We start from the raw sequence: 121896 nt of genomic DNA, 5'->3' as shown, positions 1-121896 counted from the left end.
AGATGCATCAAACAGTAATAATCTCATTGCAAGAAAAATTAAGAAATCATCTAGGGAGGCACTTGGTTAGATGCATCAACAAGCATCATGGACAAGATAGAACAGTCACAACAAACAACTTTTAACCTACCGTGATCAAGATTTTTGACCCCTAATAGACATATCAGAAATGGGTTAAGCATATTGCCGTTGCAATATCCACCTATCCTTTTGCATGAATCAATGACTCAATGACCCAAATTAATTACATAACCTATTTGAAATGTTACAAACTCGCGAGAGAAGTTCGTTACAAAATTGTTTTACTTTGATTTAAAGAACTTATAGATTATAAGCTACAAGATCGACTTAAAAAATAAATTTTATGTCTGAGACTAAGAAATCTTCTCTTTATGTAATGGTCGAGATTCATGACGACTTCAATGCAAAGAATTGTAATCCATGTGTCCGGTAGAGAAAAATACTCTTATATTAGCAACAAAAAGAAAGAGAGAAAAATACTCTTGAAGTGAGATATTAGCTCTTTGAGGTTCGAGTCTTTCTCTAAGAGTTTTCCGAGCCCAACTTATATAAACTTTTCTTGTATAATATATATATATATATATATATATATATATATATATATATATATATATATAAAATTAATCCTACTAATACATGACAAATGACTGGATATAAAATGCTTGACTACATATAGGAAACGTTATGTGAAAGTGTGAGATTATTTAAGTATATACACGAATAATCACCATGTAATGTGTTTATATATATGAACTAGATGACCAATTCAGTCATAAATCAATGGGTACTCTTCATAAAAATAAGCATAGCTCTGATGCAGCAAGAGACAGCATTTCAGCTGATTCATTCTCTTTTGCTGGCCTTGTTTCTATTCATGACCAGCAACAACAAAATCACCCTGCAGCTCCTAACCCTAAACCAGACCCAGATTTTGAATTTGCCACCATCAAAGCAAACTTATATTCTACTTCTACCAATCCATTCAAGATCACACCTGCTGATATGTTGATTTCTAATGGACAAATTAAGCCACATGCAATTTCATTTCAACCAAACAGATCTTTCTTCACCAATCCCCAAGTCAGTTCCCTAAGATCATTACTACAAATTGATATTGAACAAACCAGCAGCAGAGCAAGGAAATACCATGAACAACTTGTCAAATCAAGAAACCTTAAAACCAAGGAAAAAACTGTCACAAAAACATGGTTTGGCCAGAATATGTTTAGGTCTTTTGTATCACCGTGCCGCAAATGCGAAGCCGAGCAGCCTGGTGCTGTTAATGGACAAACTGCTCCACAAGAAAGGTACTAGATACAATGACATTATTATAAAGCTTTTCTATCTATGAAATTCTTCCCAACAAACCCAGAAAACTGATGTCATGGGGAATTATGCCTTTTTCTAGTGGAGCAGTGTTTGATGACAGAGTGATCAGATTCTGTTGCTGCATCAATATATTCAAAATAGTAGAGATTATATGGATATTGTACTCTTTTTTTATGAGTTGTATCTCGATGTAATGTAAATGTTTAATTTTTTAAATAATGACTCAATCATGTGTTGTTAAAATCATTGATCTAGGATTGCCACCGTCGAATTTATATTTGCAAGTTCAAGGTCTAAATTTTTTCAAATGAACATTTCAGATGTATATTTAAAAGTAATATTTTTTTGTTTAGATATTTATGTGAATATTTCACTCAATAACCAAAATGTTGGAACATGCATGTTGACTGAATCTGGTATCCGACGCGACGCAAAGTTAACATCAACTAACTAACTAACAAGGCTTCCCCTCCCCAAATAGATCAGCCACGCCTAGTCGACGGACCAGTGTTCTCTGTGGTAAGAGCAGCCTGCATCAACATAGCCAGCATTTTTCATACTAATGCACTTCTCTCATTCTCCCAAGTCATGATTTTCTTTGTCAAAATATAAAATAAAATGGGGAGAAGAGATCAACATTTGTTATGGCTTCTTTCTTCAATAAAAAGAATTATGATTTTTTGGGCTATGAATTTGGATAAAGACTCAGTCACAACAATACTGCAAATACATACGTTATTCATAAATCTTCAAGAAAGTGTCTAAATGCAGAAGTAGAAAAAAACAAAGCAAACTACACAGAACTATGTTGGTTATGACTTGGTCATGTAAAGACTCAGGTTTCGCCCACAACGCCGTTTCAGACTTGCAGTGTCTTCATTGGCAACTTCTAGCATCACCTCATCTCCCAATTTGGTTGTACCTATCACAAAACTTCCCTCGAACTAGGCTCTAGATACCACTTCTATGCTTATTCGGGTATGGATTTGGATAAACAGACTCAATCACAGCAATGTTGCAAATGCAGGCAGCATTCACAGATCTAAATAAAATGTCAAAATGCAGAAGCAGAAAAAAAATAAAGCAAAAAACTATCGACGTTTGGAGATAATGCACTCGTAGAATTTCTTGAGTTAGATCCCTTCCACTATGATCAAAAGCCCCCTCACTTGCACTCTTCATTTTCACTGCCCTCCCACAATTTTCATCAATCTTATAAACAAGCTATCTAACAACCCAAGCTTTTAGTTAAAATAATTTGCATGGTTTGATTATGATGCACAAAATTTTAGTGGCAGATTGCAATGTTTGCAATGGCTACCACATCTGCATCAGGCTTTGATTGCAAACAGCATCAGCAGCAGTTAACCTGCAATGGCTGCAAAGCAACTGCAACTGTAATGACAATTCAAAACCTTGATTTTTCCAAATACCAATTGATTCCCTTGGAGTCTGTAGATATACATGTCATATTACTACACGAAAGGGAAACAACTACCAGCCTAAAGAACAACTGAACAGCGAATCAGCATATTTGTCGTTTCAAACATATGATAACATAACAAATTCTACTACTGCAAATTGTATTTGCAAACTTATTACTAGAAGAACAGTAACCTAACTTTGCACAAATATTAGATATATTGAGATCAAATAAAAATGTTACCTATCACAAAATAAGATTTATTACTCTTCCAACCCACAAGAACTGCAGGATGTTTGCTCAGGCATGCCTATTATATGCCCTCTATAAATACATAGCAACATCATGTGCCGTATGAAAAGATTTTATAAATGCTGGACTCAAGCCAGGCTTATGTTGCTTCAACTAGAGAGTTTCTTTGCGAAATTGTGTCTCGACGAATACTAAGTACTAACAATAAAATATATGTTCTAGCTTAGCTACAATACTTGAATCCATGAAAGAATCAACTTGCTAGGTGTTTTCAGAGTCACTTGAGCTAGCATTAGCATCCAAATTTAATTCATCTTCGACATCATCAACTATCCTCCATCTGCGAGATTCATTAATGGTAATCAAATTTTAGCTTAGCTTAATAACATGATAAAAGTCAAAACCATATTTTACTCCATACCTCTCGAGCACAAATTTCCCTTCCTTATATGTTTCACTTTTCTCGTGTGCTACAACCTGAATATATTACCAAAAGTATGGAGATAAGACCAAAACTGATTGAGGCAGACACTCAGAAAGAGTCGACCAAGTGCTTGCATGTCAATGATGTTACAATGTGTGTTTCAACTTTCAATAGATAATCCTCCTAAATAAATGCAGAAGCTGTCTCTCTCCTAATATCATTAAAACACTTGGGGATTTTCAGCCCAAACAATTCCAGAGTTTCATGGAAATGCATAAATTTTTATTAACTTCACATGGAATATAAAACAATTTCTTAAAAAAATTACATATACAAAATAGATTGGGAAACCAGATATTCATGCCTGAATGTTCTTTTGTTAGCTAAAAGTTGTTGGCAATTTAAATTTAAGTGTTCAATATGGTATAATGGATAAAATTCATATAGCATCCATGAGGTAATATCATATTCTGAATTTTTGATTTACCCACACATATTCAATCAAATTGATAGCCTCCAACCCCAAATTAATGATGTCAAAGAACTAACTCCTGTTTAAAATATACTTGTGGAGCCCCAGATCAAATTCTTTAAAAACCAAAGAAAAATTAATAGTATAGCATTTCTGAACTACAACCAAAAAATAATTCCAATATACTTGTGGTTTAATTTGCACTTTTACTCACTGAACTACAACAACAACCAAAGTCTGTTCCAACTATACGGGGTAAGACATCAAAAAGTCCTCCTATCATAAATCATCTCATCAAGCTAATACATCATGTCACAGAAATACTCATGTCCATTAAACTTTCCCAAAAATATTATTTATTGACTAAATTTTTGTAACATTCCATACGTCAACATGATGCATGATGGTAACCTCTCAAAGTAACCAAAAGTATGATAGAAGAGGTGAAAAGGTAAAACTCACATATTTCCAACCTACAATCTGTCCACAGCAGCAACAAAATATGTCTTCAACAGTGTGCAGTCCAGACATCATCAATCTCTCTACTTGAGTCCCAAGTGTAACATTCACCCTATCAAAGACCATAAATTAACAAAAAAGGATATATGAAATACTCAGTCAAGAAGATGATATATAGGGTGTTTCATGGTAATAAAAGGTGCTAATTGTGCAAGCCAGAAGAAAGTCTCAGTATTTATATCAATGACAAACACATAATGTTTCAATCCATTTTCCCAAACCAATAGAGAAAAGATGGTTTAGGTTGGGGATTGGGAGGCCCTCGCATGGATTGGAGGGATTACTAAATTTGTCTGAAGCACAATACTGGACAGATATCAAAGTAGATCCATATGAAAGTATGATAATAAACAAGGAGAAGAAAAAAAGGAGAAAGGGGAAGGGGTCAGGGATTTGAAACAAATGTTTCAAACAAACTTACACTTTGCTGAAAAGGTATGCCCTCCCTCGACTGCAGCTGAAGGACTGATCATCATACAGAAACAAAACACAGTTAAATTGCTATGGCATATCAGAAGTCCTGTACACAGAAACTATTATTATAGGACACAAATATTAACAATTATCTAGGATGAGACTATATCTGGCAGTTGATCTGGCTTTTATATTCTTGGGAGTTTTCATAACTTGCTCTATGCTATAATCCAAAGGTAACAAGCAAAAAATTAGCTTCCAAAAGGTGTGTGGGAGAATTACCAGTAACTAGTAATCTAGCATCACCATTAAGCAGTCAAATGTTTAGTCTTATTATGCATCTTGCATTACAGAATAATGCTTGTACATAAATGTTAATAACAAAATTAATCATTGAATCGTGTTTAAGTTGCTAATATAATGTAGGCAAAGTAAACAAAACTTTAGAACAGCATTTACATAGAGGATATATGACTCCTAAAAGCCAAGAATCAGGGGAGAATCATCTTTTAATGAGATGGAGTAGTAGATGTCTGTCACAAGACAAATTGGTAAGGAAACAAAAGGCAAGCAACTAAAAAGCATTTGTCTGCTTTACACTGATAACTTTTCTTAATTTGAGTATAAAAAAACAGACTCCTTCTTCAATGTTGTTTCTTTGGTCTCTTGCATTGAAATGAATGAAAGAAAGAAAGCCCTCTGCTGCTCCATGCACATCTTTCCACATGATCTAAAAGAAGGGATCTTTCTTATAGAGGGCATGTTTGTCTATTCAATCACACCCTCATTTTGTATCTTCCCTTATGCAAGTGTGTCTCAATTCATGACAGAGAACGCCGTGATTCAGGTCTCGAATGAAGCAATTTTTTTTCATAAACTACCATGACAAACTTACGAATAATACATAAAAGCTTATTTATTTGCATAAGTTGTTTTGCATAAGCTCAAAAATAAGTCAATCCAAACGGGTCATTGATTTTCATCGAACAGCTCATTTCATGGATTCCAAACCCATGAATTCATTAGACACATAAAAAAACATAGAATTGCCTCAATTTCCTACCTACTATGGTCTTATGTGTCATCACTCAGACATTTCAAAACTGCAAACACCATAATATCCTAGGTGCTTGCCTAAAAAATTATCCTTCTTCAAATATTGATATAAAATTAAAAATTTCAATTAAAAATCAAAGACTCAGATAACTCTATTAACAAATCCTAATCCATCACAATAAATCATAAAAAACAATAACAGATGAACGAAAAAAAGAAGAAAGAAGAAAAAGGTGTACCCGGGAGAGAACATGATCGGCAAGGGCAAAAGGGGTACGGCAGAAAGTGCATCGGTAAGCTCTTCCATCCAAATCGAGATAGAAAACTCTACCCATCAACGCTGCTATGCTACCAATTTTACACTAATCTTCTTTTCTTTCTTACAAACAATTTCTGCTCGTCTAATTCTTTTTCTACTCCCATTTTATAGTATGATCAAATATATTTTCATTAATAACAATAAAATAAGCTCTCCTTAAAAAAAACACACTTATAATGATAATGATATCAAATCCTACCTCAATCCCAAGTTATAAGATGTTTTTAGCATTTCTCACATGTTAAAAAATGTAATTAATTTTGTATGAAAAAAATTGTTTTATTAAATTGTCCTTAATAAATGATATGAAAAAGATAAATTGAAAAATAAAAAGAAAAGAGAGCAATAATTAATTACAGATATTTTGTTAACAAAAATAGTTACAGATATAATAGAAAATTTTCCCAAAGCAACTTATAATTTAGGATGGTGGAAAAAGATCAATCTTATTAAAATTAGAACAATGTTACATAAACAATACTCCTTAATTTAATGAAATTTAACTATATATTCTATACTTATATATGAATGAGATATCATGAAAAAATTTGGGCTGAATTTTATCTTTCAAATACACCTTTCATTTAAACTTATATTGTTTGTATAATATTATTTAAATCCTTAATTAAAAAACATGCGTATCTCTTTATAATAAGAACATTTTTCACAATAAGAACAATATAAGCTAAATCTTTATTTGATTGTGTTATATTTCAAAATATTCATAATCAAATACGATAATATAAGTATATAACTAAGCGTAATAGAAAAACATAAAGAAGGACATGTAGTGTTGTGCCCTCCACTACGTTAGTTTTAATTAATAATTTAAATTTCTATTAGTGGTGTTAATCTTATATTAAAGAGATTTTGTAACCAAAAAAAAAATATTAAAGAGATTTAACATTTTTAATTAATAATTTAAATAATAAAGTAAAAGGATAAAATTGTAAATATAATAGTTTAAATGAAGGATAAAGTTGGAAGTTAAAAATTCACCCCAAAATCATGTATCTCATTTATATTATTATTATATATAGTATTATTATATATGGTATAGAATAGATGTAGATTTTTCATTCCACTCCATGTATGTTTAGAGCTCCCCCTATATTTGCTAAAATCGGTAAATAGATGTGACTAGAGGATTAAGCGAGTTTATCCACAGTCAATAGAAGGCTAGGAGAAGGCTATATCAGTCAAACAAGGGTCGTACAATTCTTTCTCGAGTCTACTAACTTGTATGTGAGTCTTGAAGACATCAAACAATCCTTTCTCGAGTTAAAGCACTAAATCTACGCTCTCTGTTTAAAGTGCCACTAACTACATAACTGTTTTGAGATTCAGAGCCCTATACACATCATCTATATATTGGATCTACTCATTGGTAAAAGGTATGTTTTCCTCATTCATTTAAACTTCTAGGGTATCTTAGATATTCAATAACTTAAGCATTGAACGTTCTTAAGCATTGAGAATATTATAAGGCATGGTTGTACGGTGGTATCGATTTGTGTTCTTTGCATGAGTACTTTTGAAACTTCGGTTCACCTTTTGGACTTGGTTAGGCAATCAGATGCGCCGCCCTATTGTCACAGACTCGGTGCTTTCTACTCTTCCTTGTGTTCCCGCGCATGTCAGCTCCCAAGTGCGTGACATGTTTATCTCTGGAATCATTCACACATTCCACACCATTTAGTTAGCCCAAAACTCCATGCGATTCAATGGTTTGAAGGTCTCGTTATTAGCTGCCAAAACGAAGATTTCTACTGTGGTCACCATGTCAGGTCATGCTTCGAATGGCCATTGCCTCCCTTCGACCTATGACATTAGCCTCTTGGACATGTTTCATATCTCCCCTTATTTTCGTCGTTTTAAAGATATTGAGATGATTATTTGGAAGCCACCAACTCATCCCTACATCAAGGTTAACACGAATGGATCTCTTCGGAATGCTAGTGCGGCGTTCGGTGGTATTTTTCGTGATCAATTCAAAACTTTCATGGGCAGTTTCTCGGCCAATCTAGGCACTTTTTCGGTGATGGAAGCTGAAATCATGGGATTCATTATAGCAATGGAAATGGCAGCTATGCAGCAATGACACTTTCTATGGATTGAGGGTGAATCTACCAGTGCATTATTGGCTTTTTCAAAGCCCTATTTGATTCGTATTCGGTGGCGGAACCGTTGCTCCAATTGTCTGTATCATGGTTTGCAGGTGCTCTCCTCTCATATCTTCCATGAAGGGAATTGTTGCGTGGACAAACTTGCTAGTCACGGTCACATGATTACAGACACAGTTGCCCAAGTTTGTTCAGGAAGATTTTCTTAGGGACCGACTTGGGTTAGCTAATTTTCATTTTCCGTAATTTTTGTTTACTTTAGAGGGTTTGGTTTGGCCCCCCTCTCTTGTACATATTTCCCCTTGTTTTCTATATATATTATATGGGTGAGCGGCAGAGGATTGGAGTTTTCTGGGGGTGCCGACCTAGTCGGGATGTCAAGCGGCTCCTTGATGTCTTCTTCACTCTTGATTGAGTAAAAAAAAAAATGTTCTTGCATATGCATCACGACCTTCCGTGAGCACCACCGCTCTCCGCCACATCCAGTGTATGATTGGTTCTATTTTTGGAGGAGCCAAAATTCATTTTAGAGGTGTAAAATTGACTTTTGATGTTTGGTTTCTCTAAAATATAATTGATTTTGTCTTGAGAATTGACTATGCCTGAAGCTAGAAATGATAGTCTTGCTTTTTGAATTGATTTTTATACTTAACTATTTTTCAGAAGATATACTCAAATATATTTTCTAACTCACTTTTACATGAATGTATCTAAGCATAAATAACTTTATCTTCAACTCAATTTTAGCTGGAACCAATTTTACTGAATTAGTTCACTAAAAAAAAAAACCATTTTTACCGAATTAGCCAAAACCAAACACACACTCAACCACTTTGGTCATCGACTTCAAATCCACACTGAATCATTTCCTTTATTTACAACTTCTAACCAAGTCCAAATTACCAAAGATCATTTTTTTTGTCAAGTAGTTTAGTGGCTAGAATTCACCTTTTTCAAGGTAAATAAGTGGGGTGTCCGGGATTCGAATCTCGACCTCTGCATATAACAATGCATGTCCCTATCAACTGAACTATACTCACGAGGACATTAGCAATGATCATTTATTGTTAGAAATATAAATCAAATGATTGTTTATCATTGATAGACTTCATTGTCTTTGACGATCCAAAAGATAGAAACAAGTAGTTATGACTTTTTTCTTTTTGACGAAAAAAGTAGTTATAACGCGTTCAGCAGATTAAGTTTAGTACCACCTGTTGACCAAAAAGCAAAGTCTAGTCCCAAGTGGACGCAAACATGCCTTATTCGTTACTCACATGGATAGAAAAATGTAAACATGTAATTCCTGGAAATTTTCTGATGCGTTTGTCACGAAGGGTACTTTCGCATGCACTTGTAGTGAAAATAGATTAATCTAACATGTCTTTTAGGGAGAAATGTTTTATTTTATTTTAATTATTAGAGATTGGTTATCTCTCTATTTTTTAAAATTAAATAGAGATAAAAAAAGAACTTGATTTAAAGAAAATAGATAACAAATTTATGCGCTATTTTTTTTGTTACATGAGAAAAACCAAACAGAAAAGATAAACAAAGCAAACTAAATTAGTCAAGAGAGTTGATGATAAAGTAGAGGAGGATCCTACACCATAATAAAAGAGTCGATGCTATTAGCTTTCAATTTCGTTTTTTTTTTTTTAAGGAAAAGCTTTCAATTTCGTTAAAATATTTGTTCAAACATTCCTTTCACGAAGAGTGTGATGAAATGTGAAAATCTATTCTTTTTTTGCCAAGCAATATCCCTAATAAATCTTCAACAAGTTGGTATAGTGATGAAAGTGATTATCACCCATGATGACAAGTAAAACAATACCAAGAGAGTTCGAAAAGAATAAAATCTTTGGCTTAATTGCATTTTTGGCCCCCTATCTTTCCAAAACTTGCGGTTACAGCCCCCTAACTAATTTAAATACAAAACAGCCCCCTAAGTATTGAATCTTTGGCAGTTTTGGCCCCCCAAGGCCAAAAAAAAATGACATCTGGCACCTCATTTAGGGTGTCACGTCAGCGTTGGGGGCCAAAACTGCCAAAGATTCAATACTTAGGGGGTTGTTTTGTATTTAAATTAGTTAGGGGGCTGTAACCGCAAGTTTTGGAAAGATAGGGGGCCAAAAGTGCAATTAAGCCAAAATCTTTCTAAATCCTCCTTGCAACACAATTAAATACCCACTAGAAGAGTCTGAATTTCGACGTGAAGCACGCTAAACCAATCTATACTACCAGAGAAACTAAATTGAAAAACATGTCATGCTTTCTAACACAATTTATGCGCTGATTTAAATAGCGTATACAAAAATAGATTCTAATTCTAATACTTAACAATTAAGAGGTTGGAGTTTAAACCTCGAACACCTTATTTTTACACCTTCAGAATGTGTGAACTTCAGCTATTAAACTAGTTGATAAAAAAACAATCAAGAGGTTAAATTTTTTCCAGCTAGCTGTTTCGAGATTTTTTTTTCTTTCTTTCAAAATTTTCATGTTTGGACTTTTTTATAATAATGTACAACATTTTCCAACCGACTGAAGAAATATATGAAGGAACATTAAAAGGGTACATGACTTGTTCGGTCAAAGAAAAAGAGAACATTTGTATTTTACAATAAAAGTTAAATTTTTTTTGACAAATCAATATAAGTTAATTATTCATTAACTAAATGATACTCCCTCCGTTTCAAAATGAGTGTCGCTTTAGCTAAAAAAAATTGTTTCAAAATGAGTGTCGCTTTCAGTTTCCAATGCAATAATAACTTTTTCTTTTCAATTGTACCCTCCAATTAATACTCTGCACACTACTTTCAAAGTATTACTTTTAAAACTAACCAATAGTTAATAAGGATAATTTGGTAAAATAACCATTCTTTTTCTCTTAATCATTGCATTTCTTAATATGTGTGTAAACACCTAAAACGACACTCATTTTGAAACGGAGGGAGTAATTTTTAGTCAAACTAGTATAATATAATGACAGAATTTCATACCTCTTTCATGTTACCTTTTTTAATTATACATCCGATTTTTTTTTTTTTTTGCTGTTACCAAAAGTTAATTGAAAGAACAATAGCATAAGTCAGATATTTTGATATGATCGAGTATAACATATTAGATTCTATTTAATACTCCCTCCGGTCACTATTATAAGCAAATTTTGACTTTTTAGGTTCATTCAATAAATGATGTATGTGGTCTATATTGTAGACCACATACATCATTTATTGAATGAATCTAAAAAGTAAAAATTTGCTTATAATAGTGACCAGAGGGAGTATATACGTAGAGAGAAATTCTGTTAGCATCTGATAAGAAAAAATCAATATTTCTGAAAAGGTTATGACGTGTATATATCTCTAACTTTTTGTTTAAATCATTGGTCTTTGTATTTAATACAGTATACAATTATTTCCGTTTGAGCAAAGTCTGTCTCTTTTATATATTTTAAGTTTGTTTTGGAATGTTAGGATGTTTTTAGTGAAAATGTAGTTTTAAGGGTTTTTTTCTAGATTACCCTCTCTAGATTAGGGTGTAATTTACCCCCTCATGATATCATCCAATCAAATTGTAATATACATAGGCAACATTAAATGTCAAATAAATGAGTCAATTTTTTCTAAAAAAAAGAGTCAATTTTAATCCTAAGGTAACTTTTAATACTTTTAATTTTTATTTAATTATATTTAGGTGTTCAATCTTAATTAATTTACACTGTACGGCTTATAACAATTAAAATTTCACATCAAATTTCTTTCATCTGGATGTCCTTAAATCCATCAGTTACATTCATAAAATTTCTTCCGAACCCAGAACATGCAGAACGTGAGAACAAAAACAACCTCTTCATTCCAATTTCTTCTTCATTATTCTTTCCTATTGATCACTTCATGTTTCTTCTTTAAAGTTCTTGCTTATTTAGAGCTTCTCAGATTGAATTGGATTGGGGAATAAATGGGTTCTCGGATTTTGTTTGCTTATTTGGCATTTTGTTTGCTTGCTGTGTTGATTTGGCTGGAGGAGTAACTTTCTGTGTTTATTTAGACTTATTTTGTTAGTGCGCTCTTTTTTTGTTTGGTATTGGCTAGCCTCTTGTGTGTATGTGTGCAATTGTTATGCATTTGGCTTTGAGTTTTATTTTTTAAGGAAGGAAGGAAAGGAATTGTTGTCTAGATCAATATTTTTTTTACTGTAATTATTCAGAATCAATGTTAAAAACTGTTTTTTGTTCTATAAAAATTGAATCAATTATAACTAGAAAAGTTATTGACTGCATCTAATATTAACGTAAATAATTTTATAATTTTGACACATCACTAAAAGGGAAGAATAATGAAGAAGAAATAGGAAGTGATCGATAGGGAATAATAATGAACAAAAATTGGAGTGAAGGAGGATGTTTTTGTTTTCATGTTCTACGTGTTCTGAGTTATAGAAGAAATTTTATGAAATTTTAATTGTTATAAGCTCTATAGTGTAAATTAATTAAGATTGAACACCTACATATAATTAAATAAAAATTAAAAGTATTAAAAGTTACCTTAAAATTAAAATTGACTCTTTTTTTAAAAAAAAAATTGACTCATTTATTTAGCATTTAATGTTGCCTATGTATATTAAATTTTGATTGGTTGATATCATGATGGTAAATTACCCCCTAATTAAGAGGGGGTAACATAGGCATCGCCAGTTTTAAGGGAATTTTTTTAATACAAGTGTGACACAAATATGACTTGTAATTTTCTCTCAAAAAAAACAAATATGACTTGTATTTAGCACCTTTTAAGCTTAAATAATACCCTATCTTTTTCCTTTTTTTTTATTATATATAAAAACAAGGAGCTGTTAGTTAATTAGTTTTTGGCTTCTTCCCCTTAACATATGAGTTTAGGCTCATAGCTAAACATTGAAATTATACAAAGAGGTGGGGGGAAAACTAAGTTCACAAGACTAGTTTAACAACCACATGCAGTTTTTTACAATATATGCTGCGGAAAGTCAAATAAATTAGAGAGTATACTATATCCTAGTTTAACAACCAGAGTTTCATTTTAAAAATAAACAAATTCAAGTGCTTCAAATTGTAAAAGATTTTAAATCTTAAATATAAAAAAAAATCCTGGAAAACAGTCACCGATTCCATCCTATTGGCTTAAACAGTTGTCAAACTTTAGGACACTTTTTGCCATTAAATTTACTTTAGAACATTTTTAAATTCATTATAAAATTGAAATTTTATGATTATTTTGAATATACGAAGTGACAAACACCGCATAAAACCTCATAAATACAAATGAAAGATTTCAAATCCGTACCCAAATAATTAAAGAAAATGTTCAATATAACTATTTCGACATTGTGAGTTGAACAAAATTTTAAGGACAAGTTTTATGTATTCAAATAATTTTTGACAAAATGTATTCAAATATTTTTACTATTAATAAATGTTATATTTTTTATATTAAATTCAATGGTACGATTATGACATATTTTTTAGACAAAATTACTTACACGTCCCTTAACTTAACATTATTTAACGATTTGATCTTTTATCATACTTTCACGTTATCTTGGGTCTCTTGGTCCATTTCTATATGAATTTTCAAAATTTAAATCTATAACTTTGTTTCCATGAGCTCCTTGTCATAAATCTATGATTTTCATCCATATTTATATATAAATAGTAGATTTTGAAAATTAAAAATTCATATTCTAACTAACCAAAATGACCAAAACAATGAAGCAAGAAAAAATAAATGACAAAATTATTGTTTGAAATTAAGTTAAGGAGAATAATTTTGTCAATGTTTTAACAAACTGTAGAAAGAAAATGAAATAAACCTTAAAGAGGCTATATGACCGGTTCTTCCTCCTTCCACTTGGAAAAAGTGGCCAAATATGGATATCATACGTTACTTACCATGCCATACTGCCACGTGGATGATATGATATTATTAACACGCAAAAGCCGCCTCTTTCTCCTTCCTCGTTCCCACTCACTTGTCACCTTCTTCAATTCAATTCAATGGTCCAATTAATCTTTCTTTTCTTTCTTTGAATAATATTACAAATAAACCGTCCTTTTTACTTCTCCACCCCCAAAAATAATTATCATAAGATAAGAAAATAAATATATGACCCGCGTATATGACCCTTTGAAAAGACTCTCCATCATAGAAGTGTTATGACCTCTTCAAACATATATTATATTATATACTGTACTATACTATACTATACTATACTATATATCATCATTTAACACTTGTTCTTCTTTCTTATCATTCTATGTGTGGACAAACCCGTGAAGAGTTCAACTTACATAGCTGCAATATTTTTGTGTGGCTTGAGTAATGGGTTTCAATGTTAATAATACTAATAGCTATGGAAATGCAGGGTTGGATCCTCAATTAGCAGCTGAGAAAGCTGTGAGTGTGATTGGTCAAGGATATAATTTATGCAATGATATAAGATTCTCTGCTTGCAAGTCAAGGTTGATCCATATTGACAATAGCAGTTCAAACACAAGGGACCTTGTTTTTCCTTCTGGTGTTGTTGTCCCTAATGTTCCCTTATCTATTAAGTCTGATAAAGGTGATTGTACCAGGTTTCGATCCGATGTCCTCACTTTTAATCAGGTCATTGCAATCACAACCTTACTTCTGCTTCAATTTCTTATGATTATTTGTGTAATATCGACACTTCAGATTGAAGACGTGTCCATGACCAATTATATTCAATAGTTTCATTTATGATTATATATGCTTGTTCTCCTTTTTCAACTAGTTGATTGAATCCATGTTCAGCACAAATATGTAATAGAAAAGTTATTGACTAGTGGCAGATGGAGTAGTTGATATATTGAGCAAGTTGGATAATAGCCTAACTGTGTTTTATCAATAGTATTATATGATTTTCTAGTTGCGGAAAATATTTTACAAGATTGTTTTTTGATTTTGACAGTTGATTCATTAGATACGATTCATCGTGGATATTATGATGTTGTTAGATCCATCTAGTGCGTGGTATTACCATAATTGAATTCTGATCACTAATTTCCACTTGAAATTTTTTGTTTGCATTTGGATTTTATGTTACTGAAATTCCTTTTTAACCTTTTGACTTTTGAAGACTGATCATGTATTACCTGGTTGATTTACCTTTTTTTTAATTATCATTTATGGTAGATGGTTTTTTTTTTGGACATATAAGTGATATGAAAAGGGAAATTTTAGGGGTGATGGGAGTGGTAAAATGATTAAATCTGAATTTCAGTTAAATTGTACTATTGCAGATGTCCGAGCATTTCAACAGACAACTATCATTGTCGGGAAAGATTCCATCCGGCCAATTCAATAGCATGTTCGACATGAAAAAATGTTGGTCCAGGGATGCAGCTTCCACTAAGAGCCTTGCCTTTGATGGATGGTTCATAACATTGTATAGCGTTGAATTAGATAGAACTAACATTACCCTTTCTGAAACTGTGAAAAAAGACGTGCCTTGTTCGTGGAACCCCGCTGCTCTTGCCGAGTAAGTATTATTGTTATGCGTCACCCTCTTCTAGTTAATAGTCGTCATAAAATATTACAGAACTTCGACTTTTACTTTTTATGAACGATAATAATCACTTTGATTACTGACCCCTTGCTCTATAATTGCTAAAACTATAACCATTCATTTGGTGCTAAAATGCATGATTTCTATATTTTCTCCTAAATAGCAGTAACATTCAACTTAAAGTTCATTTCATTTTTCCTTGTATGAAAAGCCTTACTTAAATCTTTATTTCTTTGATAATAATAAAATCCTCCTATATGTTGATTGGACCAAGTTAATAGTATTTTAAACTAAATAAACATGGTTCTTCAGGTTCATTGAAAAGTATGGTACACACGTAGTTGTTGGAGTGAAGATGGGAGGTAAAGATGTTGTTCATATCAAGCAGTCAAAAAATTCAGATACTCCGCCGACTGAACTGCAGAAATTGCTTAAGCAATTAGCCGACGAGAGGTTTTCTGCGGATTCAAATCAAAGTTCTAATGTCCATCCTGCGGCTATATCAGGAAAATTAAAGGTAAAATTAAATATGCTCGTCTTTCTAGATCATGAAGATAAAAATATGGAAATGGAAATCTAAAAAGTTTTAACTTGTGTAAATATATCTTTGATCATGTTTGTAGGATGATCATACAAAGCTTAGGGGACTGCACAGGAACAAACCTCCGTCCCTTGTTGGCAGGCCAATTGTAAAAAGTCACTCCAAGAATGATGTTAGCATTTTTTCTTCTTTCTTTTTTATTTTGTTTTTACAATTTTACTTTATCCTGTGCCCTTTGCATCTATTCTGCTTATAACCTATCCTCGAACAGTCGAACTTATTATAAGAATTTCTTTTCAGGATATAGTAAGCATTTCTGTTCGAAGGGGAGGTATTGACGTATGCCAACCTTATAACCAGTGGCTCTCAACCATATCACAGTCTCCTAATGTCATATCAATGTCTTTGGTGCCTATTACTTCATTACTGAATTCTGTCCCAGGAAATGGATTTTTAAGTCATGCGGTGAATTTGTATCTTAGATGTGAGTAGACACCTGCAACTTTGGTTTTCCTTTGCCCAATACTTATTTTTTTCTTCTGGATTTTTATTCTTTGTTGAAATATATGTTGGTACATCTGTTTAAAAATTCTATTTCATACAGATAAACCTGCAATAGAAGAACTTCATCAATTTCTAGAGTTTCAGTTGCCACGACAATGGGCACCGATGTATGGTGATCTGCCTCTTGTATTCGACCATAAGTATAAAAGGAATGCGTCTCCGTCACTTCAGTTCACTCTTATGGGACCCAAACTTTATGTTAATACCGTGAAGGTAATTCCTTCTTCCAAGTTCCAATACTCTTTAATAGTTATTAGTAGTTTATTTGAAAACTTGTATAGCAAGAATGTAAGGAACTTGATTCACATATTTAAAGAATTGCATACTTTATTTAAATAGAAGATTTTAGCATGAAGAACACACGATTATTGTAGGAATTAGTTAGCACTGGAAAACTCATATTCGACCCTTTTTCAATAAGCAGGTTGATTCGGGAAACCGGCCGGTAACAGGTATTCGTTTATACTTGGAAGGCAAGAAAAATAACCACCTATCAATCCATCTTCAGCATCTTTCAGAGGTTCCAGGTGTCCTAGAAATTTCAGAAGATCTCAGTTATGATCCTATTGACGAACCAGATGGCCGAGGCTACTACGAACCAGTGAAGTGGAGCATGTTTTCTCATGTCTACACAGCACCTGTACAATACAATAGCTCCAGAATGGATGAGTCTACATCTATTGTGACAAAGGCTTGGTTTGAGGTTAAGCTAATGGGAATGAAGAAAGTACTTTTCTTAAGACTTGGATACTCAACGGTAGCATCAGCGAAAATTCGCAGATCAGAATGGGATGGACCTTCAACCTCATCTAGAAAATCAGGATTTTTTTCAGCATTGATGAGTGCAAAGCTTAGCCAAGGATTGCATTCACCTGAGAAACAATCTAAAGTTGACATAAACTCGGCAATTTATCATGGTGGTCCACCTGTGCCAACAAGGGCTCCCAAAATGCTTAATTTTGTCGACACAAAGGAAATGGTAAGAGGTCCAGAGGATCCACCAGGATATTGGGTTGTCACTGGTGCAAAGTTATGTGTAGAAGGTGGCAGAATCTCAATCAAGGCAAAATATTCTTTGTTGACTATATTATCAGAAGAATCTATTATGTAGTGAGAGTAAGAATTCATTTGTTAATGTTGTTTTTAGTCAGTTGTATATACGATATATCATTTATGTAAAAGAAAAGAAAGTATATTTTGTGATGTCATTCGGCGTAAACCGACCTGAATATGGCAAATTCATTGTGCTGATTTTGTTTTTGGCAGAACTGCCTAATAAAGAATAGTATATAGAATCTTCAATCAAAATATTGTTCTTTTTTATTTTGCGAATCCTTGAAAAGTCAATAACTGCTCTAACAGAAATGTTGGCTGGTATCTATCATCCTGGTGTTTTGAGCAACAAGTTATTGATGGTTTATTAGAGTACAGGGTTTAATTTATGTTTACATTTTGAAGGTACTGCAAACCATATTGTAGTAAAAATGAAAATTTTATTGTGATTATGAAATTTTAGTTTAGAATATAGTTTTAGAAGAAGTTGATTGATGTTTGAGAGTAATTGTTGGGACAAGAGGTTTGGCAAACATTTTGTTAGTGCATTTCATCCACTTTTTCTAGAATTATATAACGTTTCACTTTGGAACTACTCATTGGAATATAAACAAGTTACTCTCAAAGGAAGAAACAGTGATTTTAGGCCATTTTGCTCAGCCCATAACATTTAGTTGTGTATCCTTTTCAAGTTTGTCAATTATTACTCCAGCCTAAGGCTTAAAACCTGACCACAAGCAAATTATTTTTCTGGAAAACAAAGGTTATATTAATATTGATTAATGCACAAAGTAGGAAAACCTCTCAACAGTGCATACTGCATACATCAGAAAACTTACAATGTTCTTTCTCTGAGTAACAACAAAAAAGGGTAAATGGTGAGAATAGAAACATTTTAGAATTTTTATTTCTAAGTGGTGTTGTTGCATTTTGATGATTGATTCATTTTATTGATTAACTAGTATTTTAGCGGATACTGCAATATCCATATCTTGATCAATGAATTTGATCATTGTGCTTGAATAGTATAATCTATAGTCAAATGGATTCATCATAGATGAAACTATTGTCACTGTTCATGGAATGATACATTAGAATAAAATCATTTTAACATATGCTTGGTATTATGGTGGATATGCCAAAATTGTGATTCTAAACATACACTTAACCTTATACAGAAAGGTTGATCTCCTCTCCACTTTCTTTATAAATATATCGCGGGCCACATATGACGACAACCTTTTAGTGATTGCATCTAACTCATCTATAATTTGAAAATTGAGAAATATCATGTCCTATACTCAAATATAATCAAGGCATTCATGAGTATCCAATTAACTAATTACAAGATAAGTCTAGAAAAATCTAAAACAACTATATCTGCAGATAAATGATCATTTTACATTATTTTTTAGGGGGATCATGTTACATTATTGTCATGACATGTATACATACCCTGATAGAAAAGTGATACTTTTATACGGATGTTTGACATCAATATTTGACAATAATTAAGAGGATTTGCAAAGAACAAATATGTGGTTAATTATGTACTTTGACTTAGGTTTAAATTCGAAATCTAACAGTTGCATGTGTTTTAGTTGATTTTTACCCCTTCCCCTCTGGATGACCGAATACAAAAAGGACAAGATACCATAATTAACTGTTTTACTCAAGATACTACAACTTGTTGTTAATCATCTAAAATATGCTTAAACATACATAATTTTCTGATTTTTTTTATGTTCAAATATACATAATATTTATTAATTAAATAAAATTAATAATGTTCAAATGTACCCTTAAAAGTCATGGTTAATAGTGTTTGTTTAATGTAAAATGTCTAATGTAAAATTAATAATGTTCACATGTTGTAAATTGTTCTTTTTAATGTAAAATTTCTAATTTTTAACTTTTTTAACTAGTGTCCCCGTGACGCTAGTTAACATGATACTAATAATAAATGAGTTGCAATACCTTCTAAAATTAATTAAATATTTTATTAACATAATTAACCATATATTTTAACTCTACCATTTTTTTTTGAGAGGATATTTTACCTCTATTATAAAAATCACAACTTTAAATTATATCGACCATTTAAATTGGTGTCAAATTTTGATACCAAACTTTATGAAAATAGCACAACTCTTTGTAGAGATATTTTTTTTCTTTCTATTTCTTACAATTATATCTTAACCTTACAACCAAGCAAATGCCTTTGTCAAAAAAAAAAAAAAAAACCAAGCAAATGCCAAAATTATTTTCCTAAAAACGCATGAAAAAGAAAAAAAACTTAGCTACTAATAAAAGAAGAAGCATCTAGAGAAGGTGCAAGACAAAATAAGCCAACTGATTCCAAACGTGTTTGGAAGGGAATGCATTATCACCTCATCTGTTGCCGAAAACGACTCAGATACCCAACATTGCCGTGTCAAATTGATCCATAGCCCAAAAATATCAGTCCACGTGTCACGATATAATTGGCAGAGCTTTCGTTGACTTAACACAATCTCAAATAATTTTTCACTATAAAAAGCGAAAACCCCTAACCCAATATTCACAATTTCACGCTTTCGTTTCGTTGCATAGAAAAAGAAAAAGAAAATCCTAACGCACAGAATCAAGGTATTCTTGTATTCCTCTTCTCCTTTCCGATTAAGATTTCGATTATTAAGGTTTTCTGTTATCTCAGTTAGTTTATCGTTGGATCATAATTGACTTTTATTTAGTTCTTTAGATTTCAATTTTTAGGGTTTTGTGATTATTCGATGGATATGTCTGCTTTGATTTTTGATCTGATCGTTTACGTGATATTACTCTGTCAATAATCGAATCTATGGAAAAATTTCTTGATTAATTGCCCAATTTGTTTCAATTTGTATGATTCAAGAGGACGTTCATGTCTGTTTCAAGGTTTGTATAGAAAAATCCCTAGACTCTGTTTTAGGGTTTGTATAGGTTATGTATTGAATGATTATGAAAAGTTCTGTAATTAGATTTGTACCTTTTCTGAACTGGAAACGTTTTTAATAGTTTTATATCTCTAGTTTTAGCTGTACTTTTGTAATTTAGTGTTGTAACCCAATTTATTTATTGATTGGTTGGTAGAATTTGATCAAGTTTTTAAGATGTTTCCTGTAAATAGAAGTGATTATATTGGTTAATTTTATGCTTCAGTCTTTTGTTACATGTACTCTTTTCTACTTTGTATTGACCATTATAAAGCATTGTATTGTTTATTGATTCTATTTTGTAAATAGAAGTGATTATATTGTGACTATATTGACTGATCTTTTGCTATTCTGAACTTACTGGAAACAATTATAAAAGCATCAAATCTCTACTTTTGTGTTCTTTATATTTGTTATTTAGTGTTGCTACCCAATTTATTTATTGATTGTTTGTGGCAATTTGATAATTAAGGTTTCAAATTTATTTTGAAAATGCCCAATTTATTTATTAATTGTTTGTGGCAATTTGATGATGAAGTTTTGATGATGAAGTTTTCAAATGTGTCCTGAAAATGCAAGTGATTATATTGATGATCTTTTGCTCTCATTACTTTGTTACACATAGTCTTACTTTGTAGTGACCTTATAAAGTATTGGTGATTGATTCGTTTGTTTCTGTTTATGATAATGTAGATGCAAATCTTTGTGAAGACTCTCACAGGAAAGACAATCACCCTTGAGGTGGAGAGCTCAGATACAATTGACAATGTTAAAGCCAAGATTCAAGACAAAGAAGGGATCCCTCCAGACCAGCAGCGCCTAATTTTTGCCGGCAAGCAGCTGGAAGACGGGCGTACCCTTGCAGATTACAATATCCAAAAGGAGTCCACACTCCACTTGGTGCTCCGTCTTCGTGGTGGGATGCAAATCTTTGTGAAGACTCTCACAGGAAAGACAATTACTCTTGAGGTGGAGAGCTCTGATACAATCGACAATGTCAAGGCCAAGATTCAAGACAAGGAAGGGATCCCACCTGACCAGCAGAGGCTCATCTTTGCTGGAAAACAGCTTGAAGATGGTAGAACATTGGCCGATTATAATATCCAGAAAGAGTCAACTCTTCATCTCGTTTTGCGACTTCGTGGTGGTATGCAGATTTTTGTAAAAACCCTTACAGGAAAGACAATTACTTTGGAGGTAGAGAGCTCAGACACGATTGACAATGTGAAGGCTAAGATTCAGGACAAGGAGGGCATTCCCCCAGACCAGCAGAGGCTCATTTTTGCTGGAAAGCAGCTTGAAGACGGCAGAACTCTTGCTGATTACAACATCCAGAAAGAGTCAACTCTTCACCTTGTCTTGCGTCTTCGTGGTGGTATGCAGATTTTTGTGAAGACCCTTACAGGGAAGACAATTACTTTGGAGGTAGAGAGCTCAGACACAATTGACAATGTGAAGGCCAAGATACAGGACAAGGAGGGTATCCCCCCAGACCAGCAAAGGTTGATTTTTGCTGGAAAGCAGCTTGAAGATGGCCGGACTTTGGCAGATTACAACATTCAGAAAGAGTCCACCCTTCACCTTGTCCTGCGTTTGAGGGGAGGTATGCAGATCTTTGTGAAGACGTTGACTGGAAAGACTATTACTTTGGAGGTAGAAAGTTCAGACACAATTGATAACGTGAAGGCTAAAATACAGGACAAGGAGGGAATCCCACCAGATCAGCAGAGGTTGATCTTTGCTGGGAAGCAATTGGAGGATGGAAGGACCCTGGCTGACTACAACATTCAGAAGGAGTCTACTCTTCACCTTGTTTTGCGCCTTCGTGGTGGGTTTTAAGAATGTGAATGTTGCCTAGCTCTCTTATCATGTGTTGAACTTCTACAGTTGTTAGTTTTTATGTTTTAGAACTTGTGTTGGGTCCGTAATGGCCCTGGAAAACTATCGTTTTATTTCTTGTGTATGATTCTGGGTCCATAATGGCCCTGGAAAACTATCGTTTAATTTCTTGTGTATGATTCTGTTCTTGTTTTACTTTATGAATGTGAACTATTTGCTTTCTTAGCAGCTTTTAAGTGCTCCAAGTTTTATTATCAGATATTCTTAAATTTACCTGCTGATTCATTACTACTATGCTTTCTGTTGGTAGAAGTTTTCTATCACCCATGGCAGGTACTTGTTTCAGGTGGGAGATATATATGTTACATCTGTAGTGTAGTAGTTTGGTCTGGTGGTTTTAATTGATAGACATTTGAATCTGAAATCCCACCTTAATAAGGTAACATGTTTCTTCAAGCGAAAACTCAAAAGACAGGCTTAACTTCAATAGTAAAAAGACAGGGCTTAAACCTGATATATTATCCCATTCAACAGATTTATTGAAGTCCTAAATCATCAAAATTGTAATACCGTGAATAAGGGGTAGGACGCAAAAAAATTTATAGTTCACCATTGCCCCACAAGGATGGTGTGTGTAAGAAAAAATATACGTTATGAGTATGCCCCATAAAAATGAGTTCCCAAAAAAGCTTCAAACATGACTGCATTCTTAAGAAAAACTCGTTGCTTGTGATGTTTTTCTTATGTTCCAAATGCAAAAAGGATAAACCGATAAAGAGAAGTAGAACCAAGAGTTTTGAATGGATATGTCAGCATTTCCTAAGCTTACAACAGATTCTGCTAACTAAGTACATGGAGGACAACAAATGGAGGTATGAAAGATTAAAGAAATTTCCAGTATTGATATTTATGAAAATCCAAGCAAAGGTAGAGGAAGAAAAAATGAACACAAGACATTGTGTGGTCTTAAACTTGCAGGCATCATGGTCATCTTCAAGATTTTAGAATAAACAAAAGCCAAAATGAAGCTATATTATACGTGGAAAATGCAAATGTAATTTTAACTAATTTCTATATTCATTCGTGATTTACTGAAATGAAGAGAGGGATAATAAATAGGTTTAAAGCTGAATTGTTGCAAGTATTTGGAAGTCTGACACACTCTGATTCTTTTTCTAGGAATGGAATTGAAGTTAAGGAACATGACAATGTGTGTTCATCTATCAAAAGAAGTATACTCGGAAACATATCAAAAGAAGTATACTCGGAAACATTGAAAGTTGAACAATTACGTATGTAGGATTACAAAAGCATCAATACCCAAGTGAATTATAGGGAGAAATTTAGAGAAGATGGGAACTAATTTGATTATTGTAGAAGCTTAATTTGATCACTTGAATGTATTTACCTGCTATTATTGTAGCATGAGTATAATGGTAGTGAATACAATTTATATTCAGTGTTCAGATGTGTGTAAAATCTGTTTGTATAATTGTGATGGTTGCTGTACACGCAAGTGTATGCAGTATAAACTTGGCACAACTTGTACTTAACTGGTTTGGTCATGGTCACCATAGTATTAATGACGTTTTTGGCTTTTCAAAAAAGAAATGCATTTAACTACATCCAGACCAGATATCCATAAGCATACTTTCAAGAATCATACATTGTGCAAAGGAAATTATGAGGTATGTTTATGGAGCTGCAGATTACCGTATCAAGTACTCTGAAAATTTCATTTATAATAGTGTGATTGGAGAGGTTCAATTGATGACATGAGGAGCGCAATAAATGATTGTATCTGTTTTGGGTCAGGTAGTATGTCTCATGGTGTCTAGAGAAGCAGGAGGGCAAGATGTAGTGAATCAAAACACAATTAAAATCGAATATGAAGTTAAAGCTGCTATAGTCAAAGCCATTTGGCTGGGAAACGCACCTTCAAACTCTCGTACGAAACAAAGCGAGGCGACACTAATATTTTTTTTAGTGAATTAGCACAGATTTTTATTGACAATCAAGTTACAGTACCGATTTCACGTACCATTGAGTTCATTAAAAGTCCGTCTTGAAAATGGTTTCAAAGGTGAACACTACCCATTTTATGAGATGAGTGGTGTATTGATCCTTTGGATTGTCTACAAAAAATGTAGTCATATAATAATTTTCCAAGGGTAGTAATTTGCATTCTCTTTATCATTGAGTACCATCTGTACTCCTGATTTACATAACAACAGGACGCATTGCATGATCAAATTATTTCTTAGGGAAAATACAAAGAGAAGGTGAAGAGTGAAACCAACCTACTATTTTAAATTAAATAGAGCTTTGATATTGAATCTTGTAAAATATTTGAATGAAATGTGAACTTGTGTTCATTTCACTTTTCACTCAACAAAGTATTCCTTGGAATACATAACACCAAGAAGAACAACAACTATTTACTTATTTATTTATGAACTAACAAAACAACGTCTCACATATTACATCATTATCATAGATTTCTTGCACACACATCACAAACACAAACAAGATTGCAACAGAAAAGAGCACACGAATTAAACAAAAGAGTAACAAGCATGTTCTAAGTTTAGCCAGAAATTTCAACGGATTTAACTTCAGGCTTCTTGATCTCTTCCTTAGGAACAGTGACAGTGAGAACACCATTCTCCATTGCAGCTTTCACTTGATCCATTTTCGCATTCTCTGGCAATCTGAATCTTCTCATGAATTTCCCACTGCTGCGCTCCATGCGATGCCATTGATCGTTCTTATCTTCTTTTTCAACGTTCCTCTCACCGCTTATCTGAAGAACTCTGTCATCTTCAATTTCAACCTTCACTTCTTCCTTCTTCAGTCCTGGGAGATCAGCCTTGAACACATGTGCTTCTGGAGTCTCCTTCCAATCGATCCTGGTGCTCACAAAAGCAGAATTCTCCTGAGGGAATGAAGAAGCAGAAAGTGCAGAATTGGTGAAAGGAAAATCCTTGAAAGGGTCCCAAACGTCGAGGGAGAATGGATCATAAACGTTGCTTCTTCGGCCTCGGCCACCAAAGAAACTTGGAATCAACGACATGTTTGATGTAGTTGAGAACTCTGTAAGTTGAGAGAGTAGTAGATTGTTAATTGTCAGTTGCAGTCAATGCTTAGTGTGAATCATCTGGTTTGCAGGCACGGGGTTTATAAAGGGGATGGAGGAATCATCATGTAATTTCCAGAGAATGCTGTTTATTGATTCGTTTTTATCCCTGTTGGTCTTGAAAATTCTGAAACATTCTAGAGTTTTTTGAGCTGTAAAGGGAATTGCATCATTGAGTTATTGGATTTGATTAAAAAAAAATGTTAGTTTTTCTTTTCTCACCTCCAACCATTGCCGCGCGCCCTCTAAAATATATATTTAAACCACAACAATTTCTTCAACAACACCATTCAACATAAATACAACAACAATAATAATTACTACTATAATTAAACACGAGCAATATCATGGATAAGTCAAACTAATTCTTCTTTAAGTTCATCAACGCATGCCCTAATTTTTTCGTATGTTCTGAATCGAATCAAACTTTTCCAAATAACATGAATATATCTCACCAAGGAAATGTCTAAATCAATCAGTCATTTTGACCCACATTAACCAAATATAGAGAACATAGTTTTCGCGTCGTGGTCGTCGTTGTTCTAGAGTTTGAAACAAGTGAAGGACGACGATACTCAACATTGTCTATCCATCTTGTGTCATCGTGGTTGAGACGATCATTAATTAGATCCACTTGATCTTTCAAATCACACAATGTAACATCAACACATACTCTAAATAGATTTGGCTTTCCTATGTTGTAGTAAACTGCGACTAAGTTAGTGTTCATTTCTATTGGATGAGTGGTCATGGTTCTGAGATGTGAAGTGAAAATGAATCAAATACATCAATTTATAGAGTTTTAGTGCGTTGTGAACAACAAAAACTATCAATACATTGTGGACCACGGAAACTATCGGTGTATTGTGGAACATAGAAAAATCTTGTATTCGACTAATTTGGATGGCATAATCTCAAACATGTCAAATCCCCAATTCATAAGTTTTTAAAAGTTTGGACATCAGTATATTGATAGGTTTTAGATTATATGAGCCTTTAAAATACTGGTTCAATTTATATTACCCGAACCGAACCAAGTATACAAATGCTTTAATATATTCTTCAACTCATGTCCACCTTTTCTAAACATAATATGACAAAATATAAAATATAATATGATCTAAACATAATAATCATTCCTTAACCATTGTGTCCTAAAAACTAATTATCAAAAGACCTAAAAATTACTATTGATTAAATCAATCAATAGTATATATATAAAGTAAGGTTTTTTATGCCACATGTCACTTCCACATTCATTCTCAATATTTTTATTATTTTTTCTATTTTTAAAAACCAATATTTTATTTAACAAAAATCGGGTTTTCGGGCTACTTGATCGGATTGCTCCGAAACATCCCCAGAAAATCAGAAAAAATTCAAGGAATGTGGAAAAAATCCAAAATTCCATCGTTTAGACCCATTTTTCATTTTTATTAATTTTTCATATACTCAGAAAAATCCGAAAAAATTTTCATTAGTTTTATTTGATTTTTAGAATTTTTTGGTACTATTTTTATATTTTTATGATTTTATTTGTCAGGTTTTTAGCATTTTTTACTTAGTTTTTTTTGTTGTTTTTAAAAGGAAAACTCAAAACTGTTGAAATGTGAGAGAGTCTGATGACTGATTATACATAAGAATTGTCCGGATTATAAAATCCGAAATAGTAAACATGAATCCGAATTTTAAAATCTGGAATGCACAAGGGCATTTTTAGAAATTTTACAGGGCGCGGGAGAAGGCAATAGGGTGGGAAAGTAATTGTCCATGTTTAAAGAACCCAAAACTATTACCACCTGGACTAATTCATTATTGATTTTGTTACATTTTTTATTCTTGCATTGGACATTCATCTCATCATTTATATTTATTTTTAATTTTTTTTTGAAATATTTATATTTATTTTTATGATATTATTATAATTGTAAATTTAAATAAATTCAATCTAATATACTGACACGTGTATTCGTGCACACAAACTTATAAAACTTATTTAATATCTAACCCGGACAACGCCGGGTCTCTAAACTAGTAATATATAAAAGAAACTGTTTTGGATACATTAGACAAAAGCATGAAATAGATATACCTTGGCTATTATGTTCAACAAAGAAAAAAAAAAAAAAAAAACCTTTGTTAGAAGATTTCTCTGGAGGCGGGGCAAGGCAACAGATTATAGACGTGCATTAGAGCATCCACAATGGAGACACTCATTTTTGGGTACTTAAATGAGTCCCACACATACACATCACTCTTTTATTATTTTTTAATAGTAGTACCTAATAAACACTCAATCCCTCCAACCCAGATCTCACACAAAGTTCTTAAATGGGACCCACTAATCAACTATCAATAACTTTATATCACTACATTTCAATTTTTTAATATTAAAAGTGTGCGGGTCCCGTTTAAAATTGGGGGTCTTAAATAAGACCCTAGGTCTCAAGAGACCCCCAAAAAAAAATTCCCCAATGGGGGTACCTATTAGGTACGGTGTTTTAATTGGTAAAGACACCACCATTGAGGATGGTCTTAGTTGCCAAAAACGACTCTAATACCAAACGTTGTCGTATCATAAAGGGTTAGTTAACAGGTCACAGTTTGTCCACGTGTCACATTTTAATTGGAAGAGCTGCCGTTGGCGTAATATAACCGCCAATCGATTTTTGCTATAAAAGCAAATCAGGTAAACCAAACTTCTTCATTCTCATTCTTCTTCCCATCGCTACAAAACCTATTATTCATTCAAATCTAGCACCCAATTCCGTTTCAATTCAAGGTATAATCTACTTTCTATTCTTATCTCGATTTAGACTTCGATTATTGTTATTAGCCAGTATCGTTTAATCAATCTTTTGATCCGTCAAATTTGAATTCGATTAGAGTTTTTAGACATCGATTCCTAGGTTTTTTTGTTATCTTTTTAATTGATGATAATTCGATCTATCAGCTTTCTTTTTTTCTTTCATGTGATTGAAATCCTTCTGAATTGAACCGTTTACTTGATTTTACTGTTTATTTTATGATTTAATCCTTTGTTGATCAAAGACAGATTGTGATAAGGGGTTCTGTAAATTTTTAGATTTTGGATTTTGTATTGTATGATTCTAAAATACATCCTTTAATTAGATTAGTATATGGATATTTTTTACCCGATTTATTGATTGTCGGGGAGAATTTGATGAGCAAGTTTTGAGAATGTTACCTCTAAATAAAATTGACGAGCAACTTTTTAAATGTTTTGTAGATAGGATTCATTATAATTAGAAGTGATTATATAGGCTGATATTTCCCGCAATCCTATGTAACTTGAGTCTTTTTCACTTTACTATAGCCAAAATGAATAATTGATGATTGATTCCATTTGATTTTGTTTATTTTGGATAAGCCTTATACCACTTAGTGGATAAGGCTTGGTTGTTGTTGATGGATGAGCAAGTTTTTTTGATGTCTGTTGTAAATTGAATTGATTATGATTGCTGATCTGCTGCTCCCAGTTTTCATAACCCATAATCTTTTAACCTTGTTGTACACATAATGAAAAATTGGTGATTGATTCATTTGTTTTTATTTATTCTGGATTATATAGATGCAAATCTTCGTTAAGACCCTCACTGGCAAGACCATCACACTCGAAGTTGAGAGTTCAGATACCATAGACAATGTTAAAGCAAAAATTCAAGATAAGGAAGGAATCCCACCAGACCAGCAGCGTCTGATTTTTGCTGGCAAGCAGCTGGAGGATGGGCGTACTCTTGCTGATTATAACATCCAAAAGGAGTCCACCCTCCATTTGGTGCTCCGTCTCCGTGGTGGTATGCAAATATTTGTGAAGACTCTCACTGGAAAGACGATCACCCTTGAGGTGGAGAGCTCTGATACCATTGACAATGTTAAGGCCAAGATACAAGACAAAGAGGGTATCCCACCAGACCAGCAGAGGCTCATCTTTGCTGGAAAACAGCTTGAAGATGGCAGAACCTTGGCTGATTACAACATCCAGAAGGAGTCAACTCTCCATCTTGTGTTGCGACTTCGCGGTGGTATGCAGATTTTTGTAAAGACCCTTACAGGAAAGACCATTACTTTGGAGGTAGAGAGCTCGGACACGATTGACAATGTAAAGGCTAAGATTCAGGACAAAGAGGGTATTCCCCCAGACCAGCAGAGGCTCATTTTTGCTGGAAAGCAGCTTGAAGATGGCAGAACTCTTGCTGATTACAACATCCAGAAAGAGTCAACTCTTCACCTTGTCTTGCGTCTTCGTGGTGGTATGCAGATTTTTGTGAAGACTCTTACCGGCAAGACAATTACTTTGGAGGTAGAGAGCTCAGACACAATTGACAATGTGAAGGCCAAGATACAAGACAAGGAGGGTATCCCTCCAGACCAGCAAAGGTTGATATTTGCCGGAAAGCAACTTGAAGATGGTCGAACTCTGGCAGATTATAACATTCAGAAAGAGTCGACTCTTCATCTTGTCTTGCGACTTCGTGGTGGTATGCAGATTTTTGTTAAGACCCTAACAGGCAAAACGATTACTTTGGAGGTGGAGAGCTCAGACACAATTGACAATGTAAAGGCTAAGATTCAGGACAAGGAGGGCATTCCCCCAGACCAACAAAGGTTGATTTTTGCTGGAAAGCAGCTTGAAGATGGAAGAACCTTGGCAGATTATAACATCCAGAAAGAATCCACTCTTCATCTTGTCCTTCGTTTGAGGGGAGGCATGCAGATCTTTGTGAAGACGTTGACTGGCAAGACCATCACCTTAGAGGTAGAAAGTTCAGACACTATTGATAATGTCAAGGCAAAAATCCAGGACAAGGAGGGAATCCCACCAGATCAGCAAAGGTTGATCTTTGCTGGGAAGCAATTGGAGGATGGAAGGACCCTTGCTGACTACAACATTCAGAAGGAGTCTACTCTTCACCTTGTTCTGCGTCTTCGTGGTGGATTTTAAGTATTTGGGTTTGTTTAGTTGTCTTTTATTGTGTGCTGAGTCCTAAGGTCTTTGGTTTTTCACTTTCAGAACTTGTTGCATGGGTCTTGATAATGGCCGTTAACTTTAGTTTGTTGTGGTATTCGTATCTGTTCTCTTTCTCTTTGTTAAACTTAATGAATATGAACTAATTGCTATCATTCAGAGATGAAGTACTTTGTTTTTAATCTGAAGTTCAACTTCAAAATATTATTGTACTTTCGATTCATTACTGCTACTGCTACGCTTGAAGTTGGACGAAGTAGAAGTTCTGTGTTATATCTTGTGTGTTATGATGTATCTCTTGTAACAGAATAGTAAATTCTGAAAAATATAAGCCATATGTGGAGAATTAAAACGGTTCCATTAAGAATATAGAAATGAGCCCTCAGTAAAAGAAGGAAAAAAACAAAAGAACGTAGAAATGGCATGTTCTGTGAAGAAGCAGACTCACACCTTGCTACAACCTTATAACTCAACCACAACACAATAAAGAATACAATCAGGAGATTGGTGTTAATATTGATTGTATTCTAAGTTGAGGTACAAGGTTCTCAACTATATCTAATTAAAAAAGATGTGTTGCTGTCCTAGAACTTGAAACATTCAATGAAACTCATAATCATCTAAAAAAGTGAAATTGAAGTTAGCGAACAAGATACAGCATAAAGAGCCATGCCATTGAAGTCCAATGGGTTTATCAAATATTCTAGAAATTGGCGGTGGAGGAATTCGCTCAAGTATTTAGAGTAAATTTCATAGAAATTTTTGAAGTCTACATTCTTAATTTAACTTAGAGGAGATTTTTATTGAGATTATTACAGAAGACATGGTATCATCATCTAATATAAGATTAATCAAAATCCTAGCATTATTCATCATCCATCATGTATCATCCTCAAAAATAAGATCAATAAGAATCCTAGCATTATTCATGATTTACTGCTCCAAGCATTTGAGATCATAGAGCTCAGTGTGATGACCACGTTGTCTAGGAATGGAAGTTAGGCAAGATAACAAATGAGTCTGAACATGCCAAATGAAATATTATACAAGGGAAAGGATTGGAAAAGAATCAGTACTCCAATGAACTTGAAGGAAAATTGGGAATTAATAATTTATTTATTCAGCAACATTTCACATATGACATGATAACTTACACCCAATATCACACAAAAGGTAAGCATTACAACCAACACTCTCAAGTACACGAATAATTTTAAGCAACATAATAACAGACAGAACTAATTCTAAGTTTAACCAGAGATCTCAATAGACTTAACATCAGGTTTCTTAACTTCTTCTTTTGGAACTGTAACAGTGAGAACACCATTCTCCATTGCAGCTTTCACTTGATCCATCTTGGCATTTTCGGGCAATCTGAATCTCCTCATAAACTTTCCACTGCTACGCTCCACGCGATGCCATTGATCGTTCTTATCTTCTTTCTCGACTTTCCTCTCTCCGCTTATCTGAAGAACCCTATCATCTTCAATTTCAACCTTCACTTCCTCCTTCTTCAATCCAGGAAGATCAGCCTTGAACACATGTGCTTCTGGAGTTTCCTTCCAATCCACTCGTGTGCTTGCAAATGCAGAATTCTCACGAGGGAATGAAGAAGCAGAAAGTGCAGAATTGGAGAAAGGAAAATCCTTGAAGGGATCCCAAATGTCAAGAGAGAATGGATCAAAAGTGTTGCTCCTTCGGCCACCAAAGAAACTTGGAATCAACGACATTTTGATGAAGATTTTAGAACTGTGTAAAAAATTGAGAATGAAACGGAATGGAATGGAATGGAATGTAATTGCTAATTACTCTCAAATTCAATGCTTAGCTTAGTGTGAATGACCTGCTTTGCAGGCAACGGGTATATAAACTAGATGGAAGAATCATCATGTAATTTCCAGAAATTACTAATTTTGGAAATATTCGGGGATTCACTATAATATATAGCCCGAGAACATTCTAGATATTGCTACGGGGTTCATAAAAAAATGGGTTGTAAGGAAAAGGTAGTGTTTTTTCTTTACCAAATTTAAACACTTCGATTGGAAAAATATAAGTTATGTTTAGAAATAAACTAGTTTCATAATTATTGTTATTTTTGGATTGGAAAAATATAAGTTATGTTTAAAAGAAAAACCAAACCAAACTAGTTTCATAATTATTGTTATTTTTAGTTTAAATATATTTTGGATGAACAATATTTTGGTCACCCTTGTTTCAAAAAGTCACCCGTTAACACAATGGAACTACCATAATGTATAGAAAATAGCAAACACATCCACATGGTATTTAACTAGTCAATTTAGTTGTTTGATTTTAATATGTATTTAACTAGTCAATTTAGTTGTTTGATTTTAATATGTATTGTATTTAACTAGTCAATTTAGTTGTTTGATTTTATTTTTTTAAGGAGGAAATTCTTTGTATATCATTAGCTAAAATGTGCCAAATACATGAGGGTACATCATCTATAATATGATGGTTAGTGTTGTGTTATGACTCAAAAATTGAAGATTTGGAAAAGTGAAGAAACGTGACACGATTTGGCAACCGTGTCACGATTTCTGAGGGCCGGATGCATGTTTGTCTTGGAGGGAAAACGTGACACGATTTTGGGAAAACGTGACACGATTTTCGGCTTGCTGGGCACGTTTTCAGGATAAGGTTGGTCGTACCTTGGGTCGTACGTATCAATCGTGGCACGATTTGGACAAACGTGACACGATTTTGACAGATCTGAAACACATTATAAGCATTCTTTGACCCATTTTGTTGGGTAAGCTTGGTGAATCTCATGGAAACCAAAGGAGGGAACTTTTAGGGTTTTAGATACTAAAGGTTGAGGGTCTTTGGGTGAGGTTCAAAGCTTCAAGATGTGAATCTTGGAGAACCAAAAGAGGGGGCTCTTGGGAAAAGGGTTGGTGCCTTTTGGGGAAGATTCATGGGGTTGGGAAACACATGAGTGAAGAGTCTTTTGTAAGCAACATGGGTGAGTCTTGTGAAACCAAAAGAGAAGATCCTTAGTGAAATCAAAGGCTAAGGGTTGGTTCTCTTTTGGGGGTTAGATTCTAGTGTTGGGAAACAATTGTAAACACCTTGGAAGAGTGAAAATTCATGAGTGTCTTGTTCATTGGTGAGATTGGGAAAATGGGTAGAAATTAGGGTTGTTCTTTGTGAGCTTGTTGAAGCTAATTTCTTGTAACCCATTTGTATCTCTTTGTAAGAACTCATTGATAGTGGATTGGAGAGATCAATCTCTCCCCCAGAGTAGGTCAAGTTGGACCGAACTGGGTGAACATTTCTTGGTGTTGTTATTTTTTCTTTACTCTCTTTATCTTGTTTATTCCTTGGTTGGATTGTGGTTTTGCTATGCACTTGGTTTATAGACTAGGTTTATATTGTTGTTGTTGCTTGTGGTTAATTTTGGTTGTTGGTTGCCATTGATACTTGCTCCACACATCATAGTTTGTATTGGTGTGAAATTTGAGTTCGGAAATCACAACAATTGGCGCCCACCGTGGGGCAAGGGGAGAAGTTTGTCAAGTGTGCACCATGGGTACCAAAGGTTACATCTTGGAGATGGAAGCAAGCATGGTTCAACTGAAGTGTATGGAAGCATTGAAGGTTGAGGTTTCGAAGCCGGTCATCCTAGCACAATCGAAGAAGGAAAAGTGTGAAGAGAGGAGGTCATGATGGTAGTATCATGGCGGTGATGTGTGTGTTCCCAATTATCAAGTTCGGCTTGGAGAGGCGGTGTGAAGAATACTCGCGATCAACCTTTGAGGTGGAGTGGCAAGGTGGAAGCATAGTGTGAGTACGCATTTGGAAGTTGAGGTAGAGAAAGCTCAACTTGAGGTGGAGTTGATGACACCGGGAATGGTACGACTATGGAGGCCTTGGGTGTTATGCTCTAGTTGTGAGCATGTGAATTCTTCATGAGGACGGAAGGCATTCCGGGGTTTGAAGAATGTTTGGCATGGCTTGTGGAATTACCGGAAAAGGCCAATGGTAATTGGAGGCAAGTGAATCTTTGGGAGGACGGATTTGATCACTCCGGGGGCCGAAGAGGTTATGGTGTAGACTTGTGGAACTACCTAAAAATCCTAGTGTAGTTGGATGCAAGGAACTTCAAGAGGGCGGAAGGCATTCCGAGGTTTGAAGAGGTAAAGGTGAAATCTTGTGGAACTACAAAGTGTAGTTGGATGCAAGGTGAAGAATCAGACTTGGAAGCTTGTGGAACTATCAAGGATGGTTGGATGCAAGTGGAGGTCGGTGTGTGGATCAAGGTTCAAGCGGGGATTTGGACTTGATTGGTGTTGTGTCTTGAGGAATAGTTCAAGGCATGGTTAAGGAGAATGGTGGTCGATGGTTAAAGTGGCATCATCATCATTTTAGAGTCAAGGTGGAGAATGTTGTGTTATGACTCAAAAATTGAAGATTTGGAAAAGTGAAGAAACGTGACACGATTTGGCAACCGTGTCACGATTTCTGAGGGCCGAATGCATGTTTGTCTTGGAGGGAAAACGTGACACGATTTTGGGAAAACGTGACACGATTTTCGGCTTGCTGGGCACGTTTTCAGGATAAGGTTGGTCGTACCTTGGGTCGTACGTATCAATCGTGGCACGATTTGGACAAACGTGACACGATTTTGACAGATCTGAAACACATTATAAGCATTCTTTGACCCATTTTGTTGGGTAAGCTTGGTGAATCTCATGGAAACCAAAGGAGGGAACTTTTAGGGTTTTAGATACTAAAGGTTGAGGGTCTTTGGGTGAGGTTCAAAGCTTCAAGATGTGAATCTTGGAGAACCAAAAGAGGGGGCTCTTGGGAAAAGGGTTGGTGCCTTTTGGGGAAGATTCATGGGGTTGGGAAACACATGAGTGAAGAGTCTTTTGTAAGCAACATGGGTGAGTCTTGTGAAACCAAAAGAGAAGATCCTTAGTGAAATCAAAGGCTAAGGGTTGGTTCTCTTTTGGGGGTTAGATTCTAGTGTTGGGAAACAATTGTAAACACCTTGGAAGAGTGAAAATTCATGAGTGTCTTGTTCATTGGTGAGATTGGGAAAATGGGTAGAAATTAGGGTTGTTCTTTGTGAGCTTGTTGAAGCTAATTTCTTGTAACCCATTTGTATCTCTTTGTAAGAACTCATTGATAGTGGATTGGAGAGATCAATCTCTCCCCCAGAGTAGGTCAAGTTGGACCGAACTGGGTGAACATTTCTTGGTGTTGTTATTTTTTCTTTACTCTCTTTATCTTGTTTATTCCTTGGTTGGATTGTGGTTTTGCTATGCACTTGGTTTATAGACTAGGTTTATATTGTTGTTGTTGCTTGTGGTTAATTTTGGTTGTTGGTTGCCATTGATACTTGCTCCACACATCATAGTTTGTATTGGTGTGAAATTTGAGTTCGGAAATCACAACATTAAATAGGGCTGCCTGAGCTAACTCGTAAGCAACCCTATTTGCTTGCCTCCTATTGAACTCGGCATGAGAGTTCTGAAATCTATCCACTAACATCTGTTTACAAGTGGAAATAATACAACCAAAGTCAAGTGCAAAGTCCACATTATCGAACTGTTGATTAGAGACCCAATCCAAAGTTATATGCAAACCGACATCCTCCCCTACATCTATATCACACAAAGGAGCAAACCATTCCGTCTTTGCAAGAACAAAAACACCAACATCATCTCTAAGACACATACCCAATCCAACCCTATTAAGAGAACAAAAATCCATGTTTGATTTTTTTTAATGGTCAATTTAGTTCATAAAATCATTAACATAAAAGACTTTAAGGATGTGTTTGCAATTTCAATATATAAAGAGATTACATTGATAACGTCTCACAGTTTCAAGGACATGCTTTTTTTTTAAAAAAAAGTTATATAATGGTATAATTAAAATTATCAAAGATCTACTACTTGATTTAAGGAAAAATTACGTTCACCTCTCCTAAGTTCTATTAAAATGGTACCGACACCCCCTCTAGTTTTAAAATATACATTAACCTCCCCTAAATTCTCATCAAATAGATAAATACTTCCCCCTCCATAAACAGAGTTTAGTTCACCGTTATCTTTTATTTTTTTGCTGAATAAAAAAACAATTACACTCATCTTTTGTTCCCACCAAACTGGTCTCTTCCTCCATTTCTCGATACAATTCCTAAGATTTATGGTTCTTTCCGTTCGAAAATTTGCAAGATGGGTATAATAAAGAATCAAGGTACGTGTAATTAATTGTAAGATGATTGATTAATAATTGGGGATGATGGTTGGTGGTGGTTTATCTGCATCAATTATTTGCCATATGAAATCCATTAATCTTCTTTCCAAGCATATTATTTCACCGTTACAACATACATACGTAATATGCCTTATGAAGTACTCAATTTGGCACCCAAAATATTTCTTCAAATTCACATGACAACAAAATCAACCAATTGTCATTTTAGAAATAATAACAGCAAAGTGACAGTAACTAGTATAAACCAGTGAAATTCATGTGAAAGGCAAACGACGACAAGAACGGCAACATGAACAATGAGAAAGGCAAACAGTAACAACACAACCGAGAGAACGATGCTAAAAAAACGGCAAGAATGACGAAGATAATGATAGTTGGAATGCACTTGGGCAAGAACAATGATGAGTGGTAAGGGGAGACGATCAGAAACGGCGACAACGAATGAAGGTAAAGATTAGATAGGAAGTCGTTGAGTGACCGTGAAGAAGAAGAAAGACGTAGGTTTCTTTTTGGTGGTGTTTTGAGAGAGAATAAGTACAGAGGTTTCATGACCAACATGTTTTGTGTATTCTAACGGTGATTTAACTGAATGTAACTGGAGGGGAGGTATCTGATGCTTTGCAAAATAGAGGGGAGGTTAGTTGTATTTGGCTAGAACTTAGGGGAGGTTGTTAAGAGAACAAAAATCTATGTTTGATTTTTTTTAATGGTCAATTTAGTTCATAAAATCATTAACATAAAAGACTTTAAGGATGTGTTTGCAATTTCAATATATAAAGAGATTACATTGATAACGTCTCACACTTTCAAGGACATGTTTTTTAAAAAAAAGTTATATAATGGTATAATTAAAATTATCAAAGATCTACTACTTGATTTAGGGTGCGTTTGTTTCAGCTTTAAAAAAAATAGATTTTGTGTCAAAAGAATCTAGAGATTTTTTTTTTAGAGATTTTAAAAAAAAATCTGAAGTTATTTGTGTTTGCCTACTATCCATAAAAATCCATTTTGTTAAAAAAATGAGTTCTAACATGCACATGTGTTATCTCCTTGTTGAAAAAAAAATAGATTTTGAGAAAAGCTAATCCTAATAGCTTTTCATTTTAGGGTCAAAATATATTTTTTTGATAAAATGATTTTTCTAAAAATCCTAAACAAACACTTAAAAATGAAAAAAGTGATTTTTTTTAAGGGAAAAAATAGATTTTTTTTGAAAAAAATCTGAAACAAACGGGCCTTAAACAACTCATCTCAACCACTTTTTCAAAAGTTTCTTGCAATTAGTTTCTCTATACATAAATAGATACTGCTCTGGGCCGTCTCACACTTTCAAGGACATGTTTTTTTAAAAAAAGTTATATTATTTCAAAAGTTTCTTGCAATTAGTTTCTCTATACATAAATAGATACTACTCTGGGCCGTCTCACACTTTCAAGGACATGTTTTTTTAAAAAAAGTTATATTATATAATGGTATAATTAAAATTATCAAAGATCTACTACTTGATTTAAACAACTCATCTCAACCACTTTTTCAAAAGTTTCTTGCAATTAGTTTCTCTATACATAAATAGATACTACTCTGGGAAAGTGTATTATGATAAATGTTTTTATAAAAGTTTTTTTTTTTTTATGATAAAAGTTATGATGTGAGTATTCCGATTTCTAACAACTTATATAAACTGGCCGCAATGACAGGATGAAGTTTTTTATTTCCACTATGGGAAAGTGTATTATAATAAAAGTTATGATGTGAGTATTCCGATTTCTAACAACTTATATAAACTGGCCGCAATGACAGGATGAAGTTTTTTATTTCCGCTATTTTTTTTTTTTAAAGAAGCTACACTAGTCCACCTAAATTGGCACTGGAAAGAATCGAACCTGAGACCTTAAGTAGGAACACACTCCCAAGTCCCGAGCCAATACCACCAGACCAACCCAAATGGGTTTATTTTCACCAGTCTTAACAAAGATTTTTTTGTTGTACGACATTTCTTGTCTAGGAAAACTGTATGATGGACGTAGTGTTGCAGTAAGAGGTTCGATGATAAAAACTACATAAAAGATGAGCATTTTGTGAATGAAGTTAAGAACCTGGGTAGTCTTGTTCACCTAAATCTTGTGTCGCTATATGGATCCATTCTGTGGAATAATTGTTTAATACTAGTTGTCATTTAAATTTGGTAAAAAAAATTAGTTTAATCTTCTTGCTAGACCAGGAGAAAGGAGATGCATAAGGGAAAACAACAACATACCAACTAGGTTGACACCCCGCTGAATCCCCATCCTTTGCTGCTAATCTCAAAAAATTTATTAAAAAAAAGGAAAAAAAGTATATACATGAGGGGAGACTAGACCAAAACCCTCGAAAAGAAACAAACAAAGACGGAAATATAAACCAACAGCCTATGGGAACTTGTAGTAAGGCATACCACAACAGTCCTGAAAGAAGAAACTTGCGCCAAAGTAATCATAGGTTCAGCCAAAAAAAATTACCACAGGTTTATGAGAAAAAAAACTTTTGTGTCCAAGTTACCAAAACCTCGGAAATTCCAATAAAAAAACAATCATTGGGCAGTAGGAGATGACTCACCCCTGGAGCGGGTTCTGTACGACGACTTCCCAATCTGAAGTTTCTTTAATTTTTGTTTCTGCTTCTTAGTTAGAACATGTGTGAACGACATATCAAAGGTCTACTTATCATACTCACGGATTCGACGCCATAATTCCATGTCCTAATGTATGTTTGGGTTGTTGTGTGTTGCAGGTCTATCCTCATGCACAACCATAACCATGCCACTATCATCTAGAACCGCGACTTGGGTCTCATGAACCAGAGTAAATTCCTTAGGTTTCCTTTCGACATCCGTTACCACCACTGTCTCAACGAAAGGGGATCGAACTAGTTGAGAACTTGTAGGAGAACTAGATTGCACGTCAGCGTGCAATACAACATGTTGAACCGGAGACTCCTCCCTGCCAGAGGCTGAGAAAACCAACTCAAAAGAACTCTCGTGCATGTCATCGTGCTCTACTGAAGATGTACGCGTAGCAGCCGCATCAGAAACCTTGGGATCAGCCACCTCCCACGATTCCGGACGCAACTGTTCCATAACATCTGAATGCGTTAAAGTGCTCTACTAGGGAAACCAATTCCAACACGGGCCTAGTCGGATGAGGCAGCGTCCCATGTGGAATTTCATATTACACATTGTGCAAAACAAAACTAAAATGTGCTATAGCCTGAACTTGATTATTAGTTTAATAGTTTTGTTCAAAAGATAATAATAAAATCTCAAATTATATTCCCACAATATAAAAATAATACTACAACAATTTTCTTGTGCATTGTGGCAATTTTTCTTATAAACTATGGATGTTTAGACATTAAAGATCACGAGCAAATTGTGGCGGTAGAAAATGCCGTTATTTATGGTATATTATGGCGGTTAAATATGACGCATAACTCATTTGAAGTTGTTTGTCGAATGTATGAAATAGCGTTTGAAATTTCCATTTTAAACATTGGATAACTGGCATTTTCAACAATGTTTAAAATGGAGGTTATTACAACGGTTATCTATAAAATGTCATTGTAAAGTAGCCAAAATCACGATAGTGTTGAAGACGCCCGTTCCTTTTATAGTGGCGGAAGAAACCGTCATAATAAGCAAAATTTAGCCATTGTGTATCACACACACATATAGACCGCACGCATGCACGCTTACACAATTTCAAAACCATATCACACACAATTTCAAAACCATATATTTGATATATTTAAATCTAATTTAAATAAATTATATATTTTGAAATTTGATATCATATCTTTGTTAATAATATATAAATATATTTTTTTAGCTGAAATTTTTGAATTATTTTAAACTAAAGCATTAAGAAACAAAAGAGGAAGTTGAATAATGATATTTTTTTTAACTAAACATAAGACCAATGTTCTTTTCACTAACATGTATATAAAAGTTAAACTTAACATAAAATCTGGGATCAATTATAGCCTGCGATCCGAAATGATAATTCCTTGTACTAATGGGAGGGAGCTACAAAAGGAAATGAGAAATAGAGCTACCAAGTTTACACTTGTACATCCAGTTGGTTTGTGACGGTTAGCTCTACTCTGAGGCGGAAACGCCGTTAATAAAATAAATGGTATCATCCGCCATGAATGAAGTCCATGGTATAGTAAACAAGTTTCCATACCCAACAGTCATCTCTCTTGTGAACGTATAGTTGCCTTTGTATTTAGTGAAAAATTTCTTGGTTGGCTTCGACCGAGCAGCAAATTCATAGTCAACTGCAAGGCTGACTGAGCCCTTCTCCTGCATTCCAAGGAACAGACCAAGGCAACAGAAAAAGTTCTGCTGGCTCATTTTGCAGTGAGCCGACAAGAAAAACCCTTGCCCACCTAAATGGAAAACCTGAAAATAGACCTTCCCAGATGGGAACAAACTTGCGCACTCCTCCCGCTTCAAGTCCAAGTAAACTATGCACTGTTGGCATGGAGATTAGAATTTCGTAACCTTAACAGGCCGATATAGGTATGATCTCCACAAAGAGACGACTTGAGGAAACATATTCCGCAGCCAGTATCTGTTGCTGGAGAGGTGCCTCAGCCTTGAAAAATAGGGATTCATTTACTAGGTTCAAGGTGAATTCATGATCGAATTCGTCGCAATTCAGGACCTTTTTAAGCTTACTGCAAGTCATGTATGGGAAGCGGATAAAGGGGATGAGCTTTGTTCCAAGGACTTTTCTTCTAGTTTCGGGAACTTGCTCCGAGCCCACTTTAGAACGAAGTCGTAGACTGCATCCTCTGATGGCACATGCAGTTCTTGGACGAGCTTTTAATTTCTGCCTCATGTTCTTTGGTCAATTGATAAAAAATTATATTTGAAACATATGTAATAATAAAAAATTAGATAAAATAAAACTAACATGTATCTTTCCTTTTAAGGCTTTAGTGACACTCTCATATGGATGAGATAATTTGATATTATCATCCCTAATATCCAACTTGTCTACTTAATTATATATGATGTTGCATTGTTTAATCATGATCCATTTCAAATCATGTGCGTTGGCGTGCGTGCGTGCGTACGTGAGAGTGATAAATGGTTATGATATAACCATTTGTGAATTTTTGTGATTAAGTCTTTTTTGTTGTTAATCTCCCTATTTTGTGAACATCATAAGCTTAAGTAATTCTCTTAAAGTTCACTTTTTATTTCTTCGAAAAAAAAATATGGGTTTATATTGGTTGACGTCTCTAGTCTTTTTGGCTTCACATTTTAGATGACCGTTCTTCTCCCCTTAGTGTGGTTCTTAATCCCCTCAAATCCTACATGAAGCTAGCTTCCGATAATGTATTTTACCTATTTTGAACTAGTGTCCCGTGTCCGTCTGCCCGCTTTTTCTACTGCGCTAACGCATGTATAGTTAACTTTGTTTTTTTGAGATAAATTAAATTAATATATAGGTTAAAAACATAGTACTGTATTTTGGAAGTTTTAGTGTACTACTTTTCCTAATGATCCACAGCTTGCTAGATGTTACGATGCTTATTTAGACAACATGTAAATCAAACATAAACTTGCATGCGTCTAAAAAGAAACAGTATATGGCTGCAATGCGAACCAAAGTTAGATGAATGCAAATATAACTTATAGGAATTAATTCAAACAAATAAGAAAAGCATAATATTTTTTCAAGAGAAATCTTATGGAAGAACAATTGAAGAATTAACATCCAAATAGTTGAATAAATGCATAATATTACGCTAGTTCAACAATTGAAGAATTACTATGTTTTCTACAAATAGCATGAATATTTATTTGCCATTACAGTTCATTTTTGGTGATAAAAACACAATATAATCAACCAAATTTATGACCCCATAACGTAAAATAATCAATAAATTTATCTAGTGGAACCTGTATGTTGTATTAGGCAAAAATAGGTTGAAATGGTCCTCCACTTGACGTGCATAAACTTATTTCTTTGTCTCTCAACAATTGTTTAATAACCTGTGTAGAACTAAATAATGCAAATGTGACAAATAGAATGGAAGCAGTTATTTTTTTTTGAGAAATTCTTAGGTGAGCTCTAACCCACACATCATTTTTACACCCATCCAATTAAAACACAACATGTCATTAAAATAAAAATAAAAACTTAAAATCAGATATTTTCTCATCTGTTTTGATCATCTCTTTCCACTTTTCTTAAACTGAACAGCACCACGGTTCCAATTTTTTCTCCCGAGAAATTTTCCATTTTTCTGGAATTCTCTTATTTTCTTGAATTTTTTTTCTTCAGATTTTTGGTAGATAACATATTGGAAGGGTATATGTGTTGTGAATCACTCCAACAAACAAGTTTTGCTTTGGGTTTATTTCTTTCTCAATTTTTTACTGAAATTAATAAATATGATTAAATTGTGAAACAAAATTCACTTTACGATTCAATTTTCTCTATTGGGTTAGAAATTCAACGATCAAGCAAAATATTAAATGAAAATTAATATTTAAAAGTGATAAGAGGAACAAGAAGATGAGGATAGAGAGAACTAGGGACTAGGTTTTCCCATTGTTAAGATAGAAAGAAAGAGAAGCCATGGCTGACGAGAGAATACGTTAACTCTCATTTCCATTTCCTGATTTAATTAAATTAAATCATATTTTAAACTTAATAACACGTGTCATACGTTAATTGGATATGTGTAAGAATGACGTGTTGGGTGAGAGCTCACCTAAGAATTTCTCTTTTTTTATTATTGTTACTGCAATTGTGAGAAAGAGAAATGATAAGGAGTGACAAATAGAATGATTTTTTTTTTCTGTATATAATAGTGTAGTGGAAAAGGCATATTTTTTTAAAGATAAAAGCAGGAGCTATATTTACCTAAGTGTGATTAGTAGGCATGAGAGATTTTTTCTTTAATAACTGCCACCGCCACCGTGTGTGTGATTATTAGTGGGTAAGACAATTTTTTTTTTTAATAACTATCATCAAGTGAGGGCATTTTAGGATTTTTAAAAAAAGGCTACACCAAAAAATAGTATTGCCTTTATTAATAGGTATAGATAAATGGAGGAAACTTTATTTACTTTTTTCCTTCATGTCACAATTGTTAATTCATTTTAATATATTCTTTGGTTAAGTTTAACCCAATTAACATATCAATATCTTACATCTACTACAATAATAAGAAAGTTAATTATCATCATTTTTACTTAATTACCCTCATCAGATATTTAATGAACTTAAAAAGTTATTTTTTCTTTATAAATATGACTAAATGGAGTAAATAATTAAAATAAATTATTTTAATGAGAAAGAACGAAAGAAATAAAGACAAAATATAATCAAAACTCGATGTCATTCAAGTGAAAAAAAACACCAACTTTAATGAAGATGTTGAAAATTGTTGTTCACACTTTGTAAAAACACTGGTAGAAGACTGAAATGCCCCGGCAACAGTTAACTGCCGAGGAAGGGAACCGGGGGCAGTTAACTGCCGAGGTTCCTTCGGCAGTTAATTGCCGATGATCTGTTATAAGAACATAATAGACATAGGAATTTCAAAAATTCCATTGTTGCGGTTTTGGAATTCTTAGGTGCGATTTTCACCAAGCATAAGTCATTCCAAGCCAATTTCAAGCACAAAATCAAGTAAATTGTTATCATCCTATTGCATTGTTGTTTTGTGATTGAATTGTTAGTTTTTTGGTTAAATTTCAATTATAGAGGCTTTGTTGATTTTATGATTTGATGTTAGATTAGAGTTGAATCTAATATTGTTGTAGAATTGTTAGAAAATTGTGGTAGAATTTCTAGGATTAGTTTAGGTTTTGATGAATTGTTGTAGAATTGTTAGGATTAGTTTAGGTTATGATGAATTGTTGTAGAATTGTTAGGAATAGTTTAGGTTTTTTTTATGAATTGTTGTTGTTATGAATTTGTGATAAAATTGTTAGGATTAGTTTAGGTTTTGATCACCGACTTGTTTATGTAGATATGTCTCATAATCAGAATCAGGGTAATTTTCAGTTGAACAAAAAGGAGGGTGATGAGAAGAAGAAAGCAAAATTGCCTATGACATGGCACATAATAGAATGTGATGGTTCCGTAAAAAAAAGGATTCGAAGGTGCCGGTGTACTATCATTCCAGGTTGAGGAGGAGCGGGAGGACATGCTATTTTGGTCCTCAACCAAAAGCAGGTGCCCCAGTGACTGTCGAGGACAACCCAATTGACTTGTATGACGAGGAAGATGATTGAATGTAATGGCTTGTAATGTCTAAATATTTTGGATCTTTTTTTATGTTTTTTTTATATGCCGCGCGCATTTTGGTACATTTTGCTTGACATTATGGTATTTTGAATAAAGTCGCGTATTGAATAATTTCGATTAAAATCGAGTATTGAATAATTTCAATTAAAATCGCGTATTGAATAATTTCGATTAAAAGTTACATTACATTACGTTACATAAAGTTACTAAATATGTCCTATCATTATATTACATTCGGGTAGAGATATGTCGTACAACAGTTATTTACCTCTGAATTTGGCGTAAATTCAAACTTGATAAACAACAACTCTTAAGCATTCATCCGAAAGTTTTATTGTTCCATTCAAAACAACATCTATTATGCAGAATCAGCTATATAAGTTATCACATCGAATTCCCTTATATAAGACGAGTCATCACATAAAGAATGAGGTCCATTCCAGGACACTCATCTTATATGAAGGAATTTGATATCATAACTTATATAGCTGATTCTGCATAATACATGTTGTTTTGAAAGGAACAATAAAATTTTCGGGTGATGCTTGAGAACTATTGTTTAGCAAGTTTGAAATTACCCAAATTCATAGGTAAGACAATTGTTGTAGCTAGAAGGTGCATTCCCTACCTAATCACGATCTTCTGGCGGAATCAAACTGTTGAGAATATCTTCAGTTGATCTCTGCAACGTGACAAACATATCGATCAACAAAATCATGTTGTGCTGCCAAAAAATCGAGAACATGTTCCTCACGTCGTCGTCGTTCTTTAATTCTAGCCGACTGAACGTTATTCTCCCGTCGTCCAACGTTGGACGTTCATACCAAATGTATTTCACTCTCCTTGTGTCTCCGGAGTTGTGTCTTTGGTTGATTTCATCAAGTTGATCCTTGAGACCTTTTAACATGACATTAATGTACTGAGTCTTGAGCATCTGAGGATTTCCACCGTTGAAGCGTACGCAAACTCGGTCATTATTTCAAACCTACACCATAGAGAAGTAAACAATCAATGACAAACTCATTCAAACATTTCATCAAACACATAGAGTTCAAATTATACATAAACCCTAAAAATCATAACTATAACCCTAAAATGTTTTACTCTAAAAAAAACACAAAAATGCAAAAAAAATATAACAAAATTAATCAACTTATATCTACTCTTAAAATAAATCATATACTTACATGTAAATCTACTTAAAAACTAAAATAAATAAAAAATAGAAAACACCAAAATTAAAAATAACCCTAAAATTCAAAACTATAACATAAACATCATGCAAACATTTTAACTAAATTAATCAGCTTACATCTACTCTAAAAATGAATTATAACACGTAAATCTACTCAAAAACTAAAATAAAATAAATCTACTCAAAAACTAAAAAAAAAAAAAAGAACAACTAAAATGTAAGTTAATAGCACTATGATTACTTACCTGTGATTTTGTTGAATAAATTTGGTTGGGGTTTTTAGAGAGATTTGAAAAATTTTAGAGATTGAGAGTAATAATGGATGAGAGAGCTTCTGCCAGATTTGTATCAGGATCGCCTCGGTAGTTAACTGCCGATAGAATCCTCGGCACTTAACTGCCGCTAGTTCTTTCATATATCAGCAGTTAACTACCGCAGGTGCTTTTCAGTCATCGATCATGTGTCAACAGCACTTTTCGATGATGTTACCATAGCCAACTTGGGCCTAACCCACTGGTGTTCTTTGATGAAGTTATACATACTACATAGTCCACGTCTAGAGAATTCTAGTCACATCCGTATTAAACATCGGGTCCTAACGGTTTCTTGATTTTTCCAGAAATTTTGTAACTTCCTCAATAGATATTTATCTCGAAAACTCTAGATTACTCATCCACGCCGTTTAAAAACCCTGTGTGTCCTTTGAGGAAACCATCAAAACAAACAAGAACAAAAACAACAATCAACTCTCATTTCTTCCAATTTTCTTTCACATCACATAAGAAAAATGTCGCTGATTCCAAGTTTCTTTGGTGGCCGAAGGAGCAATACTTTTGATCCATTCTCCCTTGATGTTTGGGATCCCTTCAAGGATTTTCCATTCTCCAATTCTTCACTTTCTGCTTCTTCATTCCCTCGTGAAAATTCTGCCTTTGTTAGCACCAAGATTGATTGGAAGGAGACCCCAGAAGCACATGTGTTCAAGGCTGATCTTCCAGGGTTGAAGAAAGAGGAAGTGAAGGTTGAAATTGAAGATGACAGAGTTCTTCAGATAAGCGGAGAGAGGAATGTTGAGAAAGAAGATAAGAATGATCAATGGCATCGTGTGGAGCGCAGTAGTGGTAAATTCATGAGAAGGTTCAGATTGCCAGAGAATACGAAAATGGATCAAGTGAAAGCTGCTATGGAGAATGGTGTTCTCACTGTTACTGTTCCAAAAGAAGAGATCAAGAAGCCTGATGTTAAGTCCATTGAAATATCTGGTTGATCCTAGTACTGATACTCTGTTTCTTTGTTGCGATAATAATGTGTTTAGTTCTATTGCAACAATGGTCTGTTTTGTGTAATGTGATGTCTATGGGAAATAAATCTTGTAGCGTGATTAGGCAATTTCAGGTGTTTCATGTGAATAAATCCGAGTTTACCTTGAGTTAGTGTTATGTAGTATTATGTTTAAAATGTTTTAGCAAAATTTATGCTTCTATTTGCAAAATTTCACTTCTTTGGAGTGACGTAATGGAAGCTTAGGAGATCAACTAGTTTAGAAGTGACTAATTTTATTTTTAGTTACTAGTAAGATACCCGTGCATCCGCACGGGTGCTGGTTGGCCGGGGACGAATTTATGCAGTATAATATTGTCATTAAGTATTTAGTTCATGAGGGTTCAATATCATTATAGAATTTAAGTCAGGGGATGGCTAAATAGCATGAAAGTTTTAGCAATACCAATTTTTTATAAATAACATGAGGTTTCGTGTATCAAAGTTTGTTTAGTCAACGACAACTTATCCCGTACATTTACATTACTTCTAAAACTTGTATAAACGATGACTTGTCCACGTCTATTTTTTATTTTTAAATCTTTATCAAGAACAACTTGTCTTCTATGTAATAATTTTTTCGTTTATTTGTCATAAATATTTCTATGTTAGATAATTAATTTCAGTTCATAAATCAATATGGGGTAATGAATATTTGCTTTAAGGTTTTTACCAATAATTATTTTAAATCTCTCGTGTATAGTGATGACTCATGCCGTGTATAATAATTATTTTAAAATTCTTATTAGTGACGACTTATCTTGTGTATAATGTAAATTTTTATATTTTTAGCAGTAACAATTTTTCAAGTATGAAATAATCATTCTAAAAATTTATTTGTGACAACCTGTCATGAGTATAATAATCATTTTTAAACATGATCTGACGACATTTTCCATGTATAATTATTATTTTTAACTTTTTAGCATTAACAACTTATCCCTTTCTTATATTGTGCAGACTTTTTTACATTGTATAGAATTTTAGCAACGACAATTATTTAAGTGTATAATAATTTTCGACTTATACAATTTTATAATATGTTTGCCAACTTGTCGTGTGTATTAGTGATGACTTGTCCCAGGTATAATAATTATTTAAAAATTTATATCAATGACAATATGACTCGTGTATTATAATTACTTTAAGTTTTTATCAATGAAAACATGTCTCTTGTATTAGTGACGACTTATCTTGTGTATAATGATAATTTTCATATTTTTAGTAGCAACAATTTTTCAAGTATAAAATAATCATTTTAAAAATTTATTTGGGACAACCTGTCATGAGTATAATAATCATTTTAAAACATGATGTGACGACATATTCCATGTATAATTATTATTTTTAACTTTTTAGCAGTAACAACTTATCCCTTTCTTATATTGTGCAGACTTTTTTACATTGTATAGAATTTTAGCAACGACAATTATTTAAGTGTATAATAATTTTCGACTTATACAATTTTATAATATGTATGCCAACTTGTCGTGTGTATTAGTGATGACTTGTCCCAAGTATAATAATTATTTAAAAATTTATATCAATGACAACATGACTCGTGTATTATAATTACTTTAAGTTTATATCAATGAAAACATGTCTCTTGTATTAGTGACGACTTATCTTGTGTATAATGATAATTTTTATATTTTTAGCAGCAACAATTTTTCAAGTATAAAATAATCATTTTAAAAATTTATTTGTGACAACCTGTAATGAGTATAATAATCATTTTAAAACATGATCTGACGACATATTCCATGTATAATTATTATTTTTAACTTTTTAGCAGTAACAATTTATCCCTTTCTTATATTATGCAGACTTTTTTACATTGTATAGAATTTTAGCAACCATAATTATTTGAGTGTATAATAATTTTCGACATATGCAATTTTATAATATGTTTGTCAACTTGTGTGTATTAGTGATGACTTGTCCCAGGTAAAGTAATTATTTAAAAATTTATATCAATGACAACATGAATCGTGTATTATAATTACTTTAAGTTTTTATCAATGAAAACATGTCTCTTGTACAGTGACGACTTGTCACGTGGATAATAATTATTCTAAAATTTATATCAATGACAACATGACTCGTGTATTATAATTACTTTAAGTTTTTTAGTTATGAGAACATCTTTCATGTATAGTGACGATTCATTCCGTGTATAATAATTATTTTAAAAATTGTATTAGTGACCACATGTCACATGTATTTTTTAGAAATGATATTTTGTCATGTGAATAATAATTATTATAAAAGTTGTATTAGTGACGACTCGTCCCGTGTATAATAATAATTTTAATTTTAATTATTCAAGGAATTTTTAAATTTTTAGTAGCAATAACTTTTCAAGTGTATAATAATCATTTTAAAACTTCATATGCAACAACGTGTGCCGTGCATGATTAATATTTTTAACTTTATAGCAGCAACAACTTATTCTTTCTTATGTTGTGTGGACTTTTTTATATTGCATGGAATTTTAGAAACGACAATTTCTCAAGTGTATAATAATAATTGACCTATACAATTTTAGAATATGTTAGCCAACTTGTTACGTGTATAATAATCATTTTAAAAGAGGACTTTCACAATGAAGAATGTGATTAAAGGACCCTAAAAAATATGATTAAAGATAATAAAGAATAAATATCAATCTTCAAAACAAAATTATAGTTGAAAAAAATAGGAGTCTAAAAAGCAATTTAAAAAATAGGTTAATTGTAATGGTTAGGCCCAATAGATAACTTTCCATAACAAACCCTAATTTTCATTTCCCATTAAACCACGAAAACCTCCTTCTCTCTTCATCTGCAACTTACTCCGACCACCGTACATATAAATAAAGCCACCATTTTTATCGTCTCATTATCCTATACAAAACCCCCTTATTTATTTTGAGATCAAGGAAAGTATGAATATTGAGTCCAATTTCTCTCCGATTTTGCAGCCATCGTTAGCCTCCTCTGCAAAAATCAAAGTGAAAGACTAATATTTTCAAGAGATGTAAGATTTGTTTTTGTAGATTAATGAATCTGTTTTAGGTTTTTTTAGATCTAATACTAATGTTATTATTTTGGTAATCCTTTTCCTGGATCTTTGATAAAGAAGCTTTTATATTGCAATTTCCTTGAAGACTTCGTTTGGAGTTATTTTTTGGTTCATGCAAAAATAGATGGGTTTCTTTACCACAAAAAATTATCATTTTTATTCCAATTTTGAATTAAAAAATATAAAATGAAACTTTTGTTCAGGAAATAAGGTTTTTTTTTCTGGTGAATGATATTTTTCTTTTGCAAATCAATTTTTTTTTTCCTTCTATATACGATCCCTGTTTTTTATTTTTTATTTAACAAAAGTTACAACTCTGTTTTTTCTTTTTGAAAAAAATTCTTTCTTTAATAGATTCTTTTTGGAGAGTCTCTAGAAAGTCAGAACACGAGCAACTCATCCCTCTTTCTCTATTTTTTTTTTTTTGTAGTTTTGACATGGAATCTTCAATGGACAGCTTACAAAAGTCTATAATTCCCATTTTCGACAAACTTGGATCTCAATCATGGAATTGTGCAGCAGATCTGGAACCTTCATCATCTACTTCTTTCACACATGCAACAAATAACAACAACAAATCAAAGGCTTTTAAGGTCAGCTTTTATATTCATATCCTTAATTATATGAAATTGATTTCTTCATCACTATTTATTTATTTGATACATGCAACAACAAAATCACATTTATTAAAGGAAAAGATAAGTTTATTGTGAGGAAACGAAATTGGTTATAAGTCAACAAAAAAAATTATGTTTTGCTGGTAAATATTGTTTTGTAAATTATTTTGTTGTTGTTTTCAAAGAACTTTTTTTTTCTTTAATTTCAATGAAATTGATTATTTACGTGATAGACAAAAAAAATAATTATGTGTAAACCTTGTTTAATATTTTTTTTCTATCATTTAAATGATTTATTTATGTACACAGAAAAAACAAATTTTAAACTTATTTTAAAAAATAATAATTCATTTTAATAATTCAAAAGAGTATTTATACCCTGATTTCATGTGATTTTTGTTTGTTGAAAAATATTAATTTTATTTATATTTTACAGAAAATCGGTCACCGCTGATTGGAGAAAGGAGAGAAACTCTTAACTTTCTAGAAAATGAAGTGGAAGAACAGAATTTGAGCTTAGCAAAAGGTAAAGAGGAAAATGTTCACAAAAACTCTTATCCATTGGTTTAAATCTTTAAAACTTTGTAGTTTGTAGCATAGAACCATACCTTATCCATTGGTTTAAAACATTTTTTTTATACTGCTATTTGTTGCTATGTGTATTTCCGTTTTCTTTCTTTATTTTTTTCAATAAAAAGAAGGAAAAAGTAATAGAAAAGAAATACAAAATTTTGAAAAGAAATACAAAGTGTAGTTAGTTTTACATGATATTAAAAAAAATATGAAAATACTTTTTAGAAAACCGACTGAAAAAATAATAATATATTTTATTCATATTTTACAGAAAATCGGTCTACATGACTCAGGAGAAAGGAGAGAAACTTTTAATTCCTGCAAAATGAAGTGGAAGAACAGAATTTGAGCTTAGCAAAAGGTAAAGAGTAAAAAGTGAACAAAAGCTCTCAATCAGAGAAGTATAAGATGTTCTTGTTGAAAATGTTTTTGGATTCTATATTTCTTCTTCATTATTTTCTTAAAATAATTTAGAGAGCAATAATGATTTTCTTAATATAATTTAGAGAGAAATAATAATTTTTTTGGACAATTTGTTAAATACAGTTTGTTATATAATATATCTATATAGATCTACAAAAGTAGGTTTATAAAATTTTTGTTTGACATAATAGATATATTTAGATATAAAATAATAAAAGATTAAAACTCCTGAATAAAATAAGAACTATTTTGGACTAAAATCAAGGTAGTTTATTTCTGCATAATAATCTCTTTGAAGTTTGTCGCATAGAACCAAAACTCATCCATTGTTGTGTGTATTTTCGCTTTCTTTATTTTTTTCAATAAAGAAGGAAAAAGTAATAGAAAAGAAATACAAAATCATGAATGTTGTTTTGTATACCTTTGATGTAGAACTGTCATGATGATATGGAAAAAAAATGAAAAATACTTTTTAGCAAAGAAAACAGTTTTTGTTAAAGAAAAATTTTTGTTATGAAGAACAATGAATGAAATGGAGTATTGAATCTTGAATAAAAGTGTGTTGAATCTTTCATAAAAGTGTGTTGCTACAAAGTCTTTTACCTTGATGTATTGCAGGTTTGCTCATTTTGTATTTGAAGCTTGAAGATAGAGTTGAAAAAATCTTCATGTGTAGAACATTTTTTGAACTTTGTTGAATGAGAGAAGATGAAAATAAGAGAATGGTGAGATAGAGTATATGAGTATTCACTTGTATATATATTCAAAATTAATTTGATTGAATTTGAATTTGAGAACTTGCCCCCAAATTTGGTTGGTAATTGTGTAGAGGACACATTAAATATATTGATTTGAGACACACTGACACAAATCAGCTGCTGCTGTCATTGGTAGTTGCAATTTTTTCTAGTAAAAGCAAACTATCTTATTTGCCTCTCAAACGTACTCAACCATCTTCAGTCAGCATTAAACCGGGAAAAGCATTTTGAAGTGCAATGAAACCAAACAAACATAACTTGGTACTTAGGTGTTCATTTAGTTACAAAAAGCATTATTTAGACTTCTTTTACCCCTTAATTTAGGACGTGTCAGTTGTATAGGATGACCAGTTTGGGTTTTTCCACAACATTGAATCTTCTTATATTAAGGAGGACTAGCTTGTGTAGTGGAATGTTTTTGATTTGCTTGTGAGTAACTTGAGCAAAGAGTGTAGTATCTATAGTAAAAATGGAAGAGTAAGAAGTTAATCTCATGGTGAAAATTAGTGCAATGTGGCACTCAATTAAGTTAGCCAAGTATTTAGTAAGATAAGATCAAATTTATTATTGGTTGAGTTCATTGTACATGTGCTTAATTAATATATATATATATATATATATATATATATTATCCTAATCCATGCATCTAGTTACTATTTTATTAATTCATGCATGCATGTGCTTACTTCATTGGTAGAGAATTCTAGCATGTAGAGAATGCATTTACACCTTAGTCTTATGTCATTTTTCTAACTTAGTCTTATGTCATAAGTTTTATGTTCCTTTCAACAAAAAAAAAACTTAGTTTTATGTTATATTAATTCTAAGTTAATTAATAGGGTTTAGTTACTAAATGTTGCATATATTTATATAGATAAATAATGAAACTTCTTATTTTGAATTACAAAATATACTACATGTAATATATATATATATATATATAGCTAATACTAACTAAGATGCTATAATGTACATTTTACTAGAAAAATCATTGAGTTTTTAGTGCAAAAAGAAAATATTTAATGTAAAAAAAAATTGAATGTAACAACTCTCCCCCACTTAATAAAATTTCGTCCTCGAAATTTGCTTACCTTAAAACAAGTACGGGTATTTCTCTCATATGTTCTCTTCCAATTCCCACGTAACATCTCCACTCGTCTCATCCCATATTACTTTTACCAAAGGAATCTGTCTACCCCTGAGCTGCTTCATTTTTCTGTCCGTAACTTTAACAGGTCACGTCTCATATGTTAAGTTTTCTTTTAATTGTACTGTATCAGGCTCAATGACATGAGAAGGGTCTGGAATATATTTTCTTAACTGAGAAACATGAAAAACATTATTTAGGTTTGAAAGAAATGGAGGTAAAGCAACTTGGCAGGGGCCGACTCGTCGAAGAATTTGATAAGGTCCAATAAATCTCGGTGTAAGTTTCCTAGATTTCATTACTCTACCAACCCCAGTCATTTGGTGTGACTTTCAAGAATATGTGATCACCTTCTTGGAATTCAAGGGGTCATCTCCTTTTGTCAGCATAGCTTTTCTATCTACTTTGTGCAATTTTCTTTTTCTCCTGAACCATCTTTATTTTCTCTGTGGTTTGTTGTACTACCTCTGGTCCTAAAACAAGATTTTCTCCTGTCTCATACCAGCATAAAGGAGTTCTGCATCTTCGCCCATATAGAGCTTCATAAGGAGCCATGCCTATACTAGAATGAAAACTATTGTTATAAGTAAATTCAATTAGTGGCAATAGTTCATCCCAATTTCCTGAATGTTCTAAGACACAAGCTCTCAATAAATCTTCTAGGGATTGAATTGTACGCTCTGATTGTCCATCCGTCTGCGGATGATATGCGGAACTCATCCTCAATTTTGTGCCCAATTCTTGATGGAGACTTCCCCAAAATCTTGAGGTAAACCTCGGATCTCTGTTTGAAATTATGCTTGAGGGTACTCCATGCAATCGGACTATTTCCTTGATATATAGTCGAGTCAATCTTTCCAATGAATATTTTATATCGATTGGTAGAAAATGAGCTGACTTGGTTAACCTATCATCATAGCATAAACTATCACACCTTAGGATAGAAATTAACCCTTATATTTAACATGAGTAATGTTATCAACACACACTTTTCAACACACTCTCTTTGATTGATTAAAATTCACATGGGTCCCAAATTTGGGTGTGTTTGGATTGAGGGTTTAGAAGGGGAAGGGAGGGGAGGGTTTGTTTTTCTTTTTTAAATTATGGACTATATAACAAGTTTCTCTAAAATAAATCAAGTGTGATTGAATTATTATATGATCGTTTATCATGTTAATATGTTAACTCTTTAAAAAAATATTTCACAGTGTCTGTAATTTAAAAATGAAATTTAAGCCCTCCCCTCCCCTCCCCTCCTAAACCCTCCATCCAAACGCACTAGAAGAAGTTTCTTGGTGGAGTAAATAGCAATTTGGGAAGCAACAAAAAGAATAGAAATTTAGGCCGGAAAAGAAAAAGCAATTTTGGGCTGCAAAGTCCAAACTTAACCGGAAGTCATACAATGGTCATAATCTAGAGACTTCTAGTTGACTGTGGAAGAATCTACAATGTTTCTTATTATTTTCCAGAAAGTTGGTTAATTATAGAATATTTCTGGAACGTACTAGATTACTCATCCACTTCTTTTAAATACTCGGCTACTCCCTTTAACCAGAAAACCATCGAAATAATAAAATAAACAACAAGCGCTACTGATTTGATTTTAAGTTCACTTCACATTACAATTACAAACACTTTCATTTTCTTTCAGAATTCTCAATGTCGTTGATTCCAAGTTTCTTTGGTGGCCGAAGGAGCAATACTTTTGATCCATTCTCCCTTGATGTTTGGGATCCCTTCAAGGATTTTCCATTCTCCAATTCTTCACTTTCTGCTTCTTCATTCCCTCGTGAGAATTCTGCCTTTGTTAGCACCAAGATTGATTGGAAGGAGACCCCAGAAGCACATGTGTTCAAGGCTGATCTTCCAGGGTTGAAGAAAGAGGAAGTGAAGGTTGAAATTGAAGATGACAGAGTTCTTCAGATAAGCGGAGAGAGGAATGTCGAGAAAGAAGATAAGAATGATCAATGGCATCGCGTGGAGCGTAGCAGTGGAAAATTCATGAGGAGGTTCAGATTGCCAGAGAATGCGAAAATGGATCAAGTGAAAGCTGCTATGGAGAATGGTGTTCTCACTGTTACTGTTCCAAAAGAAGAGATCAAGAAGCCTGAAGTGAAGTCCATTGATATCTCCGGTTGAACCCAGAACAAATTTAGTTACTCTGTTGTTTCAGTTCTGTACTTAGACTAAGTGCTGTAATAATGCTTACCTTTTGTGTGATGTTTGCTTATGCAACGATATGATGTAATATGTGCAATATTAATGCCTAAATAAATAAATAAGTAGATAGTAGTTGATCTTCTTAATGCATTTTCCTGTAACAACAAATTCTTCAATTCAAATACCAGCACCTTGATATTGAAAATTGTTATTATTGAGTTAGTTGGCTTCTCTCTTTATTTCCAGTTAATAAAATATCTTGTAATGCTTCAAATCAAACAATGCTAAACCTGAAAGAAATTTTTTAATTAATTCATTGGCTACATATTATATCCCAATTGCGATATGAGTCATCGATCAAACACATGTTTTATCCCAGTTGTGCTTTGAATCACCAGTCACCACACCACATCTAGACGATATTTGATCCACAGCAGGAACAATCACCTATTCCGCTTTTATTGTTAATCACTATTATGCAAATTTCAGAGGGGTACTACAATGCATGATTCTTGAAAGTATGGTTGTAAACATCTTGTGTCCCATCATCTCTAATTAAATTTCCTCTTCTAGTCCATGGAGTATTGATGCTTTTGCAATCCTACCTACGTATGTAATTGTTTGATGTTTCCCCGATTATGCTTCTTTTTCCATATGAACATACTCATGTTGCTTAACTTCAATTCCATTCAACGGTAGCTCACGTCCAAATGCTTGGAGCAATTTAACTTTAAACTCTATTATCCCTCTCTTAATTTCCTGTAGCTACTAACTCATGAATATAAAAACTAAATTAATTAAACGTACCTGTGAATGTTTTACACGTATAATAATATAACTTCACAGGTACGTGTTAATTAAGCCTGTGAATTCTAAACGTACCTTTGAATTTGATCATTCCATAGTGTTAAGCCTTTTCCTTCCCCTCCCTTTACTTGGAATTCATAAATATGAAAACTGGAATTTCCTTTCTCACCTCCATTTGTTATCCATCCTTTATCTCCGTGTATTTTTCTTTTTACAGCTGCTTACAAGTGTGCTTCCATTTTTCAGTTGAAATTTGTTGTAAGCTTAGAAGTGCCGACATATCCAGTCAAAACTCTTGGTTCTACTCTTCTATCAGGCTGCTGCTTCTCAAAACATACCAAAAAAAAATAATTCTATCCACAGGTTGCTTAAGCCTCCTGGACATCCAAACATCATAGAAAGGTCAGATTTTCCCCTCAGCTGTAAGCAGCGATTAAAAATTCATTCTTAATTCTTATTTTGTAGGATTTTTCACATTTTTTTTCGAATAAAACTACACAATTTACAACTTTTTTTCGAATAAAAAAGTATGTGTAATTTGTAAAATAAGATTCATAAAATCAGCTGGTGGCATTTCTCTAAAAACTTTGCAGCCAACGGTGAAGAGACCTTGCGTGACTGATATTTCATTTTTTATAATATAATGTACGATTTCAAAATTAAATCTGTCAAATAGGCTAAAGATGGCATCAAGAGTATGCCAATGCATCTCTTTGCCAGCCGTGAACTGTACCATGTTTGAGCTTGGCATGATTATCCTTCTAACAAGGATCAGGAATAAGCTAGTCTTTGAGCTTTTTATATGAAATAAAAGGTCACTTTATTGACAAATCAGAGTAAACTACTACTGTATTACAGATATGACAAATATTTTTCCTACCTGAAAGACGCAATTATCGTCCAGGATAATAGAAAACTTATGGGTAACCAATTCAAATGGCAGAAGTAATTATCACTTAATTCCACAACGATAGCAAATTATCCACATTTATTTAGTAAAATGACGGAAACAAACATAAACCCACATCAAACATAGTTTTTCAAAGGCCGTTACAGACCATTGACCAAGTTCTAAAAAAAAAAAAACCAAAGACCTGTGGAACCTCAACACATCCTAAAACAGCTTTGCAACACTGACATACTTAGAATCCACCACGAAGACGTAAAACAAGGTGAAGAGTAGACTCCTTCTGAATGTTGTAGTCAGCAAGGGTCCTTCCATCCTCCAATTGCTTCCCAGCAAAGATCAACCTCTGCTGATCTGGTGGGATTCCTTCCTTGTCCTGGATTTTTGCCTTCACATTATCAATTGTGTCTGAACTTTCTACCTCTAAGGTGATGGTCTTTCCGGTCAATGTCTTCACAAAAATCTGCATACCTCCCCTCAGACGAAGGACAAGGTGAAGGGTGGACTCTTTCTGAATGTTATAATCAGCCAAAGTGCGACCATCTTCAAGCTGCTTTCCAGCAAAGATCAACCTCTGCTGATCAGGTGGGATTCCCTCCTTGTCCTGTATTTTTGCCTTAACATTATCGATGGTATCTGAACTTTCCACCTCCAATGTAATGGTCTTTCCTGTCAAAGTCTTCACAAAGATCTGCATGCCTCCCCTCAAACGTAGAACAAGATGAAGGGTTGATTCCTTCTGAATGTTATAATCAGCCAAGGTCCTGCCATCTTCAAGCTGCTTTCCAGCAAAAATCAACCTTTGCTGGTCTGGGGGGATACCCTCCTTGTCTTGTATCTTGGCCTTCACATTGTCAATAGTGTCCGAGCTCTCTACCTCCAAAGTAATTGTTTTGCCCGTGAGGGTCTTAACAAAAATCTGCATGCCACCACGAAGACGCAAGACAAGGTGAAGAGTCGACTCTTTCTGGATGTTGTAATCAGCAAGAGTTCTGCCATCTTCGAGCTGCTTTCCAGCAAAGATGAGCCTCTGCTGATCTGGAGGAATGCCCTCCTTGTCCTGAATCTTGGCTTTGACATTATCAATGGTATCAGAGCTCTCCACCTCAAGGGTGATTGTCTTTCCAGTGAGAGTCTTCACGAAGATTTGCATCCCACCACGGAGACGGAGCACCAAATGGAGGGTGGACTCCTTTTGGATGTTATAATCTGCAAGGGTACGCCCGTCCTCCAGCTGCTTGCCAGCAAAAATGAGACGCTGCTGGTCAGGTGGGATCCCTTCCTTGTCTTGAATTTTTGCCTTAACATTGTCTATGGTATCTGAACTCTCAACTTCGAGAGTGATGGTCTTGCCGGTAAGAGTCTTGACGAAGATTTGCATCTACACACCCAAAACAAACGAAAAACAAATGATTCAATCATTTACATAATCCAAAAAAATAAAAAATATGAATCTATCATATATAATAGGCTTAAAGGCACTATTCACCCCTAAGTTTGCAAAATTAGGGGTTTTGACCACTTTAAAAAAAATGACTTTTTTGTTGGAGCCAAAATCGCAACTTTTTAAAAGTTAAGGTGTCAAAAATGCACGTAAGCCCTAAAATTCGAATTCTAACAATGGATCATTCATTTATATAATCCAAAATAAACAAAAATATAAATAAATGAATCATTCATCTATAATATAATCCCAAACAAACAAAAACAAATGAATAACTCATCTATAATATAATCCAAAACAAACAATAACAAATCAATCAATCAGCAGTTAAATATTATAGGTGCAACAAAGTAAAGACTACGGGTTACAGAGGATTGGAAACATAAGATCACCTAGTATATTTACAGGGAAACATTGTCAAAACTTACTCATCAAATTCTCCCTAATAATCAATAGCAACCCTGGTTACAAGATTACAATTTTATAAATATTTTCCAATCAATAAATCAATCGAATGAAAATTCAGAGACTAATCTAATTAAAGGAAATTTTAAATTCATACAATAAAATAAATAATCCATATATCTGACGATTTATATGTACACTTAACCCCTTATTCAAAGATCTGAAGACCATCTTTGATCAACATAAAATTGAATTGATCATCTACCTAATGAAGACACACGATAAACCCTAAAATTCGAATTCTAACAGATTCAATTAATAACCGATGTCTAAAAACCTAAATCAAATTCAAATTTGACATAAACGATTCTAGATAATGATAATAATCGAAGTGTTAATTGGGATGAGAATAAAGAGTAGATGATACCTTGAATTGGAATTGAAACGAACGGTGTTGTGTGCTAGGTTTGGTACGAATCTCTTTTTCGGTTCTCTGCAACCAAGGGAACGGTGAGTTTGTTGCTAATGCGAAGATTGGTTTACCAGGTTGTTTTTGGTTTTATAGCAAAACACGATAGGAGGTTTAATTACGGTAACGGCAGTTCTACCAATAAAAGCATGACACGTGGATAAAGTGTGACATGTTAACCCTTACGATACGGCACGATAGAATCTGTTGACTTGCACCGCCTCCGCACAATTCTTCTAACAAGGGTTTCTTTTTTCTTTATGGTTGGATTTTGCATACCCACTCATGAAAATAATAGTGTCTCTGTTTCAAAATGAGTGTCACTTTGGTCAAAAATTTGTTTTAACATGAATGTCATTTTACATTTTCAATACATCTTTAATTTTTTTCTTCCAATTTTTCTTTCACACAATATTCAATTTAGTAAAAGTGATGGCAGTTTAGTAAAAGTGTTATGTCTAATGATTATTTCATTTCACTCCTTAATATGTGTGCAATTGGCTAAAGTGACACTCATTTTGAAACGTAGGGAGTATTACTTCTACGGAAAATGTTAACTAGTGTCCTCGGGGCACCAATTAAGAAAATCAAATATATTATAAGTATCTTGGAACTTGTGTGGTCAAAGTTTAAAAAATGTAAAAAAATGATGTTTTCAATGCAAATATTTCTTTTTTTGTTTCCTTAACTAGTGTCCCGGAGACATTAGTTAACAAGACCCTAATTCTATGAGTCATACTAACTTTTTTGAAGGAAAGTCATACTTGTGCACTTGTTAAAGATTTTATAAATAGAAAATATTTATTACAAAACATTAATTTCAATTTCTAGAAGAATAAATTGACACAATTTCCTTAACATGTGTTTTAACGGCACAAATTAATATTTTCCTACTTTTATTTTTTTAAATATGTATTTATTTTAATTTGTTGCTTGCTACATATGTGAGACTATAAAATGAATCATTATAGTACCACACTATCTTTAGATATCCTTTATGATTCCACTATTTCGTATTGATGAGGTGTGTCATATTTGTCGTAAAGCGTGCCTAAATACTTTTGGAGAGTATACAGTTCATTGTAAGAAGCTTACTGCTATAAGTATAGACATGGCTTTGTTAGGGATATCATTTTTTATATATTCAGGTGGGCGAGAGTATTAGTGAAGAAGAAGACGTCTGTGAACTTCCTTACTGACCCACTAAATAGGAAATCGACACTTAGGCATGCAAATGTTATGGTGTACGGATGGGTATGAGGAAAACATGCATGTGTGGATTTGACCGGAGTTTCACCACTTGTGGGATTAGGTGTCGCGGCTTTTTGGCAAGACAGACAACCCTAAAAGTTGCGTCAAACAAAATAGCCAAACATGAGAAAACTTGTTCTCACAATCAACATGTTTTTATACCATTTGCTTTTGATACATCTGGTTTCCTAGCATCAGATGTTGTTGACCTTTTACATAGAGTTCAAAGGGTCGTGCACAAGAATGTCATGTTTCCTAAATCCATGAATGTTGTGTTTACGATAATTGGTTTTGCTATGAAAAAAGATCTAGTGGCGCAGCTTATTACCCACTTGTCTTCTATTTATGTGTAATTAGTCCTTGATATATAAAAGAATTAACAAAAAAAAGTTATGGTGAATTATTGATATGCTAGCTATAAATGATACATTCTTTAAAATACTAGAAACAATTCTTTTAGCATATTCATTATTTTCACAAAATATACACAACTGTTTTTTTTGGTTACAGAAAGTTTGGGTGGGTTCGGCTCCGGTCACCACCAGGGTCAGGGCACGCTTCCGGGCCCAAAGGGCACTTATAAAGGTACTTACAGATCACCCACCAACACTGCCCTCACATCGGCAGAGGGAATCGAACACACAACCTTCTGCAAGGAAGTTGCCCGTTCCTTACCAACTGAGCCAACGTGTGTTGGTATACACAACTGTTTAATCCAAAGGGTCTTATCTCGTTAACAAGTAAAATTAACACATATTTTAAGAAAAGGAAACAAAAATACTACTATCTTTGTGGCTATAAGTTGTCATGCTTTGTGGACTTTGAGGAATAAAGAGGAGCATTATTTGAAGGAAAATCGAAAGATATCATACACAGCGGAAGAAGAAGAAGAAGAAGAAGAATTTCGATTTTCTTTCCTTGGATCATTACGAAATTCAAACATGAATCAGTGATTCGATTGTTACCTTGAACTGTGGAATCTGAAAGCTGGAAATGGAAACTGAAATCTCGATCACAGCCAAGCAAGCAGCAAGCAGCAAAGCCTCTAGCAAGTCCACACGAACAGTGCTCCTCCAAAACTCGGTGCTAGCCAATGAATTGGAAGTGCAGAGAAGAAAGGGGTTGCTTCAAAAACGTGTAACCAAAACCTTCAGCACCAGAGTTCTATTTATAGAACTTCTAGTGTGCTCTGCAAGTCATAAGTCACTATTGGGCTTCAGTAAGCCCAACAACGAGTTTAGTAATTTTGCTAACTAATTAGCGTTATTTACTAAACGCACCCCTTATATAAGTCATACTTATATATTTCTCTTTTGACTGTTCTTTGTGTGTGACCCTATAGGTTCACTACACCATTTATTGTCTCTGGCAACACTTTTTTAGGGGACGTGTAAAAATTGTCCCCTAAAAGTCACTAAGGCAACGATTTATGGCTGTTGCCAAAAATATTTTCGCAACTCCTGAAAAACGTCCCCTAAAATACTTTTGGGGACGTTTTTGGAGCGTTACTCTATTATTTCTTAGGCAAAGATCGTGAATTGTCCCCTTAAATACTTTTGGGGACGTTTTTAAAGTGTCACAATATTATTTCTCTGGCAATATTTGATAATTGTCCCCTCAAATATCTTTGGGGACAATTTTAGATTGCTACTTTATTTTTAACAAAAGACATTCCTTCAATGTTGAATCCATCTAAACTTGTTCACCAAAAATCAAATCTTCCCTCCAAACATTATTAAAAAAATAATAAAAAATATTTAAAATATAATATATGGATAATTAATAATAATAATATATGGGATGAGATCAAATAACACGTGTCAAAATTAGATTGACATCAAATCTCATCTATTCATTACATTTAATCCAAAATGTTTAAAGTTATCCCAAAATAATTCTCCTACACCAATTTCTACCTCTATCATCTAATGAAGAAAAAAAAGGAGTCACCGCGAGCATAACTCAGTTGACAGGTACATACATTATTATATGCAGGGGTCGGGTTCGAACCCCACACACCCCACTTATTCACCCTGAAAAAGGTGAATTCTAGTCATTAGACTACTTAACAAAAAAAAAAAAACATTTATGGTCATAAATTCATTATCAATTATTCCTTTTCTCTCTCTCATTTTTTTATTACTTCCACTATATATATATATATATATATATATATATATATAGAAACCTTCTCACACGTTTTTTTTTACGGGACCTTTCACAAAGCTTTTGTTCTATTATTATGGAAAAATAATAATATAATAACAATAGCATATATTAATATGAAAATAATATATTAATATCATTTTCTTAAAAACCGCATACAACTCTAAACAACTATTAAAATAAGATAGAGGGTCATCGCGAGCTTAGCTCAGTTGGTATGGACAATGCATAAAATATACAAGGTCCGGGGTTCGAACCTCGGCCACCACAAAAAAAAAAGACAGAGGGAGTATATAATAATTATATATAATAGTATGTGTTTGACTCTTTTGAGCTGATTTTTACTCTTTCCAAAATAACTTCAACTTTCAATACAAATAACTCATATAACAAATAGATAAAAATAAATTCAAATATTATATATAATAGTATGTGTTTGACTCTTTTGAGCTGATTTTTACTCTTTCCAAAATAACTTCAACTTTCAATACAAATAACTCATATAACAAATAGATAAAAATAAATTCAAATATTAAAGTGTAACAAACACGATATAAGTATATATATGTCCAATTTTTTTCTTTTATCCTTTAAAAAGTGTAACAAACTAGATGAGTATATCTATACTTACTTTTTCATTATTCCAATTATACCCTTCATCAACTTTTTCTATAATAAAGATTGTTGTTGGTGTCACTAAAAAAAATAAGAATTTCAATTATTATTTTTTGGGTTAATTATTGAAATTGACCCTGTAATATACTCGAAGTCTGAAAATTGATCTTGTAAAATAATAAACCATGTAATTCGAGATTCTTATTATTTATGACCCTATAAATATAATATACGTGAAGTCCAAAAAATCAACTTAGAAATTGAATTTTTTTAATAATTTTTTAGAGAAATGTTAAGAATATTTAAATATGGCTTTACACAAAAAAAATTAGAAATTTTCGACAAGCGACACAAAACATTAGAAATTTTCATGATTTGTTATAATTGGAAAGCAAATAGAATTTATATTTTTACTTTGGGAAATGTTAACTTGTGCCCTTAAGGCACAAGATAAGGAACCCAACATAATAATTTTTTGTTGGAATGTGTGCATTTAATTTAATTTTTGAAATTATAATAAATAGAATGCAAAAAATTTGAGGGAATATTTCTACTTTTGAGTTTCTTATCTTGTGTCCTTGGGGCACAAGTTAACATGACCCACTTTGCTTTTAATTAAAATCAAAATTTCATAAAAAAAAAAAAACGCGCCTTTTGGTTCCTAGAGGAAATGGTTCTATTTAACCTTTTGGTTTCAATGAGAAAGGGTCCTATTATTTCGAATTTGATCGGGGGACAAGTAAAGTCTATCAAACAATTGTTTTATATAAGAATCGAATTCGAGTTCCTTCGAACAATTTATTTTTCAAAGAGCTTATTAACCTCTTGAGTTCAATTATTTAATTATTTTACGGGTTAAATTATTATTATTAGAAAAATATAACATGTCTCCTTTTTTAAGAATCGAATTCGAGTTCCTTCGAACAATTCATTTTTCACAGAGCTTATTAACCTCTTGAGTTCAATTATTTAATTATTTTACGGGTTAAATTATTATTATTAGAAAAATATAGCATGTCTCCTTTTTTATTAAGTAAAAGAAATAATAAGTGTCTAAGACACACTCCATTCCTCCATCCCGTCAGATTATTATATATATATATATATATATATATATATATATATATATATATATATATATATATATATATATTAATAAACATAATTACACATAATTTTTTTTTTTTTTTTTGGTGAACAATTACACATAATTACTACTACTTAATTAGAAAATATAAGTTAAAAAATAAAATAAAATATAAATAGAAAATCTTCTAAAACACATTTTATCCGTGAGACACTTCACGCCTAAAATCCCAAATTGATTCTCAGTTTCTCACCTTCCAGAATCCCAAATCCATATCAAATCCATATCTAGATTCTAAACCCACTTTGTCTTCACGAAAATGGCACATCTTCGACCCTAACGGTTCTTGAATCCCTCCACGCAAATGGCTGTTCAGCTTCGAGACACACCTTCGCCTCAAACCCAAACAAATTGCAGTTCACGCCTCAAATCCAAAAGCTTATTGAATCCCTCCGACGCCTCACACAACTCGCTTCTCACCTCAAACTGTTTCTCTTTACGCCTCAGATCTACGATTTATCTCTTCACACTTTAACCCCCAAATTGGTACTCTTCACACCTCAAATCCCTAATCGATTTAAATTTTCTAATCTCACGGTATGTTTAGTTTCTCCCTACTTTCAATTTCAGTTTTGCTTATTATTGATTTTATCACTCTGTCACCGTTTCAGTTTCAACCCTTTTGATTTTTCACTATTTATTATCCAAATATGAGAATCTGTATTCTACTGTCGTGTGTTTTTTGCCATTGATTATTTTGTTTTACATTGTTTCTAATTTTGAATGGTGTGGTTTTTTACTTTTGAATGATATATACAAATATTTAGCTATTGTGAATAGATAAGATTGAGCGAAAGAACAATTTTATTCTTCATTTCATCATTTTCCTACTTCTATGTGTTAATTTCATGATTTTGAAGTATGGGTCGTTGTTATTTTTGTTAATATTTTTTTTAGGTTCTTGTTAGATAACCTGATGGGCTGGAAAAAAAAATTGTGGATATGTTGATACTTCTTTCATGTTGAGCTGAAAATGAATAAAACTGTGATGGAAAAATATTGGTTAGAGGTTGTTGGATTCATTTGGTAATATCATGGCTTTTAAGTAGAGTACAATAAGGTATGATTGCATTGTATATATCAAAATATTGGTTAGAGGTTGTTGGATTCCTTTGGTGTTTACTTTGCTAGACATTCTTGATGTAGTTTATATCATACTTTGGAAATATTTGTTACTGAGAGCTGCGCTTGTGTGTTAATAGATTGTGTTGTATAGCTATGTAATATTTTTTCCCTTTGTAGTTCGTTGTTGTATGCCATAATGGACAATGTAAGAAGGGTACGTAAAAGATGGTCGAGGTCCTACTAAAAGTTCTGATTTACATCTTCATGTGAGATAAGTGTTGAGTTGGCAAAGAAAGTACGACATCAAATTTGAATCTTAACTTTTACATTGAATCTTAACTTTCTCTTCCTTTAGAATTTAAGAATAACTTGGTTTAGGTTTGATTAATTTTGATATTAGCTTATGATTCTTGTTATGCTATTAGTTTGTTAAGAAAATAAAATGAAAATGTCATGATTCTCTTTAGTTGTGTCTACAAAGGATCGAGTTAGTTTAAGTTACTTTGGTGTTTCTTGGGATTGTTTAGTTATAAGTGAAGAATTTGATTTGTATAGGCTTGAAATAAATTTAGAAATTTGCAAACTTTGATGTTGTATAAATTTTGATTCTTGAAGTGATGCTTTTATTGGGATAAATTCTTAGAAGTAGGATGGAAAGGCAGTAGAGTATTATGGCATGGTTGAGAGTATTTGGGGAAATATAAGTTAGAGGTGAATCATAGTATTTATTCAAATTGTATATGGAGCTATCGAGTAATTGTGTATTCAAATTGGTAATTGCGTAATTATTCTAAGGTTTATTAGATTATATTATGGTGTCATGATATTTAGCTTGTGATGTTGGTGCTCTTGAAAGTTAGATTTGGATTAGTTGGAAACTTTGGTGTATATGGAGTTAGAAGAGAACATAAGTTATAGTGAGATTTTGTTGAAACTTGAGACCATGGTGATCCCTAATATCCCTTGAATAGCGTGACATCACCATCTCTTCGAAGACGAGTTTCCTTTTTTCAATTCACGGTTATGTGAGAATTGGAATTGATTTAATGCTTGATTTTTTTTCCAGGTGACATCTATTTTGTTGAAAGAAAATGAGCTTCATGCGGTGAATATTCCTGCTCACGTCATGTTGATTTTGGTGGTAAGGTAAATTTAGTTGGTGAGCTTAATATGTAAAAGGAACTTATATATATAATTGATTATTATAATTAGATAGTACTTGACAGTGTGTTGGCTAGGCATAAGGTGTGCATGTTTAGTTTGACCCCATCATTGAATTCGACGTGGAATGGTATTTGTGGCTGCAAATGATAGTTATGAATGAATTTTTTTTTTGTTTCTATGTTCTTAGCAGAAAATTCCCTTTCTAAAAAAATGAAGACATCCACAAGTTTTTAGAAGCAAGTCCATGAACCTTACATTTGTCAAGGCCACCTATATTGTGTGGAAAGAAATTGAACTCGAAGAGGGTTGATGCTCCTAGATATGTACGTTGATTTTGGTAGTGAGGTAAACTTGTGCTTTTAAACTATATCTTGTTTTGTTTTCCTTAAACATATTAACTGCATCATTGACTTGTTTTACTTTGTTCTTTATACTAGCAATTTATAAGGCAGCTGGTGATATGAAGTGGGTTAAGTGGAATGAAGTAATGTTGGTCATTATGTGGAACACACTGCAATATGTCTCGGCATTGGTTCGATTTATGTCGTGATTTCATTTGTAAAGTATGTTGTTGTGTGTATTTGGTGTAGAAATGCTCTTGTATCATTGAAAATAAATGTGTATTGATATGCGAATGGTAAAATATGTTGTTTGACTTGTACGGATGAGTCAAATTTTGCTCATATTTTAGTATTATATCTCGTTAGAAATTACTTGATTTCATCTTATAGACAAAACAAAATTCCATGAATTGACCATATGCAGATGCTAGTTTTTTTTTTTTTTTATAAAAAAAAAATCCATTAGCCATGGTTCAGCCATGACCGTATTTTTTTAATTTTTTTTTCAAATTTTAATCTATGGCTACGTTTTCGCATGTTCCTATTGTTTGACCTTTAGGCAACACGTAAAAGTGTTGCCTTAGGTGGAGCTAATAAGCGTCCCCTTTTCATAGAGTTTAGGCGACGTTTAATAAAACTGTGTCCAAAGAGTGAGAAAAATCGTCCCCTAAAACAATAGGCGACGCTCGTATAGGAGACGCTCGAAAAACGTCACCTATTCTTTTTGGCAACGTTTTTCATAGTACTGGCAACGCTTTTCTACTGTTGCCGAAGAGGATAAATGGTGTAGTGGTTCTAGTCACGTTGGCAATAATATTAAATCTAATATTTAATATTATAAACAATGAGCGGTATCTAGCAACACATCATTGCTACCCAAGTGACAAGAATGTCAAGTGATCTGACGAAACCTTTCCATGATAATACTTATGTGTACAATTACTCCTTTGTCTCGATATCTCTATTGATCCCAAGGCATAGATATTGTCACCCTTGTATAGATCAATGTTTATATTTCTTGATTCCGAAATATACTGAATAACGAATAAGTCCAATATCTTATATTGACTTAGTTCGGCATGGCCATGCAGTTTTACAGTCATATTTCATCAAGAGGCCTAAAGATATATCTCCTGTTTATGAGGAGGGACAAATCCCATCTAGGACACTCATGTCCCTCAGCATGCTTCATCAAGTACCCATCAACCAACGTTATGGTTATCCTTTTACAGACAACGTTAGAATGGCAACAAAGCACTTGAGTCCACATCTAGGGATCATAGTGGTTTCAGGTCCAAGAGCGATATACACTATTATCATTGTGAGAATATCTTATGACAATTGCATAACTTACTATGTAGTATTCTCACGGCGGGTCAATCCAATATAAATATTACTCCTAATATTTATATCTATGTGAAGACTTGATAACTCTTTATCCATGATCTGTGAGATGTGATCATCAGTCTACCCACATAATAGTCTCTATGCTTTAATGATATCCCACTTCTCAATAAAGCTTGACTACGGATACTTTTAGAATAGTTTCCTTATGTTTAACGGGGTCTCACAATTAAGTTATACTTAATGTTCCATTAAACGGACTAACTATTCTAGGACTTCATTATTTTGAAACAAAATCAATAAAGAAATGCCTTTTAATTTATATTTTCACAATATATATATTTATATCAATATCATGATACAAAGCCAAACCCAATCAATATAGATTGGCTATTAGGGCTTACTCCAACAATCTCCCACTAGCACTAAAAGCCAATCAAATATTAACTCAATATCTATTGGTCAAGTGTTAGCATCAAGCACACTTTGGGCAAGATACTCTACTAGCAGATAAGGAACTCTTTCCTATGTTGGTAGGTCATACTTCTTTCAATTTACACTTTCGATTTTCTATCGAAAAGAAATTGAAGTGTCAAAGCATACATTTGGATCATTGGTGAGATCAAGTTTTCATTGCTTGCAAGATTTAAACCAATTTTACCTCAGAAGAGATCAATGAAATCCGCAACGCAAGAAACACGTGTTTTCACTCATTTATGAGCTAAACAATCCAAATCATATATATTTGACATCTGTAATAGAAACAACTACTATCTGAAGCTTGTACTTTTACAAATTTCATAGTTGATATCCTAGCATAACATTTATTCCAAATTACGATCTGGATATACTGTACACCGATATGAAAGTCAACACTATTGTAACTCATTTACAATGTTTCTTTCATATGTGTTCAAGAAACAATCCTTAGTCCTTTAAGACATCCATGGATATTCTTGAAAGTATTCTAGTGTCGAACACTACAATCAATTTTGGTACATATTGAAAATAATTTTTTAACCATGTCTCACATGTGTAGATAAATTGTTTTGGTGACTAGTATGTCATCCACATACTCCACCAAACTAATATCAATGCTCCCACTATTCTCCTTGTGTGCACAAGATTTTTATTAATCAAAGTTTTTCATAAAACTTCACTAATAAAACAAATAATTCAACTTCAAGAAGCTTGCTCCAATTCATACATGAATTTTGTAATATATATACCTTTCTAGCATCCTTTGGATTAACGAAATCCTACATATGTCAAATACATATATAAGGTTATTCCAATTAAGGAATACAACCTCGTTATCCATCTTCTAGAACATGTATTATACAACAATGGCAATTGGGATCGTTAGATTTAAGCATTACGATGATGTAATGGTTTCATCATAATTTGCATCATGAGTTGCATGAAACCATATACAATCAATCACATCTTAAAGGTATTCATAATACCATCCATGTCAGCTTTCTACAAGAAAACTCACATTCATCTCATGAGTCATACTCATTTGGATGATTTAACCAATATCTATATATGGTTTGTGTACATGGATTCTTTATAAGATCCCATGGCATTTAGCCATTTCTCAAAGTTCAGGCCATTTACGACCTTCTAGTAAGTTTGGGGCTCATCTACCATGAAAATCATAACACCTTGTTGAGCCATGACAAAATCATGTTACTCATTGTAGTGATATGACATATCAAACTCATCTAGATCTTGTGCTACTCGAACTGGTGATTTAACAACAACCCTTTGTTGAATTAGTTCATGTTCCATTCTTAAAGATACATGTATTTTGTGGTACTTGACTTAATTCAAGTTCTACAACACTCCCACTGGCTCCTACAGAGACATACTCCTTTAATAGGAATACTCCAGATCTAGAGACAAACGACTATTGTCATGAAAGGTGATGTATAATCAGTATCCCTTAGTTTCCTTAGGGTACCTCCACAAATGTACATTCATTTAATTTGTAGTTTAGTTTATCTAATAAACCATATAACCTCAAATTATCATAAAGTCAAAAACTAGGTACTCTTACCTCCATATCTAATATGGTGTCTTTATGATTACTCTATTGGAACTTGTAGTGGGTGAAGAATAACTGTAATTTAATTTAACATCAAGAGTCAATGAGTCATAACCAAACTATTTTAGATCGATTCATGTCAAACATGAAGCGATATAAATAATAATTATACTCATTTACCATCACGACTTACTCATATGGTCTTTATACTTTTCAAACCTATTTCTTTTACTTCATTGTTAAACTCTTTGAACAATTTCAAAGATTTCTTGAATTGTGTCAAATACACTTTTCTCATATACTATTAATTAGTAATGTTAGATGAAGTAAGAGAAATAAAATATCCAGCAAATATGTGTAGTGCTCCATATACATCTCATATGTATATCAACTCAAATAGATTATGTGTCCTTTTCACCTTTACCGGTATACTAATCTATTTTGAAAGGTGGAACTCACATCCTTCAAATGATATAAAACCAAATGAGTCCAATAGTCCATATCCATGGATTTTGGAAATGTGAATCACACTTGTTTGTACTAAACAGTGATGCCAATGATATACAAAAGGTTCAAATCTCATTTGATCCTTTTCTCATATGTTATAGACTAGCTTATCAAGATCATGGAACTCAAATCCATTACTTGATCAGCACATTGTATAGAAAACATTATTAGGACAATAAGACAATATTTGTCTATCATTCAACTACATAATTCTTCTCTTGTCAATACAAGATTTATGATTTAATGTTTCTATTTTATATGGAATTTAATAACAATTATTTGGTTCCATATCAAGTTAAGTTTAAGTCCAAGCATAAGCTCTTATAGTCAATGAAACAATTTGTTCCATTCCAGACGTAGGTGAACTTCACTTATAGTTAATGTTCTGCTTCTTTAAAACTCTCTATATTTCAACAAATATGAGATTAATCATCAAGTATCATATACTTATGATGAAGAAGTAGAAATTTAACTTTCTATAACTATATGGGTAAATAAGAAGTCTTACTTCTTTCTTATATTTTGACCCTTTCAAAACTACGAGCAATTTTTGTTTTTCAACTTTTGAAATAATTGCTTCCCCCTTTTTGCAACCGTGTTTAACCTTTCAAAGGTAGAAAAACAGAATTTGAATTTTATTCTTATCCATGTACATCTACTTGATAGGCTTAAACTATTCATCTTATAACATTGAGGTTGAATGATCATATCATTCTCCATTGTCGTTACCACTATGAGATATCCTATATCTACTCATTTGACCCAATGCTTCTGATAAGCGTTGTTTTTCAAATATAGACATAGAAAGTTGCTAGGAAATAACTGCTCGAGAATATACAGTTTTTCTCATTCTTAAGAACAATTCTTAAATTTTGTACCAATTCAGAAACTCTTTTCTAAAAATTTTGTTCTTCATAAGAACTTTTAACAGTATAATAAAATTTATATGCTAAAGAAATTCTAAATACAGAAAATAAATAAAATACATGTATCATGATTTAAAACATATTTAAATAGGTCTTTAATTAAATATGCTCCCACTATTTTACTCAAAACAAATGACCTTCAACATTTGAATCGGAAAATCTCATTGGAAGATTTTCTAGTGGGTTGAAATCCATATTTCACCTTGGTTTAAGTCAACGGAGGCTGTACTCAAAACTCAGTTATTTAGGTAGGAACTCCTTCCAATTGTATCTCATACAACTTTCAAATCATTTGAGTGAATAACTCCTTAGTCTAATCTATCATATAGATGTTCCCAAACATTGCTTCTAAATTTATTTTAATCTTATTAAAATTAATTTAGTTAAGTTAAACCCAAAAGAATAACACTTGGGTAAATTGGATTACCACACCGCAACTTACTAGTATAGAAAGTGCACCTCGCGGAGGCGAAACCTACACATTTCGATATTAGTCTTGAAGGGTGTTAAACTTTTGGAAAGCATTAAACTTAATATTTTGAATTGAAGGATTTTTATTAAGTTTGATCTCACCTCACCACGGCTTATATATCATATATATTCGCACTCCAATCATTCAAGCATGCATAACAATTATACAAAATAAAAGTGACATGATTATGGCCTCCTAACGTTATGACTCTCTCAAGCCAATGAGAGAATCTAAACTAATCCTAGAAACGACCTTGCTTCTCCAAGCTGGACCTCCAGGACTATCCTAACGCCTTCAGCCCTATTACCTACTTGTATTCTATTTACATTACATAATAAGAAACTCGTTTTACATACGAGGGAGTGGATGAGAAGAGAATGTACAAATAGAATATGAGAGAGAGGCACGACACGCAGGCCGTATTTCAAAATCCAAACAAAATAAAATAAAAAGGACTAAGGCCATAATCATTCACACACATAATAATAACAAACACACTTTTATTATTATTAAGGTCTTATAATTAAAATAAATTAAATTAAAATTTGACATATGATCACACTACGCAGATTAGCTGGGGGTTTAATTGAGTACCAAAATATATTATATTGAGTACAAAAATATATTATATTAAGTACAAAAATATCTCATATTATGTACCAAAATATATTTTATTGAGTACCAAAATATATTATATTATGTACCAAAATATATTTCAGATCAAGTACTAAAATATATTAGATTGCATACCAAAATATCTCAGATTGTGTTCCAAAATATTCTAGATTGCGTATTTCGCATCAACACTTGACACGTTTATGAACACCCAAATCGTTTCGGCAAATATTATGATCAAATCCAAAAGATCATATATGATATTGAAACTCTTTCAAATCATGATTCTTTTAAATTATAAACAAATCAAGTTAAAGTCATGCAAATCGATTAAATAATTTCAAAAGATCATATATGACATTGAAACTATTTCAAATCATGATCTTTTAAATTAACTATCAATTTAGGATCGTTTATTACCTTTCAAACAACTTTTGAAAAACAATCCAAAAGGTAGAATTTTTATTTACTTAATTATAGTAATATTGACACTCAATAATTATTATAATTAAATCTGCTTTATTTAGGCAATCAATTTGTTTCCAAAACAAATTACAGGGCTAAAATTAAGCAAATATTTTATTATCAAATTCAAAAATCATATCTGATATTGAAACTCTTTCAAAATCATGATCTTTTAAATTTACTACCTTTCTCCAATTAAATAAATTAATTAAACATAAATATTTTCAAGGATTGTTTGTTTAGCATGAACAACCGGATCTATGATGCTTCACCAGATTCGGATATTGAAGCTCACTCTCACGAATTGTTCAAATTCACAACAATCTCTTTGAAAACAATTGATCGAATGATACAACCATAATAATACAACGCTTGTATAGTTAGGTATCCTAATACAACAATCAAACATCAATAGTTTTAACAATTGTTTGTTCAGTATGGACAACCGGATCTTTGATGCTTCACCAGAATCGGTATTCGAAGCTCAATCTCACGAGTTGACTACAAATTCACAATCAATTATGTAAAACCTATTGAACGAACGATATCATCAATATATCACATATAATGATGTTGTATTAAAATCATATATCACATATATGATATTGATCAATCAATTTTAATTAATATTTAAATTTAAATAATAAAATATTAACACTTAATATTGTATTTTATTAACGGATTTGCATTCCAAATTAATTCTTTATAGAATATCAAAATATTAGCAAATCAAATATTTGCGAAAATATTATTATCTCTTAAAACAATTTTAAAAGATAATCTAATTTGATTAGTTTCCAATCATGTTCCCGTCGATATGTATAATCGATATGTCGATACTTCACCAAAAACGGTTTCTGAAACATCAAACAAATCGAAAAGCCATGCACAGAAAACATGATACGATGCCAATTTTAATTCTCTTTATTATTTAATTCCGATTCAAAATGTTTAATCATATTAAAACATAAAGCAGTAACAAAGCAATCCGATTCATGGTTCGTAATTGGCTCTGATACCACTGAAGGAAAATCGAAAGATATCATACACAGCGGAAGAAGAAGAAGAAGAAGAAGAAGAAGAAGAAGAAGAAGAAGAAGAAGAAGAAGAAGAAGAAGAAGAAGAAGAAGAAGAAGAAGAAGAAGAAGAAGAATTTCGATTTTCTTTCCTTGGATCATTACGAAATTCAAACATGAATCAGTGATTCGATTGTTACCTTGAACTGTGGAATCTGAAAGCTGGAAATGGAAACTGGAATCTCGATCACAGCCAAGCAAGCAGCAAGCAGCAAAGCCTCTAGCAAGTCCACACGAACAGTGCTCCTCCAAAACTCGGTGCTAGCCAATGAATTGGAAGTGCAGAGAAGAAAGGGGTTGCTTCAAAAACGTGTAACCAAAAACTTCAGCACCAGAGTTCTATTTATAGAACTTCTAGTGTGCTCTGCAAGTCATAAGTCACTATTGGGCTTCAGTAAGCCCAACAACGAGTTTAGTAATTTTGCTAACTAATTAGCGTTATTTACTAAACGCACCCCTTATATAAGTCATACTTATATATTTCTCTTTTGACTGTTCTTTGTGTGTGACCCTATAGGTTCTAGTCACGTTGGCAATAATATTAAATCTAATATTTAATATTATAAACAATGAGCGGTATCTAGCAACACATCATTGCTACCCAAGTGACAAGAATGTCAAGTGATCTGACGAAACCTTTCCATGATAATACTTATGTGTACAATTACTCCTTTGTCTCGATATCTCTATTGATCCCAAGGCATAGATATTGTCACCCTTGTATAGATCAATGTTTATATTTCTTGATTCCGAAATATACTGAATAACGAATAAGTCCAATATCTTATATTGACTTAGTTCGGCATGACCATGCAGTTTTACAGTCATATTTCATCAAGAGGCCTAAAGATATATCTCCTGTTTATGAGGAGGGACAAATCCCATCTAGGACACTCATGTCCCTCAGCATGCTTCATCAAGTACCCATCAACCAACGTTATGGTTATCCTTTTACAGACAACGTTAGAATGGCAACAAAGCACTTGAGTCCACATCTAGGGATCATAGTGGTTTCAGGTCCAAGAGCGATATACACTATTATCATTGTGAGAATATCTTATGACAATTGCATAACTTACTATGTAGTATTCTCACGGCGGGTCAATCCAATATAAATATTACTCCTAATATTTATATCTATGTGAAGACTTGATAACTCTTTATCCATGATCTGTGAGATGTGATCATCAGTCTACCCACATAATAGTCTCTATGCTTTAATGATATCCCACTTCTCAATAAAGCTTGACTACGGATACTTTTAGAATAGTTTCCTTATGTTTAACGGGGTCTCACAATTAAGTTATACTTAATGTTCCATTAAACGGACTAACTATTCTAGGGACTTCATTATTTTGAAACAAAATCAATAAAGAAATGCCTTTTAATTTATATTTTCACAATATATATATTTATATCAATATCATGATACAAAGCCAAACCCAATCAATATAGATTGGCTATTAGGGCTTACTCCAACATTATTATAGGAGTAATGATATTTTGACATCCATTTGATGACAACTTTGTTGACAACCTTGTTTTTCTCACTTCTTATTGGTCAAAAACAATGGAGAGAGAAAAAGGAAGAGAGAGAATAACAACATCATGTGAGTATGAGAGAGAAAGTTGTCCAAAAATTATCAAAAAGTGATTGTCAAAATATCATTTCTCTTACTATAGTGACTTTGAAAGACCAAAATTGTATTGGACAATATAACGCCATTGTGACGCCATCTAAGTCGGGTGTATGCGTAGGGAAGGAACAAATTTAGATTAGTTGGAGTCACCCCGTGGTTGGTTGGATCAAAATTAATTTGGATGGGGCAAAGCCGTGATGATTTGAGAGTTGGTGGGTTGTTGTGAGGTGACAAATGCGAGTGGCTTTGTGCTTTCTCTAAATTCTCAAGCAATTGTAATGCATATATAGCTGAGTTGTGCGTGATTATATATGAATTATGCTCTTTACCTAAACAGTTTCGCTCATTCCCAAAGTAAAAGTCGAAAATGCCACTACGCAAATTAACTTGCGCTAGTGCATTCTGTACGTATGTTAAGTCACGTTACGTGACTTAACATGCGTCAGTGTATCACGAACGTGACTTAAGTCACGCCCAACTACAACACTAGCGCAAGTTAACTTGAGTACGTTGGGTAGAAATTGATTTTATTCTATACTAATTCATTATTATTCGAAATTATAAAATAAATGCAAAAATAAATAAATTCGAAATTAATAAAATAAATGCAAAAAAAGATACAAATAGTAAATAGAACTCTCATTTTATTAATATTATTCAAATATTACAATAAGCAATACAAATATTTTATTCCAATTAACTAACATACTTAATATTTATTTTGACCCTCTTTGGTATATGCCAATAGCTTTTTGTGGAAAATAGTGATCCATAATGTTGGGGAAAACGACATCAAGACCTCTTGAGGTAAATTTATATTTGGTTCCTTTTATACCCCCATGATGATTCTTTTTACCCACGGTAAAAAGATTTTGGGAGTAAAAGGAAGCAAATCGAAATTTACCTCAAGGGATGATTCCCTTTTCCCCAACCTAATGGACCACTATTTTCCCCAAAAGACACCGGTATTTACCTAAGGGGGCTTAGAGACTAAAGAAACCTAGAGACTAAAGAAGAAAATAAAAAGAAGATAAATAGGGGGGGAGAGATAATGTGAGGAACAGAGGATGGTTGGGAGGGTATTTATAGGTGGTTTAAGGTCCAAAAACGTGCGAAAGACTAAAAAAAACGTGTAAAAAACAATCAAAACCATTGACCACCGTCCAAGAAACGTTTGTGCTTCAGTTTTTAGCATCGGCCAACTTGCGCAAGTTAACTTGCGCACAGCTTATAAGGTGCGTGACTTAACATGCGCACAGATTATAAGGTGCGTGACTTAACTTGCGCATACCTTATAAGGTGCGTGACTTGAGTCACGCTAGTTAAGTGCGCATACCTTAGAAGAAAATTAGAATAAATATTGCGACAGCGTGAATTAAAATAAATATTGCGATAGCATGAATTCGAATAAATATTGCGTATCGAATAAGTAAATTATAATAAGTACACAACATTAATTCAAATAAAAATGGCGTATTGAATAAATAAATTCGATAAGTACACAACATTAATTCTTAGACAATTTTATTTAGATATAATTTCATCTACGTTACATTACATTGTGGTATCATTACATTACATTACATTACGTAAAAGACATGTACGTCAACTATCATTACATTACATTCGGAAATGTACCTTCCAACTACAACAATTATCTTACCTCTGAATGGGGTCAATTCAAACTAGCTAAAAAGCAGGACTCCGGCATTCGTCCAGAAGTATTATTGTTCCATTCCAAATGTTAAATTCTTGTTGGTCTTGGTTTTAAATGATAGTATCTAAGTGCCAACGGAATGAGGTCCAAACCTTGACACTTCGATACCATCATTTAAACGAAGCCAACAAGAAATTAACATTTAGAATGGAACAAAAACACTCCCGGGCGAATGTCGGTGTCCTGCCATTTAACTAGTTTGAATTACCCCATCCAGAGGAAGACAATTGTTGTAGTTGGCATGGGCATTCCAACTTCAACAATTGTCTTACCTCTGAAATGGGGTAAATTCAAACTTGCCAAACAACAGGACTCAAGCATTTCGCTCGACATTCATGCTTTCCTTTGAAAAGAATAAATTTTTGTTAGGCTTGATTTAGATTAAGGTATTCAAGTGCCACCGAAATGAGGTTCATTCCTTGACACCTAATACCTTCATCTAAACCAGCCTAACAACTAGCGTAAGTTAACGTACGTAACGCATGTTAACATGCGTAGGGGTATATTTGTATTTTACTTTGGGAGTGAGCAAAACTGTTTGGGTAAAGAGCAGAATTCATTATATATGGCTTATATACCTGAGAGTTGTACCTCTATAGTTTTACTTTGGACTAAGGCCCTCTTTATTTTCAATATCTTAATATTAGACCTTTTCATCACATGTTTATAGTAACATTTGCCACATGTCACTTGCTAAAGGCATCCACCTATTAATCAACAATTCACAGGTACAAATATTTAGCTACTTTTAGCTTTCAGCAAGATATGGGACCGCAGAGTAAACTAGGCGGGAATTCAATTGTTTTGAAATTCAAATCTTCACTAGAAAACAAAATCAGTTTTGTCTGATCCATATATTCCACAATTTGACTCTATTTCCTCAAATCAAGGCTCAAACTCCTCTATCTCTGCCACACATTTTCCCTCAAAGTTTCAAATGAACATCACCCTCATTCTACATCCTTCATTCCTTCCGACTTCTCCGATTCAATCCTTGGCAGAGATCCATGGCTACTTTCACCAGAAGGTATATCTCTCTCTCTCTCTCTCTCTCTCTCTCTCTCTCTCTCCCACCCCCCCTTCTCTTTCATGATGTTTTCTTTTTTGCTTTCTTTGTGCAGAAAAATGGTGAACCTCAAAATCAAAGAAATGCCGAGTGCGATGAGGAACGAAGGTAGCAATAGCCACATCAAAACCCCAAAAGAAAGCGTTGTTGCCGATTGCGGAAAGCGAGTCTCGTGGTTATTGTGGATTTTCCCATCAGATTAGCATCTATCATGGTTTTTTCCTCTCTTAAATTCCCTTAAATTTCGTTCTCAACTTCACTGAATATGTTCATGGATTATTGTTTTGATACATTGACTGTATGAGTTTAATGTTTTTTTTTTTTCTTCACACAAGTTGTAGAGTTAATATCTTAATATTAGACCTTTTCATCACATGTTTATAGTAACATTTGCCACATGTCACTTGCTAAAGGCATCCACCTATTAATCAACAATTCACAGGTACAAATATTTAGCTACTTTTAGCTTTCAGCAAGATATGGGACCGCAGAGTAAACTAGGCGGGAATTCAATTGTTTTGAAATTCAAATCTTCACTAGAAAACAAAATCAGTTTTGTCTGATCCATATATTCCACAATTTGACTCTTTCCTCAAATCAAGGCTCAAACTCCTCTATCTCTGCCACACATTTTCCCTCAAAGTTTCAAATGAACATCACCCTCATTCTACATCCTTCATTCCTTCCGACTTCTCCGATTCAATCCTTGGCAGAGATCCATGGCTACTTTCACCAGAAGGTATCTCTCTATCTCTCTCTCTCTCTCTCTCTCTCTCTCTCTCTCTCTCTCCCACCCCCCCTTCTCTTTCATGATGTTTTCTTTTTTGCTTTCTTTGTGCAGAAAAATGGTGAACCTCAAAATCAAAGAAATGCCGAGTGCGATGAGGAACGAAGGTAGCAATAGCCACATCAAAACCCCAAAAGAAAGCGTTGTTGCCGATTGCGGAAAGCGAGTCTCGTGGTTATTGTGGATTTTCCCATCAGATTAGCATCTATCATGGTTTTTTCCTCTCTTAAATTCCCTTAAATTTCGTTCTCAACTTCACTGAATATGTTCATGGATTATTGTTTTGATACATTGACTGTATGAGTTTAATGTTTTTTTTTTTTCTTCACACAAGTTGTAGAGTTAATATCTTGACATTTGTATAAATGGTGTTAATGGTTGATGATTTGTTTTTGACTTTTTATTTTGCAGATACAAAGTTTTATGTTTTAATTCTAAGCTGCTTCACAAGGTATGAGGCAGCGTGCACAGCTGTGGATGCAGGCTCCGACCCCTAGGTAAGGTGGTATGTGCTCCAGTATATATATTTCTACATCTTCAAATTCACATTTATCTCTCACTCTCTGTTTTCTTCGCTTTGTTTCCCTCTCTGTTCCAACAAACACTATGGTGGCAGACTGGCAACCTCTAGCGTGGAGGTAAGGGTTCTATATTTTTTTTTACAAGTTTTTGTTCAATGTTTTCTATTTCTGATTTTGTTATATGTTTTCTGTTTTTGATTCTTTTTCCGATTCATAAATTTCATAATCATGTTTAGTTACGTGTTCACCTTTTTTGGTCGCTCGATATTAGTATGTTGTTTCACTTGAAGAGTGATTTGAGTGTTATAAAATTTAAAACATCTAATGATTGGAATTGTTTTTTTAAATTTAGGTGATTTGATTTTGAATTGAATTTGAGGAAGGATTTTAAACATTTAGGTAAGTTTTTTTTTTTTTTTGACAGATCCTACTATGTTGACAAGTCATGCTTAATTATATCAAGATAACTTTTTTGAATGAACATGGGTTTAACTTCCAGAGAAGAAGAATAACTTTTAAAGATCACATTTTTTTAAGAAAATATTGTTGTGTGATTAATGGAAAGAAAAAGATTATAAAACCACGAGTTGCTTAATGATTTCATGTTGTAATTTGAGATATATTGCTCATAGTTTTTAGTCCAGACATGGATATGAAAAGAAATTTGATGGTGTTGAATTGAAATTTTCTTTTTATTGGGAATAGGGACGTTATTAGCAATTTTTACTTGCCAAAAAAGAATGCAGTCTCTGAACTGAACAAATCCCTTTATGGCATAACTGGTGTTGTACAAAATCTGTAATTACTCATTGGGTTTATGTTTTCAAAATATAAGAAATCCACTCCTTCATTCACAATCTGTTATTCAAGCCATGTATTTATCCGCATGGATTGGATAACCAAGATAACAATCAAGCATATAAAGAGACCTCAATAATGCCTTCTTAATGTTAAGTTTGATGATCTATAGATTTTTTTTTTTTTAGAAGTAAAAGAAACTTCATTCAAACAAATGCTAGAATAGCAACAGTGCAATCAAAAGGGTCATGCATCGGGACATTTCTAATCCATATTTTGATCTCAATATTAGTAATAAAGATAACTAAATACTCGCTAGAGAAACATCTAGAAGTTTTTTATTGAAAGGGTACATATAGAAGTTTGATGCTCTATGAATATCTAAACTATTTGAGGATTTTAAAAATAAATCTCTAAACTAAAAAAATAAAATAATTAATAAGGTCTCTAAGCTAATTTTGTTTTTGAAAATTCGGTTTTTCATTACACTCTTGATAGTCATAAGGCCCTGATAACAAGAAGGTCATAATAACAACATATGTATTGGTCGGGTGGGGACTTTATATGGATTTTACATACGGGAGTCAAAAAGAGATATGTTTATAAATGTGTAGGACTTGCAAAGTTGACAAAACATGGGGTTATAATATATATTATAGAGTATAAATCTTTCTTTATATTTATTAGAGTAATTTGTCACTCTGCACACAAAAAATACGGGGGGCAATATGATACATTATATGATCGAAAAATTAAATATAATTTTTTTTCTTTATTTTTTTGAGTTACTGTTAACATTTTAAGAAAACAATTGCATATTCTCTAAAAAAAATTGCATATATCATATACCAACATATTAAAATATATAATTGATGTATAGTAGATTCTTTATCAAAAAAATTGATGTATAGTAGATTATCATTCTCAACCAGTTATTACAAATATTTTGTGATTAATGTCTTAACTCTCAACGTTTAACATAAAGTATCCCGTGCATTGCACGGGCGTTATTACTAGTACACACACATTCATAAAGTCAGGTTTTAGTTTCTTAAATTTATATAATACCGAATTCGTTTCTAAAATTAAAGAACGTCCATAAGTTTAGTCTCTCTAACGAAATACTTCTTAAGTATATATTTATCAAAATCAATAGAAATTTTACATATTTGGTTGGATAGTCTGTTGCGTAAAAATGCACAGAATCTATAAAAATAGTGTTAAATTTTTGAAAATAGGAATTAAACTATTTTTATTAATTGAAATTTCTCATTCGAAATGACAAACATCTATCTTATTAATCTGTGAATTTCATTCTCTCTTAAGGTGTAGATTAGATATTGGACGTCGATTATGGCTTAATAAAATAAATGTTAAATTGCACTTTTAGCCTCCCAACTTTTACAAACTGACGATATTGGCCTCTAAACTTTCAAAATATTACTTTTGGCCCCCAACTTTAACTTTATTTGTAAAAATGTTGTCCCTTTGATTTTGACTAGATCAACGCATACATTACATCAAATTTATTTAAAGAGTCATATGTCACATGTGTATCTTATTATTTGAGTAAACAACACTTTTGGTTCCTCGACCTTAAAGACCAAAAAATTTGAGCCCACCATACACAATCAGATGATTGTGGCTCCCAACATCCGTATTGACTTGATCAAAATCAACGTGGAGTCACTATTCAAAAGGGGCTAAAGTTGGGGCCAAAAGTTATATTTTGAAAGTTTGAAGGTTGTAATTTCCGGTTTGTAAAAGTTGGGGTCAAAATTCAATTTAACCTAAATAAAACAAGGAAAATGTTAACAAGTGTCCTAAGCTGTGAAGCCTGGATACGAGATACGATACGGATACGATACTGCACCGATACGCCGATACGGAAAAATTTCAAAAATCAAGATACGATACGGCTAGGATACGTTAATAAACAAAAATTATATAATTAAATGTACAGTATAATTATAACCATTTTTTTAATATGCAAATATATGAACAAACAAAAGAAATCAATCATAGACTCGTAGCACATCAACATAAATTAAATATAAATAATATTGACGATTAAGAGAGTGATGATTACTCCATTACATACACAATATATCCCAAAAAGAGCATCATCAGTGCCATACTATATCCAAAAGAAACATTGTTAGTGTTATACTATATCGATCCAAAAAAGAAGCACTATATTCAAAAAAGAACACATGAGTACTCAAGAGTTAAGTTATTTTAGTTAACATTAATTGGGAAATATCAGGGAAGGTATCAGTGCAGGATAATTATCGGATGCTCTCCTGATACGTATCGGGAAGTATCGGATAATTATTCTTTAAAAAAATAAAATTTAATCTTCGGATACTCTCCTGATACGTATCGGGAAGTATCATGTAGGTATCCGTGCAGGATACGCAGGGGATACGATACGTTATCCATTTTGAAGTATCGGGGCTTCACAGGTCCTAAGGCTAAGGGCATTGTTTAAGCATATAAAAGTAGCAACTTTTGCATTGAAAAATGTACGGTTATGTTTAACAAATTTTTGACTTATATTTTCAAGATATGATTTCTTTTTATGGGTTCTTAAACAATGTGCACTCGGTAACATGACCCATTAAACAAACTAGGTCTCTCGAGAATGTTCCTGAATTTTCAAGACTTGAGTGGTGGCAATGAATCAAAAGAGCAGCATTTTCTCGAGAGTACAAGATCATTCCACCATCTCCTTTATAAACCCGTGACTCCGCTATCCAGAACTATGCGATTCACACCGAGCCTATAGCAAGCATTAATCACTTTAGTTCTCAATTACCATCTTACAAAGTTCTCTACTTCTTCAAAATGTCGTTGATTCCAAGTTTCTTTGGTGGCCGAAGGAGCAACGTTTTCGATCCATTCTCCCTTGACGTTTGGGACCCCTTCAAGGATTTTCCATTCTCCAATTCTTCACTTTCTGCTTCTTCATTCCCTGGTGAGAATTCCGCTTTTGTGAGCACAAGAGTGGACTGGAAGGAAACTCCAGAAGCACATGTCTTCAAAGCTGATCTTCCAGGACTGAAGAAGGAGGAAGTGAAGGTTGAAATTGAAGATGACAGAGTTCTTCAGATAAGCGGAGAGAGGAATGTCGAAAAAGAAGATAAGAACGATCAATGGCATCGCGTGGAGCGTAGCAGTGGAAAGTTCATGAGGAGATTCAGATTGCCGGAGAATGCTAAAATGGATCAAGTGAAAGCTGCGATGGAGAATGGTGTTCTCACTGTTACTGTTCCTAAGGAAGAGATCAAGAAGCCTGATGTTAAATCCATTGAAATCTCTGGTTGAACACATATTCAAGCTCTGTTACTCTGTTTTTGGGTTGAAAATAGTGTGAACTGTGAAGTGTGTGTGTGTTCTGTTTCATTGTAATGCGTACCTGTTTATATGCTGTGTGTAAAAATAAATTCAGCAATGTGAGTTTTATTTTGTAAAGAATAAATCATGTAAATGTAAGCATAGTTTAATTATCTAGTGTCTCACATCGTTTATGTCTATTTTAAGTATTTGTAAATTCATAGTATAGCATAAATTCCACAAAGATCAAGTAAAATAATATCCACATGAAACATCCTAAGAATGGAGATATCTAATTATGTCCCTGAATGTTTACGAAGAATTCTCTTCACCTTTCATAATAACTTCAAATAAGACAGAACATGTCTCTGCAACATAACACAATCTCTGCAATATTTTAATCACACAATAAAATGTCTATGATCCCAGGCAACAACAGCCCTTTTGAGAATTCCCCATTCTCTACCTCAATCCAAGAATTTTCACGAGAAAATCCAATTTTCCTCAACAACCAGATTGATTGGAAGGAAACTCCAGAAGCCCATGTATTCAAAGCTGATGTACCAGGGTTGAACAAAGAGGAAGTAAAAGTTGAGGTTGAAGATGGAAGAGTGCTTCAGATAACAGGAGAGAGGAGCATGGAGAGACAAGATACAAATGATGGATGTCAGCGTGTTGAGCGTAGTAGTGGTAAATTCATGAGGAGTTTTACTCTTCCAGCTAACTGTAAATTGGATCAGGTTAAGGCTTCTATTGAAGATGGTGTTCTTACTGTTACTGTCCCTAAGGAAGAGGTTACGAACCCTGATCGTTTGACCAATCAGAGTTCACAGTGAGAGTAATTATGAGAATTTCTGTTCGTGGGGATTGAAATTTGAATCCAAAAATGTTCCGTTTGGCTATCTACTTGTTTTGTATGTTAGTGATTAGGAAATGCTCTTACAAATAAGAAACGTGTGTGTATCATATAAGCCTTAATGTGGGTTAGATGAAGCACCTTGTGCGTCTGGTGTCCAACACGTGTTGATGTCCACCACACCACGTGTGATTCCACAAAATTATGTTATTTTTCAATTATTATTGATGTCCATGTATGTGTCTGTACTTCATAGATTAATGGTTTGTATAAAAAAAATGGGGGAGATTTCAGGTCACAGGAATGACATTGGTCACCGGATCTGAAATCCATTGTGTTTTGTAAAATTCTGTTCTATACTTTTCATTAAAACTGAAGCTCAATCTTGAGATTTTGTATTATTCATCTAGAGTTTTATCTTGTGTCGAGTAGTAGTTAGCATCAATTGCTGCATGCTAATAAGATAAAACCATATAAAGTTATTAGCTAAACGTTTTAGTTATTAATGAGATTGTAGAAATAGATCATCTATGTTGTCTACATTTCTTATGTTACATGCATGTTTGGTTCTGCCCTAATAAAAATTGAACTTGAAAACATGAACCAAATATAGTCTACACATGTTTTTGTTTTTGCGTTGAAATTGCCTACCATCGTGCATTTATTCACTTTCACAATTTGTAGCTTCACAATTATCGCGGCGGTAAGGCATTGGGAGGCAAGAAAAATAGTTGTTGTCTGACATGTAACCAAAATTTTCTTAAAAACCAGTCTACATTTTCCCTTATGTGTGTAATCAAATGTAAGGCCTTCAAAAGAAGGATTTGATGCTCATGTCCCTTTCAATATGATGGCAAAATTATGTAGTTGTTTGAGGTACATATTCTCCAACATGTGTAGTCAAAGAGTGCATCTCTAAAAAATTCACATCAGCTGGAACTAGAATTACAAATCTGTCACATTCAAATGCCATGCCTGATCAAGCTTACATCTCAGTATAAAGGCTAGTGTTCATTGCCTAAATAATAAATTAGATTAGGCCCACAATTAATCAGAATATACAGAGATTTGGTATTTCTTTTTTTCACAAAACAAAGGTTTGGTAATTGGAAACTACATTTGGATAAATTTAATGAAATAGAAGGTTCCTCTGCAATTGAAATTTGAACTAGAAACGGATTTGATGGTTGGTTTTGGTGGTTGGTTCCAATTCCAATATCTGTTGTTATAGACTGGTCAAGAGCGATTGTTTAAAAATCTGTCTAGAATCAAACCGACCGATGAGATCTTCAGATCATGATTTAATTAATTCGATATACTAAAGAATAAATTATAAAAAATAAAAACTAGTTAAAGTAAATGACTTTTCATATTAAATCAAATTTTCCTACTGTAATGTAACTAGCAAAAGAATCGAGGCATTTTCAATGTTCTTGCATTCAAAACAACAGCACTTAAAAAAGACTATCCTTTGCATTTACATTAGTAAGAATACTAGCAAGTGAATCCCCTTTGTCATCTTTTGTTTGATCAATTTCATTTCCCTTGAAATGGAATGCCTTAGCCTTAGCATTGCTAATTAACACAGAAATGCCACTTGGTACACTTTGTGGCATTAATGTAGGATTCTTTACTGACACAAATGCCACCTTCTTCGAACCGGAATGGATTTTGCCACTGGTTGAAGACTTTGATAATGCATGCGAGTTGCTCTCTCAAGAATGAAGTTTGCCATTGGTTGAAGACTGTGATAATGCATGCAAGTTGTTCTCTGGTGAAGATTCACAAAAAGAGGCTTTTGTGGTAGAACAGTTTTCTCCTCCCTCCTCACTATTAAACACAGTCTCCTTAACTTCATCAATTTGCGATGAGCCTGTCAACATATCAGAATTATATCCTTGGCATGAGGGGGATCCTCTTTAGCTGCAACATCTACTTCACCACTCTCTGGGTCAAGTTGGTCATCTGCAGAAGACACAATTTACCATGTTTCATTACATCAAAATATTACTATAACTTTTTACATACAACGGTGACAAATGAAACCAGCAAAGGAGAGAAAATTTTTTAGGAGACTTGAACTATGCCTTTTAATTGGAAATCAAGCCGATGCTTAAAGGTTTTATAATCTCAGAAATGCCAAAAGATGCTCAGCAATATTAGAGCTTCCTTTTATCTGCTTACTAACTAACTTCTACTAGGTTTTGGGCCAACCCTAGTGAGTTGCAGTTATTAACTACTTATTACTAGCATTATGGTATTAACCCGTCCTACGCGAGATCCTTATCCTCGAGGTTGAAGTCTGAAATTTGACTCCAAATGACCACTTTAGTTGTTTGTTGGACCACTTATTCAACACCTAGCCCTTAGTTTCGCCATGCACTGTAATTAACATTCACATTCTCTTCAACCTGCTTCCAGGTGTGATATCTTCTACATATCAGCTATTGTATAATGACCATGCAGTACTTCACTCAGAATCAGAATAACAAAATCAGTTTTCAGATTCTAAACACTTCCTCTCTTTTTCTCAAACTCAGTTCATTAATCCTATTGAATACAAGCCTTGTTAACAAGACATTTATTATATTATATTAATCATACAAAAATAAAGACAGTGATAATGGAATAGCAGAAATGAGCATATCATGGGTCTTACCCCCAAGAATCGACTCAATAGCGTTATAGTTGACATCTGATGCTTGAACATAAAGATTTCCACCAAAATCCTCAACTTGACTTTCATTCTCCCTTTTATGCTTCCTCTCATCTAATATATACTTATCTGATTTCCAGACACACTCTAATGTAACATAATCGTTATCATCACTACCAGGGTAGAACTCTCTTAAAACCTGATTCAGCAGTATACATCAGAACAGACGAAGAAAAAATGGATTAGGATGTAAATTATTATTTTCGAATATATACTCGTGAGTGGTGTCTACGCATAAGTATATATAGCAGAGAACTTAGTGGTACAACTACAAACTAACCTCTATTCCCCCATGAGTTATTTTAATAGATTGCTTATTTTTGGATAGGGAAGAGATCATGTTGAACAAATAAACAACATCAAGTAATATCTGCACAAGGAGGGAAAAAAGCTCGATCAAGATAAATGCACAATCACAGGAAGATATAACATAAAGTCTTAAAATAGCACAAATTCTTTAAATTTACAGTAAATAATATCACTTGTACTTTATAGTTTATTTACAAATAACCTCACTACCTCAGCATCAGTGTTCCACATTAAACAAGTTCCAATTTGACTATGATGAAACCTTCACTAACTTAAATTATAATACATTAAACATGGGAGACTTACTTGTTGAACCAAAACTCGTAGACGCGCTAGCAAAGCCATGATTGTCACAGAAAGTCCCATAAAAAAGGATCGAGCAAACAATATAGATATCTCACTATTAAATAGTCAAGGAAACAAATTTTATATGGAAATCTTAATAGATTACTCAATAAATGTTCAAGAAGCATGCACATACTACATGATACTAGAGTTAACCATGGTAACATTAACTAAGGGGTTGTATGATCTATTATTCCAAAGTATACAGAAAAAATATGATTCAATGATTAAATAATATGTAACCAAAAGAAAAAAGACTATATCACAGAACATAACGATGACCAACCAAATTATGGAAAAATGCTTCACAAGTTCCTCTTCCCATTTCTACAAAGTTTTGTAATGACTGACAGACATGTAGAGGGAAAGAAAATCAACATAAATGAGTAAAAGAATGACAGAGCACATATAAAATTTAAGCACAGATAAAGAAATTGTATAACACTGTCTAAAACTAAGCATGAAAATTGCAAACGTTGTTCAGATGGTATTGTAAAAAAATGAAGGAAAAATAATTAAAAAACAAATATGAAACTTGTATAAATATGCATTTAGTACCATTTGGTAAGATCAATTTGTACCTTTATTACCTATCAAAAAAAAAAAAAAACTGGTACCTATATTATGAAGTATAAAAGAAAAGGTTTAACATTCATTTTTATACCATGATCAAGCCATGGCCAATCAACCAAACCCAAAGAATATAGTATAAATGAACAAATCGTTACAATATAAACCACATGATACTAGTAGAAGGATACATCGCAGCCTTCAAAATTGGTTCAACCATCTGCATGGGAAAACAGAACATCAATTGAAATAAGAGAAAGGACCCTGGAAGAAAAAAGCAATCCAATATCAAATTTATGATTAGAATCTGATAGGGACTTGAGCATTATGCTATGCCCAAGTCCCACATCAAACAGTATGGGATGGATTTTTCCAAAAAAATAAAATAAAAATAGTATAAGATGCTCGGTGGAGATTAAAAGTGATTTGATTCTTCCCCCTTGATAGCTAGATTTTAAGGGAGTGTTCTCCAATCCATGTGAGGAATTTGGGTATTATGGAGTGCTCATTGCTCAAGTCACACATCAAGTAGTATGCAATGTTCGGTGGAGTATTTAATGACTTCATTCTTCCCCCTTGATAGCTGACTTTTAAAGGAGGGCCAAGTGCTTGGATACTTATAAAAAAGGGCTACCTACGGAGAGGCTGACCAAACAGGCCAAGTAAGTTTCGCGGAGTGCAATTGTCGGGACGTCAGCTCTTAGAGGTGGTGTTGTGATAGGAACCTGGGTATTATGGGGTTGTCAAGTCTCACATCGAGTTGAATGGGATGCTCAATGGAGTATGTAAGTGGTTTGTTTTTTTCCCTTCATAGCCAGCTTTTAAGGGAGGGTTCTCCAAGCACTTGAGCACCCCATACTACTCAATGTGGGACTTGGACACACCATAATACCCAAGTCCCTCTCAACATCAATTAATGTGTCCTTTAGAAGAAAAAAAACACTAATTAATCTGTTGGATACTCAAAGTCGTACTCTAGGCATGGGAAAAGGAAGCAGCTAATGAGCCAGCACAGTAGAAACTCAACGATCTTAATTTATTATTGCTAAAAAGTATTGAAAACAGCAACATAATCACTTAATAATATTCAGCTGCAATTTCACCTCTGCTAGTAGTCGTGCAGATCCTAAAAGACGCTCCAAAAAATTCCGCTTTTCATCAAGGCATTTTCTCCTTTTTAAGCTGTCATGAAACAGCAAGTAGAACAATATTATTACCAACAAGACGAGACCTATAATAACATCACTTTTTGATGGTAAAATTTCAACAGAAATACATTTCAGAAGGCAAATAATAAAACGAAGGGCAAGAAAGAAGTAAGACTTCAATCTGTTTAATTATGCAAAAGAGTGAGCCATTTGACAGAGGACTGTAATTTTGTGTTATAATGTTGTGACATCCATATTTACATACCTTGTTCTTTAACCACAACATGCAAGCTTGAATAATGGTCTATGGTATTGGTAAGTATCAGTGTATCACATCTCTTTACATGAAAATTTTGAATTGTCACATTCAATTTTCATGAGATCTTGTACAATGAGAATTTAAAAGTTTTCAAATTTTCCTCTTTTCCTTGCATGAATATTGAAACAGGCAAGGAAAACACATGCACAATTTGAAACATTTAGAATTTTTATATATTATCATTGTCATTGTCCTAGCCACATAAAAGAGTGTTGATGTCAATTTGAAACAGTGGTAAGAGATGAAATGCATGAAATATCAACATGTTTTAAACACACAATCATCAATCATGTCACCTTCTCAGCTATCTTAATTGAATATCTAAATTGAATCTTTGAGCATAACTTTGGAAAACTCCAAAAATACTAATATAAACCTACCTCTCTAAAAGACGAATCTTCTGTTTTGGTCTATCTCCTTTGATAACATTGAAACATGATGTTACAAGCTCCACTACGTTTGCCAACTGTAGAAGATTTAAATCCCTCCGCACCTAATGACCAAACCACACAAAACTCAGAATGGCTTATAAAGACACATTACATGCATGTAAAATAAATTGTAACTACAGTTTTCCTATTCAAGTTTCCACGCAAACCCAATTACTCTTAAAAAATTAACTAAGGGGGTAAAAAGAATAGGAAAAAGGACTTCATAAAATTTTCCAGCAGTAACCAATTTCATGTCATTGAACACTGCTTCAGAGAGACTAGACTACAGTGCATACCTTCAAAAGATGCTGGAAATAGGAAGAGCGGCGGTGCTGATTCTTATTCTTGTATACCAATCTTTCAAGTATTCCACATTCACAATGGAGCTGCGAAAGCATGGATGTTATCCGCCCCTCGACTGTTTCAAATTCAGTACCCATCGAATCCTTGCAATTTAATCCAACGGCAGAACTATGATCTACAAACAAATGAAAGAACAAACAAAATGAACATGATTCATGCGTAACTGTTGGTGCAATTAGGCGACAAGTGCCATAATATGAAAGGTTAAAGTGTAGCCACACACACACAAGTAGTTACATTCAACAACATCCTGATGATTTAATCAAATAAGCTTGTTAAACTTCAGCATGGTAAACATAAGGGATATTGCTAACCCGAAATTCCAAGACTGTAAACTAAAAAGCATAAAACATAAAATGAAAAAACAAACTGACAAGCAGCCTAATAGATCACACATGCAATAATAATGATAGTTAGAACTTATCCCTTAAAACTGGCAAAAGGGCCTTTTGGATCAACTTATATAAGTTTATCTACTGGTATAAGTTATAACCACTTGTAGTGTATGTGATTCTGACTAAATGTGAACTGAAGGTAAAGTGAGCGGAGCTATAAATTTGTGTGTAAAAATCAATTAGAGAATCAAAAGTTACAAATACTAGCTTCAAGTAAAATCAATTCTAGAGGCAAAATCAATTCTACTCGAAAGCAACCAAAAATGTCAGAATCAATTCTACACCTCCATAATCAATTTTGACCCCTCTAGAAGTAGAACCAAAACATACACACCATTTGAGAGAACTTATGTTTTCAGCTTATTTCCCTAAACAGTAAACTCTCCATGATATCTTATGAAAACAGCATATAGCCTATACAAAAACAGTTTGACTTTATTTTATCTTTTGATATGAAAATAAATTGTATAAGCGGCAGTGCTTATATATGATCAGCGCTTTTGTTATAAATTGTAAATTAAGTTGTTTATCCAAACAGAGCCAAAGTGTCTCACAATAAAAAGTGCTTTGTTAGTTGGTTACTTTGACAATCAACTTACACTTGCTTCCAATTCCAAACACATTGAACTTGAAGCTAGTTCTCTATAGACTATACTAAAACCAAGTACGACATAATAAGAGTAATAATATCGCCCTAACTTATCAAACAATACATGACTTGAAATTTAATGACATAATCAACACATGAATATTAATCATGGAAAATATGAAAGAAGAACAAAACAAAGAAAACCTGGACGGTCTACGACCAGCTCCGCCAGTACAATTGAGTTTTTCGGCAAACTGAGCTCAATGCACTCTAACTTGCGTTTCTAAACTGTTGTTGTCGTTGTTTATGTTATTGCTCGGTTTTTTCGTTGTTTTTTTTTTGGAGAACTGGTTTTTTTTTTCCGACAAAATTTTATGATTTGATTCGATTTTTCTAATCTTTTTTGACACAACTTAAATCAAAGTAAACTTATGATAAATTAATTGATTTGGTTTGATTCAATTGATGATTAAAAACAAATATATAATCTACAACAAGAAAAATAATATATGATGATTAAAAAAATAATTCTAACTTCTATACAAAATTAATATCAAGTTTAGATATATTTTAGAAACTAACCTTAAAAAGTGACATCATAAGGTGATTTAATTGAATGTATGTGTGGCAAAATTATCAATGCATAACAATTAAATTTTCAAAAAATATATGAATACAACATATATTTTCGGTATTTTGTCAAAATAAATACATTTTTCTAAATAATAATAGTAATATAATGAACTCATTTAGTTTGGTCTGATGACATTAGCTTAAGATATGGGAATGTGCTCCTTCTCAAAGTCTCAAGTTCGATTCTTTTAAATTTGTCTCTCAAGTTCGATTCTTCTGAATTTGTCCAGTCAATTGTTCTTAAACCCTTACATGGTGTACATCAACTATTATAAGTTTATTTAAAAACCCGCATATAAACGTTTTTATATGATAGCCTAGCCTACTGATTGTTAATGCAATTATGAATGCAACTTCTTATGGGAAGAGTTAGTACTATCATCTATTGATGTAGAGATTTGCTCTGCTAATGCTAGCTATAAACCAGTTTTTATTCGAAAGCAAGTTGATAGTTTAGCTTGAGCATTTATATTTCAGTCCAACTCATCTTTGTATTACATACCTTCTATTTGTATTTATACTCTCATTTTAAAGGAAATGAAATAAGTTATCTTTGATTCGCCATGAAATAAGCTATCTTTGACTTAGACAGGTCTGCAAAAGCCCCAAGCTGATTCACCATGGTTTTACATGGAGACTAGTTGCTCCCATGGGGAACAAACAACTGTCATTAAACACGAGTGGTTAGTCAATGTGGGGGTCTAGCATGACATGAGTGATCAAGTCAACGCTTCCACATATAGGGGAAAGAGAAGATATTCAAAGAACTGAACTGTTTACATTCCATTTGTGATACGTCATGTGCTAGATATGTATGGATAGACACCTAGTAGTGTAATTCAGTTCTTAGCATGCATTGTCTTGGGTATTCAAAGAACTTCACCTCGTTCACCACAAAAACTAGGATCTCCTTGTACTTGGCAACTCTTCTAGGCTATTATTGTGCAAAAACAAGTACAACTATACATTGTCAAACAAGTAATAAAGTGATAAGAAAACATTGTTCTCAGGTGGATTGGCTTATTTAAGTAATGGACATTTTAGTTGGTATCATACGCTTCTCGACTTGGTGAACGTGATTCGAATCCCATTTCTAGTTCGCATCGTACCTTTTCAGCTCAGTGAACATGATTCAAATCCCATTTGACACTTTTTTTGAACGCAATCACATAGTACACACCAACCTTTATTGCACCGACATGTGTTGTGTTAGACACCAACACTTGTGATTACATTGAATTATATCATTTCTCAAAATTTTATCAGTGTCAACATGTCCGTGTATGTGTTTCATAGACACCAACGTACATGACCGCCAGGTTGCTGCTATGTTGGAATGTCGCAAACTACGCGATGCTGGAGTCAACAATGACAATATACTATGAGTACAGACAGATACTTGCCAATTTTCTCGGTTTTTGAAAATGTTTTTTTGGACTTGAATCATTCATGGTATTAATAACACTAGCACAAGTCTTTCAACGAGTTTATAAAAGTAGCTTCAATACGTTCATAAACTATTTTAAACTTATGAGCTGATAGTAATTCATGTTTAAATTTATGTGGAGACTTATTCAAACCCTAATTCGACATTTCCGGTAATTCAAACTCCCAAAGAAATTGCGACTTCGTGAACAAGATGGTGATAAAAAAAAAAAGTACAAGGGTCTTTGTGTTCACATGCCAATATAACAAGAAAAATCTTTCCATAACAATATTTTTATAAAGAAAGTAAAATACATATCTAGCGAAGATGCTTGCATGTGTGGGATAAATGTTTAACTATCATCAGATTCAGCACTATATATATATGTTGAAAGTGCTGCTGCCACAATATCACAATTAGGCTAACATCAATTGCCAAATTACCACTTATCCCACTGAAGACATCCTTCATCAAGATCCTTAAAGGTTGGATCTCATGTTTGATTATTCTTACTAAACAACTTACAACTTTCGTTATTAGTCGCCTAACAAGGTTGACAGAAACAAATCCTGCACAAAACTAGACCTCCCAGCAGCTTGTCTCATCCTTTTCTCCCGCTCTTCAATACTCAACGACGGATCAAAACTGCAAATAGATTACAAGATACATATCAAAGCCATGATTAAATGGCATAATTATTTAAAATTATGCATGCACGTCAAGTGTGAATGTCCTAGATAAAAATAAAATATAGTTCTGATGGAAAGCATGCAACACTAGTTTTATAGCATGGTTAAAACTCAAGACATGATTGAAGTTATTTTTGCATCATATGCAGAGTGGAGATCATAAATGTGATCAAGGAGTTAAACTTTATGAAAAAACACCTTGATTTCCAAATATGTTGTACAGGTGTTGTATTCTTTGTAGAAGAATCTTCAGCACTTGTTACCACAGATTTAGAGATTTCTTCTGCTTCGCATGCAGGGTAATTCAAAATAAAAGAGGATAGGAATGGATCAGCAGACGCATTGGTTACTGTGTTACTGTGCGACCGGTATCCACCACCACCACCATTAAGAAGCACCTGCAAATGAGCTTCACGTAGATCTCGACCCAAAAGAGACAACGTCTGACTGTTTGGAATAGCAACTCTTCTTAACCTGCGCCTTCTCTGTATGTAAGTTTTAGTTAAGGGAAGCAATTAAAAATTCTCATTTGAAAAAAAATTCATTAGTGGAGAAAGCTAATATTTTTAATCAAAATAGCAATATAAAGGATATCTTAAACAGGTGTCCGTGTTGCAGCGTAATGTGGCTCAACATGTCGCGTGCAACTTTAACTGAGCATACAGGACAAATCTGCATGATTTAAAAAAAAGAAAGTGAGACTATATACTATTGTATTTGAACCATTGACTCCTCATAATTCACATATGAAAGGAATATTCTAACCGCATAGTTATGTAGGTCATTTATCATCCCAAATGAAAGAAGGTACTATGTACCAGATCAATGAATTATAAATGCAAGACTGCTTACAAACAATACTGACGCGGTATCAATCAAAGATTTTGGATCATGTAATATTCATCTTGACAAAAATTTATTTATCTCACATGATAAAATATGTAACAAAAGCACAAGGGATATTGCTTTATTAGGTGTCAATTCAAATCCCTGAGGTAGGGATGTAAAGTAATAATTACAACATAGACGGATGCTAATCACTAAATTTCAGCTTATCTGAGTTTATCTTAATAAAATTTATTCATACATATTCTTCAAATGCAGCAGACATACATGATACACATGCACATATACACAAAATCAACTGTACCCTAATTGAGCATCAAGTTCTTCTCAATGATTAGACGATTGTTTAGGACAGCTAACATGCTACTTCTGTATGAAATGATTTACAACAATTTCCCATCACAACAAATGGTTGTTTGGATTGGAAAAAAATTGGTTGCAAGGATGCAAATATATACAATACATAAGGACATTTAAAAGACTGCAGAAGAGAAACAATTCTCACTGGATCTATATACCATACCATGAATTGAATTTGATTGTCTAGTCACTATAATTAAATACCAACCTACGATTACAGAAAAAACCATCTAAGTCCTCTTTGAGAGAAAAACTTTCCTCCCCCCAAAGTTTAAATTGATCAGTTATACACCTTCTTGAGCTAATTCAAAATAAATATGCCATTAAAATGCACTTGTTTCTGAGGTTGAAATATAGAAGATTCAATTCTTCATAGCTTTCCTCTCTACAACTAGCTAAAACATAATAAGCCTTCTTGTTTTCAATCATTTGAATAAGCTAATATATTAACCTTCCAACAACTTTGCTATCAATGTTTCCAACAGGATCTAAATAACATCATAACAAACAAACATATTCAAAATTAATAAGAACATAATATACATAGATCTAATGATAAGAATATGTTCCTACCGTAACTCTTGATTCACATGAATGTTCATCTTCAAGATGAGAACACAAAGATCCTATGTCAAACTCTTCATAACAATACGGACAAGGGAAATCTGGTCTCACCTCTTCTTCCACATCAAAATCATCTATTCCCAACCGATCTAAAAACACACCATAAATAAAAATCAATTTTTTTATCATACCCAGATAATAAAAATTAAATTTTAACAAACCCACGTGATAAAATTCAAATTTTTATCAGACCCAACCAGATAAATTTCTTCAACAAAAAAAAAACAAAAAACATGAGAATCACCATGAATACAAACCTAAATGAGAAGTTGGGTGATTGTGTTGAAGCGTATAGTGGCGCTTAGCGGCAGCAAGACGAGAGGTCCAGAACTCAGAATCCATTGAAGGATCAAAGAAAAAGCTTGACAAAAATGGATTTATTTATTATGTGAATGAATAATCAAATCAAATAAAATTGAGTAAACGGTTTTTAATTTTGTTTTTGTAACGAATGAAAATAATTTGAGATTGAAGGGTCCTAAGTTTGGAGAAAAATGAAAGAGGGTGATAATAATTTTTTGGAAAAATGATTTGACTTTTTCAAAGAGGTTCAGAATTGGCGAGTGAAAAGGGGTTATGTTTTGTGGTTAGCATCAACGTTGAACTTAAACAAATGTGAGGAAATGTCGGTCTCATGTTAGGATATACTACGCACGGTTTGTTTGGTCATGTTCCATTTTCTTTTTTTTCTTTTTTTTTTTATTATTATTATTATTATTTCCATGAAAGTTACGACAGATCTTTAAGACCTGACGAACGTTATCAAAATAATTTAAAGAAAATTAAATCATGAGAGAAAATATTGGTCTTACATTGATAACAAAAGTTGAATCTACAATGTAATGAATCAGTTTTTTATCAACTGAGTCAATCTTAATCGACTATTGTTATTCATATTTCATTATCCTCTCAAAATAAATATTTCATTATTGTGTGGTAACAAACAAGTGCTGTTTTTGTCAAAAATTTGCCGCCTCATTTGCATTTTTCTTCGACTGAGGTTTATCTTAATTTTGTGCTTGATTTCAATAATGATTGATGAGGTCCACTTGGTTTGAAGGGGACAAACTTATCTTCAATGCAAGGATCCAAATCTTGTAAGAAACACTTGTCGCAAGATACACTACAGTAGTACTTCGTTATTAGATTCTTTCTTATAGGGAGATAATTGTTCTAAAATTAATATTTCAAGTTTTTTTAGTACTTGTAAAAAAATAAAAGTCTAATTTTAAGCAAGTACGTAATCGATAAAAACAAAACGCCGATTCGGTTGAAATAGTATCAGAAACAGATTGCAAGATTATTCTCGGTTGGTTTGTCTGTCTATATCTAATTTTCATTAGAGTTTGGTAGATTAGGTTAAGGCACCTTGTATTATATTATGTGTTATTTGTTGTTTTTTTTTTTTTTTGACAAAATGTTATTTGTTGTTGTTACGATTATTGAATGTGATTAATTGGAAAGCTCTCTTAATAGTTTGAAATATATTTTTATGTAAAAAAGTTTATAGGAGTTAGGTTTTGAAGCCTCGTCATAAGGAGATTTTTATGCACCGTGCATAATTGCTTTCTACACCCAACATAATTGCTTTCTACACCCCAAGTAAGCCCATTATAAAATCTATTTATTTGTGGGCATAATAAAGCCCCATATTATAATTTTTTTCTTAACAATTTATTTATGCAAAATAGCTTATTCGAAATAGTTTATTTATGCAAAACAACTTATTAGAATGATTTTTTAAAAACCGCTTATTCAAAACAACTTATTTATGCAAAACAGCTTATTCCGATCTCATTTTAAAAAACAACTTATTCAAAGCTTATTTATGCAAAACAGCTTATTCGAAACAACTTATTAGGATCACTTTTTTTAAAACCGCTTATTCAAAACAGCTTATTTATGCAAAACAGCTTATTTGTGCAAAACAACTTATTCAAAACAGCTTATTTATACAAAACATCTTATTCAGATTTCATTTTAAAAAACAACTTATTCAAAACAACTTATTTATGCAAAACAACATATTTATGCAAAACAACTTATTCAAAACAGCTTATTTATGCAAAACAGCTTATTCGAAACAACTTATTTATACAAAATAGCTTATTTGTGCAAAACAACTTATTCAAAACAACTTATTTATACAAAACAGCTTATTTATACAAAACAACTTATTCCGATTTCATTTTAAAAAATAACTTATTCAAAACAACTTATTTATGCAAAACAACATATTTATGCAAAACAACTTATTCAAAACAGCTAATTTATGCAAAACAGCTTATTTGAAACAACTTATTTATACAAAATAGCTTATTTGGGCAAAACAACTTATTCAAAACAACTTATTTATACAAAACAGCTTATTTGTGCAAAACAGCTTATTCCGATTTAATTTTAAAAAACAACTTATTCAAAACAACTTATTTATGCAAAACAACATATTTATGCAAAACAACTTATTCAAAATAGCTTATTTATGCAAAACAGCTTATTCGAAACAACTTATTTATACAAAATAGCTTATTTGTGCAAAACAGCTTATTCGAAACAGCTTATTTATACAAAATAGCTTATTCCGATTTCATTTTAAAAAACAACTTATTCAAAACAACTTATTTATGCAAAACAACATATTTATGCAAAACAACTTATTCAAAACAGCTTATTTATGCAAAACAGCTTATTCGAAACAACTTATTTATACAAAATAGCTTATTTGTGCAAAACAGCTTATTCAAAACAACTTATTTATACAAAACAGCTTATTTGTGCAAAACAGCTTATTTATACAAAACAGCTTATTCCGATTTAATTTTAAAAAACAACTTATTCAAAACAACTTATTTATGCAAAACAACATATTTATGCAAAACAACTTATTCAAAACAGTTTATTTATGCAAAACAACTTATTTGAAACAACTTATTTATACAAAATAGCTTATTTGTGCAAAACAGCTTATTCAAAACAACTTATTTATACAAAACAGCTTATTTGTGCAAAACAGCTTATTCAAAACAACTTATTTATACAAAACAGCTTATTCAAAACAACTTATTTATACAAAATAGCTTATTTGTGCAAAACAACTTATTTATACAAAACAACTTATTTGTGCAAAACAGCTATTTTGCACAAAATAAGCTGTTTTGAATAAGCTTTTTATGAGTTAGAGCGAGAAATGAGTATGGATTATGAGTTTCTTTACTGGAACGTTGTTTAACATGTTATACACTGAAATTATTACTGAAACCATAATTATGGTTTAATGGTTTTGATAATCATGTATGTGAAACCAAAATAATTGTGTAATGGTTTTTAAAGAAATTATTATTGTTAGATGGTTTTGAATAATGATTAAGATGTTATACACTGAAATTATTAGTGAAACCATAATTATGATTTAATGGTTTTGATAGTCTTCTATGAGAAACCAAAATAATTGTCTAATGGTTTTGCTATGGCTATGGTTTCTGTGAGTTGGTTTCAAAACCATTTTGCAGTGGAAATGGTTTCTATGAGTTGTACTCCAAAACCATTTTGCTGTGAAAATGGTTTCCGTGAGTTAGACTCCAAAACCATTTTGCAGTGAAAATGGTTTTCGTGAGTAATGCTAACACCAGATCTGAACCGGATTGATCATAAACAACACAATTCATCACAATATTCTCAATAATTCATCAAATCCGAATTCCAGCTTATACCAACAGATTTCACATCGAAGCATTTCCTACTTCGCAAATAACTGACTGAACTGCTTTGTGAATGTTAATTAAATATAAAATACTCAAGCACAATTAAATTAACAATAAAAAATTACATTATCATGATCCATGTGACAGAGAAGTTTAATTAAATTAACAATATAAAATAATCCTAGAACATCATATGGGCTGTTGATCTCAACTTCCATTATCCTGGTGACATGATACATGAACAGGTGATTACTAATACTTCCACATTCAATTACAAAATAAATATCAACAATTTAATTCAGTAATGAATCAATAGGAACAAATAAACTGAGAATCAACAAGCTTCCCCCTGATAATTCTTTTTGTGAGATGGAGGGGGAGAGAGAGAGAGAGAGAGAGAGTGAGAGAGAGAGAGATTGCAACAACTCAAATGATCAATTGTCAAAAGGAAAAACCAAACATAAACAGACAATAAAAAAAACTATATAAAGATCCTCGTCTTCAGATAGTCAAACTAATCCCGTAAGGAATCCATCACCAGAGGGAACCAAACTATTATATCCTTAACAAAAACAAAAACATGTCTGGCTATTAAAGATTAATCCAACTTAATGCATCATCAAAATCAGATGATGCCACCACATTAAACTGGATGGACATACAGTTCACTTCAACTTAAGGAAGCCAATGGCTACATAATCAAGGAGACTGTAAAAAGCATATACCACCAAATTAAAGTTCTTTATCATGTTCCTTAAATAAAATCTACACTTACAATTGAAATACCATGCTATCAATCATTAAACCCAATTTTACTTTAACACTTGAAGAACAAACAACAATTTGATCCTAATCGATAACAAGTGAGATTAAATACCTCTTCAAAACGTTCTGATTCGTTAGCTGATTCTGCTTCAGAAACCATAGCAGGAGGTGGAGGTCCCACAAATAGTTCAGTAGCGTCGTCCAAGTCAGCTTCTCTAAAGACATGAGTTTGAAAATGCCATGAAGCATCATATGATACGAACTAAGTCAGCCGAGTCAGAAAACATTCAACAACAAAAAAAACACTTTCAGAAATCGGTACCTGAATTCGTTTTGTGCTTCTGTTAATTTGGCGGCAGCAGCAGCAAGTAACTCAGCAGACGGCATTGCAGGGCCAATCACCCTGCGTATAAAAAACAAGTTAACCAATTATCATTAAAAAATACTTCAAAAAGAAAAATACCTCAACAAAATTACTAGAGAATGGCAACCTTTTTCTAGGACCACCAGAATGATCCTCGGGAGATTCTGTCGAATGGTCGTTTACCATCTGCTCAGCTGGAACCGAACATGTTTCAGGCAATTCTGCAGAATGATCAGCTCGATCATTCCCCGGATGCATAGATTGAATTAGAGGGCCAACAACATCTAAAGTAGGGGAGGCTTTAGAAGGCAGTAAAAAAACTATATCCCCATTTTCCTTAAGATTTAAGGAAATGAAAAGCTTCTTTAAATGCTTCACTGGTTATTTCTCTGATATATCCTTTATGTCCACAACTTGTCCATTATCAATCATTTGCAATAGCTTAACACAACATCACAAAAAAAAAACTCAAAATTCATTCAATTAAGCTACCAATTACTAAAAAAACTCACTTTAGGGTATATTGTTTTGCATAAATATACATTTCATCATGTGAACAATTACAATTAAAACCCTAAAAATTAAATTTTTAAATTAAAAAGTGGGAAATATGTTGATACCTGCATCAAATCGTTGCCAACATTGGGAAACTCAGTCATCATTTGACGGAGTGCAGTTTGGGGATGAATTTCATCGGTGGAAGATTGGGAGTCATCGGAATAGTGATGCCTCTTGGATTTTCTCCTATCTCTGTCTCTCCGTTTTCTCTTTTCCTTTCTCTTGCTCTCTCTTTCTCGTTTGGAGCTTCCGTCGCTTTTTCTGCGGCGGTCCTTTTCACGGCGATGACGTCGGCGGCGGGAAGAGTGGTCGGAGTCAGAATCGGAGTCAGTGCAGGGAGAGGATGAAGAAGGGGAGGTTGAATCGCGCGACCCATTTTGGGATGCTGAAGCAGAGAAGAGGAGTTTCGTGAATCAATCAAAGCAGCGTTTGTATGTATCTGGATCATTACATGTGTCCAATTATCTGATGGTTGTGATTAACTTATGCATGGTGCATAAATTATGGCTTATGCACCACAACTTTTGCCAATTGGAAAGCTCTCTTAATAGTTTGAAATATATTTTTATGTAAAAAAGTTTATAGGAGTTAGGTTTTGAAGCCTCGTCAAAATCCTTTATTATAAAAGCTAGACTTGCTTGGCTAGCATGTTTGCCCTAATCCTCCCTATTTTGCCCTAATTCCCTAGATTTTTTCCCTCCTAAACATGTAGTAATTGCTCGATTAATCTCATCCGTTCAAGCATTTGATCACACCCGTTTATTCGACCTTGAAAAAAGTTCTCTCACTTCGTTAATGCAATTGAATACCTATTAAAGCCTAATCAAGTCGAAACATGTATTAATCACTCTACCAATTACTGCCAATTGAATACCTATTAATGCTCACTTATAATGGCAATTAAGAACGTAGTTAATGGCTTGAAAACGTCGTTAATGGCCATTAAAAATGTTTCACACGTACACATAAACATCCCTAAGTTTATGGCAATTGAAGATGTTTCGCGCATACATTTTTTAGGCCTTGTTGTTTCACGCATACACGCCTTGTTGTTTCACGCATACACTAATTCCTGTCGCATTAGGCTACTGACATTTCAATGTTTCACACATGGATTATTTACACCATACTGTGCTATCTGATACAGAGTGGTAGGAGGATATGCATTTCAAGGTGAAATTTCCCTCGAATTTTACCACTAAAATATGCACTAATCACTCTACCAATTACTACCCATTAAAATTAATTATGACGTACTTATTTCAAAAAATAACACATATCATGGTTGATCCGATTTTGAATAGTAATTATTGAGTACTGTTAATGGCAATTAAGAACGTAATTAATGGCTTGAAAACGCCGTTAATGGCCATTAAAAACGTCGTTAACGTCCTTTTAATCCACGATACTCCACGCTTTTAGTTGATTTTATGCATTATGCACTAACCACTCTACCAATTACTACCTATTAAATACAATTATGACATACTTATTTCAAAAAATTATTAAGGTTGAAGACGGAGGAACATATAAGTTAGAGAATGTCATGGTATGATTTAATGAGGGACCTTACAAACTCTTACCACACAAGCACAAACTTAACATGGCGGCAAATGCGAGATTTACTAAGGTGAATGCAGGCAATTTACCTCAGAACGTGTTTGAATTCATGTCTTTCAAAGACATTTTGATCTCTCCGTCAGAGGACATGGTTGCTGGTATGAAATCGTACCTTTTTTTTTCAAGTGAAACAAAAAGAGTTGATTGGGAATTAACTGCTTTTTTTTCTCGCAATGAATGGGAATTAACTGATTTTGAATAGTAAATCAATTGTAATGACACTTTTTTTGATGCTCTCCGTTTTTCTTTATGATGCGACTTAAGATCGAGCAGTGCAGGGCTATGTGCAATTTTGTTAACAAGTATTCAATTTTATTCAATTTTGTTAACTACCATTTCATTTTATTATGTATGATATAAAACTTCTATCGGCTATGTATGGTTACATTATTTTCATTGATTGCACGGGTCAATGGTCTAGTTAGAATAAACCTCAGTGTTCAATTTCAACTATAAATCTATCTATCTATCAATATATATATATATATATATATATATATATATATATATATATATATATAGAACATATATAATGAGAATGAGTATATTATATGAGAATGTGAGAATGGTTTATTAGCCATTAGATTAAAAAGTAAAGGCTGAGATTAAAAGTGACTATCTTAACCAAATCTCACTCAATTTGCTTTACGTTTTTCTTTTTCTTTCTACGCTTCAGCTTTTCTTCTTCCTGAGATGCGTTTTCTTCTTTACCCCCTCAACAACGTTTTTCTCCGGCGACCCCAACCTTCACCGGCGCAAAGTCCTCTGCCGCCATCTTCCACCACTAATTTGAGGTGCCGCCGCCACCTTCCTACACCCATACGGTCGCAACCCTCTTCTCCGGCGACCCCAACCTCCGGCTACGACCTACCTCCGACGGTCATCTCTCTCTTTCTATCTCTATCTCCCTACTCGATACAGTTAAATTCTTTCCTCAAAATGATTTAACACAACTGAGCAAATTAGCTTCCAAAACCAATGGATCTCTCCTCCTCTTTCAATCAATTCATTTATTTTTGGTTTTATTTTGAAGGGGATTTATTTATATTTAATAATTTTCCAGAATTGAAGAATTAGCTTTATATGTTCCCTAATATGATTATTTGTGTTGTTAGAGCAATTTGGAGCATTCTGTTGGCAGTTGTGTGCTTACTGGTGTATTGGTTCTTAATAAAATTGATTGTTAAAAAAAAGAAAAAAAAAGAGCAATTTTGAGTTGTTACACAATTGGTGATTTCACTTTTTTATGTATGTGTTGCTTGAGTTTCTTTGGTACTGTGTTTGAGTTGTTACAGAATGTATTTTAGAGGTATGCAACTACTATGTTATTGTTGAAACATGTAGCCTACAAAATCATTGGAGTCCTAATTAAGAGGCTGTATGTTGGATTGTTAGTTTTATGAAGTTTTGCACTGTTAATTAATAGAAAAGCTGGACATGGTTTCTGAATGTTGTTGCTTGTACTCTTGTTTATAATTGCAGGGACATGGGAGATATTTGAATTTCATCGTGGTTTGGAAGGATCATCAAGTGTGAGGAAAGGGGTGATAGGCGTTTGGCAAGTGCACCAAATACTATCGAAGTAGTAAAAATATCGATCCCACGAGGACTGTTTTTAACTTCAATAATTCAATCGCATTATAAGAATAGGATGTATAAAAGTTTATTTTGATTTGCCACTAGGCGGTAGATTCGGTTTGATTTTAATTAAATCAAGTAACAGAAAATAAAGATTTGATTAAGAAAATATGAGAGAGATGAGATCAGATCCGTCGAATCCTCTAAGTTCCCCTAATTGGTTTACTGCACCTATTTGTTATGAATCCTCTTCTACTTTACGATGATTAACAAAATAGCCCTAATCAATCCCTTGAGTTAGGACCCTCTTCTTAAACTACAGCCCCTAATTCCTTAGGTGGTCTAATAATTCTTGAAGGTTTTACCGAACGTTTACCTATTATCACTAACAAACGATTATCTATTCCTAGACTAACCCTGTTTATTAGAACAATTCAATTAGGTCTAAGTCGAAAGCCATGGTCAGTGGTCATTCGTTCTCACGAAATCAAGTTATATGTGATCAAGATATAAAAAGCATTAAGAACAATTGAATTGAATAAACTAGAATTGAATTCATAAACAAAATAGAGTTTCACAGCAACATGTGTCAATTAGGGTTACAAAGATTCATCTCAGATCTAATCTCTAAGAGATTTAGCTACTCATAATCGAGTTTACAAATAGCATAATCAATGAAATAATTAAAACATACATGAATTGGTAAAAGGTTGAAGAAATCGGCCTTCTAGCCGTCTCCGATGTCTCAAAATCGCACTTTGCTCTCCAAAATCGTAACTCCTTTTCTTCTGGCTGAGTGCAGTATTTATAGAGATTTTGGGCCTGACCTAATCAAAATCGTGCCGCGCAGTTGTAATTGGCGCGCCGCGATTTCCCTCAAACAGGGACATATGCAAATGTGTCTCAAAAATCGCGGCAAAGCTGTATTTTGGCGTGGCGCGATTTGGTCTGGCAGAACTTCAGTTTTTCATCTTTTTGCACCCCGGAATAGTGAAAATTGCATGAGAACTCTAATAAAATGTCACAATAAGTCCTAAAAATTACGTAATGACAGCATGTCATCACAACCCCAAACTTAAACCATTCCTTGTCCTTAAGGAATTTGCTTGCAACAGTGACAAACGACAGTAAAATAACAGTTACCTGACAAAATGATAGTACCCAAAAGTTCATTCTCCTTCTAGCTAAAGATGAGCTAGTTTGACTTGTTCGCATCCACCAATTCACAACTCCTCGCATCAAATTGAAATTGGGTTCTACCAGCCGACATGCAAGTCTACATATTACCATACGCTTGAAAAGTTTCTAAACATCAATCAAAGTCAATATCATTACACACTTTTGAGGTCTTTAGGGTTATAACGGGGCTTAGGTGAAAGGTGGGATATATTTGGATAAGTAGGCTACACAAAATTTGAGTTAGGCATTCCTACGGAAGTTAAAGCACAAAATTCAATCCTTCAATCATTCACCTTGTGGAATAACAATCAATGCAAAGGTACTAGAGAATATTTTTAACATTTAGGGACAATCGAGTTTGAAGTTACTCGGATTTTCAATGTTTTGTCCCTTTTTTCATCATTCAATTTCATTCATTTTTTTTTGATACACCATTTTTGTGTGTATTTTTCTTTGATAAAGTTCATTCTTTGTTCTCTTATTCTCTAGTACCCCCACCCCAAACTTAGTTGGTTGCAAATTCCAATAGCAACCCCAAACTTAATCTTTAGCAACATTCTACAATGCCATAACTCAGAAAATACATTAAGGGACAAGTCCTAAAAGTCTCTAGGCTTGTAATGTAGTTTGTCACCGAACAAAAAGTTCTAATCCTACCGGCTCACAATTGGTTAAGAAAGGATAAATTCAACAAATTAAAACAGGGTAGGCTTCAAAAAGGCTCACAGGACCAAGCATTTTTGCCTCAGTGTGTAATTAACAAAGACCAATCAATAATAGAGAAACAATGTAAGTTCTAGAAATGTAGTTGCATGGAAAACCAATCTAAATATAAGTAAATTGAAAAACAAAATTTGGCAATGAACCTTATGGCTGATATTTCTGGGAGTATGTGACTACCTAGCAACGCCGTACACTTCGCCTTTGAATCAAGTCACCCCTCCTTTAGAACTTTTGGAATACCGTTTCATCAAACAACTGTTACTAAACTGGAATAGGTCACATGAAACAAAACAAATTCATTAATTAAACAAGTGCAGGAGCAATTACAATAGGAAAATAAGTTCAATGGACTTTGACATAAAAAGAAAATAAAGAAAATACATCAAAAGAAAAATGACTGAAAATAAAATACAAATCAAAAAATGCTAATCCATCAGTAGATCAGCCCATGTTCACATCATCATCCGAGTGTCCAGCCCCCGGTGTCCTCAATCCCTCAAAGATGCCATCCCCTTGATCTTGCTCGGTGGCATTGAAATCGTTAGTGATTTCCCTCCTCATGCGTATACCGTACTCCTCTTGATGTGTAAAATATTGCTCCATGCGCTCACGGGAGCCTCCAAACCTCTCATAAGACCCACTAATCGGACCCATATGCAATTGAGCCTCGGCAGCAAACGCAGCTGAGAACCTAGGACGGTTCACCCACAGCTGGTCCGAAGTTTCATTCATCCAATTAGCTTGCACATGCATGAATTCCTCAAGCTTTGGGTGAAGAGGAGCATAACCTCCTTGACCACTACTACCTCCTTGCTCCATTTGTTGTTGCCTTGCTGCTTCCCTCTCTCTCTCTTTCAAGTACCCCTCATACTTTTTCACGAATCCATCCATGACTGAGTCGGTGATCGGCTTCATATTGCTGGTGTTGAGATCACTATCATAAGCTGGCACCAACTGTTGCTCACACAACCAATTAATTAAGCTTCCATGCCCTAATTGTGTGGTGTTCCCGGTTGCTAGATCATGAAGACTATTGGCCAAGAGGCGGCCAATATCTATAGGGTACTCCTTGATGATGGCATAGGCAGCAAGCACCCTCTTGAGAGGAATTTCAGAAGTGCAAGATGCAATCTCAAGAGTCTGGACCAAATAGGACACCCACGCCTTGGGTATCGGCAACATCTCTGCATAGGTAAGCATCCAGGACTTTTTCCAAGTCGACCCAGGCCTACACATGGTGGTGATGATCTCATCAAAGGTATCCTCCGTAATGTCAAATCTCTCCCTCCTCAATTTTTCAACACAACACTCCTCCGGTGCTTGAACATTCAGCCATGCATTGAGAGCATCCGGGCTAAAATCAATATACTTGCCTCGAACAAAAGATTGAAAGGGTGTATCGGACACCCTTGCATTTGCAAAGAATTCGACGATCACCGTTTTGTTGTTTGCTTCGTCGATCCTCTCATTCAACCTCGTCCACCCCCTCCTTCGTAATTCAGTCTCAAAGAAAGGATACTTCACAAGCTTTGTGAAATCAAACTTCCTCTCCCCTATGACTTTGAAACTCTTCATAGATTGATGGAACTCTTGGGCTTGGTCATTGATGAAATGGATGGCGTTTTCGGGTGGTTCGGATGCGGCACGAGGGCGTTTGGATTTGCTTGTGGATGGTTTGGGGTTGGTGGCTTTCTTTGAGCGAGTGTTTCTTGAATGGGAGGCCATTTGTGAGTGAAAGGAAGATGGTGAATGGGAAATTTGTGGAGTTTTGGAAAATTGGTGAATTGTGAAGGTTTAGGTTGATGAATGGATGATGAATTTGTGGTTTGATGATGTTTAGGAAGTGATTAAGATGATGATAATGAAAGAATTTTGTGGTTAGGTTTCTAGGGAAATTTTGACAGAGTAACAGTAGGAAAATGGGAATGGGAAGAATGGTGAAAAAGGCTGGTTTTATAGGCCTGTTTGATGAAAACCGCGGCACGCCAAAATGCAAGGCGCGGCGCGATTTTATGTTGTAACGGCTAGTAACGGCTAGTTTTTGCAACGGTTGGGAAATGGCTGGTTGAGTAACGGTCAATTTTTTTTTTAAAAATCTGGGCAGATACCATTCAAAATCGCGCTGCGGCCAAAGGATAGGCGCGGCGCGATGTTCAAACAGGGAGGCTGCCTTTCTGTTCCTCAAAATTGCAGCACGCCTAAATACACAGAGCGGCGCAATTTTGAGCAAACAGGGAGTGTGTTTTGCTTTCTCAGGCCAAAAAAAAATTGTTTTCTTGAAAAACGCCTGAGTTCTTTTAAGTTCTGAAAATTTTTGAGAAGAGAATCATGCAAGACATCAGTACCTTGCATGATTTTCTTGGCAGGAGGTATACTTGAACAATTTTTTATTTTTATTTTTTTGAAAACTTTCCTGCCTCATATTAAAAAGAAAAGAAAAATATTTTTGTGTTTTTGTTTTTGAAAGCAATAAAATCATACCTGAAAATTAAATAGTGGGTTGCCTCCCACCCAGCGCTTCTTTACCGTCACTAGCTTGACTGATGACAATCCCTAAGGATCATTTGATGTCTCTCCCATTGATGACATCCTGTCATTACGTAATATTAGGGACTTATTGTGACATTTTGTTAGAGTTCTCATGCAATTTATACTGTTCTGGAGTGCAAAAAGCTTAAATATTGAAGTCTGTTCGAAGGAAATCACGCCACGCCAATTTCAAGCCGTGCTGCGATTTTTGAAGCAAAATTACATCCTCCCTGTTTGAGGGAAATCGCGGCACGCCATTATACAAGGCGCGGCGCGATTTTGATGGGTCAGGCCCATGACTTCTATAAATACTGCACTAATCCTGAAGAACAAGGGTTACGATTTTGGAGAGCAAAGTGCGATTTTGAGACATCAGAGACGGCTAGAAGGGCGATTTCTTCATCCTTTTACCAATTCATGTATGTTTAATTATTTCATTGATTATGCTATTTGTAAACTCGATTATGAGTAGCTAAATCTCTTAGAGATTAGATCCGCGATGAATCTTTGTAACCCTAATTGACACATGTTGCTGTGAAACTCTATTTTGTTTATGAATTCAATTCTAGTTTATTCAATTCAATTGTTCTTAATGCTTTTTATATCTTGATCACATATAACTTGATTTCGTGAGAATGAATGACCACTGACCATGGCTTTCAACTTAGACCTAATTGAATTGTTCTAATAAACAGGGTTAGTCTAGGAATAGATAATCGTTTGTTAGTGATAATAGGTTAACGTTCGGTAAAACCTTCAAGAATTATTAGACCATCTAAGGAATTAGGGGCTGTAGTTTAAGAAGAGGGTCCTAACTCAAGGGATTGATTAGGGCTAATTTGTTAATCATCGTAAACTAGAAGAGGGTTCATAACAAATAGGTGCAGTAGACCAATTAGGGGAACTTAGAGGATTGGACGGATCTGATCTCATCTTTCTCTCATATTTTCTTAATCAAATCTAATTTCTTTTATTTGATTTCATAAAATCAAACCAAATCTTCTGCCTAGTGGCAAAACAAAACAAACTTTACACATCCTAATTATATAACGAAATTGAATTATTGAAGTTAAAAACAGTCCTCGTGGGATCGATATTTTTACTACTTCGATAGTATTTGGTGCACTTGCCAGAGATCTATCAAGTTTTTGGCGCCGTTGCCGGGGACTGTTGAATTATTTCAACAAGGCAATTACGTTATAATTTAGGGTTTTTGCAATTTAAATTTCTGTTTTTTTTTTATTTTTGTATTTTTCTGTTTTCATATTCACTTGATTACTTTGCGTTGTGCAGTGCTACTAAGGTATTTTGTTGTTTATGCGAGGTAAACAGAGCTCAGACGACTTAGAGTACGATCCGGAAATTGAAAGGACTACTAGAGCACTTCGGAAAGCTGTCCGGTCGCAAAGGTTAGCTCAGTCTGTTCCACCGGGTGTTCGAGAACAAATACCGGAGTCACTCTCAACTGAATCTGAAACATCTGCTTCTCCTAAATCTGTTATCATGGGAGAACCTGCACCAAGACCTAAGCTAGGAGACTACGGGTTAACCACTCATCGCGGTCAACTGACCCACACTTTTCAACCAGCTAACCCCGTAGCTTTCGACATCAAGACAACTGTCCTCAACGGTTTGAGGGACAAGCAATTCGATGGGACTGAAGCTATGAGTCCTCATGAACACTTGAGCCGCTTTGCTGAAACTTGTGAGTTTTGTGTGCAACCAGCCACCGTGACTGAAGCACAAAAGAAGCTAAGGCTGTTTCCTTTCACTTTGACGGGAAGAGCGAAAGATTGGTTGCTAACAATACCAAACGGGACTGTCCAAACATGGGAAGAGTTAGAGCTGAAGTTCTTGGAGAAATATTTCCCTATGTCTAAGTATTGGGACAAGAAGATGGAGATCTCTAACTTCAAGCAAGGAGAAGGTGAATCATTGTATGATGCTTGGGAGCGATTTAACTTACTTCTTAAGAGATGCCCGAATCATGAGTTCACCGAGAAACAATACCTCCAAATCTTCACTGAGGGGGTAACACCAAACACTAGAATGTTCTTAGATGCTTCCGCGGGAGGTAGTCTCAAGAGCAAAACTGATCATGAAGTTCAAGCTCTAATTGAAAACATGGCTGGCAATGAGTATCGTGATCAAGCTAAGAAGAAAGAAAGAGGAGTGTTTGGGGTAAGTGAGCAAACTGCTATCCTTGCTAACCAAGCAGCTATGAACAAACAAATCGAAGCTCTAACTAAGGAGTTTCAAGGCTTCACTTTGGCTCATAAGCAACAACAAGTAGCTGCAGTCAAGTGTGACTTATGTGGTGAAGAACATCCCAATGGTGAATGTGTTCCAGAAGGATCAAGTGAAGAAGCTAACTTCATGGGAGGTTATCAAAGGCAGAATCAATACTACAATTCAGGCATCAATAAGCATCCAAATCTAAGCTACTCAAATAGCAATGCTTTGAACTCTCAGATGCTCACTCCTCCTCAATAACAACAAAGGAAGCCATCAGCTCTTGAGGAAACTATGATGAACTTCATAAAGATGACTCAAGGCAACTTTGAAGAGATGAAGAAGAGTCAAGAAGCTGAAAGAAAGAACAATGAAGCTTCTAGGAAGATGCTTGAAACTCAACTGGGGCAATTAGCTAAGCAATTGGCTGAACAAAACAAAGGCGGATTCTCAGGTAACACTAAAGACAACCCTAAGAATGAGTCTTCTAATGCTATTGAATTGAGGAGCAAAAAGGTTTTGACACCTTTAGTTCCAAAAGCTCCAAAGAAGGTTGATGATGTAGTTGAGGTGGAGGAGAATGATGTAGTTGAAAAAAATGATGAAGGTGTAGTTGAAAAAGAAAATGATCATGGAGTAGTTGAAAACGAAAGGAAGAAAAAAATAGAGGGAGAAAAAAGTGAGAAGTTAATTGATGAAGATTCAATCTTGAGGAAGACAAAGAGTCAAATATTAAAGGATGGAGACAAACCACAGGTTATTCCATCATATGTGAAGCTTCCATACCCTCACCTTTCGAAGAAGAAAGAAAAGGATGAAGGTCAATTCAAGAAGTTCATGCAACTTTTCTCACAACTTCAGGTGAATATTCCTTTCGGCGAAGCTCTTGATCAAATGCCGCTATATGCTAAGTTCATGAAAGACTTGTTAACCAAACGAAGGAAGCCTAAGGATGATGAGAACATAGCACTTTCTGAGAATTGTAGTGCTATTCTTCAAAAGAAGCTGCCACCTAAGTTGAAGGATCCTGGTGCTTTCACTATCCCTTGTTCAATTGGACCGGTAGACATTGGAAGAGCTTTATGTGACTTGGGAGCAAGTATAAACCTGATGCCTCTTTCAATGATGAAGAAGCTTAAGTGTGGGGAACCAAAACCAACAAGAATGACCATTACTTTAGCTGATCGGTCAATCTCTTATCCTTTCGGTATACTTGAAGATGTGCTAGTCAAGGTTAATGACTTGGTGTTCCCAGCAGATTTTGTGGTCTTAGATATGGCTGAAGATGAAGACATGCCACTCATTCTAGGAAGACCCTTCCTTGCAACTGGTCGTGCTTTGATTGATGTTGAACGTGGAGAGTTAATGTTGAGGTTCCATAAGGAGCAGGTAGTTTTCAATATTTTTGAGGCAATGAAGAACCAAGATGAGAACCACAAGTGTTACCGGATTGACGTTGTTGAAGAAACAGTCGAAGAAAACTCCCTTGAATCTCAACCTATTCAACCTATGGAAGGAGAAATTGTTAAGCCTATTGAAAGTAAGGAAGTAGTTGAAGACGTGGGGGTGACAGAGGGTGTCAAGCAACTTGAAGCAAGCACAGAACTTATACAACAACAATCATCAGGAGACATCCTTGACAACAAGTATGGGGGATTGGGAACTTGGAACAATATGCCTAAGACTACTTTTACTAATCTTTGTGGTGTATTTGCTTATAAGAAGATCCCCTTTGAAATGCATAATGGGCCGGCTACTTTTCAATGGTGTATGCTTTCTATTCTCTCTGACACGATAGAAAGAGTTAGGAGGTACTATGACAAAGGGGTGGTAAGGAACAAGCCTGTTGATGAAGCTGTGGATCTAAGGAAGTCTGGTGCACAAGGAACTTTCAAGGGTAAGGAACAAAAGATGAAACGGTACCGTAAAGGAGGACTCCCAAACAATGAAGAGGGAGAGACATCAACTGATCCTTAGGGATAGTCATCAGTCAAGCTAGTGACGGTAAAGAAGCGCTGGGTGGGAGGCAACCCACTATTTATTTTTCAGGTATGATTTTATTGCTTTCAAAAACAAAAACCCAAAAATATTTTTCTTTTCTTTTAATACAAGGCAGGAAAGTTTTAAAAATTTGTTCAAGGATACTTCTTGCCAAGAAAATCATGCAAGGTACTGATGTCTTGCATGATTCTCTCCTCAAAAGTTTTTCAAAAATTCAAATAACTCAGGCATTTTTCAAGAAAACAAAATTTTTGGCCTGAGGAAGCAAAGAATGCTCCCTGTTTGACCAAAATCGCGCCGCGCCTATATATGGCCGCAGCGCGATTTTCATGAGCAAACTGCCTAACCCCCTGTTTTAATGAAATCGCGCCGCGCCTTGTATTTGGCCGTAGCGCGATTTTGCTTGGAAGCTGCCCAACCGTTGCAAAAACTAGCCGTTACAAACCCACTATCTCCCAACCGTTGCAAAACTAGCCGTTACTAGCCGTTGTAACACAAAATCGCGCCGCGCCTTGCATTTTGGCGTGCCGCGATTTTGACCAAACAGACCTATAAATCCTTCACTGTTCATCATCATTTTCATTCCATTCTTCATACCTTTCTCTACCAAAACTTCCCTAAACTTCCATTCACGAATTCTCCTCATCTTCATCTCAATATTCACTTCCTAACCATCATCATACCACATTCCTATCACAAATTCACCAATCCAAACCACCATCAAACCACAATCATTCCAAACCTTCCCAAACTTCACAAAACTTTCCTTTCACCATCTTCCTAAACCACAAATGGCCTCCAACCAAAGAAACACTCGCTCAAAGAAAGCCACCAACCCCAAACCATCCATAAGCAAATCCAAACGCCCTCGTGCCGCATCCGAACCACCCGAAAACGCCATGCATTTCATCAATGACCAAGCCCAAGAGTTTCATCAATCTATGAAGAGTTTCGAGGTCATAGGGGAGAGGAAGTTTGATTTCACAAAGCTTGTGAAATATCCTTTCTTTGAGTCTGAATTACGAAGGAGGGGGTGGACGAGGTTGAATGATATGATCGACGAAGCAAACAAAAAAACGGTGATCGTCGAATTCTTTGCAAATGCAAGGGTGTCCGATACACCCTTTCAATCTTTTGTTCGAGGAAAGTATATTGATTTCAGCCTGGATGCTCTCAATGCATGGCTGAATGTTCAAGCACCGGAGGAGTGTTGGGTTGAAAAATTGAGGAGGGAGAGATTTGCCATTACGGAGGATACCTTTGATGAGATCATAACCACCATGTGTAGGCCTGGGTCGACTTGGAAAAGGTCCCGGATGCTTACCTATGCGGAGATGTTGCCGGTACCCAAGGCATGGGTGTCCTATTTGGTCCAGACTCTTGAGAGTGCATCTTGCACTTCTGAAATTCCTCTCAAGAGGGTGCTTGCTGCCTACGCCATCATCAAGGAACACCCTATAGATATTGGCCGCCTCTTGGCCAATAGTCTTCATGATCTAGCAACCGGAAACACCACACAATTGGGGCATGGAAGTCTAATTAATTGGTTGTGTGAGCAAGAGCTTGTGCCGGCTTATGATAGTGATCTCAACACCAGCAATATGAAGCCAATCACAGACTCGGTAATGGATGGATTTGTGAAGAAATATGAAGGCTATATGAAGGAGAGAGAGAGGGAGGCAGCAAGGCAACAACAAATGGAGCAAGGAGGGAGTAGTAGCCAAGGGGGTTATGCACCTCTTCACCCAAAGCTTGCGGAATTCATGCATGTGCAAGCTAATTGGATGAATGAGACTTCAGACCAGCTGTGGGTGAACCGTCCTAGGTTCTCAGCTGCGTTTGCTGCGGAGGCTCAATTGCATATGGGTCCGATTAGTGGGTCTTATGAGAGGTTTGGAGGCTCCCGTGAGCGCATGGAGCAATATTTTACACATCAAGAAGAGTATGGTCTGCGCATGAGGAGGGAAATCACTGATGATTTCAATGTCACCGAGCAAGATCAAGGGGATGGCATCTTTGAAGGATTAAGGACACCGGGGGCTGGACACTCGGATAATGATGTGAACATGGGCTGATCTACTGATGGATTAGCATTTTCTGCTTTGTATTTTATTTTCAGTCATTTTTCTTTTGATGTACTTTCTTTATTTTCTTTTTATGTCGAAGTCCATTGAACTTATTTCCCTATTGTAATTGCTCCTGCACTTGTTTATTATTAATGAATTTGTTTTGTTTCATGTGACCTATTCCAGTTTAGTAACAGTTGTTTGATGAAACGGTATTCCAAAAGTTCTAAAGGAGGGGTGACTTGATTCAAAGGTGAAGTGTACGGCGTTGCTAGGTAGTCTCATACTCCCAGAAATCTCAGCCATAAGGTTCATTGCCAAATTTGTTTTTCAATTTACTTATATTTAGATTAGTTTTCCATGCAACTACATTTCTAGAACTTGCATTGTTTCTCTATTATTGATTGGTCTTTGTCAATTACACACTGAGGCAAAAGTGTTTGGTCCTGTGAGCCTTTTTGAAGCCTACCCTATTTTAATTTGTTGAATTTATCCTTTCTTAACCAATTGTGAGCCGGTAGGATTAGAACTTTTTGTTCGGTGACAAACTACATTACAAGCCTAAAGACTTTTAGGACTTGTCCCTTAATGTATTTTCTGAGTTAAGGCATTGTAGAATGTTGCTAAAGATTAAGTTTGGGGTTGCTATTGGAATTTGCAACCAACTAAGTTTGGGGTGGGGGTACTAGAGAATAAGAGAACAAAAATATGAAATTGACATGCAAAATACACACAAAAATGGTGTATCAAAAAAAAAAGAGAAATTGAATGATGAAAAAGGGACAAAACATTGAAAATCTGAGTAACTTCAAACTCGATTGTCCCTAAAATGTTAAAAATATTCTCTAGTACCTTTGCATTGATTGTTATTCCACAAGGTGAATGATTGAAGGATTGAATTTTGTGCTTTAACTTCCGTAGGAATGCCTAACTCAAATTTTGTGTAGCCTACTTATCCAAATATATCCCACCTTTCACCTAAGCCCCGTTATAACCCTAAAGACCTCAAAAGTGTGTAATGATATTGACTTTGATTGATGTTTAGAAACTTTTCAAGCGTATGGTAATATGTAGACCTGCATGTCGACTGGTAGAACCCTGTTTCAATTTGATGCGAGGAGTTGTGAATTGGTGGATGCGAACAAGTCAAACTAGCTCATCTTTAGCTAGAAGGAGAATGAACTTTTGGGTACTATCGTTTTGTCAGGTAACTGTTATTTTACTGTCGTTTGTCACTGTTGCAAGCAAATTCCTTGAGGACAAGGAATGGTTTAAGTTTGGGGTTGTGATGACATCCTGTCATTACGTAATATTAGGGACTTATTGTGACATTTTGATAGAGTTCTCATGCAATTTATACTGTTCTGGAGTGCAAAAAGCTTATATATTGAAGTCTGTTCGAAGGAAATCGCGCCACGCCAATTTCAAGTCGTGCTGCGATTTTTAAAGCAAAATTACATCCTCCCTGTTTGAGGGAAATCGCGGCACGCCATTATACAAGGCGCGGCGCGATTTTGATGGGTCAGGCCCATGACTTCTATAAATACTGCACTAATCCTGAAGAACAAGGGTTACGATTTTGGAGAGCAAAGTGCGATTTTGAGACATCAGAGACGGCTAGAAGGGCGATTTCTTCATCCTTTTACCAATTCATGTATGTTTTAATTATTTCATTGATTATGCTATTTGTAAACTCGATTATGAGTAGCTAAATCTCTTAGAGATTAGATCCGCGATGAATCTTTGTAACCCTAATTGACACATGTTGCTGTGAAACTCTATTTTGTTTATGAATTCAATTCTAGTTTATTCAATTCAATTGTTCTTAATGCTTTTTATATCTTGATCACATATAACTTGATTTCGTGAGAATGAATGACCACTGACCATGGCTTTCAACTTAGACCTAATTGAATTGTTCTAATAAACAGGGTTAGTCTAGGAATAGATAATCGTTTGTTAGTGATAATAGGTTAACGTTCGGTAAAACCTTCAAGAATTATTAGACCATCTAAGGAATTAGAGGCTGTAGTTTAAGAAGAGGGTCCTAACTCAAGGGATTGATTAGGGCTAATTTGTTAATCATCGTAAACTAGAAGAGGGTTCATAACAAATAGGTGCAGTAGACCAATTAGGGGAACTTAGAGGATTCGACGGATCTGATCTCATCTTTCTCTCATATTTTCTTAATCAAATCTAATTTCTTTTATTTGATTTCATAAAATCAAACCAAATCTTCTGCCTAGTGGCAAAACAAAACAAACTTTACACATCCTAATTATATAACGAAATTGAATTATTGAAGTTAAAAACAGTCCTCGTGGGATCGATATTTTTACTACTTCGATAGTATTTGGTGCACTTGCCAGAGATCTATCACCCATGTAGTTAGCTTCTTCACTAGAACCTTCTGGTACACATTCACCATTGGGATGTTCTTCACCACATAGATCACACTTGATTGCAGCCACTTGTTGTTGCTTGTGAGCCAAAGTGAACCCTTGAAACTCCTTCGTTAAAGCCTCGATTTGTTTGTTCATAGCTGCTTGGTTAGCAAGGATAGCAGTTTGTTCACTCACCCCAAACACTCCTCTTTCCTTCTTCTTAGCTTCAGCACGATACTCATTTCCAGCCATGTTCTCGATTAAAGCTTGGACTTCATGATCAGTTTTGCTCTTGAGACTACCTCCTGCGGAAGCATCTAAGAACATCCTAGTGTTTGGTGTTACCCCCTCAGTGAAGATTTGGAGGTATTGTTTCTCGGTGAACTCATGATTAGGGCATCTCTTAAGAAGTAAGTTGAATCGCTCCCAAGCATCATATAATGACTCACCTTCTCCTTGCTTTAAGTTAGAGATCTCCATCTTCTTTTCCCAATATTTAGACATAGGGAAATATTTCTCTAAGAACTTCAGCTCTAACCCTTCCCATGTTTGGACAGTCCCGTTTGGTATTGTTAGCAACCAATCTTTTGGTCTTCCCGTCAAGGTGAAAGGAAATAGCCTTAGTTTCTTTTGTGCTTCAGTCACGGTGGCTGGTTGCACACAAAATTCACAAGTTTCAGCAAAGCGGCTCAAGTGTTCATGAGGACTCATAGCTTCAGTCCCATCGAATTGCTTGTCCCTCAAACCGTTAAGGACAGTTGTCTTGATGTCGAAAGCGACGGGGTTAGCTGGTTGAAAAGTATGGGTCAGTTGAACGCGATGAGTGGCTAACCCGTAGTCTCCTAACTTCGGTCTTGGTGCAGGTTCTCCCATGATAGCAGATTTAGGAGAAGCAGATGTTTTAGATTCAGTTGAGAGTGGCTCCGGTATTTGTTCTCGAACACCCGGTGGAATGGAATGAGCTAACCTTCGCAACCGTGCAGCTTTCCGGAGCGCTCTAGCGGTCCTTTCAATTTCTGGATTAAATTCGAGATCGTCGGCGCTCACTCTACCTCGCATAAACAGCAAAATACCTTAGTAGCACTTCACAACGCAAAGTAATCAAATGAATACTAAAACAGAAAAACAAAAAAATTAAAAACAGAAAATTAAATTGCAAAAACCCTAAATTATAACGTAATGGCCTTGTTGAAATAAATCAACAGTCCCCGGCAACGGCGCCAAAAACTTGATAGGCGTTTGGCAAGTGCACCAAATACTATCGAAGTAGTAAAAATATCGATCCCACGAGGACTGTTTTTAACTTCAATAATTCAATCGCGTTATAAGAATAAGATGTATAAAAGTTTATTTTGATTTGCCACTAGGCGGTAGATTCGGTTTGATTTTAATTAAATCAAGTAACAGAAAATAAAGATTTGATTAAGAAAATATGAGAGAGATGAGATCAGATCCGTCGAATCCTCTAAGTTCCCCTAATTGGTCTACTGCACCTATTTGTTATGAATCCTCTTCTACTTTACGATGATTAACAAAATAGCCCTAATCAATCCCTTGAGTTAGGACCCTCTTCTTAAACTACAACCCCTAATTCCTTAGGTGGTTTAATAATTCTTGAAGGTTTTACCGAACGTTAACCTATTATCACTAACAAA

At 33.9% G+C, this 121896-nt stretch overlaps 9 protein-coding genes, 3 long non-coding RNA genes, 1 other non-coding gene and 6 pseudogenes across 26 annotated transcripts; 10 read left to right on the top strand and 9 right to left on the bottom strand.

The window, feature by feature from the left end:
• Positions 1 to 2972: 2972 nt before the first annotated feature.
• On the bottom strand, positions 2973 to 6513 carry LOC146932324 (protein yippee-like At5g53940). The gene is made up of 5 exons (XM_085703962.1): positions 6150 to 6513; positions 4862 to 4905; positions 4384 to 4492; positions 3447 to 3502; positions 2973 to 3365 (listed from the first exon to the last, which is right to left on the bottom strand). Exons 1-5 carry the CDS (start codon positions 6243 to 6245, stop codon positions 3287 to 3289), a joined length of 384 nt encoding a protein of 127 aa, XP_085560088.1. The 5' UTR covers positions 6246 to 6513; the 3' UTR covers positions 2973 to 3286.
• Positions 6514 to 14638: 8125 nt separating this feature from the next.
• Positions 14639 to 18331, top strand: NSL1 (MAC/Perforin domain-containing protein). The gene is made up of 7 exons (XM_085703961.1): positions 14639 to 14996; positions 15653 to 15891; positions 16231 to 16435; positions 16542 to 16631; positions 16760 to 16943; positions 17064 to 17236; positions 17448 to 18331. Exons 1-7 carry the CDS (start codon positions 14712 to 14714, stop codon positions 18132 to 18134), a joined length of 1863 nt encoding a protein of 620 aa, XP_085560087.1. The 5' UTR covers positions 14639 to 14711; the 3' UTR covers positions 18135 to 18331.
• Positions 18332 to 20638: 2307 nt separating this feature from the next.
• On the top strand, positions 20639 to 23097 carry LOC146932322 (polyubiquitin). 2 transcript variants are annotated; one of them, XM_085703958.1, is made up of 2 exons: positions 20639 to 20704; positions 21724 to 23097. In XM_085703958.1, exon 2 carries the CDS (start codon positions 21724 to 21726, stop codon positions 22867 to 22869), a length of 1146 nt encoding a protein of 381 aa, XP_085560084.1. In that variant the 5' UTR covers positions 20639 to 20704; the 3' UTR covers positions 22870 to 23097. The 2 variants fall into 2 exon arrangements, with proteins under 2 accessions (XP_085560084.1, XP_085560085.1); XM_085703959.1 differs by having other exon boundaries at positions 20639 to 21502; positions 21583 to 23097.
• A 2198-nt stretch (positions 23098 to 25295) lies between these two features.
• Positions 25296 to 26019, bottom strand: LOC146932321 (18.1 kDa class I heat shock protein). Its single transcript, XM_085703960.1, has one exon. The coding sequence runs from the start codon at positions 25940 to 25942 to the stop codon at positions 25457 to 25459; it is 486 nt and encodes a 161-aa protein (XP_085560086.1). The 5' UTR covers positions 25943 to 26019; the 3' UTR covers positions 25296 to 25456.
• A 2692-nt stretch (positions 26020 to 28711) lies between these two features.
• LOC146932320 (polyubiquitin) lies at positions 28712 to 31162 on the top strand. Its single transcript, XM_085703957.1, has 2 exons — positions 28712 to 28787; positions 29598 to 31162. Exon 2 carries the CDS (start codon positions 29598 to 29600, stop codon positions 30969 to 30971), a length of 1374 nt encoding a protein of 457 aa, XP_085560083.1. The 5' UTR covers positions 28712 to 28787; the 3' UTR covers positions 30972 to 31162.
• Positions 31163 to 32081: 919 nt separating this feature from the next.
• On the bottom strand, positions 32082 to 32823 carry LOC146932319 (18.1 kDa class I heat shock protein pseudogene; annotated as a pseudogene). The gene has a single exon (XR_015007066.1). The product of XR_015007066.1 is annotated as an 18.1 kDa class I heat shock protein pseudogene (transcript).
• Positions 32824 to 41344: 8521 nt separating this feature from the next.
• LOC146932318 (BTB/POZ domain-containing protein POB1 pseudogene) lies at positions 41345 to 43919 on the bottom strand (annotated as a pseudogene).
• Positions 43920 to 47465: 3546 nt separating this feature from the next.
• Positions 47466 to 48186, top strand: LOC146932317 (18.1 kDa class I heat shock protein pseudogene; annotated as a pseudogene). Its single transcript, XR_015007063.1, has one exon. The product of XR_015007063.1 is annotated as an 18.1 kDa class I heat shock protein pseudogene (transcript).
• A 2695-nt stretch (positions 48187 to 50881) lies between these two features.
• Positions 50882 to 53612, top strand: LOC146932316 (uncharacterized). Of its 2 annotated transcripts, XR_015007049.1 has the most exons (5): positions 50882 to 51095; positions 51571 to 51733; positions 52194 to 52283; positions 52602 to 52691; positions 53372 to 53612. It is a non-coding gene; the product is annotated as an uncharacterized LOC146932316 (long non-coding RNA). The 2 variants fall into 2 exon arrangements; XR_015007048.1 differs by lacking the exon at positions 52194 to 52283.
• Positions 53613 to 56320: 2708 nt separating this feature from the next.
• LOC146932315 (18.1 kDa class I heat shock protein pseudogene) lies at positions 56321 to 57026 on the top strand (annotated as a pseudogene). Its single transcript, XR_015007062.1, has one exon. The product of XR_015007062.1 is annotated as an 18.1 kDa class I heat shock protein pseudogene (transcript).
• A 1397-nt stretch (positions 57027 to 58423) lies between these two features.
• On the bottom strand, positions 58424 to 60913 carry LOC146932314 (polyubiquitin). Of its 2 annotated transcripts, none has more exons than XM_085703955.1 (2): positions 60812 to 60913; positions 58424 to 59916 (listed from the first exon to the last, which is right to left on the bottom strand). In XM_085703955.1, the coding sequence occupies exon 2, from the start codon at positions 59914 to 59916 to the stop codon at positions 58771 to 58773; it is 1146 nt and encodes a 381-aa protein (XP_085560081.1). In that variant the 5' UTR covers positions 60812 to 60913; the 3' UTR covers positions 58424 to 58770. The 2 variants fall into 2 exon arrangements, with proteins under 2 accessions (XP_085560081.1, XP_085560082.1); XM_085703956.1 differs by lacking the exon at positions 60812 to 60913 and adding an exon at positions 60408 to 60780.
• A 5248-nt stretch (positions 60914 to 66161) lies between these two features.
• LOC146932313 (uncharacterized) lies at positions 66162 to 68922 on the top strand. 5 transcript variants are annotated; one of them, XR_015007057.1, is made up of 5 exons: positions 66162 to 66569; positions 67275 to 67392; positions 68164 to 68243; positions 68452 to 68606; positions 68699 to 68922. It is a non-coding gene; the product is annotated as an uncharacterized LOC146932313 (long non-coding RNA). The 5 variants fall into 5 exon arrangements; XR_015007060.1 differs by having other exon boundaries at positions 68449 to 68606; XR_015007059.1 differs by lacking the exon at positions 67275 to 67392 and having other exon boundaries at positions 66163 to 66569; positions 68164 to 68238.
• Positions 68923 to 80048: 11126 nt separating this feature from the next.
• LOC146932312 (uncharacterized) lies at positions 80049 to 83602 on the top strand. Its single transcript, XR_015007055.1, has 7 exons — positions 80049 to 80441; positions 80536 to 80694; positions 80923 to 81219; positions 81322 to 81480; positions 81679 to 81764; positions 81884 to 81905; positions 82141 to 83602. It is a non-coding gene; the product is annotated as an uncharacterized LOC146932312 (long non-coding RNA).
• A 1703-nt stretch (positions 83603 to 85305) lies between these two features.
• LOC146932310 (18.1 kDa class I heat shock protein pseudogene) lies at positions 85306 to 87179 on the top strand (annotated as a pseudogene). The gene has a single exon (XR_015007053.1). The product of XR_015007053.1 is annotated as an 18.1 kDa class I heat shock protein pseudogene (transcript).
• Positions 86336 to 87179, top strand: LOC146932311 (18.5 kDa class I heat shock protein-like). Its single transcript, XM_085703954.1, has one exon. The coding sequence runs from the start codon at positions 86336 to 86338 to the stop codon at positions 86756 to 86758; it is 423 nt and encodes a 140-aa protein (XP_085560080.1). The 3' UTR covers positions 86759 to 87179.
• A 949-nt stretch (positions 87180 to 88128) lies between these two features.
• Positions 88129 to 94127, bottom strand: LOC146932309 (uncharacterized; annotated as a pseudogene). Its single transcript, XR_015007047.1, has 8 exons — positions 92913 to 94127; positions 92566 to 92678; positions 91822 to 91900; positions 90910 to 90938; positions 90110 to 90203; positions 89775 to 89864; positions 89438 to 89633; positions 88129 to 88743 (listed from the first exon to the last, which is right to left on the bottom strand). The product of XR_015007047.1 is annotated as an uncharacterized LOC146932309 (transcript).
• A 2158-nt stretch (positions 94128 to 96285) lies between these two features.
• LOC146932308 (protein DEHYDRATION-INDUCED 19-like) lies at positions 96286 to 99158 on the bottom strand. Of its 2 annotated transcripts, none has more exons than XM_085703948.1 (5): positions 98799 to 99158; positions 98491 to 98630; positions 97306 to 97383; positions 96910 to 97202; positions 96286 to 96667 (listed from the first exon to the last, which is right to left on the bottom strand). In XM_085703948.1, exons 1-5 carry the CDS (start codon positions 98881 to 98883, stop codon positions 96559 to 96561), a joined length of 705 nt encoding a protein of 234 aa, XP_085560074.1. In that variant the 5' UTR covers positions 98884 to 99158; the 3' UTR covers positions 96286 to 96558. The 2 variants fall into 2 exon arrangements, with proteins under 2 accessions (XP_085560074.1, XP_085560075.1); XM_085703949.1 differs by having other exon boundaries at positions 98593 to 98630.
• Positions 99159 to 103059: 3901 nt separating this feature from the next.
• Positions 103060 to 104299, bottom strand: LOC146932307 (uncharacterized). Its single transcript, XM_085707746.1, has 4 exons — positions 103992 to 104299; positions 103499 to 103812; positions 103330 to 103410; positions 103060 to 103222 (listed from the first exon to the last, which is right to left on the bottom strand). The coding sequence occupies exons 2-4, from the start codon at positions 103627 to 103629 to the stop codon at positions 103060 to 103062; spliced, it is 375 nt and encodes a 124-aa protein (XP_085563872.1). The 5' UTR covers positions 103630 to 103812; positions 103992 to 104299.
• Positions 104300 to 113445: 9146 nt separating this feature from the next.
• Positions 113446 to 113552, bottom strand: LOC146932306 (small nucleolar RNA R71). Its single transcript, XR_015009232.1, has one exon. It is a non-coding gene; the product is annotated as a small nucleolar RNA R71 (small nucleolar RNA).
• Between the last annotated feature and the right edge of the window lie 8344 nt (positions 113553 to 121896).

This window comes from Medicago sativa, chromosome 4 (genome assembly GCF_051527215.1).
Source record: "Medicago sativa cultivar Bolivia chromosome 4, Bolivia_mono, whole genome shotgun sequence".
Classification (NCBI taxonomy): Eukaryota; Viridiplantae; Streptophyta; class Magnoliopsida; order Fabales; family Fabaceae; genus Medicago; species Medicago sativa.
This window is presented reverse-complemented; position numbering and strand designations above follow the sequence as displayed.

Excerpts from the sequence above, each read along its gene's own strand:
- LOC146932324 (XM_085703962.1), bottom strand. The coding sequence starts at position 6,245 with ATGGGTAGAGTTTTCTATCTCGATTTGGATGGAAGAGCTTACCGATGC. Across the intron at positions 4,906-6,149 it reads CCGATCATGTTCTCTCCCGG|TCCTTCAGCTGCAGTCGAGG; the intron begins GTACACCTTTTT and ends TATGATGATCAG. Across the intron at positions 4,493-4,861 it reads GCATACCTTTTCAGCAAAGT|GGTGAATGTTACACTTGGGA; the intron begins GTAAGTTTGTTT and ends GGTCTTTGATAG.
- LOC146932322 (XM_085703958.1), top strand. The coding sequence starts at position 21,724 with ATGCAAATCTTTGTGAAGACTCTCACAGGAAAGACAATCACCCTTGAG.
- LOC146932311 (XM_085703954.1), top strand. The coding sequence starts at position 86,336 with ATGTCTATGATCCCAGGCAACAACAGCCCTTTTGAGAATTCCCCATTC.
- LOC146932321 (XM_085703960.1), bottom strand. The coding sequence starts at position 25,942 with ATGTCGTTGATTCCAAGTTTCTTTGGTGGCCGAGGCCGAAGAAGCAAC.
- NSL1 (XM_085703961.1), top strand. The coding sequence starts at position 14,712 with ATGGGTTTCAATGTTAATAATACTAATAGCTATGGAAATGCAGGGTTG. Across the intron at positions 16,632-16,759 it reads AAAGTCACTCCAAGAATGAT|GATATAGTAAGCATTTCTGT; the intron begins GTTAGCATTTTT and ends ATTTCTTTTCAG. Across the intron at positions 16,944-17,063 it reads GGTGAATTTGTATCTTAGAT|ATAAACCTGCAATAGAAGAA; the intron begins GTGAGTAGACAC and ends TATTTCATACAG.
- LOC146932314 (XM_085703955.1), bottom strand. The coding sequence starts at position 59,916 with ATGCAAATCTTCGTCAAGACTCTTACCGGCAAGACCATCACTCTCGAA.
- LOC146932308 (XM_085703948.1), bottom strand. The coding sequence starts at position 98,883 with ATGGATTCTGAGTTCTGGACCTCTCGTCTTGCTGCCGCTAAGCGCCAC. Across the intron at positions 97,384-98,490 it reads CATGTGAATCAAGAGTTACG|ATTTGTCCTGTATGCTCAGT; the intron begins GTAGGAACATAT and ends TAAATCATGCAG. Across the intron at positions 97,203-97,305 it reads AACACGGACACCTGTTTAAG|ATACAGAGAAGGCGCAGGTT; the intron begins ATATCCTTTATA and ends ACTAAAACTTAC.
- LOC146932307 (XM_085707746.1), bottom strand. The coding sequence starts at position 103,629 with ATGCATCCGGGGAATGATCGAGCTGATCATTCTGCAGAATTGCCTGAA. Across the intron at positions 103,411-103,498 it reads TCTGGTGGTCCTAGAAAAAG|GGTGATTGGCCCTGCAATGC; the intron begins GTTGCCATTCTC and ends TTTTATACGCAG. Across the intron at positions 103,223-103,329 it reads GAAGCACAAAACGAATTCAG|AGAAGCTGACTTGGACGACG; the intron begins GTACCGATTTCT and ends TCATGTCTTTAG.
- LOC146932320 (XM_085703957.1), top strand. The coding sequence starts at position 29,598 with ATGCAAATCTTCGTTAAGACCCTCACTGGCAAGACCATCACACTCGAA.